A 144179-nucleotide genomic window follows, 5' to 3' on the forward strand; every position below is an offset into this window, starting at 1 on the left:
TTGTGACTAGGGTTATAACTTTTATATATTTTGTAGTTGAATTAGAGAAGTGTAACAAGGATGCTTATCAAACCTGCATAGGGTCTGGGGATGGAGGAGATAGCTCATAGTTTTAATGAAAGACTCCAGGATATCAACAGGTTGGGATGATGGGCTGGCATAAAGAAGATTTAATCATGCTACTCTCCCGCTTAATCAGTTCTAGTGGCTTTCTGTTGCTGACCAACAAATGCCCTGATATCCCAGCATGGCACTGAAGACCCTCACATTAGGACTTAGCCTGTTTTCTGACTTTATCTCCTACCACTCCCTACAGATGCCCATCTCTTTATCTTAGCTATTTGCTGTTCCCAGATCTTGCCTCTAACGTTCTGCCTCTCTTCCTGCTCTTCCAGTCATCTGAACTCCCCAGTCACCCACCTGTTTCTGAAAACCCTATTCATCTTATTAGGCCCAACTCAAAAAGTTATTTTCTTCATGAAGTAGTTCGCAATCCCTCCAGATCCAAACAGCACAAAGTCTGCCCCTGAGAGTCAATCGTCTCACGCTGCCTTATATCAGAGGTCCTGGTGACCTTGATCAGTCCTCTTATTAATTTCAAAGTTTCTTAAAGACAGGAGCTGGTTCAGTTATGCAGATTCCATTTTTAAAGTATTTATGGGACAAACAAATAAGTGGTAAGTGTGAAATCCTGTTTGTGTCCAAAACAAAACAATTTCAGGGGAATAGGACGGAATGAACATCTAACTAAATCTTAGGGGTCTAGTCGACTGTAAGTAAAATAAGTACAATTACTGTGGGCACTAAAAGCTAATGTAAACATAGGCTACACTCTCCAGATGAGTGAACAACTGTTGTATGACGAGATGTGAGGCAATTATCATTCTATATGGCCTCTGATTATTGAATGCTTAGAGAATTGCTAGACGGTGTGCTTATGGTGGGAAGGGCTTCACCTGCAGGGTGGTGAATTATCGTTTACCTTGCCAATAACAGCATATTCCTCACCCTGGGACCTGATTAAATCTCTCCACATTCTCAGCCCTACGGAGACGAAGAAGCTTGAATCCTATGTCTCTGGCCGTGGCTGGAGTGGGGACACACTGGCCAAAAAGGAATGGGTTTACCTTATGGTGGGAAATAAGGGACAGGCTGAGAATCATGAATCAGCGTGGGAGCCCAAGAAGGATGACCACCGCGGGAGTCAGGCTGAAAACCTGCGTGTCAAGCCAAGAGCCGGGAGGGAGGTGACCACTGGAGAAAGGGGTGGGGCAGCCGGCAGCCTGTAGAGTGGAGCGGCCCTTTCGCTGAAGGATCAGAGGGTCGGATGGGAGAGGCGTCTACGTCTGGGCACTTTGTGCTTCTGTAATCACTTCTGTTTTGGTCCACCTCATTACTTCTTAGAGTATTTTGAAAGAGTAAGGAAAGCCCTTCTGGTTTCCAGCTCTGCGTGTAGGGAGCTTAGAATTTGCCACTCCATCCTAACAAGTAAAAAGCTGAACAGACTAAAAAAATCAACTCTTCTAGGACAGAGGGCAAACCACTGCCCCCAAGACTGGAGAGACAGACAGATGAACACAGAGAAAACTTAGCAGAGACAAACAAACAGAAACTACGTGGGAACCAGTGCCAAGGTAGGAAAGCCAGAACTGTAATTGACAAATGCTGGAGGCTCAGTGTGGACGACTCTGAGAGTTAAAAACACCAGGGGGGCCCGGTCATAGGGGGCCTCCACAATTGTGAAACTTACCTCCAGGAGCTCAAGCGGGTTCCCACGGTAAATATCGGAGAAAAATCCCCTCATGCTTCTAGCAGGGGGAGGGGAAAAGGAGCCATTTTGAAATATGCTGGAGCACTCTGTTCTTCTTAACAAAGCCTTCCACCAGGAGAAACTAGTTAACCAGAGCCGAACCTGCTGGGGGTGTTATCAGACCCTAAGAGACCTGGGGAAGGGAAATCCCCAACTCCAGACAGCAGTAGCCTTCCACGTGGGAAAAGGGCAATACCCAACTCTAGCCCACTCTAGCCATCCTCTCCCACCTAAGAGAGGAGGAAAAAAATAAGACTCATTTGAGAAGTCTACAGTCCAGAGCACAGGCTCACTGAAAGAGACCTAATCATAGGACTATAGAATGGTTCCCCTCCCCTTATACCTTACCGCGTTACTAAAGACCTATTTACAGCAGTTCCTTTTAGCTGGTACAGCATGTCCGGTTATCAAGAAAAAATTTACAAGGCATACCAAAAGGCAAAAATACATAACTTGAAGAGACAGAGCAAGCATCAGAAGCAGGCATGACAGGGATGTTGGAATTTTCAGACCAGGAATTTATTACAACTATAACTCACGTGTTAAGGGGTAAAAGAGACAGCAGGCAAAAACAGATGGGCAATGTAAGCGGGGAGAGATGGAAATCCTAAGAAAGAACCAAAAAGAAACGCTAGAGATAAAAAACACTGTCATAGAAATGAAGAATGCCTTTGATGGGCTTCTTAGTAGACTAGATACAGTTGAGGCGAGACTCTCTGAGCTGGAGGATGTATCAGTAGAAACCTCCCTAACTGAAAAGCAAAGAAACAAAGACTGGAAAAACAGAACAGAATATGCAAGGACAGTGAGACAACACTTACAGGTGACACACCCAAAATGGGAATACCCAGAAGGAGAAGAAAGGGAGAAAGAAACAGAAGAAATATTTGAAACAATAATGGCTGATAATTTCTACCAAGTTAACGTCAGACACCAAAACACAACTCCAGGAAGCTCAGAGAACACGATAATATAAATAAACGCAAAAACAAAAACAAAATGACGCAGGCATATCGTTTTCAAACTATAGAAAATCAAAGATAGGGAAAAAATCCTGAAAGAATCCTGTATCTACAGAGAAACAAAGATAAGAATTACAGGTGGCTTCTGCTCAGAAACCAGGCAGGCAATAGAAGGAGTGAAATGGACTTCCCTGGTGGCACAGTGGTTAGGAATCCACCTGCCAATGCAGGGGACATGGGTTCGAGCCCTGGTCTGGGAAGATCCCACATGCCGCGGAGCAACTAAGCCCATGCACCACAACTACTGAGCCTGCGAGACACAACTACTGAGCCCACGTGCCACAACTACTGAAGCCCACGCGCCTAGAGCCCGTGCTCCGCAACAAGAGAAGCCACCGCAATAAGAAGCCCGTGCACCACAATGAAGAGCAGCCCCCACTCGCCGCAACTAGAGAAAGCCCAAGCGCAGCAACGAATACACAATGCAACCATAAAATAAAAATTAATTAATTAATTAATTAATTTTTTTAAAAAGGAGTGAAACATTTAAAGTGTTGAGAGAAAACCCCCACCAATCTAGAATTCCTTATCCCACAAAATTATCCTTCAAAAATGGAGAGATAAACAAACAAAAATCAAGGAAATCTGTTGCCAATAGACCTGCCTTGCAAGCAATGTTTAAACAAATTCTTTAGAGAGAATAAACAATAGGTCAGAAATTTGGATCTACATAAAGAAAGGAAGAGCTTTGAAAAAGGAATAAGTAAAGGTAAAGTTAAAACTTATTTTTCTTATTTCTAACTGACTTAGTGGATAACAGTTTATTAAGAATGATAATAGCAACAATGTATGCAATTATGTATGCTTGTGCATCTTTTACATATGTGTGTATATGTATACTTATAAATAAAATGAATGACAGCAATGATAACAAGGGATGGGGGAAATTAGGATTATTTTGTTATTATAAGGTACTCACACTACACATGACGTGGTATAGTGTTATTTGAAAGTGGTTGGATTAGTTGTAAATGTATATTGCAAACTCTAGGGCAACCACTAGCAACAGTTAAAAAATAATAATTTATATGCTAGGAAAGGAGAGAAAATAGAATCATATAAAGTGCTCAATATTAAAACCACAAAAGGCAGCAGAAGGATGAAAGACAAAAATAAGAACAAAGAACAAGGGCAGCTGCATAGTAGAAGAGACGTGAGCGTCCCCTTAAGCTGAGCCCTGCACCAGCCTGGCAGCCAGCCCAGGCAGACCCTCACCTGCAGCAGGGCTGCTCAGCTGAGCCAGGCCTGTCGGCCACGGCGCAATCCCTGCAGACCTAGGCACACACATGCGTGTTTAAGCCACTGAGTTCCAGGTGGGCTTCTAATGAGGCATTATTGTGGCACTATCTGACTAAGAAAAAGAGCCTAGCTGCCCTGTGTCACATTCTCTCAGGGGTGTAAGGGGTGACTTACTGGCCGGTCACTGAAGCGAATTCTAAGTAACAGGCTCCATGAGTTCAGTGGATGGCGGATGGCTCTTTCCAGATTCTGACTTTGAATTTCAAAAAGGCCTTTCTGGAGATGATGTGCTTTGCCACAAAACAGTGACTCCATAGTGTTTCCCAGTGACCAAGGTAGTGAGCTAATAGCTGTAGACACATACCCAGAGCAGATCTAAGGAATCTCTTCTGCTTCCCCACTCCCGGGGGTGCTCAGAGGCCTGGTGTAGACTGGACAGAAACTTCAAGCCACTGAATATAATGACTGCTGCTTCTTCTTGCTGTTGCTGTACAGCTAGAACTGTATCAAATATTGAATTTAATTAATAGAACCTCAAAAGTAATGCACTAAGGCAAAACATCATAGATGCTGAAGAAATCACTTTAGTTTCTAGTTGTTAGTATTAATTGTTTAGAACAATTCCCAGATTCATACACGAGAGTGACAGACTACTACAGATGAAAGAGTAAATATGTTCTTTAGTATACACAGAATTTTTAGAATCGATTTCTTCATCATAAGTGAAGTATAAAATAACCTGGCAACAGCCTAAAAGAGTCTTAGGATTCCCTATGGTTGAGTTGTTTGGAAATACGTAGTGTTTCCTGCAAACATCTATTATTAATTCTAATGTTAATAAAATCGTGTAGTATACACTTACGAGTTCCCATAAAAGTTAAAAGAGTTTCTATTTTTAGTTGACTTTTCCGCTTGCTGACTTTTCATCAGAAATCCACACGGAACTCTCTCTGCCAGACCTTGGCCGGGGAACTGAAGTGCCCTCCTTATTGATTCTTTGCTTGCTTGATTGATCTCGTCACATCTCTGTTGAAAGCAGCCACTCTTGATTCCGTTAGCTGATTTTATGAGCATGGCACCCATGTACAGTCCCAGATGAGATTCTAGGACCAGCCTGCCTCCACCTGCTCCGACAGCGTGTGATCGCCCCTGGCTCTGCTCTTTGTAAGTTTTTAGACAGATGTCTGCTACCTGCTCCCTCCTAGAGTTCCATCATGGTGCTTTGTGAGGATGGGACACCTCCCCAGTGGTACTTTTGGCCTAAGCTCTTTTTAGTCACAGTTTATGCATCAGTCAGGGAAAGGTGGGTGTTTGAAAGGATTAATACTCATGATTGTGTCCTACGTGTCTCTCTAGCATTATCTTCTGCCATAAATATTGCTCTTTCCTCTGTTTTTAGTACTCCTCTCCCACTTTATTTACCTTGAAAATGCTCACTTAAGTGGTACGTCATCTATAAAGTCTTCCTGGGCTCTTTCTTTCCTAGGCCATTAGTCAGTTCCAGTCTCACCCCATCTGTCCTTGGATATATGACCATCGTAGTACTTAGCACATTGTATTTTCTGTCTCCATCCATAGCCCATGCTTTAAAAAAAAAATTGTGGTAAAATAAATGTAACATAAAATTTGCAACTTTAACCATATAAATCAGTGTCATTAATTACATTCAAACTGCTATGTAACCATTGTCACTATGTATTTCCAAAACTTTTCACTCCAAACAGAAACTCTTTTTTTTCTTTAAGAGATATGCTCCCTGTACATTCACAATAATTATTTTGGAATCTAGTGTTTGTTTTCAGATTCCTGGGGGATATTTTTCTTTCTTTTTTTTTTTTTAAGTTTATTTATTTATTTATGGCTGCATTGGGTCTTCGTTTCTGTGCGAGGGCCCTCTCTCGTTGCGGCAAGTGGGGGCCACCCTTCATCACGGTGCGCGGGCCTCTCACTATCGTGGCCTCTCTTGCTGTGGAGCACAGGCTCCAGACGCGCAGGCTCAGTAATTGTGGCTCACGGGCCCAGTTGCTCCGCGGCATGTGGGATCCTCCCAGACCAGGGCTCGAACCCGTGTCCCCTGCATTGGCAGGCAGATTCTCAACCACTGTGCCACCAGGGAAGTCCATCTTCTAAGAGTTTTAAGAGTTTTTTGCTCTTTTATTTAGGTCTCTGATCCATTCTGAGTTAATTTTTGTATATGGCATAGGGTAGGGTTTGAACTTCATTCTTTTGCATGTGGAGATCCAGTTGTCCCAGCACTATTTGTTAAAGAGATTGATCTTTTCTCATTGGGTGTACTTGGCATCCTTGTCAAAAATCAATTGACCATAGATATATGGGTTTATTTCTGAATCTCGTTTCTATTCCATTGGTCTATTTGTTAATCCTCATGCCAGTACCACACCATTTTAATTACTATAGCTTTGAAGTGAGTTTTGAAATCAGGAGGTGCGAGTCCTCTGATTTTGTTCTTCTTTTTCAAGATTGTTTTGGCTATTTGAGTCTCTTGAAATTCCGTAAGAATTTGAAGATCAGTTTTTCCAATTCTGCAAAAATGGCTGTTGGAATTTTGATAGGGATTGGCTTGAATCTGTATATCACTTTGGATAGTACTGATATCTTAAACAATGCTAAGTCTTCCAATTCATGAACATAGGATATCTTTCCATTTATTTAGGGCTCTTTAATTTTTTTTTTTTGGCAATGTTTGTAGTTTTCAGTGTACAAATCTTTCACCTCCTTGGTTAAAGTTATTCCTAGGTATTTTATTCTTTTTGGTGCTATTGTAAATGGAAGTTTTTTTCTTTCTAAATTTCTCTCTTGGATTGTTTATTGCATATATACAGAACACAATTGATTTTTGTGCGTTGATCTTGTACACTGCAACTTTGTTGAATTAGTTTATTAGCTAATAAATAATTAATAGCTAATAAACTATCTCTATTTTATTTATTTCCACTCTAATCTTAATTAGTCCTTCCTTCTATTAGCGTTGGGTTTAGTTTGCTCTTCTTTTTATTGTTCCCCAAGGTGTAAAGTTAGATTTTGAGATTTGAGATCTTTTTTCTTTTTTAAATGTATGCATGTGCAGCTATTAATTTTCCTCTGCTACTGCCTTTGCTGCATCCCATATATTTTGGTATGGTATGTTTTAATTTTTCTCTCAGTATTTGCTAATTTTCTTTATGATTTCTCCTTCAATCTGTTGGTTGATTGGGAATACGTTGTTTAATTTTCACAAATTTGTGAGTTTTCCAGTTTCCTTCTGTTAGTGATTTCTAGTTTCATTCCACTGTGGAAAGGATAGTTTGTATGATTTCAATCTTTTAAATTTATGGAGACTTTTTTGTGACCAACATGTGGTCTATCTTGGAGAATGGACCATGTGCATTGGAGAAGAACATATATTCTGCTATTGTTAGGTGGAGTGACTGTATCTGGAGATAGGACAAAAAACCTACCATTGACTTTAATTAGAAAGAAATAACAGAGGGGAACTTATGGGCATAATGGTATTTGTAGAAAACTTCCAGCCTACAGAGCTTTCATGATAATCGAAATCTTTCAAAGTCCCAGGAGAGTTTTCTTTCTGAAGGGCCCTAGACAAGATCACTCAGCAGGGAAGCTTGTCCTAAGACCTCTTCCCTTTGTGCAATCTCCCCACAAACAGGGCCTGGGGGACGGGACAATCTGCTCGGCCTCTCCCAGCCATATGGCCTTGTGCAAGTCCCTTGATAATTACTTAATAGAGCCATAGAACATTCTGCAGATTGTAAGTTACTTTCACAAACATATCCTTGACAACTCTGGGGACCAGGTTTCATTGCATTTTATGTATGATGATTGATTTTAGCAGTTGACATTTAAGAAGCAGGTGGCCCTCTACTGTCCCTGGCCTCAAAATCTTTTCATTCCTCTTATACTCAGAAGTCCTGGACAAATGTTTTTTAAGTGATCTCTTGGCATCTAAAGTTCTAACAGCATTTGTCCTGTATGGGAAAAGATGGCAGAACATGGCTTATTCTCTTAATTTCTGAGAAACACCAAGTAAAAATACTCTGCAACAGATAAAACCTAGAATTCACTAGAATTTCATCTTACTAAATGGTTATTGGTAAGAGAGAGCAAAGGATCTGACAGAGAATTCAGAAAAGTAGTTGAGACTGCTAAACAGTAACTCAGCACCTTGTCTCTGCTTAAAAAAAAGACAGGAAATTAAATGCTATCAGAAAATATAAGAAAATCTAGACAAAAGTAACACGTTAAACTTTTGATGCAATAACGCTCTCAGGAAAGCCAGATCTGGGGGGCAGCTAAATGTCCAAATGTACTTTGGACTTTAAATTGGTGCTAACGGTAAGATTTGGTTTTAAAAAGTTAAGCTTTGGAGAAAAACACCAGGTCCCTAAATGATGATTGCATGGGATAAGGGGTTAAAGACAGTCACTAGGTTGTAGTTGGATAAGTATACGTCTAACTCTAAATGGTATCATTAAAAAAATTAGTGATTATTATGTAGTGATTAGTTTGCATGAATGATTTACTTAAACAAAATTAAGAAAAAATAGAAATAGCCTAATTGATTGGAAAGATGTGCTAATTATACGCCCACAGTAAATGTGGCAAATGCATGCACACACACTCACACATGAGGTCCTTGAGGAAATCCAACATCTGGTGCAGTACCATTCAGCAAGGCTATCTACAAAGTATAGACATTTGCAAAATCCTTGAAAAGTGCTAGGCTACCAGCATCCCCACAAGGCTGCCTGCTCTGCACCCTCCAGATCATAAAGGAAAGTACGTCATAAATGCAGTTTTCTCACTATGGGGATAAAATCGGGTAACAGGGAGAGTGAGGGAACACTGGCTGAATAAGTACATCTACTCGGTGTAACTGAATTTACAGTTCCCATAAATGGAGGTGTCACAAGAGGGTGGTCAGGGGCATAAAAAACATCAAACTCTAGTCCCTGATACATAGGTGTATGTTGAAAAAGAACACCATAGTGATATGCTAACTGCTTTTCTTTATTTATACCCAAATTTCCCCTTCACAGGTACTGCTGTATGTGGGCATAAGCAGGGCCCTTTAACCCTTGTCTCTTCTTAGCCTCTGAGATTCCCCACGTCGTTAGCATAGCATAGATTCCTAACAAACTGAATGCTTTAGGGGGCCAGCAGGTCTTGTTTCCAATGGGGAATAAACACTGGGGACTCCTGAAATTTCCATCTGGAGGTTTTTAAGTCCCTCTAATTTTTTTCTTATGGCAGAGAGCCTCTTCTGTGGGGTGCCTGTCACCCTCAGAGAGGAAGAGCCTGGGGGCTCCTTCCAGCCCTTCTTGGTGAGATTGCCGGGCATGGGGTTCCCTCTGGGCTCACTCTCCTGCGTCAGAGGCCACTGCTATTACTGCTACTGCTGCTTTGGGTACAAATGCACTTCTTGCTGGTTTGTGGCTTGATGGGTATTTCCCATTTTTTTACAGGAAGCCTATTCTTTTTTCAATAAGAGAAAAAAACGCACAACTTTTTGTTTGAGTTAAAATTTACAATACATAATACAGTACATTACATACAAATCTCGTTTGTTACGATTCTAGTAACTCCACATTTTTGGATAATTTAGAGATTTACCTTAGCTGAAGCTTACCACTATTTTAACTCAAGAAAATGACTTTCTCAAGATTTTGACAATGCTGAATACATGAAAAAGTATGTAAGGGAAAATATTATTCTTTTAAAAAAATTTTACATGTATTTTAAGCACTGTGAAAAAGTTTTAAACCCTCTTTATTTATATATCATGGGTGTATTTCTTATGAATCAGTCTCATCCATTCTTTAAAGCAGTTTGTCCAAGGAGTCCTGCTAGGCCATAACGAGCCCAGATTCAAGAAGTGTGAGTACCAGAAAGTAAAAACAAACAAACCCCTAAATAAGAGTCCAACTTTTTTCTTTGAACATTCCAGTTTTCTCCCACATATTATTCAGAGTTCTTGGATTCAGGCAACAGCAGTGGCTTCTTGCTGTCTTAAACAGAGAAACATTTTTTGGAAGCCTCTTAGGGACCGTACGTGTCTGAAGGATCTGTTTGGAAAAGGGAGGAATGCGAACCTCCATGGTGGGAGGAGGCCGGAGCCACAGCAGGACGCTGGGGGCCTGACCGGTCAGCATGGCCTTCCTGGGCTGTTCCGTGGGGTCTGGTTAAGTCCTGGGAGACTGGCCCACTGGCCAAGTCCAGTTCACACCCTCCCCTTCTCCCCCGGACGCTGGGGTCTGAAATGGAGACTCTGTTCCCTTCAGCTTCTGCAACAACAGCAAGATGGTATTTCCAACAGAGATCAGATGCTGGGCAGCCAAAACCAAGCCAACAACCCCACAGATGTCCTTTCTACTGGTAAGATTTTGGCAAAAGAATTTTAAATCATTTTGTGAGGCAACAATTTATTCATTAAACCACTTGACTGAGATATATCAGTAACTCACGTACCATAAAATTCACCCATTTGAAGTGTACACTTTATCAAATGTTAGCATATTTGTAGGATTGTGCAACTACCACTACATTCTAATTTTAGAACAAATCATTTATATTCAAAATTGGAGATAAAGAACTCCATGTTACACATTGTTGCCTAGATTCGGAAAACACCCCTGTTCTGTAAGGAGGTAGGTCTCTGACCACAGCTTCCTGCCTCTGGAGTCTCTTTACCCTTGTCAGCCCAAGTAAGGAGGAGCTCAGGGTCTGCACAGTGGGTGGGTTCCTAGAGACAGCGCTGACTCAGTGTGGCAGGGGGGCGCCGGCTGATCACTTTGTATCCTCTGGCCCCAAACGTCCACATTCTGAGAGGGGCGGGCTGGGGCAGCAGAGACCCCATAGCCTCTTTGTACCTTCCGTCTTCATTTTACTTTTTATTCCTTAAAGGAGCAAAAACAGAGAAATCCTTTAACTGCTTTCCAGACTGGCCTCTAGGGGGCAGACAATCCCCCGGGGGGGCAAAAATGGAGCCTGTTTCCCAAAGCCACCCCCAAGGTTCCATCAGGAGGAACCCCTTCCTGAGATTTTCTGTTCATGGGTCCCTCCTGGTTTGCCATAGCTCCTCCCAATTCTCGAAATCTACATGGTAGGGATAGAGGGGGTCAGAGGAGTTGTGGTTTGTATTCTTGGAAAGAAATCTCTTACATCCTCCAACCCTCACCCCAACTCAGGTTTATAATGTCCTAAAAGGGGCATTAACCTCTCCTGCAAGTTTTAACCTTTCTATTTCACATACCTTACCCTTCATAGTCTTTTTTGTAATTGGGGTAAAACATACATAACATAAAAAGTTACCATTTGGACCATTTCTAAGTGCATAGCTCAGAGGCAGGAAGTACATTCACACTGTTGTGCAACCATCACCACCATTGACCTCCAGAACTTTCTTTATCTTATAAAACTGAAACTCTGTACCCATTGAACAATAACTCCTCATTCCCAGCCCCCAATAACCAGCATCCTACTTTCTGTCTCTGTGAGTTCGACTACTCCAGGTACCTCATATTAGTGGAATCAGCTAATATCTGTCCTCTGTGACTGGCTTATTTCACTTGGTATAGTGTCTTCAAGGTTCCTCCATGTTGTATCCTGGGTCAGAATTTCATTCCTTTCTAAGGTTGAATACTATTCCATTGTACGTATTTACCACGTGTTGTGTACCCATTCATCCATCCATGGACACCTGGGTTGCCTCCACCCCTTGGCTACTGTAAATAATGCTGCTCTGATTATAGGTGTACAAATATCTCTTTGAGTTCCTACTCTCAATTCTTTTGGGTCTTCATAGTCTTTTATGCCCATGGGAGAAGAAGGTAAATCTGCTCTCGTGTAGGGTTTCCCAATTTTTCAGGTTATGGCTTACAAAGGAAATACCTGTTTGGCACCTTGGGGGTAACTCGAGAGGTTGGGAGCCCAGACAGTCGTGGAGGTGACAGGCTCGGGCTCCACTGCGGGGCTCCCGGCATATACAGGACACATGGGCAGGGGAGCCCTTTGATCTGGACGACTACGCTCCCCAGGTTACAACCCCACGTAGCAAGCAGTGCATGGTGTGCAGATGCTCTAGGGATGGGCGGCGGGGCAAAGTGTCCTAAAGAGGCTGTCATCTCCTCTCCACTCACACGCCCTCTTAGAGAACACAGCCCTTTGTGGCCAGAGGATGAGAGACATTGGACCTCAGAGCGCCTGGCCACAGCTGCCTGGAACAGTGACATACACGTTACATCAAATTCCCTCTGGAGCCAGAACAGGCCAGGGCACCTAAGGCAGAAGTCAGGTGTGGGAGCTGAGCTGGAAGACCAGGTCAGTTTAGGGACTGAGGCTGCCATTCTGAGGCCCGAGTGTAACGGAGCCAGGGAACCGGGTGCACAGGAAAGGGAGACGGAGCAACCCCAGAGCTGCACCGAGGGCGGCATCCGAGGAGAGGAGACAGGATGGGGCAGGAGGACGGGAGGGGAACGCTGCCCGGAGACCTTTCCTTCGAGGCCGCCTCTGTGTCCTGCATTTCTCTTTTGTGAAAGTCAACTCTGTCTGCAATAAGAACTTTCTTCCCTTGAGACGGTTGAATGGCTTTCTGTGCCTTGAAGATGCAGGAGAGTGGGGCTCGCTGGGAGAAAAGTATAAGGTGAGGAAGCCGGAAAGTCAGATCTAGCCTAGTGGAAAAGGAACAGAGTTGCCACCAAGACAGCACCAAATGCTTCTTTTTAAAATCGTTTATTAATCTGTTTGGTTAAACAGGTAATGGAAACTGAGAATAATAATTTGCTTAAAAAGTTCAGGTCACAAATGCCCTTTCCCCTAGGAAACGAAAGACTCCATGGTTACAGAGCACACCACTGGGTTATGACACCATTTCAAAAGAAGGTTTCCAATTTGTTATGTAACAATGTAAACTTCAAAAATAGTAAACTCTAACCCCCTCGTCCCTCTTTACAGATCTATCACAGATAGAATTTTCTGGCAGACCTAAATTGTGGAAGTAAACAGCCTGGTGCTTAAAAGTTTCATAAAAAGGTTTGCAGATTCAGTAAATCTTGCGGTCTTGGTCAGGAAGTAAAAGCAACCAGCGATTCATCTTCTGCAGAGTCTGCCTTTTATGCACACTGTGACCCGTGTTCTACTCCACTGGTCATCAGCTTTGCCACTTTTGTACACACACACACACACACGCACACACACACACACATATGTATAGTCGTTTATTTGTTTCTAAAGATTTCTACATCTAAATGGTAAGACGGCACCAGTGACCTATAATGTCACCTCGCTTCACATAGGTAAAGACAAAAATTCTGTAGAAGGCACTGTAATTTCTCTTCCATGATCTTACACAGACACGCGAGAGCAAGCCAGCTGGGGCTGGGACTTAACCTTCCCTTTCTGTTACCTGGCTCGGGCCTGTCCTTCTCCAATCGCCACCCCCAGTTAGCCATAGTCAGTGGTTTTCCACGTCCATTATCCTTTTCTGCTCCAGCTCTTCACGTCCCATCCACCCATCCATCCAACAAGCCGTTTATCCAAATTAACTCAAGAGTGATCTTTTGGTTCACTGAAATCCCTTAAAATGAAGCGTACAGCTCTGGTATAAAACAAAGTATGACCTACCATAGCTGAAAAATAATCACAGTGTGCAATGTAATTTTCAGTTGGGAAGCGTCAAAACATCTGCCCTGCCTTGTCAAGAACATCCGTCCTCCCAAACAATCTAGGCAAGGATCATCTTAAGCGGCTTTACATTCATTTAAAAAGAGCGGAGAGGTTCTTTTCTCTCCCGTATTTAACTGGTACCCTTAAGTGAAAGGTCTGATGTGAAAAAAAGTGCAAGCAAGTTGTACATGCCAATAAATACCATATAACTTACCGCAGATTACCAAAACTGTACAGGTATGTACACCTCACCAAACCGAGGCTCCCCCTGCGGGGAAGAGATTCCAAATCACCCAGGCGAGCGTCGCCACAGAGTTCTCGGGCGGACCATCAGCGGGCGAAGGAGGGCCGGGCCCTTCCGCTCTTGTTCTGAGGTCCCGAGCCCAGGTCCGCGCCGCCCTCGGCCGCCTCCTCCTTCTTCCTCACTTTGAGGCGGGTGAGCAGCTTAATCAACCAGACGTCCCACTCCTCGGGCAGGAGCAGGAGGAGGAAGCCCAGGCCGATGATGACCATGGCGACGACCCGGACCCCATTGAAGACGATCTTACTGGTGTAGCGATCAACAACTGCAGGGGATGGAGAGCGTGGGTTACTGGGGGGCGATCGTGCCAGGCCATCGGGGCAGGGGCGCCCCGGCCAGGCCAGGGCCTGGGGCGCCCCTTTCCGCGGGGCCGCAGCTGTTCTCCCTGGACCGGGCGGGCAGGGGCTGCCTCCCAGAAATCCCCCGTTAACTTTACAAACCCTGTCTGCTGTGAGGCCTTGCGCTGTGTTTCACTTTCCCCCAATTGACCTGGTACCTTAGTTCCGACACTGATTTGTGCGAGAGACAAAACGAAACACCAGGGGCAGTTGCGGATGCGCGTGTGTATTAATATATACATCCACCAAAGTTAATCGTGGCCACCTCCGGGTTGGCAGGATAATTAAAACGTTACTGCTTTCTTTATATTCTTGGCACTTTTCACATTTGCTACAGTGACATACTTTATTTTTATAATTTAAGAGCATTATATATATATAATATATGTTCCGAAGGCCAAACTTGACCTGGTTCTTTGAAGATAATAAACACAAACTTTTGTTCCACCCCAGGATATTATTAGTGTGAGGCTCGAATGCCACCTGTGTCACCACCGATGATGAAAGCTTATTAAAGGCCCAAGAAGCTCATTCCTGACCCACATCAGGTGAGGGAACAAAATGAGAACAGGATTCATGTCAGTTCGTACAAATCTAGATCATCCTTCTCTTCATAACTAAAGATCAAAAGCGTTTCAAATGTTGGTTTTCTTTTCTTTTCTTTTTTTGCTTTCTTTTTCTCTTTTCCTAACTAAATCAAACAAAGAAAATTTGGAGCCTGCCTCTCCACAAAGGAGAATTAGATTGCTTTTTTTAAACGCATTTTGTGAGAGAGGGTTTTCTGACTTGCATGTGCAGCTTCTGAAGCCCGACGTGCTGGACCGCTGCTCCCCCCCAGCTCGCCCGCCGCATGAGGGGGCTGCTCTGTCACCCCCACCTCACGTCCCTCCACATCCTCCTGCACCACCCCCTACCCTTGCACCTGACTCTCACCTCTGTCTGGAGGGTGGGTAGAGAGGTAAAAGTTAAACCTGAAAAAAGCACTTTGTTAGTAGCCCTTTTGTGGAATTAAAGTGCCGCTTTTATCTCACTCTAATTCAGAAGCAGTTTGATTTTTCATATTGGCAGAATGGCCTGTTAATTCACAGATGGGGAGAGTCAGTTAGCAAGCCATACGAGCTGCACTAGAGAGGGCGTCAGGGAAAGTCAGAAAGCCCAGCAAGGGCTCTGCTCTGACAGGTCGGGTCTCTCCTCCCCTGGAGAACTGAATGTAATTCCTTCCCCTGACACGTTACGGACCCTCTTACGTTGCAGGTAAGTAGTAAGAGGATTCTGATTAACCTCTCACGCACCCGGCTGTATGATATGGTCAAAGTAGCTTCTACACCAGGGCCGCCTGGAATATGCCTCCTTGAAATAACAACACTGTGGGACTATAAAGACACACCAAGATGCAGCGGGGGTAAGTTGATGCGTTATTTTTCAGAAGCCTGTAGTGTGTGGAAACTGACAAGCTGGACCACTTTTTTACCAGTTTTCCAGGAGCTCAGGGGCTTTCCTGCCTTTGGAAGTTCTGCCTCATAGGTCATCTCATGTGGTTCTCATATCAACCAAGGTGATGACGTGGGGACGACCTTCACTTTTAGGGGACAAGCAAAGGCCCAGAGAGGTGATGCGTGGGGACCGCCATCCTCCCTCTGGGCAGGGATGGTGCTGGGCCCAAGGAGTCTGGGGCCAGGGTGAGGCATATACAGGACGTGTGGGATGGGACAGCAGGAAGAGGTTTAGGAAGTTGAGTGCGGCTTTGCCTATGCTTCCAGTCTTGCTAACGCCAGACTGAACAGGATAAGGGGTTGCCATCCCCTGGGGGCCTAATCCTCTAATGGCCCAGAAGTGGGAGGGTCGGGAGATGGCTTTGGCGGGAGCTGTGCGAAGCCCAAGGGGGTGAATGCTCTGGGGAGGAGTGATTCACAAACAGGTTCTACAGGGAGGGCGGGTGTGAGGCGGGGGCATTCTGGGAGGAAAATCCAAAATTCATAGCAGAAGGAGCCAGGAAAAGGAAGGAGGTGAGGGGCAGGTGATGGCAGGCTTTGGAAGAGCTGCCAGCTGAGTGTGTCGGCGAGTCCCCAGTGAAAGAAAGAGCCAGGTGCTGAGCAGCTGGGGGAAGGGCTGTCTTCTGGGACTCGGGGAACAGTGTTTACGCTTCTGCAGTTTGCAGACATGCCTCTACCTCAGGCCTGCCATAACCTGAGCTAGCGTTCTCTTCTAGAAAGCCACTTAGCAAAAATTAGAAATTTTCTCTGCTACATATTTGTCTATACTTATCAATAGTATTCGTGATATTCATCTGATCCCCACGCCAGTTTGAATGGAGATGGCTTTAGACTTTCTGTATCTCGGTGTGGTAGGTGAAAATCAAGCCGCCCTGGAGAAAATATTGCATGTGTCACAGACATCAACGTTTTACCGAAGTGCTTTCTTTCTACAGAGAAGGTTAAACACGCCTGCTATACCAGACACAGCAAGAATATATGTGAGTATGTGTGCGCACATGCGTGTTTGTGAGTGTGTGTTTGCGTGTGTGTGTGTTTACAAGCAGATACAGAAAGCCATGTAGGTTTACCTGCATTCACAGGTACACTGAGGACGATTCCAAGAGACATCAGAGTGGGATACGTAACAGCAATTCCAAAATTTAATACAATATTGAATGCTGAAATACAGAATTAAAAAAAAACAGGTGTTATTCACGACTGGCCCTGGACTTTCCCCTGGTCCGTCGGACCCCAGCTTCTCTGATGAGGCTGGAGTTGTAGGTGTTTTGCCCTCTACTCTGACTCAGTGAATTCGGGGTTCCTGCAAGGGCTCCAGAACTGGAGGATTAGGGCCAAACATCCTGCTGACTCAGCTCTCCTCTCTTCCCTGAGCTTTGAAGAAGGGAAAAGAAATCTGGAAAAGGTAACCAGCGAGCAGACACTAGAAAAGAGGATTGGGGCCCTCCTATGTAGCCTACTAACTTTGCTTTTCTCTGTTGCTGCCAATGATTCTGGGATGACTATGAATAGGAGCTTTGGAATGTACGTTTTTATTTTTAAATTTATTTTAATTTAGTTTTTTTTCTTTTTGAATTTTTTTTATTGTGGTAAAATACATGTAGCATAAAGTTTATTAGCCTAATCATTTTTAAGTGGTATGTACAGTTTTTGATGGAAACGGGGTGAGGCACCTCCTTGGCTGCTTTCCTGCTTAGGACCAGCCTTGTATCAACTAATGGTGATGATGATGACACCATTAATGATAATGATAATGATAATTGCTAGTATTTACTGAACATTATCCGGCAGTGTTCTAAGAGCTCGCTGCACGCACTAATTTACTAACCTCTTACCAGCCCTATATAAGGAACGTACTGTTATTAGTAGATAACACGCAGCATACTGGGCTACTAGCTCACTATTCAGAGCGCCAAATGACCATGGCCACTAGTGCAGCGACTGTAGTCCCGGAATTAGAATCCATTGTCATCATTTCAAAGGCTTTCCTTTTCGCGACACAATGACCTAGAAAAGCGCGAGGAACTTAAGGACAATAAGAGACTCGTTTTTCTCCTTCAGGACACGGGTTTCCAAAGACTCCCCTTGAGCTGCCCACATGCTGCTCTGTCAGTCCCCGCTTTCTGGTGATCCTGACAGGGTGATCGCCACTTACTCAATAAGAGGACTGAAAATCCACAAAAGTTTCCCCATGGAATGTCATCGAAAGAGCTCCAGTATTCCACTTTGGTAAAGTAGAGGATGACAGGAATACAGGTGATGAAGAGGACGTTAAACACACCCAAAATGGACAGAAATAAGGCGGCTTCTCCGAACTTAGCACTGCCCAGGAGGAGCTTGAACAGGACCTGACGGAGAGAGCACAGGAGGAGGGGTGATGGCTCGCCTAGGACTCCAACTTGCCACGGAGAAGCGAGTGCACTTGGTTAAGCTGGGGCTGGACCACGGGACTGACAGCCATGTGACGGGTAAATGCTACCTCGTACGGCCTTCAGTGAGGGGCGGTGGGCTTTACCTATGCCCAGTAGCAACACGATGGAGAGTTACTCTCCAGGTACACAGAGAGCAACTCCAGAAACCATAGGTTGTCACACTAGGCTTGATTCCTCTGGGCTGTATTCACGACACCACATCCCCGCTTCAGAGCACTGAAGGTGAGGAAGCCACATAAATGAGAAGCCACTTAAATTAGAAGTATCTGCCCTGATTACACATTCCTCTTGGGGACCCCTAACATTAATCTCTGACCTTGAACAACACAGTTTGAAAACCACTGTCCCCAAGCAAAAGGGCTTTGGCTGCAAAGACATTTCCTATAAATCAAAGGGAGAGGGATTATAAGACTCTCAGCTTTCTCTGCTCCAGCTCACCACCCCTGTTCCAGACACGGCGTGGGTTTCAGCGGAACACACCCGACTTTGGTTTCGTGCACCTGTTCCTGTTTGTACATATCTCAGATGCATGAAAAGCCAGGAGAGGGACAAAGGTGACTGGAGAGGCCGGGAAGCTGAGCTCCCAGAGGCAGTAAGCCCCCGGCCAGCCCCCATGTTTACTGAACCGTCCACAGTTAGGGACCTGATGGTCCAATTTCAGTCTCTGCCCTGTTGTCCTTCCTACTTTCCTCCTTCTTCCTCTTCCAGCCATTTCACATCTCTTTCAGGTTATCTCTGGGCATTTCTGGGCAGGAAGCACGGAAAGGGAAATACCGTCAATTGCTTTCACCCTTCCACCTACTGGCCTCTCTGGATAAAGTTCAGGCAGTGGAGGAGATGGAAGTGTAAGTCTAAATCAGAATATTTGTGTTCATTGTGGATTGCGTTTCTATCCGCTCTCGGCTTCCCATTAGCATGCAGCCCATTGAAGAGAGGAGAGTGTGGCCTGTGAATATTTTCTGCATTTGGACCATGGCTCTGGAGTCACAGAATGGGGCTAGACTATCACATCTTCTGAGTGAGATGTGTCCCAGAGGAGGAAGATGGCCTGTGTGTGGTGGGCAGTGAGGGCAGGGAGCTGATGAAGGGTGAGACGGTACAGACGTTTCACTTTCCAAAAGTGTGTTCCTCCCAGTGCTGGAAAAAAGTTCCTTTTCTTAGAACTTTCTACAGTCCTTTATGTTCTCTGTCCGACCGTCTGGATCCACAAAGGGCCAGTAAGTCTCGAAGCTAAAATCTCATTTCTCATTGAATCCTCCAGTTCAATTTCCCAACCTGGAGACCACACAATATTTGCATTCTTGACTTCGGATCCAAAGAGAAGGGCAAGTGAGGGGAGAGGGTGGCCGAGAGGCATGATGGAGCAGGGGAGAGAGTGAGGGATGAGTGTGGGGATAAAAATTGTCCTCTCGAGACTTGCAGTTGGCCACGCCTCCCAGCAGTTCCCAACATTTTGCCAAAAATATTTGATAATTCCCCATATGATAGTAGTTGTGCTTTTATTCATTCAGTCTACGGGCAACGCTTGAAATGCATATGGACTCATGTTGAATACTGGTGGCCTCAAAAACCAGGTGATAAAAGATTTCAAAGCTATACCAGATATTCAAATTTTCATGTCCAATCTGGTGGGAAAGTATCTGACCAAACACTGAGCCAGCCAGTTAGGGCCCCGGATCCTTCTCCAGTCCTTGCCAAACAAGGAAGTCACCAATCGGACTCAGCCAATCCATGGTTCCACCCGTTTTATCCCAAACGCTGCAAATGTACAGCCATTGATGGAAAGGTCTAGAAAGCCAGGGCTGAGAGCTGCTGTGTGTCTCAGCAGGGCGAGGCTTCGTGTGCCCGGCACTCCTGGAAAACAGCTGCTCATCTTCAAGCCCAGGCTCCATCAAACGTCCCCCCAAAGCAACGGGCCAGCCACGCCGAGGCCTGCCCTTCCCTCCCGGGAGGGCCCAGGGAGGCTGCTCGCCGCGCCTACCTTGTAGAGGGCGGACATGGAGGCCGAGCCCACCACCAGGGCTATGCCGATGACAGAGCGGCTGTGGAAGCCATCCGCGTAGGTCATCATCACGATCCCAGCGATGGCGAGGATGGCGGCCACGATCTGGATGGAAGGAAGACACGGTGGTCAGGGCAGCGGTGGGGAATCGGAGGGGCCCCTACGTGCCAAGGGGGAGGCATGCTCATGGGGGTGCGATGGCGGGGAGGCTCCTTTTCAGTCCTTCTTTGGGGACCAAGCAAAGGCTGCTTTCCTGTCTAAACATTTGCCCCTGCTTGCAAAGGGGGCACTCGGCAAAGCCCGGCATGACCCAGGAACTGGCAACGGTTGGCAGCAAGGAGTGGCACCGTGGCTCGGCATCACGTGGGAGGGGGGCAGCCACGTGATTCCCGGGCACCCGAGAGGAGGCGGTCATAATCCCAACGACAGGCTATTTGGTCGTGACAAGGCCTGGCGGTGACCACCTCCTAGGTCGCTCGCAACCTTCCGTAAGCACCTCATAGGGTCCTGCTTTTATGTATCTCATATGTCAACAGAGAAGGCACAGTGACGACCACAGGCCTTGGCCCCATTTTACACGCCAGCAGTAGGACCTTCTGAGGCAGCGTGTGTCACAGGCCAATCAGGGCTACAAACAGTGTCCTAACCCTGGCGCTGCAGTTCCTTTCCTTGGCTGCTGCAGGGCCTGACCTCCACGGCCCACCACCTCCAATCCTGTTCTCGTCCAGATACGAACTTCTCAGGTGGAGTGGACGCTCCAGGGACACATACACATTCCTGCTGTGCAAAGTCAAGCTGTCAGAGTGCACAGGAGATCAACTAACTTGGGATAACACTTCCCAAAGGAGAAATGCATGAGCACCCAGAATAAGTACAAGTTCTAATCAGAGGTGGTCGTGGAGCTGCAGAAACATTGCTGGGTGACAAGTGGTAAGGGGCCGCTGTAGGCAGAACCCAGGGAGGGCAGGACAAACGTGCACAGCACAAGTTTTGACCACTGGATCTACTGAGAGTTTCTCTCTCTTACGGATTGCTCAAATTCCCTCCGCTCTCTGTAGCAATATCGAGTAGCTGACATTTACTGAGTGGTCACAGGATACATGTTTTCTGAGTATCTTCTCATTTAATCCTCAAATTAGGTAGACATTGTCATTCATTTCATTTTACAGGCATGGACACTTAGGCTCAGAGAGGTTCAGCAACTTGCCCAAAGTCACAGAACTGGTGTGTGGCAGAGCAGGGACACACATTTCAGGTCTAATTGCAAAGTCACTGTTTTTATATATATATATATATATATATATACACACACACATATATATAAACATATATATAAAAACATATATATAAATATATATATACACACATATATATATATAAACAGAAAGTAGGATTCACATAATAAGCCGCTGCCAATTCTACTCTGAGATCTAAAGTGAGGTTTCCTGCATGGCTGAAGTACCATGTTTAGGTTAGTGAGAGGTAAAGTGGTTGGGTCTCAGCAGCTTGAGTTGTGCATTCCTCATGCAGTGTTTTCATATAAAGACACATCCACCCACACACAGAGGCCCTTAAGAGAGCAGGAGATCATCATTTCCTAGAGAAGCGCCATCCCTGCTCTGTCTTACTTGCTCTTTCTGGTTTAGTGATTCACCTTTATCTCTCCTTATCACATAATGCACATATTTTATATTCAAATGCTACACGTACTGTGTACGACTCTTCATTAAGAGAAAGAAACAGAGGCACAAGACAATAAGTGCCTTTTTTCCCTCCAGGAGAACAAGGGGCTAATGAAAAAGCAGGCGGGGCAAGGGGTGTGGGTTCTGCTCCAGAGGACACGCGCGGTGCAAAGATGCTGCAACCGGCAGTTGGACCGGGCTAGGCGGCCAGGTAAACAGAGAGAGGGAACTAATTAGAAAAAGAAGGGAAGGAGAGAGAGAGAGAAAGAGGGAAGAATACAGCTACATTTCAGATGATGTGGTGCATCTCCAAAGGTACTTGAGTCTTGCCAAACATAAAGATGAAGTTTGAGGGAATGAAGGAGAACAAGGGTTATTTTTCCCTGAAGATTTACAAGGCAGATTTGGGACTTCCTTACTCTCTTTTCTCTATTGATTAAATCACAAACAGCTAAAACCTTCCACCTGAGCTGTGCTGTGCAGAAGAGCTGAGGGAAGAGGCAAGAAATAGAGGGCGTGGGTGGCCACCGGCTTCCTGGTCAACCTTCGCCAAGTCCAGGCCGGTGGGTTCATTCCGACAGGTGGCACCGGGGACAGCGCTCCCCCCCCGTTCACGCCTCCAGGGCTTCTCCTCTTGGGGGTCCCCGCCACACGTCACAGGCTTGACCCACCCGATTACAGGGCTCACTCCCTGGGCATCAACAGCACCCCTGGAACCCCCGACCCTGAGCCTGAGGCCCTGACCGCCGTGCTGGAGGGGAAGCTGGTGCTGACCTCGCGTCCAATACCCCTAAGAGCAGAGCAGAGCAGAAACATACCCTGCGGGTCTGGGGGGCAGAGCCTGAGCGTCCTTCCCCAAGCCTGCCATTCCCTTGAAGATGCCAGATCGCTTTAAAAAATAAGTGCAGAGTTTACATTTTCACCCTAACATGTCTGGTTTCTTGGTTTACATTTGGAAATGTTCCCTGCCTGTTTCCTGCACTCAGATGAACTCTCCAGGAAGGCCGGTCCTGCGTGTCCTGTGGTTTCACGTGGTCCTCACCTTCTAGATCTGGGCCCCCCTGGGGGAGAACAGCGAGTCTCAGGATGGGATCAAGTGAATTTCCCTCCTTTCCCCCACCCCTCCTTTCTCACACTTTCCTGTTGCCCCCAACCCCAATGTATCCCACTGAACAAGAACTTGGGGATCCAGACAGATGGGTGACAGTGGCCTGAGACCAACAGGGGTGACAACCACCATTTCTACTTCGGCTGGGGAAAATTTGCCCGGAGAAGAGGAAGAAACACGGGCATGGGGGACGCTGAGGCCAGCATGCTGCCGTTTAACCTCTTAACGGGGGCCTCGCCCGTGTGGTTATAACCTGCCCGGCCCCCAGGGCTCTGGATTCAGGGCCCCAGCAACCCACCGATGCCCCCGGACCCCCCATGGCGCACTGCTCCCCATCAGATGTCGGGCCGAGAGGGAAGGTGTAGCCCTCAGTGGAGCTGGCCCGCCTCTCAGACCAGCACCCTCCCCGCTCCTCCTAAAGATGTGACGGGCTGCTCGTTCTCTGCCAGACAGAGCCCCATCTGCGATGCATTTCAGATTTGCACAGTTTCGGGCAGTTTAAAAAAAGGGAAAGGAGAGGCTAATTTTTAAATATACCTCCCCCTAACATTTCCCCTCCCGACCCCTGTGCTGCCCTCATCAACTCCAAGAGAGTCCGGAGGAATTTCCAGATGCTCTAGTTCACCCCTCTCGTGTCGGAGGCTGGAAAGGGGTCTGAGCCGTGAACCCCCCGCCCCGGGTTCCCCTACGCTCTGTGTGCCCTGTGCCCTCCCCCAGGCTGTGCTCAGGTGGCAGGGGACAGCCGCCCAAACAGAAGTTGGGAGTCGGGATCAGCGGTTGGGGTTACCGTTCAGGGATGGCCCCGGGTGAAAGGCCGCCAGCGTGTTAACTATGGAAGACGTCAGCTGGGATCTTACTGAGATGGGAACTGCTCTTGGAAAAAGTCCAGGCTCCCCAGGACCGCGTGCTGCGGTTGGATGCCACCCGGATGATCCCCTAGCGTGTCTTCTCGCTCCTTCTCCAGTCCTCCTGGTGTGAACGCTCTAGCTGGCTCTGAAGAGCTGAGAGTCCCATCTGCCACCGCCTCTGAGATGCGGGCTGAGGGTGGTACAGCTGGTCAACCCCTCCTTCATCCAGCTGCGGACCACAGCCGGGCGGGCTTGGGCCTGGGAGGGGCCACACCTCCTGCCCCCAGAATTCTACTTGCTCTCATTCTCCTGCTGCTTCTGCTACACCAAACCGCCTCCCTAAATAGTTGCCAGCCTCTGACACTGTCAACCAAAGAACTGGGCAGGTCCGTCAAACGTCTCTTATTGAGAAGGAATAAGAAGAATAACAACACTGAGAAAAGATGACATGTATTAGGTTTCATGTGTCGGGCATGCATACCTTATTTTATTCTTACAACTGTTCTCGGAGTACTAATATTCTATTTTAACATTGGGTAATTAAGGCTCAGAGATGTTAAGTAACTAGCTCAAGGTCCAACAGCTCATGAGAGTGGACCCAAACCCTCATCGCTCGACTCTAGGTTAGAGGACCCATTATGACCCCAAGCCTGGAAGACATGTGAAACGCACATCTAAGTGCAGAGTCAAGGGGTGATATGGGGACCAACGTGGGCTCCTCTCATACACTCGCCTCTGATGCCATATGTGGCCACGATCTCCCCAGCATTCGAAGATAAACATTTTCTTCTTCCTGGTCTGTCTGCATGACTCTGCCCTGTTGATGTTTTCTAGGAACCACAGCCCTTGCGATTTGAGTCACTGCCTTAATAACTCAGGCCCTCTATGTCACCTGTTCCACAAACATCTGTCCTCTACATCTGTGTGACTCTCAGGCCAGAATGCTCAGCCCTCCAGGATGGAAAAGAGTGTCAGTTCCCTTCAATCTCTGGCAATGACCCAGTAGAAGGTGCCAGCTAGCCCAGCAGTCCGAGAGAAGTCTCAGAGAACCTGTGTACTGGTTAGGTCTTATCTTGGGCTCAAATCTCCATCTGTTTCTCAAGGGGGACCTTTCAGTCACACCGGCCAGCTGCTGACATCTTAACAGATTTTACCAGCTCTCTGAACTCTTGAAGACGAGAAGAGGGCGCTCCACCTTGACTTGGAGCGGGATGACCTTAGAGGACAGGTCACTTACTTCTAAGAGGAGTGATGATTATCAGAGAGACCCATGACTGCACGGTGCTTTACAGGTTACGAAGTTCCATCACTGACACCGGCTCCTGGATCTTCATTTCAGTGCTGGCCTCGTGCCAAAGGCTTCAACACGAAAATCTGTTCAGTCTACAGTGGTCGGCACAGCCCAAGCTGAGCAAGTGGCCAGGACGGCAGGACTGAATCACAGCTCAGGGATGTTAGCGGAAACCCTCTTGCCCATGAAAAGCAACGAGGAAAAGATCTGGTTTTCTGTGAGTCCAAGTGGGTTTCAGTGTTTTCACACCTCCTTCTTTTAACCTCAAAAACTTTGTTTTCTTCTGCTTAGATGAGGAATGAACCTTGAAGCCTCTTTTCACAGTAGCAATCTTATCCGGAATTCGTTTTGGACATCAGAATCACGCCAAAAAGTGCTCCATGCATTCCCCTGGCTTTTGACCTCACAATAAAGCCACAGTGGGTCCTAGGACATCCGAATCTTCAGCGTCCAGGCAGGCAGGTGATTGGACCAATTGCCTCTGGCCGTACCTCATTTCTAGTGGAGGTGTATTCGATGGTTTATTGGCTCAAAGCGTTTCTGGGTGGTAGCACAGTGAGCTGAGTTCTTATTCCAAAATTAACACGAAGCCTCAAAACACATTTTTCCCCTACTGCAAGGTAAAAATCCGACTCAGCAGTTGACTCACGTCCCCACTGCTGTTTGAGAAGCTAGGTGGGCGTGAGTCCTCCGTGAAGGTGATACCACTGCTCCCAGGACAATTAGCCAAGGACACAAGCAGAGGGCCTGGAGTCTGCCCCTTGCTGGGTTCCCAGCAGGGTCCACTCTAAAGCGGAGGTCCCCAACCTCCGGGCCGTGGACCGGTACCGGTCCGCGGCCTGTTAGGAACCGGGCCGCAGAGCAGGAGGTGAGCGGCGGACGGGCGAGCGAGCGAAGCGTCATCTGTATTTACAGCCGCTCCCCATCGCTTCCCATCACTCGCATTACCGCCTGACCATTCCCACCCTCCACCTCCCCACCCCTGTCCGTGGAAAAATTGTCTTCCACGAAACCCGTCCCTGGTGCCAAAAAGGTTGGGGAGCGCTGCTCTAAAGGGGCTGCCCTTCAAAAGGATTCTGAGCTTCGTGGGCTTCCTACACGGCCTGAGGGTGCAGGAAGGAGAAAGCGAGGCGCTCTGACTACAGGACTACTAGCTGTCTGGTCGAATCCTTTTTGTCCTTGTTTGTGACAAGGTGATGGTGGGGCAGTGGCAGATCCTGGCCAGCAGAGGGAGACAAGCAGAAGCCGGCAGGATTCTGTCAAGGCTGAGTGTCACCTGTTCCTTTTATCTATATTTTGGCTCATGCTTGATAGCGCACTTGTCATATTTCACACAACTGTTCTGAAATGTGACTAGCTAAATCTGACTTGATTTTAAGGGAATTTCCGCAGTCTCAGAGGTAACAACCAGAGGTAATTCAGGGGTATCATTTCATTCTCCCTTGCTCTGGGGTTGAAGGGAGTGAAACTGTCCCTCCAAAGTTCGGACTTAGCATAAGTGTGTCCGGCCCACTTGGGCACTGAACCCACGGTCCAGACAAAGGGCCGCCAAGACTGCACGTCCGTGTGGATGCAGAAGGACCTTTGGCTTTCAGATACCTCCTAAGCAGACAGTGGCAGTGTTAGCAGAGAGCTCCAGGCCACGGGACCCCTGAAAGGCGGGGTGAGCACATAACTCCTCCCAGGGGGGTCCCCTAGCAGCACACACTTTAGGGAATGCTTGTTGAAATGCTTGAAATGAAAGGTGCTTTAATGAACGTTTGTCTAGAATGGTTCGCAAGCAAGAAGGTTTGCAAGGCACCCCGAGAGCCGGGCTCCTTTTCTGCTGCAAATCAGAAGGAAAGTGGTTAGCAGCTTACGCTTAACAGCCCAGCACATGGAGCTAAGCAAGCCGATGGGCAGGTTTTGGTTGGCATGACTGAGTGAGGGAGGAAGACAGAGAATAAGGAACTTACCCTCACTCCCATGAACCTGTCCCTGAGAACGATCCATGAGAGCAAGAACACAAAAGCTTTGTTGCAGCAGAACAATACGGAGACATCCGTAGTGTTTATTTTCTTTATTGCATGTAAGTACAGGTAGTTTGTGAGTGTCCAAAGAACACCAAAGGGTGCTGCCTTGGTAAAAAACACCTTCAAAGTCAAGCCATTGTCTCCAAAAAATCGACAGCATTCCCTAAAACAAGGAAAGAGAGTCAGTGTTATTATATTCTTGGCTTGAGACAGACCATTTTTTTCCCCCTCTACCCAGTTTAGTTATTTATTTATTTTTAGCAGATGCAGGACGGGGTGGGGTCCTTTTATTTATTATTATGTTTTAGCAACATCTTTCTATCAAAGCCCTTCAACCTATGCTTTAGTCCATTGAAGAAAGCGTCGCACAAGGATCTGCTGTTATGGATTATTCCTTCTGTCCGTGTTGGGTTTGGAATGGATGGTGCTGGCAGAAGGTAATGTTGGGACCATCTGATGTGAAGAAGCCCCAATTCCACGGTGACTGCCTAAGGGATTCTGCCACTTGGTTAGTAAGAGAAGGACATCCCTAGACCTTTTCTTCTCAGGGGACTGGATATTGAAGAGAACTCACTGAAACATTTTTTAACAAATTTGCCCCCAAATGAAATTGCCTGTGATCAGGCAGTGGCAGTCATTTCCTGGGCACGTCTAATATATTTTGGCTGTGATATCAATGGTGTTAACTGTCTATACATTTTCTCCACGAGGCCCTTTCTAGAGTTTGTCATATCACCGAGTGGAAGGGCCTGTCCCCACGCCATCTGAGAGGTGAGCACAGGAGGAATGAGTAGGTCGAAGAGCTCAGCATCTTAAGAGAGGAAGAGGTGAGGAAAACGCCTGTAGAAGAAAGTTTTCCAACGCCATCATTCCAGATTCTAGGGGAAGGATCATCGATATCTGAAAAGCTGCTTAAGAAAAAGAAAGCCGGGCTTCCCTGGTGGTGCAGTGGTTAAGAATCCACCTGGCAATGCAGGGGACACGGGTTCGAGCCCTGGTCCGGGAAGATCCCACATGCCGCAGAGCAACTAAGCCTGTGCGCCACAACTACTGAGCCCGCGAGCCACAACTACTGAGCCCGCGTGCCACAACTACTGAAGCCCGCGCGCCTAGAGCCCATGCTCCACAAGAGAAGCCACCACAGTGAGAAGCCCGCGCACCGCAACAAAGAGTAGCCCCCGCTCGCCGCAACTAGAGAAAGCCCGCGTGCAGCAACGAAGACCCAATGCAGTCAAGAATAAAATAAATAATATAAATAAATTTAAAAAAGAAAAGAAAAAGAAAGCCAACCTTGCCCAGGCAGAAGAAGATGGGAAGAGGAGGCTGTGGGCAGAGGGTGTGGAGAGAGGGCTGAGGGGCTGGCTCTACAGACAGCTGCCCGCTGCCCTGGGTGGGAGTGGAGAGCATCGCGCTGCTGGGCCCCACGAGCCCGGCCAAGGACAGGGACGAGTGAGGACATGCTGCCCCGCAGCCATCACTGTCCAACCTCACGACAGGGCCCAGGGGGGCCCACGTACCAGCGAGTGAGCGGTCAGGGAGAGAAAAGATGGAACGGGAATGAGCCAAAGGCGCTAAGGTGGGGAAGAGCCGCAGCCCGTGCCACTCAGCGTGAAAATGCAGCAGTCACGGAGGAAAACGGAAAACAAGAGTCAAAGGGGATTTGATGCGATTTTAAATTTAATCTTGTTTGCTCTTTTCATCAATCTAAATCAATCTGCCTTTGTTCATTGCTCCACTGTGGGATATCCATAGAAGAAACAGAAAACTCATCACCGTTTGCTGAACCCAGAGTCTTACATTGCTTCTAAACCAGCAGCAGGTAAATATAAAACATTCAAATCACTAAATTTACCATGAAACCAATTCAACTGATTTGATTCCATTTTGGCTCTCTATGAATGGAACTTTCATCCAACTGACATGTTGATATTTCTGTTTGCCGTGTAATTTTCATACAATAGTTCAGCTGCATTTCCCATGGGTCTTTCTGCAGCCCCTATTTACAGGGCAGTCTTCTCTCCCCCAGGGACGGTGACCAGGGGCAGCTTCCGTCATGTTTGTGATTATGGCGGCTATAAAGTGAAGCCGATCCCTTGAGAATGATCAACAGGAAATGCAAGTATTCTTTCTTGTCATTAATGTCAACCTATTTTAACCAAACTTAGAGGTTGTTACCCTGCTTAAGGGAACATAACACAAGGAGGATTTCCAAGTTGCCCCTGACTATTATAAAACATGATTCATGTTGTTGCAGGGGCCATACAAACTCAACTGGACACCTTACGTCCTCTCTGAGAATCTACGTTTGATTCATCCAACGTGTGATGGTTGTAGAAGTGATGGGTGGGGTACAGACACGGCTGGGTAGTGAACGGCCCAAGCTGTTGACCAGAAGTGGGGAGGAGAGGGGATCCATCCTGGAGATGGAAAAGGCAAGACTTCTGGGCCCAGCAGAGCTCTGTTGGCCCTTTGAGGACTCACAGTCAGGGGATTACAGGCCAGGTGGGTAGATCTTGGTTCTAATGAGACCAAGATGATTGACCCCTGAGCCAGTGAGCCTAGTGCTGTTTTAAGGCCAAAGACTGTGCACTAATCCATGTCAGCTGGCTTGGGTATATGGCCCACATATACCCTTGATGGCAAGGGGACCCAAGAGAGATGACAAGCACAAATCCACCTCTTCTTGGTGTGCCAAGAATAGAGGACAGTAGATACTCTCTTGACTGATTTCCACTTGGCTGATGCGACAGTCTAATGCCCTTCATTGCTGGCACAATAAAGGCCTGAGGCTGGCAGGTTACTGCCCAGCATGCCCAAGCCCTGTGGTTCCTACTGACTGAGTCATGTGTTGGCCAAGATTTCAATGTCTTTGTTTCCAGTCCTGCTTGTGTCAATTGTTCTTGGTTGTTTCAAGCGCGTAATTCAATTAAATATTTCCTAAACCAATGAAGTATGACTGAGAAAAGAAAGTTGTGCTTTTCCTATGAAATCTAAATTGAGAGCTTCAAGGAAGACTTAATAAAAGCAAGTCACTAAAATATTGCTACCGAATTAGGTGTGAATGAAACACTGTGAAAGATAGGGAAAACCATAAAAATCTCTAAGTTCTCCGCTCATATTATTTAACAAGGACCTATGTTCTTGGTGCTCTTTAAAGAACTCTGGCTGGGACAGGCTAGCTTGGTGGGATTAGGATGGCTTGCCATTTAATTCAAGTCAACAAGCACCTGTTTATCACTTGTTATGGTCACAATTCTAGACACTGTAGCTGATACAAAACAAGTAAATAGTCCCTCCTCTTGAAAAAATTATGGTAAAATTGGGAAGATAAGACTTATTCCTCAATAGGAAGTAATGCAAGTTTAAATAAAATCACCTATTAGGTGGTGTGGAATATAATAATGCCATAGAATTCCTATCAAGTGGAGAGAGTTGGACTGATTGGAAAAGGTCTCATAAAAGATAAGATTTTGAGTTAAACCTTTAAGGATAGCTAGGATTTATACAGTCGGGGTTGGGGAAGATATAATATCCTTAGAGAGAGAGGAAATTGGACCCATGACGCAAGAACAAATGGCTATAAAAATGGAAATAATCTTGCAAATTAAATACAGAATAGCCAAATTTTAAAAATTAATAGAAGAGTTAGAATATACAGTCAAGATAAACTCAAGGAGGGGGAGAGAGTGAAAGTGAGAGCGAGACAGATGGAAAGAAAAGCTTATATGAGAAGGTCAAGCCAGAAGGTCCAATATTGAACTTAAAAAGAAACACCAGAAAGAGAAAAATGAAAAAATGAGATGGAGGAAATTACAAAATAAATAATTCAAGAAAGTTTTTTAGAACTATAGGACATGAGTCTTCATAACGAAAGGACTCACCAAGTACCAAGCAAAACGAAGAACCACGACAAGGTATATACTTGTGGCAAAAAGGGATAAAGATAAGACTTAAGGCTCCCAAGAGAAATAAAACAAAATTGGGAGAATTGGGAGTGACTGAGAGTGAGTGGGTGTGGAACAGGAGTTACCATTTTTAAACGATAATTGTTTTATTATTCATTTGCTTTTCCAACGTATGTGCAAGTATTAAAGTGCTAAAAATAAAAATTATTTAAAAACACGAGAGGTCAAGTTGCTGTGATTGAAGCTGCAAAGTGAGTGCCCTGAGATAGCTTTGAGGGGTGCAGTTTGAAAGCCATAGATACAGGGAAACCCTACTAGTTACAGATAAGGATGCTGTAGCTCAGACAGATTAAATGATGCGCTCACGTTCAAGTTCAATCAGATAGTGGCGGAGCCAGACCTGCAGCCTGTGCTCACTCCTCAATGAACACTCCCCATGATCCCCTCTCTCTTCTGGATCCTTCCCATCACCATTTCAACATGTCTAAGCCTTGCCAACCTTAAAATACGCCCCCAAAGCAAGAGCAAGCACCTTCAGCCCCTTTTCCTGTCTCTTCCCCTCTTTCAGAGGCAAGACTTTAGAACCGTCATCTGCATTCATGTCCCCATGACCACCTCTCTCACTCTTCAGCTCTCTCTGATCCAGTGTCTGCTCCCACCACTCACCCAAACTCCTAGACTGATTACCAATGACCTCCCAGTTGCTAAATCTCATGGGTACTTTCCGGTCTTACTTTTGAGAGCCTTTGACATTGTTGACTGTTCCTCCTTTAACCAACCTTCTTGGCTTCCAACTCAGCACACTCCCCCGGGTTTCCTCCTACCTCTCCACACCCTCCCAAGGCTTCCTTGGTATTTTCCTAGGGTTCTCTTCTAGTTCCCCCTCTTTTGACCCTACGAACAGTCACTGAGCAGTCTAATCTACTGTCAGAGTTTCAAAGCCCAGCCAGTGACTCTGTAGTCAGGACGCTTCTCTTATCTGGTGCCATCTGCATCCTGCACATTCCCAGACACCAAAAATTCAGCCTCCCCAAATGAACTCCCCATATTCCCCTCAATCCTCAATCACCATAAGGTACCACGATTCATATTTCTTCTACTGGCTAGATACTTTGGAATCATTCTTAACGTCTCCTTTTTCCTCTTCACATCTCATTCATCAACAAGGCTTACAGGTTACTTCTCCTAAGTATCTCATTGCCATGACCACCACACCACCTGGCCCATGCCTCTGTCTCCTCTCACTTGGACTACGGTCACTGGAATCTGAGCTTCTCTCCACGGTTGCCTCTCCTCCAATTCAATCCATTCCATACTCCATGCTGCAGTCAGAGAGATCCTCCTCTTCCCTCACTTTCCCTTAGGATAAGGGTCAAGCTCCCCACAGGCTTACCAGGTCCTTTCTGACCTGGCCTCTGACCATCCTGTAGCCTTTATCCATCACTTCTCCAGCCCTACTCTGAATTAAGCCACCTTGAACTCATTTCAGTCACTTGGATTCAGTGTTCTTTCTTTCTCCGCTCTGGGTCTCATCGGATCCTCTATTCCTCTGAAACACTCTTCCTCCTTCTTTAGTTGGTTTCTTTCCATCCATTGGGTATCAGTTCATATACCCCCTTCAGTGAAGTGCCCTGATATGTGCTCCCCAAATGCCCTGGACGCCCCATCATACGTATAAGACCCTTTATTGTAACTGCTTATTTAATCATCTGACTTCACTAGAACGTAAGCTCCATGTGGTCATTATATTTCTGCTTCATCTTATATCCCCCGAGCTTGGCTCATGATATGTGTTAATAAATAATTTATTTTTACAGAATGAATGTGCTTATTCCTTTACAGGGGACCACTGGTTTTCAAACAATGATGCACAGACCATCAGTCTTAGAAATCTCAGGGAACTTTTAAAAATACTAATTGCTTCGATTCAACTCTAGACATATTCAATCATACTTTCCTGTGAGGGGCCTAGGATTCTGTAGAGAATGGTGCAGTTTATATGAGGGTGACATTCCTGACAGCATTCCATAATTCAACATTTACACATCTTGATTTGTTTTCCCACAGTAGCACCATGTTTCTATTTGCCAGCTCATGTTAACACTGCCACCTAGCATTTATAGTTCCCTTGGCCTCTCCAAGTTGACATTGTGATTCTTGTTTAACTTTTAAAGTCTTGAGGGAGTCACATTATTTGAAATTTTATGCATAAATGAAACATTAGTCATACCTGTATTTTGTTACTGCAAATTTGCATTAAAATGAGACTGCACTGTATTTTAAAGAATTTCCAAATGATTCTCAAGTGCAGCTAAGTTTGGATCCAAAAGTTCATGCTGTCTCTCTCTCTCTCTCTGTTTGCTTTATTTCTTTAAAAAAAATTTAAAAATCATAGTAAAATCCACATAACATAAAAGCTACCATCAACCATTTTTAAGTATACAGTTCAGTGGTGTTAAAAACATTCACAATGCTGTGTAACCAATCTCTAGAATTCTTTTCATCTTGCAAAACTGAAACTTAGCACTCTAAATTAAACAACAATTCCCCACTCTTCCCTCCCTACAGCTGCTGGCAACTGCCACTCTACTTTGTCTCTATGAATTTGTCTACTGCAGGCACCTCATATAAGTGGGATCATACAGTATTTGTCCTTTTGTGACTGGCTTACTTCACTTAGCATAATGCCCTCAAGGTTCATCCATATTGTGTCATGTGTCAAAATTTCCTTCCACTTAAGGCTGAATAATATTCTGTTGTATATATCACATTTTGTGTACCCACTCATCCACTGATGGACATGTGGGTTGCTTCTGCCTCTTGGCTATTGTGAATAATGCTGCTATGGACATGGATATACAAATACCTCTTTGAGACCCTGATTTCAATTCTTTTGTACATATACCCGGAAGTGGAATTACTGGATCATATGATAATTCTATGTTTAATTTTTTGAGGAATCATCACACTGTTTTGCATAGTGGTCGTACCATTTTACATTCCACCAGAAGTGCACAAGGATTCCAATTTTTTTACATCCTCATCAACACTTATTATTTTCTGGGTTTTTTAAATTTAAATTTAAATTTTAGCCATCATAATGGATGTAAGGTGATATCTCATTGTGGTTTTGATTTGCATTTCTGTCATGATTAGTGATGTTGAGCATCTTTTCATGAGCTTGTTGGACATTTATATATCATCTTTGAAGAATGTCTATTCAAGTCCTTTACTTATTTTTTCAGTGTTTCTTTTTATTGCTGTTGTTGAGTTATAGGAGTTCTTCATATATTCTGGATATTAACCTCTTATCAGATATATGATTTGCAAATATTTTTCCCATTCCATAGGTTGCCTTTTCACTCTGTTGATTGTGTCCTTTGATGCACAAGAGTTTTACATTTTGACGTAATCCAATTTATCTATTTTTACTTTTGTTGCCTGTTTTTGGTGTCTTATCCAAGAGATCATTTCCAAATACAATTCCATAAAGCCCCTATGCTTTCTCCTAAGAGTTTTATAGTGTTATCTCTTACATTTAGATATTTGATTCATCTTGAGTTAATTTTTGTGTATGTTGTAAAGTTAGGATCCAACTTCCTTCTTTTGCATGTGGATATCCAGTTTTCCTAGCGCTATTTGTAGAAAGGCTGTCCCTTCCCCCACTGAATGGTCTTGGCACCCTTGTCAACATCATTTGACCACAGATGTGAGGGTTTATTTCTGGATTCTCTATTCTGTTCCATTGGTCTATATGTCTTCATGCCAGTACCACACTTCACGCCAGTTTTAATTACTGTAACTTTATAATAAGTTTTGTAATCAGGAAGTGTGAGACCTCTAATTTTGTTCTCTTTTTTTCAAGATCATTTTGGCTATTTGGTATCCCTTGAGATTCTGTATGAATTTTAGGATGGATTTTCCTATTTCTGAAAAAAATGCTGTTGGGATAGGGATTGCATTAAATCTGTAGATAGCTTTGGGTATTATTGATATCTTATCAACATTAAGTCTTCCCATCCACGAACACTGGATGACTTTCTATTTGTCTGCGTCTTTACTTTCTTTCAGGAATGTTTTGTAGTTTTCCATATGCAAGTCTTTCACCTCCTTAGTTAAGTTTACTCCTCAGTATTTTATTCTTTTTGATCATATTGTAAATGGAATTATTTTACTTTTTTCTTTTTTAAAAATCGGAGCATAACACATGTCTTTATGTGCACAAAGATTAAAATGTACAGTTTAATTTTTGTAAAGTAAAATCATACATGTAACACCATCTCTTCCAAGATATAGAATATATACCAACACTCCAGAAGCTTCCTCTGTGCCCTTTCCTAGTCATTATTTATCCCCTTAAATATAATCAGTATGGAGAGTCCTGTCTCCATGGTTTATTTTTTCCTTTATAAAGATGGAACTGTACATCATGTACTCTTTTGTGTCTGGTTTCTTTTACTCAGTGACTCAGGGTCATTGGAATAATTCAATCTGCCAGTGTTTTGGACCCCCACCAACCCTGTCCACAGCTTGTACTGAAATAAGCTTGCAATAATGTTAGTATATATTGATGGTGATAGAATATGTTATCCTATTTCAGGGACACACACGCACACACACACACAGAGTCGAAGATCAAAACTATATAGATTTAGGTAGATAGATTGAAAAAGAGAGACTGAATAATGTATGAAATAAAAAATATAATTGAACTGAATGACTAATTTGGGCTTCCCTTTGGCTGCAAATACAAACTGTACTTATTGAAAATAAAAATCATGATTGGAAATATTAGCATTGCAAAAATTAGAACCATAATCACAGTGATACCCTTTGATCTCCTTCCTTTCATAGGTCTTAAGGCGTACAGTCAGTTAAGACAAAATGTCATTTAATGGGACTTCCCTGGCGGTCCAGTGGTTAAGGCTCCGCGCTTCCACTGCAGGGGGCGCAGGTTCGATCCCGGTCAGGGAACTAAGATCCTGCAAGCCGCGCGGCCAAAAAGAAAAAAAAAGAAAAAAAAGAAAAAACATGAAATGTCATTTAAGTACATTTGGATACGCAAAAGAAAGTTAAACGTGTGGGTTCTGGCTCAGAAGACGTTAAAAGGAATAAGAAAATGGGAGAAGTAAAAGAATGTAATGGAAGAAATTAAAATAGTTTCTGAAAAAGCAAAATAGTAAACCAACAGGGCAGTAATTGGGGGTTTGGGGAAAGGCAGAGGCACAGAGACACAGGATAAATTCCCAAAGTATTGCTCGGTAACAGATTGAGATGATCCTTCCCGTCTTTTCCCCAGAGATGTGTTTACAAAGGTGTGATCACTGTGTCACGTTAGCCCATATCATGCTTTTTAACTGATGACATCTCCTAAGAATGTTCGCTTGATGTTACATGGTTTTCTACTTACTGGATTATTTTTTGTTTCATCTATGTAGCTCTGGGGCAGTGAGATTCCACGTGGATACCTGCATGGATATTCTGTGATAGTCTGCATAGAACTGGGGCTAGTGGATTACATTGTGAGAGTCTCAGCTATTCCCCTATTATTGGACACTATATTACACCCATTTTTTCCTATTATAATAAAAAGGTGACAAATATCTTCATTCTTATAGTTTTCTGTACATTTTAGAAAATTTTCCTGAAGAATAACTGCATTCATAATAGAATGTTCGGGGGTTTAATGATGACCCAAGCGTTACTTTAAAATTCACTACCGACTCCCATGATTAGGGCATATCTGATACCTAACTGTATTATAAAGAAAACAGGTGTCTTGGAGAGAATTAGCTTCCAACCCCTGGGGGGTGTATTTGGATGCTCATTTAGCATCCAAGGGGTAGTTCTTTAGACTTCAGCACATATTGAAGGACTTTATTGGAAGGTAGATGGCAGAATGGCCTAGAAGCTCAGCATATTTATACAGCCCTGTGCCACGTGGCATCTTCATTCAGAGTACCAATGAGCAGGTTGTAAGGCGGTTGTAAAAGATATCACTCCAGCATTAGCAGGGGGTTGGACTCCATAGTCTTGAATGCTTTTCATCTTTGAGATTCTGCGATTAGAAAATAAAACCTTTCTAAGGGCAAAAGTCAGAGTGGCATCCAGTTACACTGGGGTAAATGTTTATACCGCCCCCCTTCTTGCATTTGCATTTATTTAGAGCTTTAGGTTGACAGAAGAAGCAGAGACCAGTTAACCAAAGTTATGAATCAGGCTTTAGTTTATTTTGAACATTTTAAGACATCTTTGGGGGAGTTTTAAGTAAAATGGGTTTTCCCACGTAAGCCACTCTTGTTCATAAGTAGGTGAAAATGTGTTTTTGTATTTCCCATGAATATGTTTCAATGTTACACATCTTCCCTTCCCCAGCAGACCCAGGCTTAGCCAAGTATCCTTGAATCTTAAAATCAAGTTGTAAAGACTTTCTTAAACAATCTAAAAGATTAACTTTTACAGCACAGCAAAAATACTGAATCATTTTATTAGCTTGGTTTCCTACACTGTAGGTTTTCTGAGCAACTAGCAGAGTGCTGTTAGCTGTGAGTCCAAAAATTGTGTCTGTCTGAAACTGCATGCATCTCTATCTATCTATCATTTATCTATCCATCTATCTATCTATCTATCATCTATCTATCAATCATCTATCTTGTTATTGGTCTGTTCCTAAAACATATACCTGAGACATTTAGAGGCAGAAAAAGATAGGTCTTCCATGATGTTAGTGGTGATGACCTTTTTGGAAAGGGATCCGAGAGAAGTGAAGGGCATTCATAGTGTACAAAGAATTCTGTTCCCTGAGATTTTCCCCCAGGAATGGTCGAGCTTTAACCGCATCTCAGAGAAGCACAGATTGCACACGTGTCCCACTAACTAGGAATTTCACAGCCTGCTCCACAGGAATCTGTTCGCTGTTTGGGGCTCAGCTTGTTCTGCACGCGTAATCAAACAGCAGAAACGTCTGAAAAGTGCAGAGAGAGTGCCGCTCCCTGAGCATTGTCCTGCCCATAGGGATCCTGGCTAACCTGCCGGTCACTGTGAAGTACTTCTGTGTTCCATCCAAAGGTGAAGATCGAAGCAGCAAAGACAGGGATGACCAACAGCTTCCATTTATACGTGGAGACTCAAGTGCCAGCTGAAGTCCTTTGGCCACTTAAGAAGGGTGGGCCCCCAGAACTGCTGTGCATTTCGTCCTAATCTGAAACAGCCGCTTGTATCAGAAACCATTCTTCCTGTTCTAGGGAGTTCATTCAAATATCTGCCGCTCAGAATAAAGCTGCTCTGGGAACGCTGGCTTGTGGTCCGCTTAACCCAATGAGATTGGACACGAGGCTTCCTGTAGCAGAAGACATCACAGGACCATCTGTTGCAAGATGGGATTCCTCTCCTGTGCAGGTAGGAGACAAGCTGGAGATGGGCTCTAATGAGAGTTGTTAGCCCTGAGATGGGACTGGTGCTTCAGGAAGAGTCCGTCTACTGCGTTAATGAAGCACATTCCGCTATAAAGCAGAGGGACAGAGCACCCGGCACTTGATCAACGGGTCCCAGAAAATAACAGCTGCTGAGCTTTTGCATCTGTTTTGCTGCCTTTCAGCAAGGACTTGTTTTGAGTTTCACTAAGCTGTCAAGGGTTGAACCAGGAATACATTTTTACAACACATGACCCAACAGCATTTTTATCACAGTGGAGAAGTCATGTCAGACCTGTGGACCTTTCCTTGGCCATCTAAAGAAAGCTAGAGCTCAGACTTCATAAGGATAGGGTGATATGGGATCTGATGGTGCCCACCAGAGTTCTGGAACTGGAACCCACAGCTACAGCACGTGCCTGCATTCACCTGCTGGCTGGACTGGCTTTCTTCCCAGTGGGTGGCTATTTGTTTGGGGCTTTCGAGTGGGAGAAAGGGGCCTATTTAGCTCACTGCGAGGAAGAACTCTCTAATAATTGTTCAACAAGAGAAGAGCCTTGTTCAACAACCAAGCCTGTGTGCTCACTTTCGTTCTCCCACACCACCTTTCAGGGACCTGGGATTCTATCCATGCAGCAAGATGACCAGCAGAAATTCCAAAAATCTGTCGAATTTCCTGAAGACCTTGGGTAAGCAGCCCTCCCTCTCTGTCCCAGCCCGTCTCCCATCTTTGCAATGGAAAGTCCAAGGCTTGAGACTGAGGCCTGGACCAATGACCGGTGTGCTCTCTGCTTCTGTCACAATGAAAGGCAATGGCATTTGGTCAGTGGCCAGAATGGCAATCTTCAAAGCCCAAGCTTTGAAGGGAGTAATGCAATGTACAGTGAGCGATTTCATACAGCTGTTTCATAGATCCACCCACAGATAGGCAACAATGGTATAATGGGATAGTTAAATTATGCTATGGGGATTCCAAAAGACTTTTAGCTTGACTTTAGTCCCTTTGTCACTCATGTTGTATCTTCTGCTGTCCTGGGCCTTTCTCAGAGGAGAATGAACAATACTCGTCCTGATGGTCTGTCCTCTAAAGCTGGCCACAGGAAATCAGAGCTGCTGTCACAAGAGCCAGCCAGGACTGCAGAGCACGGAGGTGGGGTCCTGCCTCGTTAGGAATCAGGGCAGTTCTCTGTACTGGGTTGAAGTTGGTTCACATGGGCTTCAGAATTTTGAAGACACCCCTCCACTGCTATCCCCTCCACAGAGCTACCAGGTATCTCCTCCACCAGGGCTTCCTCTTCGACCTCCCTCTCCTCCCAGCACCCTGCAAATCTGCCCCTGCAATATTCTGTGTCAGCTCCCTCACATCTCCCCAGAGTTTTCTAATTACTGTTTGCATCCATGTCTCTTCCAGTTGACTACTGGTCTCTTCCTGGATGAAGGAGTCTTAGTCACCTTTGTACCTGCCAGGACCTAGGAGAGCATCTCACTGTCCTAGGTGAATAACTGACCACAGCTCGGCTCTTGATATCTAGGCATATTTGGCAACATCAGCATGTTTATACTGTAGAAAGTTTAGCAAGTGGATATCGTAAAACTGGACTACCCATGCTGGCAGGGATGTGGGAGACCCGACTTCCTTGTTTACACATAGGGGAGCTCAGGCACAGAGGAGAAGAGCTCTGTCCAGGGTTGCAGAGCTAGTTAGTGGCAGGGCTGAGTGTAGAACTAGGGGCTCCCAATTCACTTCTCCACTCTCCGGATTTATTTTGGTGAAACCTTAGTGGTGTCTGATGTGCCCGGTGAAGTGGAATATCTTTATCACCGAGAGAGTAGGTGCTCTCCCACTTGACCGGCCGGGACAGGATGAGAAAACCAAGCACAGCCTGTTGCAATGGTTCCCTTGCCACTTCATGCTCGGTGATTGTGGAAGGGGCCTGTGTGGAGTGCTGACCATTAGGAATCTGCTTCCCTGGATTTTGCAGAAATGGTCATGTGGATTTAGGGTATATTCCCTGCAACTAATTATACAGATGTGTGGGCAATGCTCTTTGCTATTTTCAGGAGCTGTGCCCAAACTATTTAAAACCATGGGCATACTTTGTCTTCAGAAAGAAAAATTCAGGGAAGTTATCCTAAAGGCTCTACCTCTGGCTTATCAATGGATTTTTGTTTTTAAAAAACAGCTTCCTTCAAACTGAAGAGATGTAAAGATTTGTGTAACTCAGTGTCAGATGAACAGTCTGTGTTCTCCTGACCTTGAACCTGGAGTAAAACAAAGATGCCACAAACTCAACAGGGGCTAAAAAATCAGGGTTGTTAACTCAGGAGAACAATTTTACAAAAGTTGAAATGAAATTTTGTTGTATTTCAAGGACAGAAGTGTTTATGGACAAGGCCAATTCCATAATGTGCCATTTGGGATGGAACTGATTTACAGTAGCTGTAAAGCTTTTCAAGGCTGGAGACTGGTGTGTGGCTGTGTCTGCTGATTTTTTTTTTTACTAAATTTATTTATTTTTATTTATTTATTTTTGGCTGTGTTGGGTCTTTGTTGCTAGGTGTGGGCTTTTCTCTAGTTGCAGAGAGCAGGGGCTCCTCTTCATTGCGGTGCACGGGCTTCTCATTGCGGTGGCTTCTCTTGTTGCAGAGCATGGGCTCTAGGCGCGCGGGCTTCAGTAGTTGTGGCTCGTGGGCTCTAGAGGGCAGGCTCAGTAGCTGTGGCACGTGGGCTCAGTAGTTCTGGCTCGCGGGCTTCAGTAGTTGTGGCTCGCGGGCTCTAGAGTGCAGGCTCAATAGTTGTGGCATGCAGGCTCAATAGTTGTGGCATGCAGGCCCAGTAGTTGTGGCACACAGGCTCAGTAGTTGTGCCACGCAGGCTCAGTAGTTGTGGCGCACGGGCTTAGTTGCTCCGCAGCATGTGGGATCTTCCCGGACCAGGGCTCAAACCCATGTCCCCTGCACTGGCAAGTGGGTTCTCAACCCCTGTACCCCCAGGGAAGCCCTGCCCACTGATGTTTGAAGGCAGTTTCCCTGTGTGTCCTTCACACACAGCCAGGACTGCCTTCATCTGAACTACCAGCAGTGACTTCTTCGGAGCTGCATGGATTCCACGGCACATACCAACAGCTCCTTTTAAAAATAAATTAGATTGGACCCTAGGAACTGTCTAGATACATACTGCTTGGCCCTGACTACTGACTGCAGACAACATTGTACACCCTTGAAAAAGATTGTGGTGATTTCCCGAGATTCAAGGACTAAAAAATGGCTGAGAGAGAGAGCTGCCCTTGCTTTGGGGGTGTTCCCTAGCTCAGAGGAAACTGCAGGGTACACCTGAGTTCCTGCTGTCACTTCCTCCCATCCTAGACTCTGGCCTGCGCCCCAGGAGCTGTCGTTCTCAGGGGTCCTGTTTACTCCCTGAGGCTCCTGATGGGCCTCCCTATTTCCCATCTCGCCACAATTCCCATTTATGGTTCCCTTCTGTTCGCTCAGAATCTACAAACACCTAGTACAGCCAGCTCTGGTTGTGAGACAGGCTGTCTGTGCTTTCTAGGAAAGCGGAGGTTTCCAAAGTAAAGTGACCCCCATCTGCCCGGGGGCAGTAGAAGTGTCTGGAAGCAAGATGTTGCCCGGGCGCCCTTTTTGGGAAACTGATAATGAGCCGTGGGAGTCTTAAGCCTAAAAATCAACTAGCTGTATGTCTCCAGGCCTCAGTTTTCTCATCTGTGAAATGGAGGACCCGTTCAAGATCCATTTATAGTCAATAATCTATGAATATGTGATTCATGTTCTAGTAGCTTAAAATTCCAAGTAACACCCTGGAGCAGAGGCCCGTGCCCGGACCAGTTACATATGTATAACTGAATCACTTTACTGCACAGCACAAATGAACACAACATTGTAAATCAACTAGACTTCAATTAAAAAAAAAACAAAAAACACCAGCCCAATGGGGGCCTGCGTCCCACACCGCAAACTTGCAGGGCCCTTTCCCATCTAAGGCAGGGCATTTGGGAGTGTCAGCGTTCTAAGTCTACTCTAGCCTCCCAGAAGGCCCCACCAAGCGTCACAATTGGTTTCATCATTTCTTGGTAACATTTCAGAAAGCAGGTGATTTAGGGAGTCAGAATCTTCCCTGAGCGTGTTCTCAATGAAAGCCCTGAATGGAGACCCCACTGGCCCGCAGAGGACCACAGCTCAGAAGCCAGATGCCTTCCCTGCTGTCCTCAGTAGACCTGGGAGGGATCAACTGCCTCAACCGTTGCTCTGCTTGTCGTGGCTCTAAATGTTCCAAGTGGTCAAAACTCAGCACAGAAGGCCGTAGACAGGCATCAGAACAACACTTACAGGGATGGATAAATCAAGCCCTCACACACCTCTGCCCACGTCATCCCGAGACATAAACACAAGCCACCAGCCCTGCAGCCAAGCCCAGACGTGTGCAACTCAAGATTGGTGAGCTATGGTGTCCCCGGAGCCAGGACAGCTGGGCATCACCTTCTGCCACTCTCCACCTCATGTTCCCCTGTAACTCTCATCCCTTCTCAGAGCCCAGGGCTCTTTTTCTGTCCTCCACGCATCAAGGACCTCCACCAGCTCGTGGATGCTTTTTTGCCTTTTGCCTTTACACGTATTTGGAAAGTACCAGGTCCAACTGTAGCTGTTTTTGCTTTCCGAATGCAAGAACACCCTGACTGTGATGAACACAAATTGTGGTGGTTTCTCTAATCACAAAACTCCCTCTAAGTGGCCAGCTCTGCGCTAACCCTCGTTTTCTGGGGAAACCGCAACTCCTCGTGGTGCACCCCGACCCCCCGCCAGCTCCAGCCAAGGTCCTCATGGTTGCTCCAGGGACCAGCCCCGTGAGCATCGCCTGGGAGCTTGTCAGGAACACAGACTCTCCGACTTCACCCCAGACCTTCTTCTCGACGTCGGAATCTGCATTTGAACAAGCTCTCCGGGCGATCTGTGTGCACACGAGCATTTGAGAGGCGCTCCGCCAGCCATGGGGATTGAATGGCAGGTGCTGCCTAGTGCCCTCGGGCCACAGTGACTAGTGTGCGTGTGTGTGGTGCGGAGGGTCAGGCATGTGACCCAAGCTGGGCTCCAGGCCGTCACCCACAACAGCTACAGTCATCAGCCCTTGGCTTTGTCAAACCCCTGGTGGGGAAGAGTCTATTCTTCCTAAGTGGAACATCTGAAGTTGAAGACCATATCTTGATGTTTCTCCCATCAACTTGGTCTGCACATTGACTGGAAGTTCTGGTGACAAAGGCCCCCCAGGATCCCAGGGAGGGTGGTCCTCTCCCATGGAAGCTTAACACATCATCACTGGGTACCTGCTAATTAGCCTTTCAAGGTTCTGGGCACCATGTCTAACTTAAAGAATTGCGCTCCTCATACATACACTTTCTCTTTCTCCATTCTCCCTCTGAGTTCTCCCACTGTGATGCTTGTAATTCTCCGGTCAAACAACTGGGGCAGCCAGGGGCTTCTGATGACCTCCGTAGGGAACAATCAATTGCATTTGAAATGAGTAGCACCACAGTTACGGTCATCCTTTAGCCTTTGGTTCCTACCGCCTTGACCAGGGGGCAGCATGGGTCAGTGTATAAGACAATAACTTTTGAAGCCCGAGAGACAAAGATTAAACACTGCTTCACTACTTGAACTGGTGGGGTTGTAAACAACTTGTGGAATCTTTGGGGTCCTTAATTTCTTCATCAGGAAGATGGGCATTTTAATAGCAGCCTTGGAGGACCAAGGTTAAATGAGATAAAACGAGTTTAGCAATCACCAAAGTGGCTGCCACCGTAGAAACACCTTATATATTATCCTCACCACCCTTCCCATTCCTTCCTTTTAAAAGGACAGACTTCAATTTAAGGAAAACACTTTGAGGCTTGAGTCTAATCTTTCATGGTGCCAACAGAACAGACTAAAAATGTCCTTAGGGGGCTTCCCTGGTGGCGCAGTGGTTGAGAATCCGCCTGCCAATGCAGGGGACACGGGTTCGAGCCCTGGTCTGGAAAGATCCCACATGCCACGGAGCAACTAGGCCAGTGAGCCACAATTACTGAGCCTGCGCGTCTGGAGCCTGTGCTCCGCGACAAGAGAGGCCGCGATGGTGAGAGGCCCGCGCACCGCGATGAAGAGTGGCCCCCGCTCGCCGCAACTAGAGAAAGCCCTTGCACAGAAACGAAGACCCAACACAGCCATAAATAAATAAATAAATAAATAAAAGAACGTGAATTTCTAAAAAAAAAAAAAAAAAAAATTCTGGTTTAATCTGGGTTACATAATAAACGACAGTCATTTGAATTTCGGAACTGACAGTTTTGTCCTGTTCTGCAGTGATCAGCTTATACTAGTGATGTTCTATGGGGCCACAGTTCAAGAGAGACAGGGATGAGTGGCCATGAGGGTGGCAAGAAGACCCCAAATCAAGTCCCACGAGATGTGATAGAAATCGGGGATAATTAGTCTGGAGAAAAGGAACTTCCAAATATTTGATTGTCCATATAAATAGGAAAGGTGTGAAATTGGTTTTAAGAGGTAGAATTAGGACCACTATGTAGTAGTTTTATGCAGCTAGATCATACATCAGGATGAAAAGAGAGCATTCGCTCAGAGCTTTCCAAAGAGCTGCAGACTTCAGCAAAAGTAGTGAATTTTGCTCTTTTGTAGAAAAAGTAACTAATATTCATGAAGCACCAGCCAGACTCTGCACTTTTTCACATACTTTTTTATTTTACCTGCACAATAATTCTCAAAATTCTGCCTTCCACCCATATTGGATATAAGGAAACAGATTCACAGAGGTTAAATAACTTACATAAAGCACATAGCTAATAACATAAGAATGAAGTTTTGGCTCCAGGTCTGCCCAACACCCAAATCCATGCTCTACTGGGATATGTTGCCTGGTGAGCCTTCTTAAGGAGGGATTTATGTACCTAAAATCACTAATAATAATAATAAAAATAATAGTAATAAGAGCTAATGTTCATTGAATGCTTACTTTGTACAGGCACTAATCTAGGCAGCTTATACAAAGCAATTCATCTAACAGCTGTATGAGGTGGATATTATTATTATTCGCATTTTACAGATGATGAATCTGAAGCACAGAGGGGCTGTGTAACTGGCCCAGGTAACTATCCTACCCAGCATTTGGACTCAGGCAGTCCGGCTCTAGAGCCTGTGCCTTTAACCACATTTTTTGTTGCCTGTCCGCGTTCTCAGCATCAATGAAGGGCCGCCGCAGTGTAGTAAAAACTTTTGCCCAAGGATGTGAGACTTCAGTATCTGAATGGGATCATTTACTTTGACTCTAAGCTTAAATTCCCTTTCCTTCATTTGCATTGACTTTGGGTTGAAAGACAGTTGTCTCCATGTTGAGGTTGGTATAGGGCAAGCCTTCGTGTTACCCAGATGTTCCAGGGCAGGGTCTGTACCACATTGTAGACCACCCCCCGTCCCCCAAGCCAGATCACTGCACCTGTGAAAACAAGAACGGCAGTAAAACCCACAGCCTTGGGAAGCTGAGATGGTTGAATACCATCTAGAACTTGGTAGAACTTTAATTAAATGCTCAAAATAACAATCATTATACATTTAGTACTTTTCAAAAAAAAAAACCCTTATGACTCTTGCAGTGTAGCAACTATTAATAAAAGTTTCAGAAATGCAGTCAGACTAATCCCTGTGTCTACTGTGATTTGGTACAAAATGCTAAGGACATTTTTTTTTTTCTTCTTTTTTTTTATGGCTGTGTTGGGTCTTCGTTTCTGTGCGAGGGCTTTCTCTAGTTGCGGCGAGCGGGGGCCACTCTTCATCGCGGTGCGCGGGCCTCTCACCATCGCGGCCTCTCTTGTTGCGGAGCACAGGCTCCAGACGCGCAGGCTCAGTAGTTGTGGCTCACGGGCCCTGTTGCTCCGCGGCACGCGGGATCGTCCCAGACCAGGGCTCGAACCCGTGTCCCCTGCACTGGCAGGCAGATTCTCAACCACTGCGCCACCAGGGAAGCCCAAAACCAGAATTTTTTGATGGTTTCATCACGCAAATGACTCATGTTACGCTTATAATCCACTGACGTCCTTTTCACAGGTGTGTCTGTCACGTTGCCCCTCCCCGCCCTCCAGCCTGCTCCTGTAGTTTGTGGATCCATGTGGACACTTTACACTTATTCCTATTACATTTCTTATTGTATCTGGCCCTGCTTTCTAGCCAGCCAGATCTTTTCGGATCCTGGTTTTAACATACGACAGCATTATCCCTCCTGCAATTTGGGTCATTTACAATGCTGACAAACGTAACTTTCATGATTTTACCAAAGGCATTGCTAAAAATATCTACCCAGTTAGAGGTCCTGAGAAATTTCCCTTGGGGTTGACACTGATATTTGACACACATCTTTGGGGGCAGTTATTCTAGCACCTACATGCCTCGCTTTCAACCCTTGTTTCTCCACTCCAGCTTCTTATAAGATGAGGTCGGATGCTTTGCTGAAGTTCGTCTATATAGGGTCTACCATATACTCTTGAGCTACCACTAAGGAATTCTCACCACGAAAGGAAATAGTGCTCAACTGACATGACACATCCTTGGAGAATGTCAGCTGTCCCCCTAGTGATCATCACTTACGTTAATTTTTTTACTTGTTTTTTTTTAACTGAATGAAAGATTCTTTAAATTCTATAGTGCTTTATAATTTTCAAAAGTTTCACAATGATTTCATATAGTCTCATAATAACCCTTCCCTCTCCCCACTGGTAACCACTAGTTTGTTCTCTACATCTGTGAGCCTGCTTCTTTTTTGTTTTATTCACTAGTTTGTTGTGTTTTTTAGAGTCCATATATAAGTGGACATACAGTATTTGCCCTTCTCTGTCTGATTTATTTCACTTAGCATAATGCCCTCCAACTCCATCTGTGTTGCTGCAAATGGCATTATTTCACTCTTTTTTATGGCTGAGTAGTATTCCATTGTATATATGTACCACATCTTCTTTATCCATCCATCTGTCGATGGACACTTAGTTGCTTCCATACCTTGGCAATTGTTAATAATGCTGTGATGAACACCACTTCTGTTAACTTAAAGGCTCACAAAGCATCCTGTAAGTAATCCAGCCTAGCACTTGGCCTGGGATTAAACCTTGCATGCAAGCTGGAATTTGTGGAGTCTTCCTTCTTCCCTTGCCCATCTCTATTCTTCTGCTCTCCTTTCTCCTCAAAGACCAGGAGCTGTGAGTCACTGTTTTCACTTGCTAGTTCCTCTGACACCTTGGAAAGCCACCATCTGGATTAAGTGACCTGGACCCCTGCATTTAGAGAAGCCAGGCACACTCTAACCTCCTCCTCCTCTTTCTGGGCCTTTGGCAGCCTCTAATTTTTCCTCCTATTCTTTTGAATTCTTTAACACAGGAGACAGAGTTGCAGTGAAAGGCTTTCTGCCTTCTCTTCTACATTTTCCCACATTCCCCAAGCCACTAGAACAGAACCAGGAACGTAAAAGCAGCTCAACAAACATTTGTTAGGTGTACGAATTCTATCTGAAACTGAACCAATGGTTCCAGTAACAACTCGCGGGGGAGAGGGGTGGTGATGACGAGTTCAAGGTAAACATTTATGTGGAACATGAACAGGAACAGAGGGAGGGGCGGACGTGTGCCCTACAGCAAACAGCTGTTTTGTGCACAAACGTACAAGTCAGACACACCAAGATATGGATTCTTATCACTTCCTAGCTGTGTGATCTTGGGAAAGTTAATTTCCCTCTCTGAGCCTCATATCTGTCCTCCATCAAATGGGGATAATAATACCCATCAAAAGAGTTATGCTCAATATTTCATTAGATATTGCATCTAAAGCTTCCTGACTTGTAGTAAATGCTGCAAAAGTGGTTTCTGTACTGAAATCTGTTCTTGATTTCAATCACCATCATCCTCCTAATAATGAGTGTGTTCTTAAAAATTCCGGGTTCAGAAGGTGACCATTCTCTTGCTGTAGCGCCCGGGCACCACACGTTTTACCACCCATCAACAATTCTACTGCAGAGTGTCTGCACACCATTGCTGGTAGAGTCGTGAGGCTTGATCCGCCCTGGTAGGCTGGATTCGTCTGCCTTCAAAGATTTCTGCCCTTTCAAGCAGTCCAGAATTTGCCTGTGTTCCCATGGTGCCTCACATTATGGAATCCTTTTACTCTCAACATTATTAGGGTCTATCTTAGGGACAACTGGTCCAATCCAATTTCCTTTTGGCCCGCGGTGCTATTTTGTATTTGCCAGTGCTTTCAACGAAGCTTCAAGTAGACCTAAACTCCTGGCCACTAACTAGCCCTGAATTGCACAATTGTTCATTGTTTGTTATTTGCGAGAAAATGACAGTAATTAGTAGAAAATATCGTCCTTTGTGTTTTAAGAATATTTGCTGGATAAAGCATAAGGGAGTGAGACCGTCTGTTCAAAATAGTTCCTGCCAAATCAAGCCTTGCCTTTCGGTCACGTGCACGTGGGTGTGAGCCAGCCTGGTGGGAGAGGGCCGTGGGGTCAGTCCTCCAACAGGAGGCCCCCGCAAGGCTCTGTTCTAAACCGTGGAAAGGGGTTCTCCTCTGGGTCAGACCCAGGTCAAGGGCAGGAGTGGGAGGAACCACCGGGTTCACCCACCGGGATCATGAATTAAAGGCCCAGTAGGGGCCCGCAGTGGGTCGTCAGGCTCATGGACCAGACGAGCATGTGAGGCTGCAGTCCTGGTTAACATCAGGCGCTGTGCGTCAGCGTGGCGGGTCCTCTGAACATTTTTTTCCTCCAGAACCGAGCACAGCAGAAACTGTCCGGTGAAGAATTTAGGATCGTTTCTCTCCTGTAGAGAGCGCCTGTGTGCATCCAGGCACAACCATGTCCAAAGGTGTTGGGAGGCGCCTTCGTTCCGCCTGGCAGCTCACTGCACAGGGCTGTGAGGCCGGGACCCTCCTCTCCACCCTGCACCAGGGGAAACGGACGCTTTGGAAGAGGACAGATCGCTTAGCTCAGCTTCAGTCAGCAGTCCCAGCTCACTCCTTGCTCCCCGGGCAGGGCTGCGGCTCTGACAGTAATTTGACACGATGCCTAATAGATGAGCAAGTGGTTGGCTGGGGGCTTCACGATGCGCTGGAATCCTGAGACAAAGTACACAGAAGTCTTCACACAAGCTGGATACGATTGATTCCCAGGGGCTGACAACATAGGGCGTCTCTTTCCAAGTGAAAGGCCGAGCCATTTTGAAGGTCACCTTGGAGGCATGGGTTATTTTACCACTTATCTTGGACCCGTTTCCGGTTCAAGAGAAACCCTGAGCTGCCTACTTTGTTTACATATACTTATTCTATGATGTGTGTCTGCAGATCGTATTTTAAACTACCAGCTATTTTTTTGGCTGCTGTTCTGAGGCTTTAAAAAAGTCTGTTTTAACACCTCATTAAATCTCTGTTTCTCCAGAGATTGATGTAGATTGACTTTATGTCCGTTCTCTTCTCTGCCAACTGTGGACAAAGAAGAAGCAGAAGCCTCAGACCACGTGTATTTTTCTGCAAGGGCTGCCGTAACGAAGTACCACAGGCTGGGCGGCTGAGACAACAGACAGTTATGTCCTCACTGTTCCGGAGGCCAGAAGTCTGAGATCAAGGTATCAGCAGGGCTGGTTTCTTCTGAGGCCTCTCTCCTTGGCTGGCAGATGGCCATCTTCTCCCCCTACCTTCACATGGTCTCCCTCTGTGTGTGTCTGTGTCCTAATCTCTTCTTATAAGGACACCAGTCAGACTGCATTAGGGCCCATCCTAATGACCTCATTTTATTTATTGATTGATTGGAGTATAATTGCTTTACAGTGTTGTGTTAGTTTCTGCTGTACAACGAGGTGAATCAGCTACCTGTATACCTGTATCCCCTCCCTCTTGGACCTCCCCGCCCACCCCCCCCCCCCCAATGATCTCGTTTTGATTTAATCACACCTTTAAAGGCCATGTCTCCAAAAAAAAAAAAAGTCACATTCCGAGGTACTGGAGGTTAGGATTTCAGCATACGTATTTCAGGGGTATACAACTCAGCCCACAGAACTCAGGTAAGAACCCAGCAGGCTGGGAAGGCACTTTGCCCTCCCCACTGTGGCCCTGCTGACCGCTGCCTTCAGGAGGACATCCGGCCCTGATCACAGTTGCCATGCAGAATCTGCAGGTACTTCATCCCGGTGTCCCAAGCGACCCAGCCGTCGCAGACAGGGCGAGGATGCTGTCAGCGGCATCTGGACGCGCTGCTGGGCTCAAACCCTGCCTGTGACACCTGACGAGCTGCTCCACCTCTCTGCGCCTCTCCATCTTTAAAGGGGAAATGGTAGTACTACTGACCTCCTAGGATGACCGTGCCGCAGAAAGGAGATGAAGTACGTACGTGTGCTCGGCGCCGGGTGAGCGCGCAGAAGTGAGGCTACGATAATAACATGCAAAGCAAAGGGACTGTCCTGGCACGGGGAGACTCAGCCAGTCTGCCTAGGGCCCAGCCACCCTGCTTCCCGTCTGTCTTTAATTCAGCGCCACCCAACCACCATCCTGTCCCACCCCAGACCCCTCTTGGAAAGCAGAAGGCTCAAAGAATACTGTGCTGTGACTTCCTGGCCTCAGGTCATCCTTTGTTATTCTTTTGTCCCCTGGCTTCCAATAAACAGACTGGCAAAGCGTGTTTCAGTTATAGGGTGAATTCATTTAATGATGAAATCTCAGTAGAAAGGTTAAAACACGCCATTAGCTACTCTCATTGCGAATACGCTCTGGCATCTGAAAGTAGGTGGTGAACAGGAGCAAGGAGATAAACAGTGCGCGCTGTCTAGGAGGGAGTCCGTTTGGTACCCAAAGCGATTCAGTGAGCGTCCTCATTCTGGGTGAAGCCTTGAGCTGAAAATGAAGCAGGAACCGTCTCCGTGAAAAGTCCAGGGGATGGAAGCAAATGAGGACTCTTTGCCGTTGAAATGCTAATATGTTTTATCAAGGAAAGTGGCCCCTGGTGGATAAAGGTGGGGCTCTTCGTGCCCCTGGTGTCAGGATCAGGGGCCAGCAAGGAGAAGGCCTCTCCAGCCACAAGAACCACCGAGCCAGTTAACGGGCCTGGCGCCGCTGCTGGACACCATCATTTATTAACAGAGCGGGGTGAACTGGGTGACGGCACCCGACGTGCCAGGGAATCCAGGGAAGCCTAACTCACATGCTGTGAAATGCACACACATCGCTTATGTATACGTTTAACTGATTCACTTTGCTGTACAGCAGAAACTAACACAACCCTGTAAATCAACTGTACTCCAACAAAAATTAAAAAAAAAAAAACAAAGAAACATCACTTATTTACATAATGGAGCAAAGTCAACTTCTGATAACACAGCTGTAATGGGACCGATTCCTAGGTTAGCATTTTTGGTCTTTTTTGTTCTCAACCGGGAGACAGCCTTTGGCCATATATATATATAATATATATATAATTTTATATATAATATATATATATAATATATATGTATATATTTTTTTTTCCTGTTCTAGACCTAGCCTGTAAGGGAAGCCGACCCCCAGACCCACTGCTCGAGTAGCCTGGCCATTTCCCCAACGTTCTGCCCCCTTGCACTTCCATGCTGGGCTCCTGGCGTTTGCTTTCCCAGGGCTCTGCTCCCCATCCTGCTCTGTCTGCGGTCTCTGGGCACCCCACGACCACTCTGCTGGGACCTGCTGGCCCCGCCTGCCCGCCTGACTCTCAGGCCCCCAGTCTAGGGAGGGGCTTGAAAGTTGGAAGCCCCCTGCTCCTCTCCTCTCTGCCTTCCCATCTCTGTTTTTAAAAACCACATGAGTCCAAGCAAGCCTTGCGTAAAGTTATCTTAGGAGAAAGGCACCCGAACGACAACATTCCAGCTTTGGTCCTCTCTCTTCCCAAATGATGCAGTGTCCTCCTTCTAGAGTTAGTAACTCCTTTCTCAGCCATTCCCGCTCTCATTCTGCAGTGTCTTTTGCCTCCCAGAAAACCAATTTAAAGCCATAAATCTTGTTCGTTCTAATTCCTAGCCAGAGTCTACCATTGTCTTTCTCAGAAGGCCATGGTCACTTGACGATGATGAAAAGAACAAGAGAAATCCATAGTGAAGGAGCTACGGGGGGATGAGCGGGCGCCCCCTTCATTGCTTCTTCTTTAGAAAAGTGAGATCAGCATTTAATGAGACTTCAGGCTAGAACACAAACCCATTCCAAAGCTGGTAGTTTAGAAGAGTATCAAAGGGCCCTAAGTGTAGATACTCTTTTCCCACCTACGCAGGACTGATGTAAATCCGCCTGAGAGGTCCTGTGTGTCTGGGTATAAGGGACCAGCCCTTTTCCTAGATATTTTGGTTAGAGCACAAAGTGCTTGCCTCCACACGTTCAATGTCTTACCCAACCTTCTCTTCTCCTTACAAAATCACAGCAAGACAAAACGTGGCTGTTGGGTGAGCTGCCTTCGCTCTAAAGCTCCCTAATCAGAAAATAACATCTGACAAATGTGCTTCAAGCAGCCTCCAAACCATATGGGAAGGAGTCCTGTCTCTGCTTTGCTGCCTTTGCTGCCCACTGGCCCCTGTCCATGACCCTCATCCACAGGGACAGGACGTTCCTCCTCCAGAGGTCAAGCCCCTGGGACACAGGGTCCTTCTTCTTCTGTTTTCTGCTACACTACCCCACCCAGCCCTGCCTGCAGTACAGAAACCGATGGGTGGTATTAAAATGACACTGAATCCCTGTGTCTTTGAGGGCACGAGCTATCTACCAAACAGATAGATTTGGGTTACATGGCACATGTCAGGCAACGCAGGTCAGCTTAACTTGGCTGAAAATCTCTTCCAAGCATCCCTAGTTTTATACCCAAGCTCCTCCTTTGACCAGATCATATGGAGGGTCTCTTCCTCCTGCTGGTTCATCTTTGCTACCATCTCCTCTGCACCACATAGGAGGCATTCTTTTTTCTTTTCTTTTTTTTTTTTTAGTGGGTTTCTTTTTATTTGAATAGGTTCTTGCAAAATATGTATTGTTGTTTTGCATGCATGCATTTTAAAAATAATTTTATTTTTCTTTTTAAACATCTTTAATGGAATATGATTGCTTTACAGTGTTGTGTTAGTTTCTGCTGTATAACAAAGTGAATCAGCTATACATATACATATATCCCCATATCCCCTCCCTCTTGCGTCTCCCTCCCACCCTCCCTATCCCACCCCTCTAGGTGGTCACAAAGCACGAGCTGATCTCCCTGTGCTATGCGGCTGCTTCCCACTAGCTATCTATTTTACATTTGGTAGTGTATATATGTCCATGCCACTCTCTCACTTCGTCCCAGTTTACCCTTCTCCCTCTCCGTGTCCTCAAGTCCATTCTCTATGTCTGTGTCTTTATTCCTGTCCTGCCCCTAGGTTCATCAGAACCATTTTTTTTAAAGATTCCATATATATGTGTTAGCATACAGTATTTGTTTTTCTCTTTCTGACTTACTTCACTCTGTATGACAGACTCTAGGTCCATCCACCTCACTACAAATAACTCAGTTTCGTTCCTTTGTATGGCTGAGTAATATTCCATTGTATATACGTGCCACATCTTCTTTATCCAGTCAACTGTTGATGGACACTTAGGCTGTTTCCATGTCCTGGCTATTGTAAACAGTGCTGCAGTGAACACTGTGGTACATGACTCTTTTTGAATTATGGTTTTCTCTGGGTATAAGAGGCATCCTTTTTAACCCCTCAATCGTCAAGAAAGCAGGCGGCTATCTCTTTGGGTCCTCAGTCCTGGGAGTACAGGTCCAAATTACTCTCCCATAGCTTTCTATTTCTTTCTTTTTTTTTTTTTTTAATTTTATTGCAGTATAGTTGATTTACAATGTTGTGTTAGTTTACAACGTTGTGTTAATTTCTGCTGTACAGAAAAGTGATTCAATTATACATATATGTGTATATACATTCTTTTTCAGATTCTTTTCCATTATAGTTATCCCAGGATATTGAGTATAGTTCCCTGCGCCCTACAGAGGACCGTGCTGTTTATTCCTGCAGCTCCGTGGCCTCGGCTTAGTGCTGTCTGCAGATCTACCAGCAAGGTCCCGGAGGCTCTTCTGCTGGAGGCCCCGACGTCCTCGCCAGCAATCCGGAGTCGCTCCTCGGTTCCTGCGCATCTCCTCCCAGACTCTTCTCTGCCGCCACCGCTCCCACCTCAGAGAATTCCATCTGGGTAGTCTCCCACCTCCGCTCCTCTCTGCGCTCAGACCCTTTTAGCCGTAAGGATCACTGCTCGTAGAGGCCATCTGGGCTGACCTGCCTCTCGTCCCACCCTCTTTCACCTCCAGCAGCCCCAGTCTGGAGCTCCAGAAGCTCAGAGACCCCTCCAGGAACTGAGGGCAAGGCCAATCCACTATTGCACAGCTCCAAGACTGAGACAATCCTTCTTTACTGAGTGTCTGTGTAGCAACAATGCAGTGTTAACAATCGCAGCTGACGGACTTGGGAGCCACAATCTATGAAGTGGTGGAACAGGATCTGAACTCAAGAAATTAGGCTCCAGGATTAGCAGATACACACTACTGTATATAAAGTAGATAGACAACAAGGTCCTACTGTGTAGCACAAGGAACTATGTTCAGTATCCTGTGATAAACCATAATGGAAAAGAATCTGAATATATATGTATATATTTATACATAGATAGATCACTTTGCTGTACACCAGAAACTAACACAACATTGTAAATCATTTATACGTCAATAAAAAAGTTGAAAAAATTTAAAAAGAACCTCCTACACTGTTGGTGGGAATATAAATTGGTGCGGCCACTTTGGAGAACAATATGGAGGTTCCTTAAAAAACTAAAAATAGAGCTACCATATGGTCTAGCAATCCCAGTCTTGGGCAGATATCCAGAGAAAACCATAATTCGAAAAGATACATGCACCCCAATGTTCACTGCAGTACTATTTACAATAGTTAAGACATGGAAGCAACCTAAGTGTCCATCAACAGAGGAATGGATAAAGAAGATGTGGTACATATAGACAATGGAATATTACTCAGCCATAAAAAAGAATGAAATAATGCCAGTTGCAGAAACATGGATGGAACCAGTGATTATCATACTAAGTGAAGTAAGCCAGACAGAGAAAGACAAATATCATATGACATCACTTATATGTGGAATCTAAACAATGATACAAATGAACTTATTTACAAACCAGAAACAGACTCACGGACATAAAACACAAACTTATGGTTACCAAAGGGGAGGGGGGCAGAGGGATAAATTTGGAGTTTGGGATTAAAATATACACACTACTGTATATAAAATAAATAACCAACAAGGACCTACTGTATAGTACAGGGAACTCTACTCAATATCTTATAATAACCTACAATGGAAGAGAATGTAAAAAATATATGTATTTATATATACATATAACCTGAATCACTTTACTGTACACCTGAAACTAACACAACATTGTAAATCAACTTTCTTTCAATAGAAATTTTTCAAAAAGAATTACCATATGATCCAGCAAAAAAAACCCCAAAAAAACCAAAGAAAGAAAGAAAGAAAAGAAACTAGGCTCCACTATATTCATAACCATCACAAGCAATGTCCAGTCTTCTTGGAAACTTCTAATTTTGCCCTCCAAAGCGATTTAAAAAATAGTGAAATTCTGGCCACCCTGGTACATGACAGTGCCTCAACATATTTTAAAACCCTGAAGAGATACCCTTCTCCGAGCCTCTAGTGCAGAATTCCCAGCGCTCTTGTTCTGGACACATTAGCATCTGCTACACACGTGCTAGGACCCACTCCCCGTATTCACAGCATAGGCCACGTAGGGCCATGCCGAACAGAATCAGCACACACTTTGAGATCTGGGGCTTTTGTTGGGAATCCTATTTTGGATCTAAAGATGGAACTTAGTGCCAGGGTTAACACCCTGTTCACTATGTGGTCGTTTTCAGAAAGTTTGCCAGCCCTGCCTGAGGTCCAAGAGCTTTGGCTGCTTCATGAGACTAATTCCCTAGGACGGGGGTGGAAAGTGAGGGGCAGACAGCATCTATCTTTACAAGAACTGAGGTTTTACTTCTGCCAAAGATGCCCGTCTGCAACCATCAGGGCCTCGTTGGCACCCTAAATCTCATCAGCATTCTCACACTCCAGCACTTTTGGGGTACAGATTTCTAATATATTTAGTTGGGTTAATTATGGTGACTCAGTCAGATTGGAACATTCAACGGCTGAAGCCGAGGAGCCTAAGTTGGGAATGGGCTGGCCAGAGACCACTTGCAAAGCGAGGGACCCCAGAAAATCTGATTTAGCAGGTGTCAGTGGGACCTAGGACTCTGCATGTTAACAAGTTCCCAGGTGATTTGCTGTAGGGGGACCAGGCATCATGTTTTGAGAACCTCCCATTTTCTTAAACAACAAGCTCCCCCAAATAGCAGAGGCTGCTATGGACTTTCCAGAAGCGGTTGAGCCTGAAGGGGCCTTTCTCTGGCAAATGAAAGCAGGACAGTCATCACTTTCTCAGTAATGAGAAATGACCCTCTTTTTGCCTGGGTCACCCCTGGAGCCTAGTGACTTTGTCAACACCTCCAGATCCTATTTGGGGAGGGATTCCTGGCGGCTGGAAGGGGAAGCTGTAGCAGCTGGCAGGGAAGGGCAACGCCAGAGAACTATCTGCCACTTAGCACTTGGCTGGGGAGTGCAGCTGGGCTGGGGTGACTCAGTTTACCCCAGCGGAAGGATGGGCTGGGTCCACACTGGCGGAACACCTCTGGGCAGTCACAGCCTTTACTGTCTGCCCCCTTTGCAAGAGCCGCAGCTCTTCCTAGAGCTGGGGAAGCTCGTGGCCCTAGCAGTGGAGGGAACCCAGCCAGGGAGAGCAGACTGGCCGGTGGCTTGGGGAGCCTGGGTGGGCGGGGGGAAGAACCGGCCGTTCCCACAGGAGCAGAGGAATCCGCAGTGAAAGAACTCCCGCGGGGAGTGTGCAGGCTGGGCCCCAGTTCTGGCTGTGTGGCTCGGGTGGTCGCTGAACTGACTTGGATTTTATTTCCCCATCGTTAACACTGGGAATGGGACTAGATACACGGTCTCTAAAGTAACATGCTGGAAAAGGCTGACAAGGTCACACAGAGCTCTGCGAGCCCTCCTCTGCCTACAGCTTCACGCCAGCCTCCCACCGAAGCTTGAATAAAACCTGAGCTCCTTCCCACAGGTGTCAAGGCCACGTATTTCGCTCACCCCGGCTCCACGCTCCCCAATCACACGGCACTGCTTTGGTCCTTCTCACTTTCACACTTCTCATCAGCCCAGAGTAGGGAGAAAAATAATTTTCTCCAGAGGACCCGCATCACGTGAAACTGCATGAATGTATGTACTATATATGCCTGTACATATCTTTACATGCATCATGTATAGAAGCACGTGTACACATGCCAGCACATACATGTGTGCATGTGTTTGGGTGTGGTGTATGTGTGCACACGTGTGTGTATGCATGTGCATGCATGTGTATGCTCATGTATGTGTATGCGCATGTGTATGCTCATGTGTGTATATGCATGTGCATGCATGTGTATGCTCACGTGTGCGTGTATATGCATGTGTGTGCATGTGTATGCTCATGTGTGCACATGCGTATATGCATGTGCATGCATGTGTATGCTCATGTGTGCGTGTGTATATGCATGTGTGTGTGCTCATGCGTGTGCACGTGCATATGCATGTGCGTGCGTGTGTATATGCATGTGTGTGCATGTGTATGCTGTGTGCGTGTGTATATGCATGTGTGCATGTGTATGCTCATGTGTGCATGTGTATATGCATGTGCATGCATGTGTATGCTTATGTGTGTGTATATGCATGTGTGTGCATGTGTATGCTCATGTGTGCACGTGTATATGCATGTGCGTGCGTGTGTATATGCATGTGTGTGCATGTGTATGCGCGTGTGTGCATGTGTGTGCTCATGTGTGCGTGTGTATATGCATACGCATGCATGTGTACACTCATGTGTGTGCACGTGTATATGCATGTGCGTGCACATATGTGTTTACTGTCTGCCACCTTCCCAAGAACACACGCCCCACGAGGACAGACACTGGGTCTTGATGGCTGTGCTATCACCAGCAACTAGGACACGGCTTGGTACATCTTAGATAATCAATGTTTGTTGAAAGAACAAATAAGTTAGGTGTCAGTGATAACTCAGTAGAACTGGGGGGCAAAAAAGAACAAGTAAGTGGTTGAATAATCAGTGACTACAAAATAAAGCAGAAAAGAAACAAGGCGGGTGTTAGGAATCTCCTCTCACTTTGCAGATGAGGCTGCCGGCCAAAAGAAGGACTAAGTGATTTGCTCAAGATTACAGAGAAGCCAGCAATGATCAGGGGAAAGAAAAGCCCCAACCCAGGCTCCTCTGTCTCTTCCTTCTTCTCCAGCCATGGTAGGTGGGCGCTTGGACCAAGCTCTGGATCTAGGGGTGGTATAAGGCCCACTATGGGGGATACGGTACTGCACTGAATGGGGCATTTTATAAAATGGGATCACTTTCAAGTTCATGCTCAGTTACCTCTTCTTCCCTGAGCAGATACTGACGGGGTCCCCAACATCCACATGTGCCCCAGTTACACCCGCTCACATGGACCCTCCCAGCCATGGCGTCCTGGAGGCCGGATTTCATTACCTCCTGTTGGACAGTGTATGATGAGGGAGTTTGTAAAGACCTACCTCCCTCCTCCCCGATGATGTCAGAGAAGGCAGCATCCTCCCTGTAAGAATGGCTCTGGTCTTTCTCCTTTTCCTCTTAAGCAACTGAGAAACTGCTATTTTAAGTCCCCGGTGTTCAGAGCCCGGCACACGGGAGAGACACCCCGAAGCTGCCCCGACAGTTCCGAGTGGGCCCCTCTGTGCTTCCCACCTGCCCTCACCATAGATGCCGGTGGCGAGCGGCCAGCTGTCGGCCTTTGTGGGCACCAAGTGTTATTTATAACAAGGCCCTCACTGGAGTCCACTAACATCCAAGGCAAGATTTGTCCTCATTTTTCATTTAATTCAACTATAATTCCTACCTCTTATTCTGCATGATACTTTCCTTTTTTTGGTTTCCTCCAGGCCTGCAGGCCATTATAAAACAGAAACAGAGGCACAGAAAGTGACCCATCTCGAGAAAGAATCTGCCAGAGGGAGAGCTGTCATGATGTGGCCTGGGGCTCATTCCACCCGGCCCTCCGTGCACTCCCACTGTTTTTAACGATCTCCCATCTCAGGTTAGGGTTAGGGCTCTCCCATCTCAGGCACTGGGCTAGGCCCTAATGATGTATTTAGATCGATGGACGTGGGTCCTGCCTTCACGGAGGTGTCTGCTGAGTTGGTTAGAAAGCACGTACCATAAGCTGTGGTGTCAGATTCTATGTGTAACATGCTTCAGGCAACGTGGAAACAGACCCACAAAGATGCTGGGAGGCTGCTGGCACCGCCCTCCAGGGCCCCATCGTCCACTGTCCCTCCCACCCCAAGGCTCTGCTCTTGAGCACTCGCAGATTCTGCTGGCATGTCTCATGGTGGACGAGAAAAGACAGGCCTGGAGGGCTTAGCTCAAGTCCAAGGCCATGTCGTGCCTGAGAACCTGGAATATATGCTGTGTTTCGGTGTTTCTGAAATAGAAGAGACTTAGACTGCCTGTGTGAGGACTGTTCCTGATTTCTCTTGTAAAAAATATTCCACTTCATCGGCCGTGAAGAGGAGTAAGAAAATGCCAGATCAATGACCATGACCAGGTCTCCCCCAGCGTTGCCTCGGGGATGAGTAAGCGTGGGCTCTGGGCTGAGACCACCAAGCTCATCTTCCCACTCTTCATTTTATAGACATGTGTCTTGGGCAGGTGAGTGATGAAAGCTGCCAGTGCCTCAGCGTTACATGGAAAATGAAGACAATCAAGGCACTGATTCCGTGGGGCTCTTAGTAGGTTTACATGATTTAGTAGAGGCACAGTCCTTAGAAGAGTACCTAGCACATAACAAATGCTAAATAAGTGTTAGTTATCATTAGTACCTTTTGTGTGTATATATCTATATCTGTATCTATCGTATTGCAGTGTGCATCAATGATGTTTCAGCCATCAGAGTTGAGTTGACTTGATCAGAGAACATACCATAGCCAAACTGACTGAGATTAAGGCATGAGTAACCTCTGTGTTTGTGTGTGGTGCACCCATGTATGCATATATGTATGTGTATGTAAGTATACTTACATACACATACTCATATATATTTGAGTACTGTAGATATCCGTCCTCAGATTCATCCGTCCTCAGATTCACTTTACGGAATCCTGGGAGGACTTCGAAGTCCATCTAATACTTCTGGTACTGTGCTGAAGCAGTGGTCACCATTATAACAGGGGAGGAGGATGGGAAAACATGTGGGATTTAAGAAAGATTTGATACTGCTTTCACACATCTTTAGAAAGAGCAATAAAGCTCTGATTAAGTCATAAGACACAGACTCTCAGGGGTGGAAGAGATCTTAAGAGCACCGAGGCCAACCTCACATCCATCTCCTGACTTCCTTCACAGCCAGTCTGATGATGGTTGGATTGGCCAATGCTCGCACCCCACCCTCTGCCTACCCTCCAGCCCACTCTGTCTCAGGACAGCTTCACATGCAGGGGAGGACCACAAATAAGGAGGTCACAGGTAGAACAGTGCTCCAACAACTATGTACGCAAAGGTAGTGTTGAAGATGCCCTTGACGTGCTACTTCTTAACCTTCCTGATCCTGCAGTCTACAGCTGATGTGAGTTGTTCTGCTTCTAGAAGCCCTTATGTTCTATTTCCCATCTTCTTGTAAAAGTTTCATTGATAGCGATAAACTGCTCTTTTATCATCCTGCTGACCATCCTCTGGCAAGTATACAGAGTTTTAGCATATTCCAATAGGAATATATAGTCACGTGATTTTCGACAAGGGTGCCAAGACCGTTCAGTGGGGGAAATGAGAGTCTCTTTGACAAGCAGTGATGGGAAACAACATGCAAAAGAATGAATTTGTATCCTTACCTTACACTGTATACAAAAATTAACTCAAAAAGGATCAAAGATCTAAACATAAGACCTAAAACTATACAACTCTTAGAAGAAAACACAGAGGAAAAGCCTCATGACACTGGATTTGACAACGATTCCTTGGATGTGACACCAAAAGCATAGGCAACAAACGCAAACGTAGATAAACTGGATTACATCAAAGTTTAAAACTTCATGCAACAAAAAACACAATCAACAGAGTGAAAAGACAACCTATGAAGTGGGAAAAAATATTTGTAGATCATTTATCTGATAGTGGGTTAATATCCAGAATATATTAACAAAATTCCTACAGCTCAACAGCAACAAAAAGACCAAATAACCTGATTAAAAAATAGGCAAAGGACTTGAATAGATATTTCTCCAAAGATGATATAAGATGGCCAACAAGTGGGACTTCCCTGGTGGTCCAACAGTTAAGACTTTGCGCTCCCAATGCACGGGGCCCAGGTTCCATCCCTGGTCAGGGAACTAGATCCCGCATGCAGCAATGAAGATCCCATGTGCCGCAACTAAGACCTGGTGCAGCCAAATAAATAAATAAATATATTTTTAAAAAAGATGGCCAACAAGCATATGAAAAGATGTTCAAAGTCACTAATCATTAGGGAAATGCAAACCAAAACCACAGTAAGATATCACCTTACATTCATTACAACGGCTAACATAAAAAAAGCAGAAAATAACAAGTGTTGATGAGGATGTGAAGAAATTAGAATCCTTGTGTACTTTTGGTGGAATGGAAAATGGTGTGGCCCCCATGATGCAAAACAGTATGATGGTTCCTCAAAAAATTAAAAGTAGAATCATCATATGATTCAGCAAACCCACTTCTGAGTATATATGCAAAAGAACTGAAACACCATCTCAAAGAGGTATTTGTACACCCATGTTCACAGCAGCACTATTCACAATAGCCAAGACGTGGAAGCAATCCAGCTGTACATTAATGGATGAACAGATAAACGAAATGTGGCATCAACACAAAATGAAATATTATTCAACCTCAAAAAAGGAAGGAGATTCTGACAGAGCATACAACGTGATGAATCTGGAGGACATAACATTAATTAAGCATAGTGCTAAGAGGCATAATAAGTGACATAATAAGTGAAATGTCAGTCACAAAAAGACAAATACTGTACAAGGTCTCTAGAATAATCAGATACATAGAAACAGAGAGTAGAATAGTGGTTCCCAGGGGCTTGGGGAAGAGGGGAAATGGGGTGCTGTTACTTAATGGGGACAGAGTTTCAGTTTGGGAAGAGGAAAAAGTTCTGGAGATGGAGGTGATGGTGGCACAACAGTGTCAAGCACTTAATGCCATTGAATTGTACAATTAAAAATGGTTAAGATGGTAAACTTGATGTCATGTGTATTTTACTACAATTAAAAAAAAATCAACACAACACTGTAAATCAACTATACTCCAATGTAAATAAAAATAAAGAAACATAACATACAAAGGAATTACATTAGACTTCTTGTCAGAAACTATGCAAGCCAGAAGATGATGGAGAGACATCTTTCAGATACTGAAAGAAAAAAATAACCGTCAACATAAAATTCTATATCCAGTAAAAATATCTTTCAAACTTAAAGGCTAAATAAAAAACATTTTCCAAAAAAAAAAAAAAAAAAGAAAAAAAATCAAATGCCTATTCTCTGCCAGGCAGTATTCTAGGTTCTGGGATATGGCAGTGAACAAAGCAAACATACATCCTAGAAGAGAGAGGACACAAGCAAACACATGTGTAAATAAAGAGTGGCCCATATGCTCCTAAGTACTGTTGAGAAAAAGAGAGCAGGGTGGGTGAGAGAGCACGCTGAACTGTGGTGTCAGGAAAAGCCTCACTGAAGGCGGGGAGGAGCATGTGAGACCTGACTGAGCTCTGCAGATACAGCGGGAGAGACTTCTAGAAAGAAGGGAAACAAAGGGCAGATACTCAGAAGCAGGAAACAGAGGGCAGGGCTTGGATGCCCTGGACTGTTCAGAGGTCAGGGAAGAGGCAGGAACCAGTAAAGCAGGTGGGAAGGAAGAGCCAGGGTGGCAGGGGCCAGCACAGAGAATGAGGTGTCCCAGGAGCCAGGCTAAGAAAGTGTTTCCAGAAGGGAGGCGTGACCACGTGAGAGGTTAAGTAAGACCGGGACTGAGAATGACCCTGGACTTGGCACACATGACTCTGATAAGGGCTTCTTGGTGGTAGTGAGGGTTTAAGAGGGAAAAGGAGCCAAAGAGGAAAGACTACTCTGCTGGTGAGTTTCGCTGTATTCAGAGAGATTGACCAGGTGGCCCTGGGGCAAAGGTGTTTTGTAAATTCTTGGAGCTACCCTACTACAGTTAGCTGATGGGAATGATACACCAAGAGGTGAAAGCTGATGAGCAGGAGAGAGCGAGGGCAGCTGCTGGCGTGATGTCCTTCTGGAGACAAAGTGGAAGGTCCCCGGCTCTCAGAGAGGAGCGTGGCAGATGGTACTCAGGATATTAATCCTTTGTCAGTAATCTATGTTGCTAATGTCTTCTCTCAATGTAGGGTGCCTTTTCCTGAAAGGTATTCTTAATTTTCATGTAGTCGACCTGACCAATCTTCACTTCATCACCAAGCCCCTGAGCCCCCCAGGGCTGTCAGGATGGAAGCTCCCAGTCTCGGGGTGGGGCACGTGTCCCCAAGGTTAAGGCTGGGTCCAAGGCTCACCGAGGGCTCCCCCCGCACCCCTGCCCAGTGACAGAGCCCAGAACAGAGAAGTAAGCGGGATACATTTTACTTAAGGTTTCACAAGGGAGGTGGAAGAGAGGATTTATTTTGCATGTGAAACACTATTCTTTATAAGAATTAAAATTCTCATTAGAAATGTCTGTTTTCCTTTCAAATTCTCCCAGCTCTCTTGGATATTCTTCTTTAAACATTTTTCTTTAAGCACGTCTGCTTCTTACTCTCATCAGAACTGAATCTATCCCTAGCCCCCAGATTTTCCCTCTGTGCCTCTGCACGTCTCTCCCTTTCTCAGACAGGGCATCTCTGGTCTCCACAGCAGCCAGCGCAGTGAGCCGTGTTACCAGGGTCAAACATTTGAGTTACTGTACATAGCAACTCTTCTCTTTCATCAGCAGTCTTGTGTGTGCGTGTTTGATCCCATTAGCAAGGTAACCAAACGCAGAGCCCCATGACAACGGGCACACCTGCTCCAAATAGGAACCGTAACCCAGAATGGCAACAACCTGGACACGTAAGCAGCCAGCTCTTGTTCCAAGGCCAAACCCATTAGTCAAATAGCTGTTTGCCTAATAAAAACTCAGCTCCTTCTGGCTAACAATGTTAGAACACAAACAGTCCGGTTTCCCTAAAGCAGATGGTGTTCCAGGAACCCCCAGCTGGGGGCTGGTTAGGGGGGAGTGAGAAGGAGGGCACCAGACCCCTGGTACCTGCCCTGAGGCCACAACCAGAACCTCATTCTGGAACCAGAGACATGTCACCCTGAAGCTGCTGCAGGTCACAGTTTACCCACAGGAAACACGCTGATGGTTTAGGCAGGAGAGAGGCTTCATTTGGTACACTTGGGTCCTGATTTCTGCCGAAATCAGATGCCAGAGGACCTCTCGAGGACCAGGAAGGGGAATAATGAGGAAAGCTCTCCTGGAAGGAAGTGGAGCTGTGTCCTTCTCCTGTAAGAAGAGCCAGACACGAAAGCTGCCACCACAGCCATCACCACCATTTCTCGAGTGCCAACCCTGTGCCAGGCACTGGGCTAGGACTTTTATATGCACTCTTTTTTTTTTAACATTTCAGTTTGAACTAATTTTAGACTTAGAGAAACGTTGCAAAAATAGTACAAAGAGTTTCCTTATATGCCTTACCAGGCTTTCCCAAATGTTAACATCTTATGTAACTATAGTACATGCACTCTTTATTAATGCATTTATTCTCAAATTATTTCGTAGAGTCATTGCAAACAACACAGTAAGGTCAGTCTTATCAGCCCCATCACACAGGTGAGAAAACTAAGGCTCAGAAGAATAAATACCTTACCCAGATACACACAGAGTCAGTGCTACAGCAGGTCTGTGCCTGTACTAGCCCATTATGGGGTGCCTTGAGAGTTGAGGTTATGTCTTAGGCATCATTTTGCCCTCCATCCAGCACTCAACACAGAGCGTGGCACATAGTGAATATTAAGTAATTATCTGTTGACCACCAAGAGCCTTCTCTGTACCTTGCCAGGTAATAGTCCTGGGGGTGACTTAGAGGGTGGAGAGATGTCAATCTCGTGAGGATATAAGGGCATAGGATTTCTTGCCTACAAACCCAGATGTGAGTCGTCAACCTGCTGACGACAGGACACTAATTAAGTCTTTTAGTTTTTCTCCGTTTCCTTATCCATGTATCTCCTTCAGGGGAGGTGCAAGAGTGTCCCCAAACAATGTCCTACCAGCAGGACCATGAAGGGGATTCCAGGCCTGCCACATCCCCTTGTCCTGCCCAAAAGAGGGTGAGTGAAGGGAGACAAGCCGGATGGTGTCCCTGCAGCAAACCCTGGTTGACGCCGTGTTAGCCAGAACCGGACTTGATAAAATTATTTTCCTCTTTAAGAGAAAAAGAATTTCAGTCCATAAACTTTCTGCTTTTCTTCATTTGGCTTTATGTAAAAAAAAAGAAAAGAAAAGTTGTCCATATTGAAGTATTGATTTTTAACTTCTTCCCTCTAATGGGCACTGTGCTGTGTATACTTGGGGCTACAACTGAGGGAGGCGAGCACAGAGAAGTCCAGCCAAACGTCTCCTTCCTGCTGCTCCTGGATAATTAATGACCCCGGCGGATAGGAAGTGAGGGAGAAAGGAGGGACTAAGGTTTGCTGGCTTCTCCCACGAGCCACGCGCTCACCTGTGAAATGGCTCATCGCATCTAATCCTCATATTAGTCTTACTATTGAGATGTTAATTAATTTTTATTGCAGTATAGTTGATTTACAGCGTTGTGTAAAGTTCTGCTGTACAGCGAAGTGACTCAGTTATACACATATATATAAACATTCTTTTTCAGATTCTTTTCCATTATGGTTTATCACAGGATACTGAATACAGTTCCCTGTGCTATACAGTAGGACCTTGTTGTTTATCCATCGTTTTTTTTCTTTTTTTAATTGGGGTATAGTTGTTTTACAATGTTATGTTAATTCTACTGTACAGCAAAGTGGAATTCCCTTTACCATATAGCAGGTTCTCATCAGTTATCTATTTCATACATATTAGTGTTTACATGTCAATCCCAATCTCCCAATTCATCCCACCCCCCCCGCTTCCCCCCTTGGTGTCCATATGTTTGTTCTCTACATCTGTGTCTCTGTTTCTGCCTTGCAAACCGGTTCATCTGTACCATTTTTCTAGATTCCACATATACGCGTTAATGCACGATATTTGTTTTACTCTTTCTGACTTACGTCATTCTGTATGACAGTCTCTAGGTCCATCCATGTCTCTACAAATGACCCAGTTTCGTTCCTTGTTTATCCATTCTATATGTAATAGTTTACATCTGCTAACCCCGCCTCCCACTCCATCCCGCCCCCAACCCCCTCCCCCTTGGCAACCACAAGTCTGTTCTCTATGTCTGTGAGTCTGTTTCTGTTTCGTAGGTTCATCTGTGTCATATTTTAGATTCCACATATAAGTGATATCATGTGGTATTTGTCTTTTTTTGACTTCACTTATAATGATAATCGCTCGTTCCATCCATGTGGCTGCAAATTAGCCTTACTATGTTAAGATTATGTGTTTTCCCATCTCAACAGGTGAAAAGATGAGGCTAGAAAAGTTACGTCAATTGCCCATGGCACTCAGATATTGGAATTCTCTATCCCAAGCTCCAACAGCAGAATTTTATTCTAGCTAGCCTAGACTAGTTAGCCTTCACCATTCAAAACATTAAAAGAAGGTCACTGGAATCAAAGACCAAAACTTCCCTCTGGCGGGCTCTCTGGGACCCCAAGCAGACTCCCAAGTGACTCTGACCTTCACTCCAGATGGTTATCACTGCATTCATTTCTGAATTCCAAAGGAAAACTTCACTCCTTCGTCTAAACTGGTAGAATTTTTTTTCTTTAAGTGAGAGCATATGAAAGAAGAACAGAGGGGGCAGATTTCCACTTTTGAGTTCTACACAGCAGCCTTTCACAAACTGTGGAATCACCTGGGGCAGTATAACCTTTGTGATAAACTCGGCGCCTGGGGTCTCCTCTGGGCAGAGGAAATGAGAATGTGTGGACACGAAGTCTTGGAATCGGCATTTTAACCAGTTCTTTGGGTGATTCCTCAACACACTAAACTCTGAGAACTGCTGAGACACAGTAACCAGTACTAAAGAGCCTGATGTACAGAAGAGAGATTATTCAATTATCACACCAACTAACTGCAAGAAATGCTTCAAAAAGATGCACAAGCCTGTTCATTTTCTTCATAGAAGAAAAACACCCCCCCCATCCATTTCCTCGGGAAACTTTTTTTAAAAAATAAATTTATTTATTTATTTATTTTATTTATTTTTGGCTGCGTTGGGTCTTCGTTGCTGCGCGCGGGCTTTCTCTAGTTGTGGCACGCAGCAGCTACTCTTCGTTGTGGTGTGCGGGCTTCTCATTGTGGTGGCTTCTCTTTTTGTGGAGCACAGGCTCTAGGCACACAGGCTTCAGTAGTTGTGGCACGCGGGCTCAGTAGTTGTGGCTCGCGGGCTCTAGAGTGCGGGCTCAGTAGTGGTGGCACACGGGCTTAGTTGCTCCGTGGCCTGGGGGATCTTCCCGGACCAGGGATTGAACCTGTGTCCCCTGCATTGGCAGGCGGATTCTTAACCACTGTGCCACCAGGGAAGTCCCTCCTTGGCCAACTTTTTCTTCAGGAGTAGCTCAAAATACCGCAGTTCAGTCTCTGTCAAAATTCACTCTCAACTAAAGGGGCCTGAATTCATGTGATTTCTCTGTGATCTCACTGGGTAAGGGCATCAACATCAAAACAAAGATATCACTGAATACAGCAGTCTGACTAATAGAGACACAGCCACCAGAGGATAAAAATAGCAAAACGCTGCCTAGACAAGGGCGCTAGCATCAATCAGGAGACGGCTTCTTGATGCTGAAGCAGCCCTGCCCTGGAGGAGCCTGAGCTATCCCCAGCCTGCAGCTGGAAAAAGCACCCTAGAACTGTACTTAGCAGCCCAGGTATGTGTGTGGCAGCTAACCCTCTTTCATTCTCTCTTATTATTGCTGGTTTCAATTAGCTAATGGGAGGTGGGAAGCGATTAGCTTGCTACTAAAAGGCGGTGCTAACGCTTTTGTTTAGGGTTTATGCAGTATTTTGGAGGAAGAAGTAGAATGTAGGGGATGAGGTCTTTTAAAATGAAGATTGAACACAACAGTAGGAATCAGAATCTCCAGGGGGATGGACTCTTAGAGGTCTTCATGTCCTACAGAAAAGTGCTAGAATTCTCCTTTTTCAGGTTGAGGATCTGAAGGCAGGTCTCAGGCTCTCCTAAAGTCTTGCTTTGTCCAGGATAAATATTCTCAATCATTCTTTATATGAAATGGCTTTTAGTCTCCCCACTCCCACTCCTAAATTATCCCATACACCTTCCTCTGAATACAATAATTTATCAAAACCCTTCTAAGAGTGTGGAGCTCAGAATAGGACACATTACCCCACATGGTCCCATTAGTGCAGAATGCAGGGTGACTCATCTCCACCAGTCAGGATGGTGTCGTTTAATTAACCCAGACAAGAATGACATTAGCTTCTTAAGTAGCTGTCTGATGCTGTTGGCTTGCCTTAATCTGGACATGAACTAAAAGTAAGACTTGTAAGCACAGGTGCAACAAGCCACAGGGGCAATCTACACTGAACATTTGAAATTAGCCTATTGGGACTTCCCAGGTGGCACAGTGGATACGACTCTGTGCTGCCAATGCAGGTGGCCTGGGTTCGATCCCTGGTCAGGGAACTAGATCCCACATGCATGCTGCAACTAAGAATTCGCATGCCACAACTAAGGAGCCAGTGAGCCGCAACTAAGGAGCCCACCTGCCGCAGCTAAGACCCAGTGCAACCAAATAAATAAATAAATAAATATTTAAAAAAAGAAAGTTAAAAAAAATGAAATTAGTCTCTTAAACTCAAATAGGTGATGTATTAAAGGTAATGTGTGTTAAATCTCTCCTTGCTGGTTTAGGCTGATCATTTCCATCTTGTCAACATCTTTTTGAATCCTGATAGGACCATCCACTCTTTAACTCATTAGTTCAGTTTGGTTTCATCTACATTATGTGATTTTAAAAATGCATCCTGTTTTTCCAAGGCATTCTCGCACCTTTATGATTGCAGTCTCTGTAGTTACAAAGCTGCATAGGAAAGCAAAAATCATCCTAACACGAAATTATTCTCTAGTGAACCAACTCTAATGCAGTGTAAAAGTATTTCCTACTCAAATTATCTTTCCCCATTCAACACTAGCATCTATGCTCATCCTTTGTTTTGACATCTTTGTCCTTCTTCTTTTGCTGAGTGCAAATACAGGGCAATTCGTTGCAAAGTATATGGCAAATCTTGCCAAAAAAAAAAAAAAAACCCCAAAACAAACCAGTAATCCATGGCACTGATGTTGGAGAACAGATCAAGTCATATACAAAACCACTGACCAATGGAGGTCAGGGGATTTAGAAGAGTTACCAACTAAAGAAGAGACATTTAACAAGGATGATGACTTCAAAGAAGGTTTAAAAGAGAATGGTCTAAATATGAAAGTATTTAAAGGAGACTTGGAAAAAAACGGATAAAGCCCTTGTAAAAATAATTCTCTTTAGAATCATGCAGTAAAAGTCACACAGTGAAGGATGGTATTTTGTGCTTTCACACAATTTTGGCATAAAAATTATAGCCCCAACTCACTCACCTCATTAAAAAAAATTCTTCAGTAACGTATAAGTTACATACAGCACAACGAATTATTTTAACGTGTAAAAATCCATGAGTTTTGATACATTTATACAATCATGATACTATTACTACTATCAAGGTAGAACATTTCCATCACCCCTAAAAGTTACTTGACTCACTCCTCATTCATTCTAAGAATTCACTGTTGCATTTATAAACTAAATTTTTAAAAGGATTTTAAAAGAATTTTTCTTTAAAAGAAAAAGGATTTAAAAGAATTTTAAAATTCTTTTTTTTTTTTTTTTTTTTTTTTTTTTTTGCTTTGTTTTATTTTTTATTTTCTGCCTCGGCTTCATTTCTAGATACACTCTTTCTCTTTAGAAGTAGGAAAGGCAAACCCTCATTTCTCCACATTCTTTCTTTCATTCTTTCACTCCCATTATGTTACCATTGGGATGGCATGAGTACCTTACTCCTGGAAATGTTCAATCCAAGGCTGATTGAACTCAGAAGAATTGTTAAGGGAAAGATTCAAGTTCAATCGCTGTGACGCTTTACAGATAGCATCCATTTATGGAGCATTTCCTGTATGGTGTCCTGTCTTATTCCCCTATAATATCACGAGGGAAGTCGTGTTGTCTCCCCTGTTTAAGAAGTGAGGAAGCCAAATCTCAGAGTCATTACATGAATTGTCCAAGGTCACTTACCTACTGAGGGTCTAATCTGGGAGATAAATCCTGGATTCTGATTCCACATGTAAAAGGCTTATTTCTTAATTTTTAGTTTCATTTTCAGAAAAGTTCCCAACCGAGTATTTTTTTCTACTTTTAATTTTGACATTTAAAAAATAGATAGACCTTATTTTTTAGAGCAGTTTTAGGTTTACAGAAAAATTGAGCAGAAGCTACAGAGAGTGCCTATATACTCTACCCCCTCATTACTAATATCTTGCATTGGAGGTATATTTGTCACAACTGATGAACCAATATCGATACATTATTATTAACTGAAGTCTATCATTTAAATTAGGGTTCACGCTTTTGTGTTGTACAGTTTTTCGTTTTTGGTTTTGGTTTTTACAAATGCATAATGTCATGCATCCATTACAGTATCATACAAAATAGTTTCACTGCTCTAAAATTCCCCTGTGCGTCATCTGTTTGTCTCTTCCCTTCCCCCCTCCATCACTGATCTGTTTTTTACTCTGTGTATGGTTTTTGCCTTTCCCAGACGTCATACAGTTGGAATCACGGTATACAGCCTTTTTAGATTGGTTTCTTTCACTTAGCAGTATGCATTTAAGGTTCCTTCAAGGACATCTTGGTTGCTTCCATATTTTGGCAATTATGAATAAAGCTGTGACAAACATCACTGTGAAGGCTGTTGTGTGGACATAAGTTTTCATCTTATGGGTAAATACCAAAGAGCGCAATTGCCAGATCATATGGTAAGAGTATGTTTGGTTTTTTAAGAAACCACCAAACTGCCTTCCAAAGTGGCTGTCCTATTTTGCATTTTCACCAGCAATGAATGAGAGTTCCTGTACCTCAATGTCCTCATCAGCATTTGATGTTGTCAGTGTTTTAAATTTTAGCCATTCTAATAGGTGTATAATCGTATCTTATCGTTGTTTTGATTTGCAATTCCACAATGATATGACGTTGAGCATCTTTTCATACACTTATTTGCCATCTGTATACCTTCTTTAGTGAGGTGTCTGTTCATGTATTTTGCCCACTTTTAAATTGTATTTTCCTATTATTTTTTTTTCCTTCTTTTTCGATTTATTTTTTATCGTGGTAATAAAATATCCATGGCGTAAAATTTGCCATCTTAACCATTTTTAAGTATACAGTTCAGCCATCCATCTCTATAGTTCTTTCATCTTGTAAAACTAAAACTCTGTGCCCATTAAATAATAACTTCCCATTTCCCCCTTTCCTAGACTCTGGCAACCAACATTTTACCTTCTGTCTCTATGATTTTGATTACACTAAGTACCTAATATAAGTGGAATCATACTGTATTTGTCTTTTGTGATTGGCTTATTTCACTTAGAATAATGTCCTCAAGGTTCATCCATGTTGTAAAATACGTCAGAATTTCCTTCCTTCTAAGGCTGAAAAATATTCCATTGTATGTATAAACCACATTTTGCCTATCCATTCATTCATTAAGAGACATTTGGATTGCTTCCACTTCTTGGCTATTGTGAAAAATACTGCTGTGAAAATAGATGTCATGTCTCTTTCAGATCCTACTTTCAATTCGATTTTGGTCTATATACCCAGAAGTAAAATTGATGGATGATACAGTAATTTTATTTTTAAGGAACCAGCATACCGTTTTCCACAGTGGCTGTACCATTTCATTCCCAGCAACAATGCACAAGGGTTCCATTTTCTCCACATCCTCATCAACACGTGTTATTTTCTGTTTTGTTTTGTTTTGTTTTTTTAGAGTAGCTGTCCCAATAGGTGTAAGGTGGTCCTATTGTTAAGTTTTAAAGATGTTTTGCAAATATTTTCTCCCAGCCTGTGGCTTGCCTTTTTATTCCCTTAACAGGATCTTTCACAAAGGCCAAGTTTAATCAGTTATGAAATTTTAAAATACATTATGTAAAACAATGTTATCATAGGATAACAAAGCCCTCTACTACATATGCACATCTTAGTTCCTGACAAAAGTATTGAATAGGAGGACAGTTCAAAGATGTTAAACATTGGATACCTCCCTCCAGGTTGACAATAACCAAAAGAAGCTGACAAAGATTTCACAGCTAATTTGGCATAATTTTTTAATAAACGAACCACCCTGGCTGCTGCATTTCTTTATTCAGTGCTCAGGAACTGTTTAATAATTCATTCATGAGTTTTACTATGAATCCATGTTATTTGGTGGAGAGTATTTTTTCCCACCATTTGGAAAACTGAGAAATGATCCTCCAATATCCTTCCTTTTCTTATAATATCTTTCCCAGTCATGTTTGAATGCTTTTTCATTATCCTGGGATAGTATTCACTTGGGCCTGAAGACTTGAAGATATTTAGAGTGGCTAAGTGTACTTCTTCAATCTCGCCTCCTTTTGTAGATTTTAACTCCTTCTTAGTAAAGTCTGTGCTTCATTTTCCTTCCTCCATTTGAAGGTTATCCTTCTTGGGTTAGAGAAGATGGCAATGCTTCTCTCCAATGGCTTGGTACCCAAAGAGCGAAGCCCACATCTGCACCACTAGTGGCCTCTGGAACAAAGAGGCCGAGGCCTGGTGGAAGCATTCTTGGCTGATTTAGCAGCTGGCTGGAGGCTGAAGTGAATTCCAGAATGAGTTTTTTTTGTTTTTTTTGTTTTTTTTTTTTTTCAGAATGAGTTTTGAGAACAGAGGAGAAGAGGAGAGTGTGAACAATACTCAAGGATACAAAAAGTTAGTGCCCATTTTGGCTTTGAAGGAGACAAGAGCATAAAGGGGACAATCAGCCCATGAGAACAAGGTCGAGCCAAGCACAATGCTCCCAGGTCAGTAAGCAAAAAACCAGCACAAAACAAAACACCCCAAGACACCCCCCAGACAACCAAGGCCAATCTTGGCATAAGTCAATGAACCCAGATAGCTACACGGGAGCGAACAACCTGTACAAGCAGGGCTTAAAGGTTCCACGTGTAAGAAGCAGTAGGGTCAAACAGGAGAGCAATTCGACTTTCTGTCTGTCGCCAAGGAGCAACCCTGCCATCTTCCCCTGGCAGTGGTTGTGTCAGCCTTTCGTGTTATGTTTTCGCTGCAAATATCCAAAAATGTCCTTGTTCCTGGCATCTTTCACAAGGCTTAGCTCATCCTGGGGGTTATTCTTGCCCTTACTTGCCATTCAGCCTTGGGTACGTGCCTCTCCTATTTTTTGTACATATCAATACTTTTAAAAAACTCTGAACTCATCAGAGAGCAACCTGGATGGCCCATACTGGTGTTCTTGGTGCCCCTCTTTTAAAATTTGTTTAATTAAAAAAAATTATGTATTTCTCTTTGACTACATAATGCAGTAAACTAGTTTCTCTGTTCCAATCCCACTAATAGGTGACCACAGTTTTTAATTTATTGCTTATCCTTCCTTTAATGCATATTCCAAAAAAATTACCAATAACTATTCTTTTTTCCTTCTTTTTATTAAAAAAATACAAATACTAGTATACTTTTCTTTTTCACTGAACAATATTTCTTGGAGATCCTTCCTTATCACTGCATATGCAGCTGCTATTTACTTACTCATTTGCTAAAGCTTTGAGATCTCTATTTACATTGATAAGTTTTCACTAGGAATTGTATACAAAGTGTCAAAAGCACATGTCTTGGGTGATGAAAATATAAGAGATGAAAATTTGAGGTAAAATGTAGGGTAATCAAATGCTATTCAAAAAGCATCAAAAGATTCTTATAACCTAAATTTCTTCAGATTATTCAAACAATAATATACCATAAGCTAATATCCAACCTCAGCCATAGTAATGGTATTTCTTGGTGCAGTGGATCCTGTATGACATGGAGTCTTGGATAATGGGGCTTAATAAAGTCATATCCTGAGCCTGACATAGTGGGAACGTCTATCTTTTTTTTTTTTTCCCGGAAGATGCTGGTGGTAATTTGTTTTATTTTATTTTTTTAATTAAGTTTTATTGAACTATAGTTGCTTTACAATGTTGTGTTAGTTTCTACTGTACAGCAAAGTGAATCAGCTATATGTATACCTATATCCCCTCTTTTTTGGATTTCCTTCCCATTTAGGTCACCACAGAGCATTGAATAGAGTTCCCTCTGCTATACAGTAGGTTCTCATTAGTCATCTATTTTATACATAGTAGTGTATATGTGTTAGTCATCTATTTTATACATAGTAGTGCATATGTGTTAGTCATCTATTTTATATATAGTAGTGCATATGTGTTAGTCATCTATTTTATACATAGTAGTGTATATGTGTTAGTCATCTATTTTATACATATTAGTGTATATGTGTGAATCCCAATCTCCCAGTTCATCCCACCACCACCCCCACCTTGGTATCTATATGTTTGTTCTCTACGTCTGTGTCTCTATTTCTGCTTTGCAAATAAGTTCATCTGTATCATTTTTCTAGATTCCACATACAAGTGATATTTTACGATATTTGTTTTTCTCTTTCTGACTTACTTCACTCTGTATGACAGTCTCTGGGTCTAGCTACATCTCTGCAAATGGCACAATTTCGGGGAACGTTCATCTTTTTTAACCACAGACTGCTTTCCCCTCTTTGTATTGGCTAGCTCTTGCTGCATAACAAATTTCCCCCAAATTAAAAGCTTAAAGGAAAATGCATTTATCATTTTACAATTTCTGAGAGACAGGAATTTGTGAGTGGTTTAGCAGGTGTCACATGTAGCTGCTGTCAAGGTGTCAGCAGGGGCTGGCAGCAGGCCTCAGTCCCTCACTAAGGGGTCTTCGCTATAGGCTACCTGAGTGTTCTCACAGCAGGGCAGCAGGCCTCCCCCAGAGCAAACGATCCAAGAGAAAGCAAGGAAGAGGCCACAATGTCTCTGATGACCTAGTCACCCACCGTCACATCCACCATATTTCCTTCATTAGAAGAGTCATTACATCCAGCCCATACTTAAGGGGAGGAAAATTAACCTCCACCACGTGAAGGGAGGAACATCAAAGAATTTGGGGGTATATTCTGAAACAACCATGCACTCCATGCTTCCTTGTCTCTAGTAGCCTTTTACTTTTTACCTTCGTTTTTTTAAAGCAAAAAACTAATTTTTTTTCAGTTAGTTTTTCTTGAGGACATTTCTTTGGTTATTTAGGTTAAATAGAATATACCCATGATTAATCTCTTGGCTATAGTCATGAGATGAGTTTAATATTCTGGGCACCCAATTATCATCACTGGGAAACTCATGTTCTAGACTATGGTCTGAAAGACAGGAGACATGATGGCACTTGAGGTAACAGGCTTTGGTTTCTACCTGTAGGGTCCTTCTTTTTTCCTGAATGACCAGCAGTTGATATTTCCTTTATTGCTGTAAAATCAGTCATGTGGTGGCAATAATAGCTACACAGACTAGCCTGCATAGAAGGTAGGAAGATGAGACCCTGACGCTAGTAGGCATTAGAACCTGTTTTCTGACTGCCATTCAACATTGACCCAAACACCTGGAGCCAAGCTGTAAAACATACAGTAAGCATCCTTATATGTGCAGGTGTCAACAGGATAAATTTCTCAAAGTGGAATCGGTGGGTTAATGGGCATTTAAAGCTTTAATAGACATTGTCACATTGACCTCCAAAACTACTGTACCAATTTATCTTCCCTCCGCAGGATGTGAGAAGGCCAAATTCTGCTTGCCTTCACTTACACTGGGTATTATTCAACTGCTTGATCTTTGCAGTATAAGAGTCATAGCAGTTCTCACCATGTTGGCAGACAGAAGTAGGGCTAATATCTGTGAAAACTTTAAAAATAAGTGTCATGTTCATTCAGCATTTGTGATGGAATTTTATGGAATGTGTAAGAGTTGAGGATGGGAACTGAGGTCAGAAAGGTGGGAGATGGGTCAAAATGGGGTGGCAAGTGGTTTTAGCTGACACTGGCCGAAAGCATCCTCTCTTTATTTACAGCTGAATAGCATCCACTACAAGCCTGTACCATAATCTCTTTAGCCAGTCTCCCACTGATGAATATTTGGGGAGAAATATTTAGCCAATTACAAACAATGCTGCAATGCTACTTTGTTTATACTTCATGATCCGGGCTTTCTTGTACATCTTGAATGTAAATTCCTAGAAGGTAAGTCCTAGTCAAAGTGGATATATTTGTGATTTTGATAGGTACTACTATACAAACTGCCCTATGTAAGGTTTACTAATTTGCACCCCACCAGCAATGTACTAAAGTACTTGTTTCTCACAATTTTGCCAACACAGCATATTATCAAACCTTTTTGTTTTTGTTTTTGTTTCGTCAGTTAACACAGGTAAAAAAAATTACCAGTTTTAATTTGCATTTCTCTCATAATGAGTAAGATTAAGCATTTTTTCATACATGTATAAGCTGTTTTCATTTCCTTTCCTATGAACTACTTGTCACATCTTTTGCATGTTTTTCTATTGAGTTGTTGGTCATTTTTATATTGATTTGTAAGAGCTCTTTATTTATTAAAGAGCTTAACCCTTTGTTTATTATATGAATTGCAAACATTTTCCCCAGTTTATCAGTTTGTTTTTCTCACTTTGCTTATGGTGATTATTAATTTTTTGCCAAGCAGTAGTCTTTAAACTTTTTTTAAAATGTAGTTTAATTTATAATTTATTAATCTTTTTTTTGATGATTTCTAGGCTTTGAATCACAGTGAGAAAGGCAATAAAAGAAAAGTAGTAACAGGATTACCTCATGTTTTATCTAGCACTCATAAAATTTTAGGTTTTACAATTAAATTCCATTTGGAATTTCTCTAGGCTTTGAGTAGTCAAATTAATTTTTTCCTAGATGTCTTCCCAGTTGTCCCAACATCACTTACTAAGTAGTTCATCTTTCCTCTGCTTACATGAGACAGCACACTTAACATATACTAAAGTTCTTCTTTATGTATTTAGATCCACTTGTGGACGTTCTGTTACATTTGATCAGTCCTCTGTTTAATCGTGTGCCAGCATCACACTGCTTTAATTCCTCCAAAACATGGCCTCCTACTATGTTTTAACCTCTAGAACAGCGAGTTCCCCTTACTGCTTTTCTTTCTCAGGGTTTTCTTGTCCATTTCCTAAGACAAACCTTTCGGTATTTTAATTGGGATACCATTACACTCAGAAATGAATGGAGGGAGGACTGACATTTTTATGTTGTTGAGTCTCCAGAATTTTGAAGCCTTCCTCATAGAGGTCCTATAAAATTTTGTTATGTTTATTACTAGGGATTTCAAATTGTTTTGGTTGAACTTGTAAATGGGCTGCTTTCTTCCATATAGTTTCCATCTGGTGGTTATTCCCATTATTAGCCTAGAGGGCCAAAGGGTCAAACTCAAATGATGTCTTATTTTAAGACCTCTCCATGCCCACAAATACGTGCTTCCCTTTCATAAACTTTAGGATGCCACGGTCACTTTCTCTTGTGTCCCTGTAATCTTCACTCACTAAGTTGTTTTTCCTTATTGGTCAAATAACACCATTCCTCGTTACTTCCTTTACCTCTTGAGCAATGAAATGACTCTAAAGAAGGTCAAAGGTTTATGAGAGGACCAAAGTTTAGCTCAATGAGGCATGCAGCAGTGGTCAAGAATAACCCATCGCTCTTGCATGTTCCGGTTGGAATTTGCTGGCATTGTCATCTCTACAAAGCAGGATTCATCTCTGGCCTCCCTCTGCTGGGGACCATGGCCCAGCTACTCTGCTCTCTGCCTCTGCTTCTGTCTCAACCAAACGCTCTCTCTACCAACTGCCACATATTACATCTCTTTTTAATCAAGAGTTCCATCCATTTCTTCTTCTTCTATTTGGAATAATTATTTCAAAAATTATCTTCAAAAACATGCTTCTTAGAATGCTAGTACATGCGTTACATTCAGTAGAGAAAGGGCTTGATAATTCGCTGTGTTGGGAGACAGCCCGTGTTGTATGTCACGTGTAAGGTCCCAGTGCATGTTAACACTTTAAGGACCGAGAATTTCTGGAGTAAACACTATGCATTTCGCAAGTGGATTTGCCCACGGAAGCTTAATTAACACCCTGCACTCCTCACATTCGGGGAACACATTTTGGGGGGATGCAGCCTCAAGACAAGAAGCACCCAGGTCTGCCTGAGTCTCTCTGCTGGGCACACCTGTGACAGCAATTATCTACCTGGGCTAAAGTGTCAAGGTCACTTATGAACTGTAAGCCGGTTAGCGGAGCCGCGATTCTTGAATCTTGTTTTCTGTATAGCATTTCCCTGTGTGATTTTCTTTGAACCAGAAGAAAGTATTTCTCTGCTAAACATCCCCAAACCAAAAACTAACTAGCCAACCAATCAACCAAACCAATCAACTGACCAACCAACCAACTAACCAATCTATCAAACAACAAAGTTTAAAACCATTGTTATGGGACTTCCCTGGCAGTCCAGTGGTTAGTACTCGGCACTTTTACTGCAGGGGCCTCAGGTTCGATCCCTGATCGGGGAACCAAGAATCCCACATGCCTCACAGCACGGGCAAAAAAAAAAAAAAGAGAGAGAGAGAGAGAGAGATTTGCCAAAGCTTAAATGGAAATAAAGATTATTATTTTAAAAAAAGCCATTGTTTTGTCTCTCCCTTCCTCCACCCCCATCCTTCTCTCTTTCCAGCAAGCAGCACCCAGTATGCTCGTGCCCTTAGCCTTGGAATTGCTTAGTACCTGCGCTCCATCCCATCTGGTTCCACACCTTAGTCTGCTGCCCCATGAACTCTGCCAGGTCTTGGACTTGGCTGTGGTTTTCCCTTCTTCGAGACCACCATATCCTGCCATGTCTGTCGCCTCTCTGGTGCCCCCCTGGCTCCTGGGACAGCGCATGGTCTGGCCTTATCACTCACCTGTATCATCTGACCTGAGCACACGTGGCAGCCAACAAAGGCTCCCAGTTCTCAGAGCTCTCGGTCCACAGAGCCACAAGGACACTATGCTCTGCCGTCCTGGTCGCTTCTGGGAGCAGTTTCCTAGTCACGCTTTAACCCATCACACGGCTGTTTTTGTCTTACGTGTGGCTTTACTTAATGAGAGTTTTTCTGGCAGCTCAGTGCATAAGAGGACGTGACTTGAGTTATAAATTCCTGTGTTGGCAAGGGCCAGTAATACTGCAGTCCTTACATTTTTTGCATAAAAATAATCCACGTCTTTAGCAGGGGAAAAATCAGTACAGAAAAAGGTAGCAAGGAGATACCTGGACGGTAAACACATCATGTGTCTGTTCTTGTAATTCAGCAGTTCCAGAGTAGTTTTACCCTCTGTGAATCAGTTATTATCACTTTTATTAGCCTTCTCTACCCGGGGTGATATTATTTTCTGCTTTACTGATAAAGGTGCTAATTCTCAAAGAAAGAAGACGGCGGCGGAAATCTGGGGTGAAGCTGGAGCAGAATCTGACCTGGAGATGCCCCAGGTGCCCAGATGGGCTGGGAGGTGGTCTGGCCACACTCACCGGCTTCAGGAGGATAGCAGGGCTCTGACGTCTCCCCCAGGTCAGGGGACAGAGGTGCCTTGAGGCCCTGCTGCTTCCCTGATAGAATCCTCCTCCAGAGCCATGTCCCCTGTCACCTCTCCCCAAGCCTCCGGCCTGCGTTTTGTAGCCCAGACACACCTTTTTCTGACAGAGGGAGGCCACCACCCTCCCCCATGCCCCACATTGGCTTTAGATGTTGTGTATTCTCCAAAGGTGGTGGCAACAAAGCTTCCATTCCATGCACTCTTCCTCCGGGGATCTCACCGTCCTCCAGCTGAGGGGTGGGATCTATGTTCCCTTTGAAACTGGGCGGGCTTGTGACAGAAAAAGTACAGTGAAAAATGTCACTGTGACTTCTGGGGCTAAGTCCTAAAAGGAATGAGATCCCTTTCCCCTGGGACACTCACTGTCGGGGCTCTGAGTCATCATGAAAACAGTCTGACTTTCCTGGGCTGCCATGTTGTGAGGAAGCCCAGGTCACCCGAAGAGGCCAGGTGTAGGTGCTCAGGTTGACAGCCCCAGCAGAGGTAGCAGGTGGACAGCCAGCATCAACCACCAGACCTGGAGGGGAGACCCCCGGAGGATTATAGCCCCAGCTACCGAGCTCCCCACCCAGCAAATCTTCCCAGTGGAGGCTTCTGACATCGTGGAGCAGGGAAAACCCATCCCTCGTGCCCTGTCAGAATTCCTCACCCAAGACCATAATGAAAGGGGCGCTGATGCCATGAAGTTTGGGGGTAGCTTGTTAAACAGCAACAGTAACTGGAACAGATGTAAAATCTCAAATCTCACAGCTGGTTAAAATGTCTGCAAGACGTTTAAGACCCTGAATACACAAATCCTCTAAGTTCCTCTGTTCTGGGATGCAATGAGCGTGTAGTTTTAAAAGAATGTGAAATTCTAGCCAGTAAAAAGGCCACATTGAACTTACATGAGGCTGGGTGTTTACTCTGGCTTTAATCAGACAGTTAAAGGGGCATCCGCTGAACTGGCGTGTCTTAATTTCAGACCTAATTTCCAAAAAGTGGCCGATAATCAAACACTTCTTTATCTAAAATTGTTTCATCATTAAAGAGCTCTTTCAGAATGCGGTCAGTTTATCATTCTGGCTGGGAAGGGAACGGCTTGCCGTAAGGATAGAGGGTGTCTCCCAGAGCTGCCCCCCTAGCAAAGCGCCTTCCGAGAGCTGGCCTCAGTATCTGCTCTGCCAGTGAATATGAGGGTGATGATACTGACACTGCCCACGTGATTATTTCTTCCTCCCCCTCCTGCCCTGCCTCCTACCAGCATCCATCCGTTCTGTGTCTGCTCTGTGCCAGACCCTGAGCTAAGTGCTAGAGATACACAGGGGAGACCCTCTCCTTGTGTTTAGAGGCTGCCATTTTCTGTCCAGGTACACTTTTACAATTTTTATTATATTGAGAATAAAAATAAAACCCCATGGAAGCTCTTGGGTAGTGAGGATGCCCGAGTGCACGTTCTGGAGGAAGTAGGTTTTCAGATGGACGGCAGCTTTGTGGGTTGGGGTAGAAGGGTGGGGACGGTACTGATTAGCATATCGGCTGCTCTGTCTACCCCCCTAATCTGGAGGTGGAGCACAACAAAAGTTCGGTTCTGAGTCATGGTGTTGGAAGACAGGGGGTATTTTACCACTTGGTGATTCTCCTATTTGCTTCGCCAAAAGTGTACGCACATCATGCTGTTTCTACCCTTGGCATTTCCAAAAGGACCACAGGATACGGGTCCCATTCCATCCAGGCTGAAGAAGATGAAGGCTGATTTTGAGCACTGACGCTGGCGACGTGGAGATCACTGGTGGTTGTGCCATGATCCATTTTCACCGGGTGGTGGGGAGGGAAGTAGTGGTGGGGATGAAAAGGAGTGTGTTCAAGAAAGAACCCAGGAAGAAAAAAACGGAGGCAGCAAGTAGAGACAGCTCTTTTGAGGAGTTCTTTGTTCTGCTTTAACCTCAGTTACTTAAAATCTCATCACATTTGGGAACCAGAGGCTCTGCCATCTTTGGGAACCTGGGAATCCCGTGTGGGCAGCCAGTGGAGAAGAGAAGAGGAGGGTGGGCGATGCCTGCCTGGTGCTAATCTGCCTTGCTTGACACCCCCAAGTGGTCTCTGGGAGGAAGTCACTTGGCCCAACATAGAAGCCAAGGGAGGCTGGGAGATACAGTCCCTGGCTGGACACCCCCTCTTGGCAATAACCCGACAATGTGGTAGGAAAAGTAGGGATCTCGTCATGGATTTCCCCATCTCTGCTGCAGGGTGATTCCAAAGTTCTCCATGGTGCCAGCGTACTACGGAATGCCAGGGGCTTGGCTCCCCCCGAGAGCTGGGGGCTTGCCCAGAAAGCTTACACGGCTCCGTCCCTCCTCTCCAGGGAAGATCTACAAAGCCTCAAAAGTCCCCCAAAAGGATTCTGTAAAATGCATGTGTACACATGCCTCTCAGGCCACCTTGTCAATTCTCTCTGCTCCCTACATGGGAGAAAACATCTTCACCAAGAGACAAGGGCTGTCTCTCAGCTGGACTTAAGCATACCAACTTTGATCTAACTTCCATAAAACCAAACACTTGAAAAATAACCAATAAAGCATTGAAAAGACCCAATCCCCCCAACTTTAATCCATAATAAAATATTAACAAGCCGGTCTCCATCCTGCGGGTGGAGCATCTGAAGCCCGTCATTGAAAAAATTCACTTCCATTTCCCAACCCCCTGCAGAGAAACACACAGCAAAATATTCCACATAATGGTTCTAATACGCTCCTGCAATGAGGGAGCTTTAGTTTCCAGTGCTTTTAATTTAGTTTATGTTATAAATTAATAATGTATGTATGGTAGAGAGTAACTCATTAAACGTAAGTGTCACGGAGTCAGGCACTTAGATAAGAAAAGCGAGAAAGGATCTAAGCACATAAATCACTTTGTTTCCTCTCTACTTGAAGTAGAAAACAGCTGAGGAGGTAAATGTAATGACTATGATTCTATTTTAAAATATCCAGGAAGCACGAGAATAGAATTTGCATAAACATCGAAAAGGCAATCAGATTTGTCACCTTTTGTGACAAACTCAACTAGATGGTATGGGGTGTGACCATCAAACCAATATGCAGTTTCAATGACAGAGAGCTTGCCAGGGCCAGGTTCACGGGCTCTGAGGCACAGGAGACCCACCAACAGCTGGGGTCTCTCTTAGAACATGACGGCCCAGGCTGGGAAATGCATCTGAAGGTTCTCAGGGACCCTCAGCTGGAGACCCGCCCCCTGCCCCTCGCCAAGCTTTCAGGTCCAGACCTGGGTGATGGGTGGAGGGGAAGATTGGCCTGAGGGAGCCTGGTCTGCTCTCGCTCATGCTTGAAGTAGATAACACACGTTTTGGGAGTTCACTGGTGATCCAGTGGTTAGGACTCCGCGCTTTCACTGCCGAGGGCCCAGGTTCAATCCCTGGTCAGGGAACTAAGATCCTGTAAGGTGTGGCACGGCCAAAAAAAAAAAAAATGTGATTTGGTGAATGGAGGACTGACTCTCTGAGGCACTCAGCATGGACACTGGCTGTATAAGAGAATGTGATTGATTTTGCTTTAAAAATCAGGCATAACACATGGGGGAGGGGGTGGGGGAGGGATGGAGTGGGAGTTTGGGGTTAGCAGATGTAAGCTTTTATATATAGGATGGGTAAACAACAAGGTCCTAGTGTATAGCACAGAGACCTGTATTCAATATCCTATGATAAACCGTAATGGAAAAGAATATAAAAAAAAAAGTAAAAAAAATTTAGAACCACCAAAGAAAAAAAAAATCAGGCATAACAATTTCTAGTGATTGCTCTCCCCATAGGCTCCCAATTCCTTAGCTGAGGAAGGCCTATGTGGAATGTAATATAATGAAATAACGTAGGAGAGAATGCGAGTACCAAAAAGTCCGTTTGCTCTGTGGCTCAGTTAGAAATGAAACTGCTCAGAGGAATATGCATGTGCAGTAAGGCTGTTAAGGCAGAGTATGCAAATTAACAATCACCACCATAGGGATAATTGTTTCAGCAGTGGGAGGCGCCGTGGCCACTGTTAATTCAGTGCCAACCAACAGCCAAGTTCAGACAAGTACCCCAAATCTTGCAGCCAGCCTGTGGAAATAGGCAGTATTGGCCCATTGTTAAATATCAGATCACTGAAGTGAAAGAAAACTTTGGAGTTGTGCAGATTTGTAAGCTGTAGATTTGGGAACCTGAATCAGCTGGACTCCAATGCCTGGGGTCCCTTCCTTCCACCATGTGGCCTCGTTCCTCTCTGCATCCTTGGTGTCTGGCGCGAGCAACACACTAGTAGGTGTGCAAGTGCTGTATAGGGCAGGAAGCGGGGTGAAGGCTGTGGAAGCCATTATAATGGCTGTTCCCATGTCAGGGGTGACCACTCCAATTTAGCTCTGAGTTGTATACAATCAAGGCTAGAGTGGTGCCCGTGGAAGAAAAATGACACGGTAAGGCGTGTCTGCTTTAGCATTCTGCACAGTACCAGCATTTCCACTCCCTTTTTCTTTTTTAGCTTTCAAAAAACCAAAAAGAACATCAAGAGCTTGACGGGACATTGCTTTCTAGACATATGAATCACGTCACATTTCTGTCTTGCTTTCAGCTCATTCTAGAATGACACATGGCATGTACCACATGAGTTCTCTGCCCTTTTCCTGGCAAACTTGTCTCAAAGCTCACTTCTGCCAAGAAATGCCCCCTTCCCAACAGCCCAAAATAATGACAAGGCATGAAGCTGCCCTCTCTACTGTGGGCTCCACACCAGTTACATGACTTATCTGAATCTTCATGAGGAGAAAGACTCAGTCATGCGTGGTTGGAATGTTCTCCATCACCATCACCACCTTCATCATCACCATCACCATCATCATTACTATCACCATCACCATCATCACCTTCATCATCACCATTACCACCATCACCATGACCACCATCACCATCACCATCACCATCATCTTATGATGATGGAAAGAGCCGGAGCCAGGGTTTGTGTGAGTCTGGGGATTCACATTTGGAGTCAACCAAAGATGGGCAGCAAACCTCTGGACCAAGCAAGGTTTGGGGCTTTATAGCCACTATCATATTTAATTCTGTTCAGTTCAAACACAAGATCTCTGCAGAAACTGGGAAAGCCCGGAAGAAGGGAAATGCCAATTGCAACGCTCAGATGTAGGTATTAGGGTATCCACTTTATGGATAAGGAGTGAGGTTTAGAGCTTTTAATGACTAAGCTATGGCAATAGAGACAAATGAAGGCAAAGCTGGGTTTCAAACATGAGTTGACTGATGGCAAGCCTGCCTTCTTATCATTTGATCACAGTGTCCCAAGCAAGGGCTAGTAGCATTCTTCCCCCGTTGTCTATCCTGCCCAGGCACCACCTCCATGTTCCTTCCTGTGAGGAAGAGTTTTGGCCATTTCTTCCCTGCTAGCATTTCTGGAGAGGTCTGGGATTGAAGCGAACAAAGGTCTCACGACCTTTCTCTGAGCATCTGTGGCCTCTTTAGTATGGATTAGATTAGCATGGATGATTTGGATTAGAGAGTTGTCAAAGTCCCTTTTTCATCTTTGGGATCTTTACGCAGATATCTTCTTCCTAAATGTAGTAAGATTTAAAAATTCCAATGCACCTATGAGCTGACTTGCTAGTCTTGATTCTCTGATTAGGAAGCACATGGAAAGTAAAAAATGGCTCAACGTGAGCTGGTGGGATGGGCGGGGTCTGTGCCTCCTGGTCACATCAGTGGCACCCCTTCTTCCTGTAGCCCATACGCATCTGCACGCGCCTCTCTGCACCTTCCCGCACGCCAAGCACAGGAGCCCTTTTCCATCGCCTGACCTGTGCAATGTTAACTGCCCCTCAGGACCCGCTGGCTGAAGGATCCCCCTCTGGGATCTGGGGATCCCCTGCTCTCCACCTCTTATGCCACTGCAACACCGATCTCGCAAAGGTTCACAGGGACCATGGTGATTTGTGCTAAAACTGTTACTAAATCTCTTGTTAATAAGCCCAGCCTAGGGTAACTTGACCCTCAAAGAGCCATAATCACCCTGATATGGCAATTATTTAAGTGGCTGGCATTTTTCAAGCCCACAAACAGGAGCATTGGAACCGACTTTTGGCAAAATTTCAATGAAACTGCGTGGGGAAACCACATGGCTGCAGCTGAATTAGACCTGCTCGAAATTACAAGGGTAAATTAGCATAACCTCCTTAAAGCGTTGCACTGCAGAGACCCATCCTTGATATCTGTTCAAGGATGGACAGAGAGCTCAGGTAACTGGGGGTTGAAGGGTGGCTGAAGTACATGAGAACAGAGGAGACTGGGAGTTAATACGACATTTCCTATTTGCCTGAGTGAAAGCTGAAGAGTCACTCGTAGAATGTTCTAGACTCATCTTTGTGGGTGTCTGGCTGTCACTGAACTTCCCTGGCATGAGGCCAGCAGCTGTTGAACTGAGATGTGGAGGTGGGACGGGGGTGACATCCACGGGGAAACTACAAATACCATGATGACGGGACAGAGCAGCGGGGACCTGGCGTAAATGTGCGAGGTCAGCGTCACCGCCTAGGGCACAGGATTGATGCTCTGTGTTTCGTTTCTCCACTGACGCATCCTTGAATATTTCAAATGTTGCCTCAAGACAGGCAGAGACTTTCTAAGCCTTTGTCAGCCATCCACATCTCATTTCTGCCTTTGCTGACACTGGGACCCATTATGATGTCTTACGACGTCCTACTTAGATTCAGAGCATTGACTATGGGCCGTCCTGTGGCTGTACCACAGGTTCTGATGCTCAGATGGTTACGTGTCTGTGTGTTTGTGTGTGTGTTTGTGTGTGTGTATGTGTATGTATGTGTCTGTGTTTAGGGGCAAGGTGCTTTGCCTCAATAGCAAATCTGACCAAAATCTCCTGGTACGAAGATATGTTTTTAAATGTTTTATTTTATTTGAAGTATGGTTGATTTATAATGCCGTGTTAGTTTCAGGAATACAGCACAGTGATTCAGTTATACACACACACGTATATTTTCTCTTTCAGATTCTTTTCCCTTATAGGCTATTTTAAAATATTGAGTATAGTTCCCTGTGCTACACGGTAGGTCCTTGTTAGTTATCTATTTTTTATACAGTAGTTTGTATCTGTTAATTCCAACCCCCTAATTTATCCCTTTCTCCCCGTTCCCCTTGAAGATGTTTATGCATAATTACCATTATTTACCACCAAACAGAAAACACGGGCCCAATGAACAACTGCAGTTCCCAAATACTTTGCCCATTTCTTTTAAACCAGTTACAAAAACAAGCAACAACAACATCAACTGCAAGGGCTCTGGATGCAGCTTGTTGCTCCTCGGGTGGCTGATTCTTGGAAATAAGACAGGAAACAAGAAGGCTACAAGTTAGGGGGAAGGGAAAAGGCAAAGAGACGGCTGAGCCCAGGAAATGCCTCTGTCCATGGGTCTGGAGCCCACACAGGGCTCTTGGACCCCATGGAGGCCATGCTGGTCAGACCTCCTTGCCACTGGACTCCTGTATCCTGGGCTCTAAGTGGGGCTTAACCCTTGGGCTCTGGACATCTCAAGGGCAGGGTCCTGTAGCGCATGCTCAGAGTTGACAGTCAGGAGTGTACATTACTGTGGGAATGAATACAGAATGAATGAATGAGTGAGTAACTGGGGCTAACCCAGGCTTTTGGGTGTGGACGGGGTGAGGAGATGCTGGTATAACCACAAGCGCCTTCAGAAAGACAGACAGACAGGTCCCCAGCCTGACATCAACGTTTCTCTGCCCAGCACCTCTACTCCAGCCCTGCCCCATCTTTCTTCACAGCACTCGGCACCCTCTGACCTATTGTATTTTAGTTGTTTGCTGTTTGTCTCCCCACTAAAAGGTAAGCTCCATGAAGGCAGGAATTTTCATTTGCTTAGGTCACTGCTGCTTCCCTAGCACCTAAAACAGTGCCTGAGGGACTTCTCTAGTGGCACGGTGGTTAAGAATCCACCTGCCAATGCAGGGGACACGGGTTCGAGCCTTGGTCACATGCCGCAGAGCAACTAAGCCTGTGCGCCACAACTACTGAGCCTGCACTCTAGAGCCCACGAGCCACAACTACTGAGACCGTGTGCCACAACTACTGAAGCCCGCGCGCCTAGAGCCCGTGCTCCGCAACAAGAGAAGCCACCGCAATGAGAAGCCCGCGCACTGCAATGACGAGTAGCCCCCGCTTGCCGCAACTAGAGAAAGCCCGCGCGCAGCAGCAAAGACCCAGCACAGCCATAAATAAATAAATTTGTTTATTTAAAAAATAATTAAAATATAAAACAATGCCTGACACACAGAAAACCCTTGGCAGATTTTGTGGAATGAGTGAAGGGCTATCTCTATCTTCTTAGAATGGAGGGTCCCTGTGGACTTGTTTACAGAGCGCCCTCACCCTCTGCAGAAGAACTGTTGATGGCAGCAATGGGCCAGAGCACGTCCAGGGCTCAGGGAAGAAAAAGCAAGCAAGGAGCCCTATCAGCTCACATCAGGTAGGAGGCCCGACAGTGCCAGGAGGGCAGGGCGTGCTGGGGCATCGCCATTTAGGGCGGCCTCGGCCATGCGTTCACATTCGTATCGGGCCTGAAAAACACGTACCAGTGTTTCCCAGAAAGGAGATTTCCCTCGCCAATTTCCAGAATGCCTGATTTGAGTGAGAAAATAACCACTGAAATGCTTTTCACCAACACAGGAGTTTGCTTTCAACTGAAGAAGTAGCTGACAATTCAAAGCAAGAGACCTGGCCTTGTAATACTTCAAGGTCTACACCCAAAACAAAGAAACAAACAAAAAACCAAAATCCTGAGTCATTCTACCTCTGACGTGAAACGGGCACATGTTCTGTAACCAGTTGTGTGATTAGCACTCTCCTACTTTTGAAAGCAGCTCTGATTATATCAGTCCTGGATTCAAAAACCTTCAGAGGCTCCCACTGCCTGGGGGATAAAGCCCCAGCCCCTTAAGCCAGCACCCACAGGGCTCCCCATCCTGGCCTCTGACTGTTTAGTCCCGCCCTCCACTCGGCCCTGTCCTCAAATCCAAGCCCAGCAAGTCTGCCCCACTCTCGCCCGCCATTACACCCCATTCTGTTTTTCATACGGGTCTCTCTCCCGCTTGGATGTGAGCTCCTAAGGTCGGGAACCACATCTGTGTCACTCACACGTGCCCACATGCCCCTGCGAATGAAAAGCGCCACCTGCCATACCAGTGAACAAAGGATGTTGCAGCCGTCAAGCCATCACATTACAGCCGCCCCGACGGTGAGCCCTGCGGGAGCTCAGGAGGGAAACAGGATGCCCCCCACCAAGCCCTCAGCTGCTGCAGCCTCCTCCAACCCTGCGCCCTGAGAGGACCCAGGAGAGGAAAGCACAGGGTACCGGCCCCAGAGAGCTGAGGTGCACATCAAAGGGATGATTTCCGTGAGCTCAGACTCTTGCATCTTCCCATGCATAGAAAAGCGCTGAATTCCTTAACTTTGAGATATCTGGTTTTCTTTAATTAACAGTAATCTTTTGATGTTCCGACTACCAGTTTTTGTTGCAAAAACTCCTCAATATCCTGGCTCCCTCCTTACCTCTTTGGAGCCGTCCCTCAGAGCGATCTGAGAGGCTGTGTCCCGGGCTTAAGTCCTCAGGATGTCCGCTGAATAAAACCTAACTCTCAACTTTTAGGTTGTGCATTTTTTTCAGTCGACACCCCGACACACAGACATCGAGCCCACACCTGTTCTACGGGCCCGGCCTCCACGTGCCCTCCGTTCCGTCCTCAACAGAGGGGTGGTGGCACTGCGGAAGGTCCAGTCTGATGGCTTCTCTGCCTCCCACCGCCTGCCCACACTCGCACCAGAAGCCAACCTTCTCTGCATATGCGTGTAGGAGTCAGGGGGTCCTGCCCTCCCGCTCCTCTGCAGCTCCCCACCCGCTTTCCACCCCCGATCAGAGCTTCCCATGTGCCGTGCTCTCTCAGCCTCTGTGCCATCCCCACACTACTCTGCCTGCCTGGGATGCAGCACCTACAGGATCACCTGCTTGTCTTCCAAGAGACTGCTCCTTGGTCATTTCCTCTAAGAAACCTTCCCGCCTGTCCCAGGACCCACACACCTGGGCCCCTCCCCTGGGCCCCCTGCACACACCCTCACCTTGTCTGGCTATCTGACTCCCTTGCCGGGCTGCGGGATCCTTGAGGACAAGGACCAGTTATGATTCTATCCCTGAGAAGATGTGCAATAACCACTTCCAGAAGGAGCAAACCTCCAGATTGTGACCGCTCTGCTCCGCTCCTTAGACTTTGAAAGTTACAGCGGCGAGACCCCTTATGGATCCCGCGTAAGTCTGTGCCGCGACGAACGCACACCCGGCCCTTGGGGGATTTGAAGACAACCGAGTGGCATCAAAACTGCCCTTTCTTGGCTCAGAACGTCTGTGGGCATTTCTGAAGCGGAATCAACTGGCTAGCTTCCAGAAGCCTGGAACTACAAAAGACCGAGGGAAACATCTGTCACCACTGTATCGTTCGTTCACTTCTCTGGCAGCCGCAGGAGAGCAGAAGCTTCTAGTGTTTGCTCATGAAAAGAGGTCACTACTGGGAGAAGTTCCTGGAAGGCCTTCTGACAAGCCTGCAAGTGCCCCAGATCTGCTCTGGCTGATTTCTGCTGGCCGTGGCAGCCCTGGGATCCGAGACGCTGTCCTCCTGTCCCAGGGTCCGAGGGGCTGGGAGGCTGTGTGTCATCACACCTGCCCTTGACAGTCTCCCCAGGGCCATGAACCTGACACGGCCTCCCCCGCGTGCCTCCCTCTGGTGCCTGGCTTTGCACAGACTCCTGGGAGCTGAACCCCCTTTCAGGTCACGCCTACAGTTTCTGCAGCGCCCACACGCATCTCTGTGGCCAGAGCCCTCCCTGGGTCCTGGACACTACTGCTTCCTCAGGGCATCCCTGAGACTGGCTGTCAGTGAGAAACAGGGAAGGTGAGGGAGGGGTGTTGATGGTCTGGGGAAAGAGAGGAGCTCGCTTTACTCCTGGAAGTCTGGGGGTGGTGTCACTGGGGAGACCACAGGCTTGAGACTGAAAACCCAGGACAGCTGGGCTTGAGTGGCTTTCACATCCACACTCTAATTCTGACAACAGTGCCCCATCACAGGAAGCCCTGATCATTCCAGAATGCCCTGTGCAGCCAACAGACCTGCAAGCTGATTTCTGCAAGGTGTAACACCTGCATGACCCTGCAGGGGTTGGCCACTCCCTGTAAGACCCACCCCTGCAGTTTAAACAGGCCGCCATGAGGCGGCCGATGAACGGAGCAGGGGCTGCATCGGACCCCACGGAGAATATCACGATAGGGTTCCTGGCATGTTTATGGCGTTTCACAGCCCTTAGGGCACTTGCACGTACGGGGTCTCATACGATCACACGACAACTTTTTGTGCTGGGCGGTGCATGTGTCATCACCCTCCGTTTACAAACGAGCATCTGAGGCTCCCGGAGCTTAAAAGACTTGCCCGAGGAGCCTCCCCTCCCTTGCAAGTGGCATGGGACTAGGACTCAAACAGCCCTGGGGCCTGAAGCCAGTCATTCGCCGGTTTCACGTGGTACCGTGAGTCCTGCTTCCTACTTGCTTGGGCAGATCAGCAACCTTTTAAAAACCGTGCAGCTGAGGCTCAACAACTCCAGGGCCTTTACAGCCCAAGCCCAGCCCGTGGGTCAGCAGAACTAGCATCTCCTGGAAGCTCGTTAGGAAAGCGGAACCTCGGGTCCACACAGACCTACGGCATCATCGTCGGCTCTTCAACAAGATCTCGGAGACGCCTAGGGTTTGAGGAGCTCTGTGTGAGGCCCCACATGCTTTCCTCCCTGTGCTTTGGCTGACTCTTCTAGCTTCACGTTGGGGAAGTAACCTCGGCGGGGAGGGCTCAGAGAAAAGAAACTTCTACCTGATTGCTTTTTGAAAACCACAAGAAAATCTGGCTTATTGGGCCAGCTTCCTTCTCTGAAAACGGTCTCTACCTTTTCCCTTTCCTCCCCAGCTCCCTGCTGCAACACTTTCACCCAAAGACACATCTCCTCAGTTGACTCTTCCATCTTCTCCATTCATTTTGATACAAGCACAAACATGGAAGATGTGATTTCAGTTTGCCTTGACTTCTGGGACTCCTAAAGTCTGTTCAAAGAACTCCCAATTCGGTAGAGGATTAAGAGGTACAAATGACTGATACCAAGCAGGACCCTGTGGGCCTCCTGGGCACAAAAGCCTTCCTGTGTCCCCCCCATTTGTTGATTACAGGAAATAGGCTTCATTTAGCCTCCAAGACCTTCCCTGAGTCCAAAGGGCAGGTTCAAACAGATGCTAATCAGGGAAGGGAGGGGATGCAGAGACAAGGGAAGAGTAGTCAGGAAACAATAGCGCAGCCTTGGGGCAGGGTCCTGGTTCCTCCTCAAGGGATACATATAACAGTATCTTTGAGCTATTTTGCAGACACTGAAACCCTCACCAGGTGGAGGAAGTTAACTGTTTGCTGCCCACAAGCAGGTAGACCCCAGACTGGCTGGAACCAGAAGGCTGATGACGCGGACTCCCACTTACCTCACCACCAACCAATCAGAAGAAGGTCCACGAGCTGATCACGCCGTCCTCTTTGAACCATTGCTTTAAAACTCCTCACTACGCCCTCCAGGTCAGGACATACAGCTTTGAGGGCATTAGCCTGCTGTGGCCCCCTTTGCCTGGCAAAGCAATAAAGCTCTTCTTTTCTACTTCACCCAAAATTCTGTCTCTGAGATTCAGTTCGGTGTCGGGGTACAGATGCCTGATTCGGCTTCACTACTAGGTATAAAACAAGCTACAAGGATATATGGTACAATACAGGGAATATAGCCAATATTTTATAATAACTATAAATGGAGTATAACCTTTAAAAATGGTGGGTCACTATATTGTACACCTGTAACTTACAAAATATTGTACATCGACTCTACTTCAATTTAAAAAAAAAACCCAGCCAAAAAGAAAAAAGAAAAAAAAGAACTCCCAGTTTGAGTTGTGACACAGTCATGACTTCCTAAGTAAAGTCGGTGATGTTAACATTTTTCTCTCCCTTTTTTTGAGAAAGAATGTTCCTTCACTCCTCCAGTGGTGTGCATGGCTTAACCGACATACCCAATAATTGGTTGCTAAATTAGCAGCTCTGTTTAGCCACAGGGAGAACACAGTTTACAATCAGAAAGATTTTTTAAGTGGTGAGCTAAGCTTTATTACAGAAATCGGGCAAGGTTTTACCTGGCTTCTCTAATCAAGTTATGGTTTTGCCCCCTGCCCTGCACTGTTCTCCAGTTGACACACCAGGCACCATCATTCTCTCATGATTCTTCCCAGATACTTTTTACAGGAAGACAATAAGCTTCCTTAACAAGGAAATCAAGGAAGTCAAGGTGTGATGTCTTTCTGTGTTTAATCTGCTTCGATGACCTTTCATTTTTTCCTCCCTTGACCTTTTACCCAACTTCGTTGGTAAAAGAGCTTCGTTCCTTCTGTGCTGTTTTCAGCACAATTGGTTAATGGTGCCAGGCCTGCCCTAAGTGGCCAGCAATGCCAGTCTTGTCCCAGGGTAAGTGTCATGTTGAGGATACATCTTTAGGGCAGTAGAGGGTACTGCTCCTCAGGGGAGGCCCTCTTTGAGCTGCCATGTTGGAAGGAAGCAGGGAAAGACCGTTTCATCTCCCCTCCAGTAATTCTCCATCAAGAAAGGGCACATAAGCTCACTTTATGAGAGGCAGCAGCAAAATATTCTACTCCGTTTAAAGAAAGGCAAACTCCTAATTACAAACTGAATACACTCAGGGCTACTTTACTGTTAAATACATCATTTACTGAATACTTGCTTTTCTCTGTGACTAAAAGCAGGCCATTATTTCTCTCTTGCCTTTGGGACAATCTGGGGCCCTGTCAAAGTTTCTAAACCGATTTGTTTCAGTCTGCTTTTAGCTGCTGTTCAGAGCAATTTCTGGCTGGTCCATGAAGCCACTGGTTTAAGTCAACGCTGGCAATGCCCCAGGCCTAGGCTCCAGTTCCAGGCTCCAGGCTGCCACACGCTTTGAGAATTCCCTCTGAGTCCCTTCCACCACGGGGACCTGTGACGCTGGTCTTGTGACTCAATCTGAGCTCCATCGGTGCTCCTTCTTCTAGAATGAGTGCTGACTTACAACTTGGTCTTTTAAAGGAGCCGGTCCAAAGTCCCTCTGAACATTACACCTCCAAGTCTAACTTTACAGTGACAAAATGGTAGAATCTCAGAAAAAATTCTGATCGGAGTGTAACTTCCATTCCCAAACCTCCTTGCTCCTTCGACCCAATGATATTTTTAGCTAGCTTGCAACTTCTAAGGGTAACTTTTCAGAATGGGGCTGAAGTCTGAAGCAGATGGTAAATGGGACGTGGTGATTGTATGGGGGGGGTGTTTGGTGGGGTGGCGGTAAAGTGGGGAAGAAGGTGGTAGTGAAAGAGTAATACAGCCCTCAGCTTTCCAATTTTTTCCCACCTCTGGGGCTGACGAAAGATACATTCCCAGGACCTATCTGGTCACGTTGGCCAGCATTCTTTCCCTGGGTTTTTTTTTTTTCTGAGTAGATCTGATTTGGGCCAACAGTGGGTCCTTGACGTAGCCACAGAAGACCTCAGCTTTGGTTGACCATGAGATCCAGGGACTGGCACAGATGAGACCCCAAGGCCAACACTGACCATCTGACTCCCAAGGAGGCTGGGGGAGCCCTGCTGTACGTTGTGGCAGAGGGCTGGCGTCAGGGTTTCTGACCTCTTTTAAAGGGAGGTCATGCCAATGAGGAAGTACAGTGAGATCATATCAACGAGAAAATACAGTCAACAGAGCTCAAAGAGTACCTTGACTTTGACGGCCCCATGGGTCTGCCAGATATTGAGACCCATGCAACCACATAACCGAAGGAGGAAAAGGCTTGGGTTGGAGAGGAAAGGAGTAATCTTCACCACGAACACTGCCACGTGGGAAGGTAAGTTACAGGAAGCAGACGAGTGAGCTGGCCCCACGGACCTGTCCCCAGCCCCGTCCGAGGGATAAAAGAGCTACAGGGTTTTCCCGTCTCTACCCTTTCTGGGGACCTACCACAGCACACCTCTGGAAGATGCTGCCTTCTCCTGTCTAACATAAAGGAGTTCCTCGCGTTGAGGGGCTCGAGGCAGAGGAAAGGTGTTCACCACTCTGAGAGGAGAGGACGCCAAGCCTGGAACCTCACTAAGACAGCAGGTGACACGGTGCCCTCTCACCACGGTGCCCACTGGCCCCTCCCAGTGCCCGCCACTGGGGCAGCCCGGTAGCATCAGCGATCGGGAGAACAGTCCAGTGCCGGGCCGGCATCCCGGCATCCCGGAGGCACCTACCTGTATCTCTGCTTCACCGACTGCTTCTCTGCCGACTTGCAGACGTGCCCCGCGTAGTACAACGGGAAGAATAAAAAGTTCCAGTTGGTGGCAAACCACGTCAGGGTGAAGGGAGCATCGAACTTCCTGAAGGTCAGCTTGGCGAGCTGGGTGGCACCGGCCCAGGAAGAACACACACACAGCACCACGGCCACGCCCCAGAAGATCTTCTTGAGCTGCGCCTGGGAACATCTCCAGCAGCGAGGGCTCGGCCTCCCGCCGGGGTCGGTCCCCACCGGCGCCTGGGCCTCTGCCGGGCCCGGGGGGTCCCGGGGGCGCTCCTCCCCTGGGGGAAGAGAGGGGCACGGTTAACCGGGGCCTCCACACGTTCACCGTGGCCAGGATGAACAGGAGCAAGAGGGCAACCAACTGTCATTGTCATGGCCAGCCACCCAGGGGAGGGGAGGGGGGATGGGGACGGGGGCCTGCAGGCAACTTCCTGAAACAAAACTTAAAGGCATTTTCAGTGGTTTCCTTATCCTCTGGAATCTTGACCCTCAAAAGATGGTGCATGCTCTGGCAGCATCGGAACCATCCCCCAAGCCTGTTGGCAGTGCAGAATCTCAGGAACCCTGGCGTCCGAATCTTTACTTCAAGAGGTGCTCTCTGGGCCCATCTGGAGAAGTGGAAGCATTTCTCCAGAACACACAGAGTGGCTGAAATAGTTCACCAAGTGTCAGCTCACCCGGAGTGATGAGCTACCCGGCCTGAGCAGTGCTAGGGGCTGGGGATTCCCCCCCCCGAGGAGGTCATAGGCCTTGACCTCTAAAAGCTCCCAGGACATTGAGAGAAGCTCCTCCCTGCCCGTTACTTAAGGGCAGGGATGCCAAGAGTCTCATCTTCTTTTGCATGGAGAGCCAAAAAAGATCTGTCTCTCTTATTTCTCTATTGGCTCTTACTGACTTCCAGCTGATGGCCGTCAGTCCCACTTCGAAGCGTTACTTAAAAACCACAGCCTCTGGCAGCTGGTGCTATGAAAGGCCTCAGACGCTCCATCTGCGAACTGTGTGACTTCTGGAAACCAGGCTGCAGGCCGGAGCACGGCTGTGCGGCACCAGTGTTCCCACAGACCATGAGAAGGTGGCAAAGGCGTTATTTCCCACTGTTTGGTTTTCATTCATGATTGTGTGCAGGTCAGTCAGCTGGAAATTTAAACAGAGCCGTAACTTGTATAAGGTGTGACCGTGGATGGATGTGAATTTCCAGGGGACAGCCTACTTGCCTTTTTATATGTTCAGCCAGGCACTTAGCTGAATGAGGGCACGCATTATAGGGGTACAGGAGATGGGTACAAAATACATTGGCGTCAAATGTACTCTATGGACTTTGTTTAAACTTAGCAGTAACTTAAATAGCTCTAATACCATGAAACCAAGTTTTGTACATCATACTGTCTGAAATATAATAATTCTATGAGGCAAAATCCTGATTCAAGGTAGCCTATTATATAGGGGTTAGCTAATCCTATCATTAACTGCCAGGTCTGGTTGTATCCGTTTTTTTGGGTTTTTTTTTGGCCTCACCTCGTGGCTTGTGGGATCTTAGTTCCCCGACCAGGGATCGAACCCCGGCCTTTGGCAGTGAAAGCATTGAGTCCCAACCACTAGACCACCAGGGAATTCCCTGGTTGTATCTCTTTTAGCCAAAGGTCATCCTAAGCCTTCGTGGCTGGTCAAGGAGAGATAATGTCTTCACTGACCCCAAATCCTTGACCCCATCTGTACTGTGCTTCTTTACCTGCTTTATTAATATTTAATCTCCCTCTTCCTCTTTCTTTTCATGTGTGTATATATCTGAGTCAGAAAGCCCTTGGAAAACCAAATGTCTGACCACCTCTGAACTTCCCACAAGTTGTCTGTTTCTGGCATGGGCTGCAGGGCAGGGAGAAGCAGAGGGGGGCAAAAGCAAGGCAGATTCCTCCCCTTTTGTTTGATGCCCTCCCACCAGGACGTCTTGATTTTGCTCACAGTGAATCCCTACAACTTACGGCAAATTCATTTTCAGACAGAAGCATGCACGTTTCAATTTATACACTGATTCCCTGACATTTGGGGTGAGCTTCTGCAACCCTTCACTACTGGGATAATTTTCAAGCAGTGCTGCGGGCTGGCAGATTCCTTGACTACCAGCATCAACGATCAGCAAGTCCTACTGAAAAGATAATTATGGAGATGAAGAAAAAAAGTCCACCTAGAAAGGCAATGCAGTTTCACGGTACTAACTGGCCATTTAAGAAGGGAGTCTGGAGGAGGTTGAAAAAAATTCAGGCTCACGGCATGTTTTTTCATCTAGTTTTGCATTATGGCAGATTAAGTTTTAAAACTTAAAGGATGAAGTGAAGACTGATGCTATGCTGCTATTACAGTGAAAAAGAAAAATCACCAAATCATGTAAGATCGTACTGTTCAAATGCTTTTACAGATCTGGATTAAAGAAGTTATTCTCCAACTTTGTAACCTCTCTGGCTTATTTGACTAGGGGAATACTGATAATACACAAACAAAATAAAGACATTTTGCGCTCTACTATTTAAAAATAAGCTAGAACGATGTTTCCCAAAGTGTAAGGCAGTGAACAGGTGTTATAAGAAAAAAAAGGATCCCACAATCAGAAAAGTTTGGGAAACACTAGGTAAGTCAGACAGGTTCCTTTGCTGTAGGAGTATTCAGGGCTAATGGATGTGGTGGATTTCCAAAAGGCAGCTAGAGAATGTGTGCTTCCCATATTATCTAAATGTAACACCTGTGATAGGACTGGGGTCCCTTGGAACACACTTTGGGAAACACTGGAATAGACCCATAAAGAATCAGAGGTATCCAAACCTAATTCATTGCAAACTTTCCATTTCACCGCACCGAGTCTCTTATAGTAATAATCACTTATCAATTTCAATACCCGCTCATTCCTAATAATTCTTTTAAACTAGACCTACTTCACGTAAACTAAAAATATTCTTTATAGAATCTTTAGAAAAGTACTGCATAGCATAAATAAAAAGCAATGCACTGTATACTAATCTTAGTACCCAGAGATATCGCTGGACATTTTGCTGCACTTTCCCCAGTCTTTTGTATCTTTGCACGACACACACACACACACACACTCACACAGCAAAACTGGGATCATACTGTATTTTCGGCCAGCAGTCATTTAACCTGATGCATAAGAGCACGGACTTTATAAATCTCACAGGACTCTGTATAGTACGACGCATCCTAGGAGCATTTCAATCCGCTAGGAAGTTGCCATGAAGTCTCCATCTGCCATGTGCCAAGAACTCTGGGTGGTCAATAAATAAATATAAAACATGATTACGTCCTGCTCTTCAGGAACTTACAGTCTATCTGGGAGTGACAAAATGGATCTATGAAAGAATTACAGAACAACTACAAATGGAGAGATTTGACTGTAACACAAATTCTGAAGACAGCGCAACCAGTGTGGGCTGTGACCACAGCAGGAAGAGTCAGAGAAAGCAGAAGCTTGGCCTGGGCCTTGCAGCATAGAAAGGCTGAGGAACAAGAGAAGCAAAGTTCAGGGTCAGGAACACACCTGGTCTGCCCCAGGAGCGGTGAGGAAGGTGGTGAGATCTGAAATCCACCGTTTCCTTGTCCCACTGTGACGTTCAATCTTGCTTTGGTCAGACACGCAGTAGGAGAAATTGCCAGGCTGGTGGAAGGGACTTCAGCAAATTCAGATTTTGGAATTTACATTCTCTAGGAAGTAAATATACATTATACATGCCCCAGTGTCCATAACAAACAGATAAAATTAGTTGAAGCATAGTATAGAATGACATAATGAATTTGGTTAGCAGACGCATTTATTCTCTGGATTTGAAACGCAACAAATGCAACCCACCCTACCATTCTCAAGGTCATTTTCAACAAGCTGTCCAACTGATGCTCAGATTTCAGAGAGAAGGAATTACACTGGGGCAGGGCGGGGGTGGATAATATCCGCTCTCAAAAGCCTCTCATATCTTCCCGTGCAAGAAGCTTTGGTTTACTTTCTCTCCCGTCCTAAGTTAACAAGTTGAGGGATTCCTCTGTGCTTGGTATCTCTCTTGTATCACCCTGAAAGAGGCAGTACAGAGTGCCTCGAAGAAATCGGTACTGAATGAGCCTCAGGCTGTGTCCTGTCCCAGCTCCTTTGACTATTATCACACAACTAGAAATACTGTTTATGTCACCCTCACTCACTAACATCCCCTCCCCATTAACAACCCCTTTACTTATGATCTTGAACTTTCCACCCTAACCTTGCACTTGAGCCAAGAGTTCTGGGCTCAGTGCAAAGTAGATTATATTCTCTGGCCCAATGGTTGTGCTGACAGATGCGGTCACTGTTGCCTCTAAACGCTTTGTTTACGCCACTTAATTCACTCAGAAGCGCTGGGGGACAGGCGGACTCTTCCCAGTTCTATTACCAGAGCTGCTTCCACTGAGCATTTTGGAGAAAGAGGTGTGTGTGTGGGTGTGTGTGTGTGTACGTATGTGTGTAAGGGGAGTGTTCTCCAGTATATAATGTATACCCCACGGCGTGCCAAGATATAACCATACCCATGCGTGAACTTCCATCCTGAGCTCTGTTCAGAGTCAGGCAATTTACTAAAACCATATGTTAGTCCTACCTGCAGAATCACACCTGATACTTCTCTCCTACCAGGAACTTATAAAACATATGCACTCTTCAGTCAAGCAGTACCTAGAGGCAATGTCTGCCCAGCGGAAGGAAACTCTAGGTCCTAATGGGTGAGTTAGAGGTCTGGTTTAGCCCCTAACTCATTCTGGGACCCAGGCAAGTCCTCTGTCTCATGAGCTGTCCATTGCTTTCTGCTGAGCAAATGATGAACTAGGGGCTTTTTAAGTTTATTTAGTGAAAGCCATTTCTCCAATGAGAAAGCTAGAACAATTCGAAAATCACTCACTCTCAACTTCAAGTTCCCATAAAATGGCTCTTGCAAACTTCCAAGAGAACACAAATGTTTCTTTTTTGAGGTCCCCTGAGAATAAGTAGACCCTCGGTGACGCTCTCTGAAGAAGTGTCCGGGAAGTTTTGCACTTAGAAGGTGCAACAGTCATGTCTTAGGGATGAGGGACCCCGCGCTGGGCTCAAAGACCACCCACTGGCTGGCCTGGTCCCAGCCTCCTGAAAGCAGAGACATAGCATCGTGTAGAGAGCAGGAGAAGACACCTCCCAATGCAACCTCCATCAGTAAGATCTATACAGTTAATTCTTCAAAGCTTTTTTGAGGCTTCATTTTCATAAACATAAAATTCACTTGTTTCAGGAGTGCAATTCATGATCCTCAGTAAATCTACAGAATTGTGAAACTATATCACCACCATCCAGTCTTAGAACATTTCCATCACCTCCAAATGGGTCCTCATGCAATCTGTAGTTGCTCCCCATTCCCCCCCACCAATCCCAGCCAACCACATATCTGCTTTCCATCTCCACAGATCTCCCTCCTCTGTATATTTCATATGAATCTGTAAACTTTCACTTCTGACTTCTTTCACTTAGCATAATGTATTTGGGGTTCCTCCATGGCGTACATAGCATGCGTCAGGAGTTCATTCTTTTTACATCTGAGTAGTAGTCTATAAGGATATTTCATATTTTGTTGTTGTTTTTTTTTTAAACTTATTTATTTATTTTTGGCTGTGTTGGGTCTTCATTGCTGCGCACGGGCTTTCTCTAGTTGCAGCGAGCTGGGGCTATTCTTTGTTGCGGTGCGAGGGCTTCTCATCACGGTGGCTTCTCTTGTTGCGGAGCACGGGCTCTAGGTGCGCAGGCTTCAGTAGTTGTGGCTCGTGGGCTCTAGAGCGCAGGTTCCATAGTTGTGGTGCATGGGCTTAGCTGCTCCACGGTATGTGGGATCTTCCCTGACCAGGGCTCGAACCTGTGTCCCCTGCATTGGCAAGCAGATTCTTAACCACTGCGCCACCAGGGAAGTCCCATATTTTGTTTATCCAGTTATCAGTTGATGGACAGGGGTATAGTGTCCAGTCTTTTGGCTACCGTGAATAATGCTGCTATGAACTCTCACATATAAGTCTTTGTGTGGATATGTTTTCGTTTCTCTTGGGTGGACTAGTTAAATTTTCAGGCCGCTCAGCCAACAAACATTTATTGACACCTACTGTGGGGCATAAGGCAGACACCCCCTTCCCTAGGAGAGCTTGCTCAGTCTGAGTGGAGGGGCTTACAGTGTCCACGTCATAGATGGTTCTGTGTCTCCAAACCCAATCCAAACACAGTTGACGGCCGCTCTGGGAATACAGCCACCACCCTTTTATTTTTCTGGATCGCCCAGGGGAAGAGGGCTTGATGAACAATTTTCCCATTTGTTGATCACTGATGCATATACCCGTTCAGGGCCCAGCCACCCAACTAAATAGCTTTTATAAAATCAGGAGCTTGGAAGAAAGCTTTTGTTTATGGCCATTTGCAAGTGTAATTCATCTCCCAAAAATGCAGTTCGGGTTTTGTTTATCTCATCTACTCATTAAATACTTGCTCAGTGAATTTATGGGTGATTGTTTTTTCTCAGGCAGCGGTTCGGAGGAAAGGGAAGAAAAGGCTGTCACGTGTATCAGGCCACCACGGGCCCCGGGTGTCCCCAAAGCAATCCTGATTTTACATATCCTGACCAATGATGCCCACCTGCAGCTGCCAGACCATTTGTTCGGATTCTCGGACTTTGGGTCAGAAAATGTTCCCACTATTCGTACATGCTGAGGCCTCAGCCGTGCTCCTGACTGGCACTTGTCCCTGGGAAAAGATAGAATCCACAGGTAATTAAACTTGACTCTGAGTAAGGGAGAAGAAGGAGGGCACAGGGAAGTAAAACACAAGTGACAGTTATTTTTTAATTTTTTTAGGCCGCGCCACGTGGCTTGCAGGATCTTAGTTCCCCAACCAGGGAATTGAACCCGGGCCCACGGCAGTGAAAGCGCCAAGTCTTAACCACTGGATGGCCAGGGAATCCCCCAAGTGACAGTTAAACACACAGCATATATGCCATGTTCTCTGCCAGGAGATTATATACCTTTTTTTAAAAACCTGTCTTAACGTTGGAGCGTGACTATCCTTGCTTTGCGGCTGGGACAGCTGAGGGTCTGACAGTTACTCTCCCAAGGTCACAGACTAGTGAGGGGCTGAATGCAGTTCCAAGCATCTGTCTGACTCCAAAGCATCCAGAGGAATGCAGAGCATCCTTAGTCTTCCCTTTGGAAGTTGATCAGGGCCATGGCGCTGAACACCCCAGTCAGAACTGCCCATCACTAAAGAGGGACTTCAAGATTCCAAGAGGACAGACTCTCTGTTTTTAAATTTGGAACATCCTGAGTATGTATGGAACTCCGGACGGGGACTCACCACCATGGAATGAGGGCTGTCATGAGCTGAGTGTCTGTGTCCTCCCTCAGTTTATACGCTAAGACTGTAACCTCCGGTATGGCTGTATTTGCAGATGGAGCCTCTAAGGACATAATGAAGGTTAAATGAGGTCATAAGGGTGGGGCCCTGATCTGATAGGGTTGGTGGCCTTATAGTCTCTTGTCTTCTCCTTGTGCACACAGAACGGAGGCATGTGAGGGCACAGCAAGGAGGTGGCCATCTACAAACCAGGAAGAGAGTCCCCACCAGAAACCAAATTTGCCCACACCTTGATCTTGGACTTCCAGCCTGCAGAACTGTGAGAAAATAAATGTCTGTTAAGTCATCCAAGCTACGGTACTTTGTCATGGCAACCTGAGCAGACTGACCTGAGGGTATTACAGAGGGGACTGCGGTGTGTTTGTGAAGGTGTAAGGCACGGACCAAGAGCTGTCACTGTGCTGGACAGGATGTGGTGACAAGCTGTGGGTGTCTATTTACTGTGATAACCTCTTAGGAGAAGAAATAATTGCCATATCATAGCCAAGAGAAGACTAGAAAGACATGCAATGTGGTATCTGAGATCGGATGCTAGAACAGAAAAAGGACATTAGGTTAAAAACTAAAGAAACCCAAATAAAGTATGAACTTCAGTTAATAATAATGTGTCAGTATTGGTTCATTAATTGTGACAAATGTACCATACGAATAGAAGATGTTAATAATAGAAGAAACTGGATGTGAAGTATTTAATAACTCTCTGCAGTGTCTCTGCAACTTTTCTGTAAATCTAAACTATTCTAAAATAAAAGATATATTTTTTAAAAAAAGAAAGAAAGAACTGCCGCAGATGACTAGATTAGAAATATCAGGTACTACTTTATATTTGTCTGCCTTCTCTGAATTGCTTGTCTTTGTTGTGATTCCTAGAGATCAGTGTGTAGAGACAGAAGAAAACATGGCAGCTGCAAAGTTGTTTTTAAAAACCCAAATTCTTTCCCTGGTGTGGATACAGAATTGGGAGGTGAATGAAGGCTGCTTTTTGGGGGGTGGAGTGTGATGATGGGAGGTTTGTCCGAGATTCCCCGGAAGTTCCACCCGGCTGCAGAGCTAGTCTGAATCAGGCCTAGATCTGGTCCACTCTCCTGCCATCACCACCACTCTAGTGAACAGACACCTGTACCGGCTTTTCTGCCCCACTCCTCACATCCTTAGAGGTCCCCGAATAACTCCCAGTGTCCAAATCACAGTGCCTCTTGCAGTGGATTTAAGACAATTCTGGAATGTTCACAGCCCAAGGCGCACGTGACTTGTGAGAACGTGACTGGATATGGGTAAGCTTGAAATAATGCCCTTTGCGCCTTGCGGGAGGGAAGAGGCCACTTGGGAGGGGAGCAAGGGCCTGTTTGGACCCGTGGTCTGAAGACACCTGGGCTGGAGGGGATCAGTTTTAATCCCCGTGCCTGCCAGTTGTGGCCTGTTCAGCCTCCTGAAGTCTCACCGTTTCCACCGCCCTCCCGGGCGCATGACACCTCTGTACACAGCAGGCGATCACCAGGGACAGATCAGGGGATATTCCAGCGCTGCTGGTGACCCGCACACGAACACCGACACGAGCACACCCCCCTCTTCTCTGCCATTTCTCTTCATCAGAGGATGCCCTCACATCCATGTGGTGGGAGTCTGGCTGCCATGTCTCACGGGGAGAGCGGGGTTCAGGAGGGCAGGCTGCGTGCAGCACGGCCCCCCAGGAAGCAAGGGGTGCGTGGAGCCTTCCCCCCTGGAGGGGAGCAAGGGAACAAGGGTGATATTTTCACTGGTGGCCCGGGTGGTTACACAACTCATCTTGATGCACAAAGCAGTGTCTTCTAAAACATCCCATTCTCGGGATGTGGAGTCGTGTAACGTACATCTGTAAGGCGGACTGAGCTTGCGTGGTCAAGGACCCACGTGGACTTGGCCTTAAGGTATGACAGGTGTCCTCCTTGGCTTCACTCCTCCCCGAGGGCAGGCTCTCTGCGTGGGCTGAGGGTGATGGGCTGAGCTCATGCCGGGCAGAGAGGCTTTGCTGTGGAAACGCCTGGGCCAGCCCCAGGCAAAGCTGAGAAGTTGCATGCTCCTTTTTGGGGTCTTTCTAGACTGCTTTTTGTACCCCCATCATCGGGGGGTGCTGTCTAGAGTGCCGTGCTTTCCTGCTGCTGAAGATTCACAGAATCTAAGTGCTCACCTAGCTGGTCTTTCCTCCTCCCGCTCCAATGCCAAATCCCACCCCTGAAACACACACACACGCACACACACGCATATGCACACGTGCACACACACACACATATACACAAGCACATATATATATACACACACACACAAGCACATATATACACACATGCACACACATAGACACATGCACATACATACATACACAAGCACAAATATACACACATACCTACACACATGCACAAGCACACACGTGCACACACATACACATACACGTGTGCACACACACGCCAAACTTCTGACTTGTCCTGGGTCTAATTCCCTCAGAGCTCTGCTCTCTGGTTAGAGCTAGGAAAGGGTTTAATCAAATAAACCAAGCTCTGGTAATGAGTAAGCTACTTACTAGACTCATAGACTGTTCCTGCTGAAAGAGCCAATGGAAGATCTACTTTAATCCCCTTTCTTTTCAGAAAAGAGAGGCCTGGAGGGCTCCAGGAGGTGAGGAGACACGTCAGATACATGAATCAGCTAGTGGCAGAGCAGGACACAAAAAGTCCCCTGCCCCCAGGCGGGGTTCTTCCCCTACACGCTCCCCCCAAGTGACACGGAGTCTTAACCAGTGAGAATGGGTCACTCGCCTAAAAGGCTTTTAAGAATTACATCTCTTCTTGCCTCTCCCATACAGCTCCTGCGAACACTGTCCCACCTCTGCGAGCCTTCCATCCCTCACTCGAATCCCCATCCATCACTTCTGGGAGACGGTGCCACTTCACACATGACAAAGAAGATCCAAGTCACCAGCGCAGGTCCTCGGCTTCCCTCCCCGGCAGCCCTCATTTCTCTCCGTCTTTGCCCTCCTCTCTTCCCTTCTCCTTTGCTGGGCTAACCACCCTTTCTCTGGTTGGTTCTGCTCTCCCAGGGCCCCCCTCCCCCCCCCCCCCGGCTGCATCAATCACATTCTCCTGGGGCCACCACAGACCTGTCCCAGCACCAGCCTCCTTCCTCTGGCTTCCAGAACCGCCTGCTCTCCCCAAGTCCCTCCCCTGCCCCCTAAACAGAGCATAACTCCCCCCACCTCTCTCCCTGCTGGACACCTTTACCCGCTTTTCTTCTCCTTCCCCAAACACTCACCCTTGCCATCTGGCTGGGGGACCAGCACCCACTTAAAACTGTTTCTACACCACCACATCCTTTGGCCGTACCTGACGCTCCACCACGCTTCCTCTTTCTTGGCTTTCTTCCTGGGGTCTCCACGATGCCCTAGGATCTGGCGTCTGCCTCCTCTTCTGCCTCCTGTCTCCCTGGCGTCTGTGGCCAGCAGGCTTCTAGGCAAGCCTGTACACCTCCACGGGGCCACCTCCCCCCTGAGCTGTCACTCGGCCGCCACCCCCTCTTTCTCCCAGGTCCTTGTCTCCTACACGCCACACCTGCCCTTGAAGGAACCGCCAAAGCCTCACCTTCAACTTGTCTCAACTGGACGTCCCCTGTCTCCCTTGCTGTGACTGCCAATGGCATCTTAATCTCTCTCATTTTTTTTAATTTTATTTTTTTTGGCTGCGCCGCGTGGCTTGTGGGATCCTAGTTCCCTGACCAGGGATCGAACCCGCGCCCCCTGCCGTGGAAGCGCAGAGTCCTAACCATCAGGCAGCCAGGGAATTCCCTACTCTCATGATCAAGAGGGATATATTGTAACTGTCATTTCCATACCAAAAAGCTGATTCCCAGAGAGCTCTCATCATTAAACCAAAGTTACCTGGTCCAGCAGGAGGGACGGGCCCCAAACCCAGTCCTTCCAACTCCAAAGCCCTCATTCTTTCCGCAATTCTACACGCGGCCGGCCTCTTGTGGGAATTTACTGTCTTGTTCTCAACCACTAATTCCAGTGCATGTAATTTTACTGAACATGAGTTAGCTGGTTGTGAATATAGATGATCCAAGTAAATACTCTACTAAAGATGTGTTCCTGATCAATATTCAGGGTCTGAGTCCAGTGGGAACGCCAGGAAAGGAACATGAAAACAAGATGTGCCGTCAGACGGGACAGACGCCACCACCCTGGCTGGAAGTCCCTTTTCAAGCCTCGACTCCTACCTGAGGCCCAGCTGCAGACTCCTCATGCTTTCTGGCCAGACCTGTGCACACGCCATTCCCTCTGCCCGAAAAGGCCGCCTCTCCCCTCCTTGCCTGACAAGTTTTCTCACTTCCACTGCAATGCCTCTACCTCAGAAGCTCAGGCCTCCTCAGATTACCCAGCTATCAGTGTCCCTGTAATACTCTGTCCCCAGCTCTGAACCACAACTTACTACCTTGCGCCGGATAATTTATTTATCTGTATGTCTCTTTCCCATTGGACTGAAACTCCCTTAAGAGAATGAAGCCAGCGCTGCTCCTCTTTGCATTTCCAGGGCTTAGCGGAGTAGACAAAGGACGCAGAGCAGGGTCGGAGGAGGTATTTGTTGGGTAAATGAAGTCGTCTCGTCCACCTTCCTGTGTCTGAGTTCCACTAAGCGCTGTATTTTCTATTTTGGTTTTATATGTACCACATGCTGGTGCCTTCTTGCCTCCCCTTAGAAGACACGCCGCACAAGCTAATAAATACTCCTTGCTGGTTGTGTTCTGTTCCTGAAGTCTGCCCGCCATCCACACAGAAACAGCCACAGTGTGGGCACCACCTTATTCTGTGCATCCGAGGCAAAACAAAATGATTCAACACTTCCAAAACAAGCACGCAGGATGCAAATGGTTTCAAAAAATAGACCCAAAGCCAAATTGAACACAAATACCAAGGGAAAAAAAGCAGGCAGAGCGAAAGAGCTATATGAAAGTCTAGGCATACCCAGGGCAGGTTTAATCAGCCTTGCCCTGCAGACTCTTGCTGACACACACATAGGTGTCCTATACAAAAAGGCCATTGGAGACTTTCTACTGTCACTGGAACGCTGCTTCTAGATACTTCTAGACGCTTGTAGATACTTCTAGATACCCCACACACGCACTCTTTTGAGAACAGGCAAGAAGGTTTGCTGAAGGTGCGAGACAGTCTGTGCCTGGAGGATTGCCAGATATTTATTGAGCACCTACTGTGTGCCAGGCCATGTGCTAGGTATTGTCACCTACCTACCTTCCTCACTGCATTCATTCCCCAAATTCTGCTGAGGTAGGTTGTTAGTTCTCTTCTACAGTTGAGGAAACCGAGGCTCAGTGTTTATGATTTATATACATCAAACTGCATAAAGGGAGTCTTGATCCCCGGATCTGTCCGATTCTTAGTTTAATACACTTTCCACTATCCACAGACATTTACATGCAAATGTTGGTTTAAAAACCAAGCTCGTGGGGCTTCCCTGGTGGCGCAGTGGTTGAGAGTCTGCCTGCCTATGCAGGGGACGCGGGTTCGAGCCCTGGTCTGGGAGGATCCCACGTGCCGCGGAGCAACTAGGCCCGTGAGCCACAACTACTGAGCCTGCGCGTCTGGAGCCTGTGCTCCGCAATAGGAGAGGCCGCGACAGTGAGAGGCCCGCGCACCGCGATGAAGAGCGGCCCCCACTCACCGCAACTGGAGAAAGCCCTCGCACAGAAACGAAGACCCAACACAGCCAAAAATAAATAAATAAATACATAAATTTAAAAACCAAGCTCGTGGACTTCCCTGGTGGCACAGTGGTTAAGAATCCGCCTGCCAATGCAGGGGACACGGGTTTGATCCCTGGTCCGGGAAGATCCCACATGCCGCGGAGCAACTAAGCCCGTGAGCCACAACTTCTGAGCCTGTGCTCTAGAACCCGTGCGCCACAACTACTGAGCCCACGTGCCACAACTACTGAAGCCCGTGCGCCTAGAGCCCGTACTCCGCAACAAGAGAAGCCACCGCAGTGAGAAGCCCACGCACCGCAACTAAGAGTAGCCCCCGCTCGCTGCAACTAGAGAAAGCCCGTGCACAGCAACAAAGACCCAACGCGGCCAAAAATAAATAAATAAATTTATTTTTAAAAAAACCAAGCTCGTGGTTTGCCATGATTGTCCCTGTGAACAGGAGGCTCAAAGCTCACCCGGAAGTAGCCCTGAGGGACTTGGGGGAGGGTATCCCCATTTTCACCCCCTGAAGGCAAACCCCAGGCGTGGCTAGAGGGAAGCACCTGTGCCTGGCGTGTCACCCCCTGTCCCCTGCAGCACATGAGGTCACAGTGCCCAGCCTCGGAGGCCCGCCATACATGCCCAGCCTGACTCCGAGTGCTCCTGGGACGTGTCCTGCCCACGGTGGGCTGGGGGCTGCCCGGGGAAGGTACCCGCTGCTGAAGAGCAGAGCTGACCTGGCTGACTTAAACAGTGCAGGCAGAGCAACTTGCCAGGAAGACCCCATGAACGAGCAGACACTTCCAGTTTCCCCAAGGGAAGCGAATATCCAACCCTTCCCCTTCCCAACTTGCACATATATCTAGGCAAGGTCCCTGAGAAAGCTTGAAAATGCAATGCCTCACCCCGACCCCAGAGGTAGCACACGCACTGAATGCAGGTGTAGCTCACTGATACCAACTCTTTCCTAAGACTGGGATATGGGGGGAGGGAGGAGACAGCCACTCGAAGGAAAAAAAAAATCAACCTCCTAAAGGTAGGAAATGAGAAATAGGTAAGCAGTTGCAGGTTAGTGCAAAGTGATGTTCTGAAAAGCATGTATCCAACAGCGCGGGATTCCATTCCTGCTTCCCCACCTACTAGCTGTAGGTCTTGCACAAATCCATCCACCTTTCTGGGCCTGAGTCCTCATCTCTAGGATGGGGGGTAATGGTACCAGGACAGCTACTGGCGGCCTTCTGTGGGCCCGCCGAGTGCGGCGCCCACAACTGCCCTGCTAGCCTCCGTCTTCCTCTCACTGGTTCTCAGCCTCACTGTAACAAACATGAGCTCGCGAGGGGATACAGGGTCCTCGGAGACCATCACACAGAGGTCCCAGCTCCAGGGTGCCGTCCCAGGGACACAGCAGAAGCCGGGCTCACTCTCAGAGCCCACGGGCTCCTGTCTGACTGGGCTCCTTCGTTCAGGCAAAGTGAGGGCCTGGAACTGAGGGGTCTGCTTTCCTCTCCCTGCTGCCGGTCCCTTCCCAGCCCCCCACCTGGCCCACCTGGCCAGCTCTAGGGAGACTCAGGCACTCCACCTCTGCCTCCTGGGAGGAGGAGTCCGGGGCTGAGGCTGTCTCTCTCTGGTCCCCCCCTCCAGCCATGGGAAAGCAAGGTCCTCTGTACTCCTGCCCGATGCCCGCTGGGTCTGAGTAAGGCACAGCTCTCCGGGGCCGCCGGGGCCGGGGGGCTCTTCCTTCTCCTGGGCTCTGCCTCAAGTCCCCGGACTTGGGGGGGAAAGAAGACGTTTCCAGGCTGCTGGTGGCTTTTCGCTCACCTGCTGGCCCTGCCACGGAGCGGGGCATCACTTGGCTGGTGGGCTGGGGAAGGCTCAGAGCGAGGCGGGGAGGCGGGGGGGGGGGGGGGGGGGGGGCGGAATGTCTCAGCCTGCGGCAGCCAACCCTCTCCCGCCTCCGGCAGCTGAGCAACGCCTCTGGTCAGCCTGGGGGCGTGGGGGGGGGCGGCGATGGGATGCTCCAGACCCAGGAGACTCAGGACAGGCCTGGAAGGAGCCGAGGAGCCCGGGAGAGAGGCAGCCGGGTGGGAAGCCCGCAGCATCTCGGGGCAGCCGGGCGGCCGAGTCGCCGGCCCCGCAGGCGCGCGGCGCTGCCCGGGGGCCACAGGTAACAGGGTGCCGGGCTCCCGCTCCAGGCCCCGCCGCCCCGGGCCGTTACCTTCCACTTTGGTGAGGGTCAGGACCGGACTGTTGCAGGCGCTGAGCGGGGCCACCCGGGCCGAGTGCTTCTTCATGATGAGCCTTCCGCCTGCAGGAGCGCCGCCGCCGATCGCCTACATGCTGGGGCCGGCTGGAGCGCGCCTCGCGGGCCCGGGGGCCTCCTCCGGGGAGGAGCGCGAGCGGCTGGCCGCCCCGGCCCTGCGTTCCCGGGCTGCCGTCTCCGCGCGGGGCTCACTGCGGCGGCCGCCCCGCGGAGCGCATCGTCTCCGGCCGCGCAGCCACTCCGCACCCGCGCGCACAGCCTCCCGCTCCGAGGTTGCCGCAAACTCCAACGTCACGTACAAGTGCGCTCCCCGCTCCCACCCCGCGGGCTCACCTGCTCCGCCCCCCGCCCCGGGCCGCCCAGCCCCGCAGCCCGGCTTCCTCCCTCGGAGCCCGGCCCCGGGTGCAGCCTCCGGTCGGGGCAGCGGGCCGGCCCGCAGCTCCCCGGCCGCCCCTGCCCTTTCCTGGGACCAGCGCAGGGGAGGGAGGCCCTGCAAACTTAGCCTCGGCGCTTCACAAGTTTAAACGGGGAGTTGTTCGACTTCGGACGGAGAGTTGCCTCCTCCCTGCACAAATTCCTGAATTATTGGTTTACGGGAAGACTCAGAAAAGAGCGAAGCTTCCCGCGGCTGGCATTAACTTCTTTGAATGAGTCTAGGGCACATTTTCTGCCTGACCCCGGTGGTCAGCTCTTTTTTCTTTTGGAGACGATGCCAAGTCCAGAGAAGCAGGGCAGCCACAAGAAAACCAAGGCTTGAGATTTCTGCCCCTGCCCCAGTCCGGAGAGGCCAAACTCCCTGGGAAGCGGGGAAAGCTTCATTTCCGCCCAGATCCCAGGTTTGTGCTGCAGCTTTTGCCTCTGCAGGCACTGGTCTCACTGCTCCCACTCAGACCCACCTGTAAGCCACTGACCAATGATGCTTGATAAAAAGCGATGACATACCTCTTGCATCACTAGCTGGGCGATCCCTGAGTGACTCCCTGGTACCCAGGGCGTTTATCCCATGATAATGCACCATCAGAAACACCCTGCCATCATCTCTGCAGGTAGGATGCACAGGACTTGTGTGGCCCCCAAACTCCAAGGGTTTTATGGGCATCTCATTCACGCATGCGCAGCCATCAGTTCTCTGTTTTGGTCTCAGTCTCCACTGGGAATCTGAAGGCTCCGTAGTGACTCAAGGTGGGTTTCGTTGTTATTGTTAAGTCCTTACCCAGAGTTTCGGAAACCCCCCCCCCACTCTACCTGGTTTCCTGTCTCAAAGTTGATGTTCTACTCTGTGACGGCATCCTCAGCGCCCATAAGGGTAACTCAGTGGCGTGGCAGAGGCGGAGAATGACCTCAGAGCTACAGGGTTTCCCTAGCCTGGCACCTACCAGCTGTCTCTGGTGACATCCACCTGCATGCTCCCAGGTCTCTGGTAGAAGTGGTTCCTACAAGCTGCTCTTGTAGGGTTCTTGTTATTACCTGCCCTCTTGAACAGCCGTGATGAACGGAATGGCTCCTGGGTCTCCAAAAAGCCAGGGCTTCCCAGGGCTGCTGCCTCATCATTACAGCCAAGGAAAGGTTTTTAGGGTCTCCTCAGAGCCCTCTAGTGGTGGCCTCCACGCTGTGCACCTCTCACAGGGAGCTTGTCCCCAGATCCCGAGATGACATTACAGTAAGTCACTAAGCCATTCCCTTCCTCGTAAATATTAAGCACAAATAAGCTTAAAGCAAAAAAAAGCAAAAACAAACAAAAAAAACCCCTCTTCTATAATATTCTTATGTGTTATTTCATCAAGTTCATCAATCAATATTTACTACATACACAATAACTAAAATAAATATCACATCATAACAGTACCCATTTTTTGAGCACTATGTATCAAGTACTGTGCTAAGAGTTTTACATAAATCATTTCATCTTCTACTCACAAAATCTCTGTAAAAATCATTGTTACCTTGTTTTACAGATGGGGAAACTGAGGCTAGGAGAGGTTAACTAAAATGTCCCAGGTCAACAGGCTGAGCAGGGATTTAAATCCAAGTCTGAACGAATCAAAAGCTGGCACTTACCACTGCTCTGCTATTCTCTTACATTATAAATGTAAAATGCAAAAATTCCACGTAACTATTCCAACTGAGGTGGGAGACACAAGTAATCCATAATCCATTTCCTTTCATTTGAATGTGGTTTTGGAAAAGTTCATCATGCTCACGCTTATCTGAACTGTCCACACTCATTCTATGGCACAGGTCACAACCACACTGTCCAATAAATATCTGTCTGATTGTTTTTTACGTATCTACTTTCTATTTATCGCAATGTTATGTACAAGCCAAATAGGTAATTAAATATTATCAGTATTAAATACCCCTGTCATTAATTTCACTCATTAATTAACTGTTACCTAAACCTTTTTTCCCCCTGCAGGATACCCCAGGACCTTATGATACCTGAGAGATCATCACCTCTTCGTGGCTGTCAATTTCTGCTTACCAAAGAGGCGGTACCAACTCTCAATTTCCTCCCCTTAATTTTAAGTACTCAGTGTTGTTCTTTTTTTCTGTATTCAACTCGATCAGCCTTGGGTGCTCCCTCACGTTGTGTTCCAAACAAACAAACAAAAAAACTTACTCTCCCTCCTGAAATAAAAAACAAACTTCCTCCACTCCATTTTAAATCAGGAGTCCCTGCTGATTTCCATACAAGTACTGATACCCCTCCGCATACATCTTTTTTGGGAGTAGGTGTGATGCGGAGGCATGTTTAAAAACTTACATCCATAAAATTATTCTAGAAAGTTAACTGTGTACTGGTGCATGAGTACACACTAGTATTTTGAGAATTCCAACAATTTAAAACTCTATGCTGGAGTTAGGCTATAATGATCTAACTCAGGGATATCTAGAAAATCACCAAGTTCCCCACTTAACACCTAAATCTCAAATGACCAAAAAGCAAACAAAAAAAAAGGTGCTAATAATTCTTTCAACAAAGAGAGAGACATGATCCCTGAAATATCAATGGAAACAACTTTGTATAAGTAATATCCAGGCCAGAGGATGGAGCATTTGACCTCTGACCTCCGTTTCTCTTTGGAGGGTATGAGTGTGAGCTAGTAACTGAAGGATATCACTGGGCATCCGCCTGTCTTAAATTTAGTATTACAGGGATTTATCTGAAAGGAGATCTGGGGTGACTTTTCAGGTCATATTCATTACCAGATCTTCCTTGTCATCTTCTGAAAACGTATGGTACGGTGGTTCGCCCATCAAAGCCAAGTCTTTCCTTAGCTCTACAGGAGACGGCAGCTGTTCTGATAGAAGCCTGTTCTTCGTCACTAACCCCACTCCCTTGTTTGTTTTTCTCTTTTCATCAGTGCAGTTGAGGAGGGGGGATATTTAATGGCAGTTTGTGGCTACCTGGTATGGTGTGCTCGTAACGACGAGACGGTCTTTGTGTCCTTAGTATTACAGCCCGATCACTGAAGTAAGTTCACCGAATAGATACGAGGGTAACAAGGCTTGGATGCAGAACTTACACACGACCAGCCTGAGTGTTACACCCCCTGGCCTGTCCCCAACAGCGTCTCTACCGTCTCCCCACTTCCCACTTGCAAACCAGAGAGGAAGAAGTAGAAAGAGGGGGCCCAGAGAAGAAAGGAGGTGAAACAGCCAGTTTTTCCTACCACCAAGTGGCTCTATTTCAATTGCAACCCAGCGGTGGGGATCCACCCATGACCCTTTAGGAAGAAAAAGGCAGATAAGCCTGGGGTGAATCACCAGGAAGGGGTTGCTCTGCAGGGCCTGGCTGATTCCTCAAATTCTGGATGCTCACCATGCTTCCTCCTGGCCCTGGGCTCCCAGCTCTGGGCTTACACTCAGGCTCCAGCCTCCCTAAATGACTCGTGTTGCCCAGACAACCTGTTCTGCCTTCCTGAGCAGACTCGTACTTCTGCCATCCATGGGGGTCACTGGCCTATTCTTTCCTCTGTGCTGGTATATGAATACCTATAGTCCAACTGTACTGTTCCAAGAAGGCATCCAATCTCTTTGGTGGGGTTAAGTGGTACTTATGATTCTCTTGAGGCCAAGACAGCATGGAAAATGTCTTGAACAACAGCCAAGAGCTTGAGTTTGAACTCCAGCCTTGCCAATTGGAGTGGCCAACCTTGAGTGGTCACTCAGCCTATTTTGGCCTCAGTTTCCTAATTTGGGCCCGAGAGGGTTTTCAAACTGTGTTTCCTGGTCTCTATGCAAAGCAACTCTACTTTTACCTGTCGGGGTTCCATGTTAGATTTGGCTTATAAAAATGTTGTCACTGTAAAAAGAAAGTTCTGAAAACCATTGACTCTATAGTTTCCAAGATCCTGTTTGGCTTTAAAATTTGGGGTGTGTGAAATTATCTTCTTAGATAAGACAATTGTCACTGCCTCCAAAGATCTTAAGAGGATCTTATTCTTTGTGAGCCACTTAGTTAAGTAGACTCTTGCTTTAAGTGGTTTTCTCACTTTTTGGACAAAGCTAGAAACACATTTACATTTGTCAAAATTCATAAAGTTGTATAGTAAAAAGGATGAATTTTATTGTTTGTAAATTATATATCATTTTTAAAATTGGGAAAATATGTTTTACATATACAAACATATATATAACCGATTTTAATATTTAATAAAACATACCTTTTACCATGTTTTGGCTATTCTATTCTATTCTTTTTCTATTCATTTTGTTCTATTCTTTTGTGTTCTTTCATTGCAAAAAAATTGCCGATTGTGATCAACTTAGTTGATTTTATACCTTACTCATGGGTCATAATCCATGTGACTTGAAAAATATTGTTAACAATAATATTCTTTGTATGTGAAGATCTTTACTTAATCGGTTCAAAATAAATAATAAAAATTTAAAATCCAGCTAAGATTTTCAATAGCCAGAAAGCAGACCACTTCAATTAATTCACTCTGAAATATTAACACTGTTTCATCGTCCTCCTACAGTATTAAGTAGTAAGAGTTATAAATTATTTTTGTGGTTACCAGCATTTAAAAATAATCACTTAAAGTAGTTCCAGGAACCAGAAATGGACTTTTACCCAAATAAGTCAGTCTGCAGCATTCAGAAGCTTTCAGAGTGGAGCAAACATTGGTATTTCCAACAGGAGAGAAAGTCTAATGATGAAAAGAAATTAACTCTCATGCACTGGGCAGCTCATTGCCCTGATCTGGCAGGAATAGTTCATAACCTTTTTCAATAACTTCAAGTGCAAGTGCAGGAAACAAGATGGTGGCCTTCCCCATCTTCACATCTCCCTTCTCTTCTTCAGCAATGTGTATGACCAGGATAAAGTCAGACTCATTGCGGTTCCATAGGATTTCTCCTCTTTCTCTAAGGAGGAATGTCAAGGTTGGATAACTCCAGGCAGGACATCAAGAGGCCGGATCACTGGATGTCACCAGTGGGCTTCCAGACACATCCTGTTCAGGCACCTCCAAGCCTGCTCCATGGTGACTAGACAACAGCTGCCCCTGTGGTCATGCCGGGCCCAGAGCTGGGAGCATGATGAACGATGGGGGAGGCACAGAGGTGGGAACAGCGTGTCCGGTAGTTTCCTTTGTGGATCCTAGGCTGTCCAGTGCTCAGGGAGAGCAGCACAGCTGGGGGCGCTCCTAGGTGGACGCCTGGATTAGCCTGGGGCTCCCTCTCCTGGGACTTCAGAGACCTAGCTAGGTGCCGACACAGTTGAGGGGTGGAGAGGGACCACACAGTGTCTGGTCCCCGGTAGGTACTCAAGAAATGATTGTTCTCTTCCACCTTGGGAAATGGACATGCCAGCTGCCACGAACTCCTTCCAACACCCTGAGTCAGTCTAGAAAGGGGCACTGCTTACAAATGGTTTCATTAGGGCAAGTTGTTCAACCTCTCCAGGCTCAGCCATGTCATCCTTAAAATGGAGATAATAATAGTAGATACCTTATGGTGTTGTTGTGAAGAGTAAAGGAACTGATACCATGGTAAGGGATTGCGATAGTCTGTGGCGGATGGCAAGCACTCAGAACACATCAGGCACTGTTTTCAGTCTCTCCCGCGAGGTTCTTTAATGGGGAGGGGCCATCTCTGTTTTGTTGTATCTCCAGGGCCGAACACAGTGTATGGCTTATGTAGTAGGTGCTCAAAGCAGGAAGGAAGGCAGGAAGGAAACAAGGGGGAAAGGAAGGGAGGGAGGGATGGAGGAAGGAGGGAAGGAAGGAAAGATGGAAGGGAGGAAGGAAGGAAGGCAGGAAGGAAAAAAGGGAGAGAGGGAGGGAGGGAGGAGGGAGGAGAGAGGAAGGAAGGGAGGAAGGAGGGATGGAGGAGGGAGGGAGGGAGGGAGGGGGAAATTCACAGGACCCAGAGTTCAGAGTCTTCTAGAATTGTCGGCTTCACCCTCCTCCAGGACTGTGCCTCCTGCCGGCGTGGTACCAGGGGTGACTAACCGCACTGGCTGATTCCCCTGTGCCCAGGGCTCTCTGGCCCTCACTGGCTTCATCTCAGAGGAAGTGCTTTAGAGACCGGGACAGTGGACTCAACGTGAGGAGCCAGATCCGATGGCATTTAGCTCAGAAGTAGCTGCCTGCCGTTTTCCGGATGATTCATCGACCACAGCTGGCCTCCTGTCCGGTCCCTTTGCTCTCCCGCCTCTGCGGGGTGGGGACGAGGATACTGACCTACATCACATCCCTGTCAACCCCCGGGGCAGACTCCCTTGGCTGGTGTTTGTTTCCAAGGGTGAAACAAGGGGACTGGCCTTCAGACTCGGCTTGAAAAGAGGAAAGATGTATGGGTTTGGGAAGGAGCCACTCCACTCTTGAGTTACTAAGCGCAGGGCAGGGCAGCACCCACAGGCAAGGATGCCGTTCCACGAGGACCATTCAAGTTGGGCGGACAGAAGTTCAGAAGTTCTGATTTCTGAGATGGGGGCCTGCTCTGACTCAGAATGCGCTTTGCATTTGTCCGAGACAGTGATCACCTCTGCCCTGCCCGGCCCTGCAGTTATTTGTATACTCTTTTCAGCTTCCTGCTGGGCTGTAAACCCTGTGAGGCAGGGACCCTGCCCACGAACAGGGCCTACGTAAGCATCATGGAGGGAAGGAATGAAAGATCACCAGGGCAGAAAGAGCTGGAACTTGCCAGTCAAGCAAGGAGCTGACTCCAGAGCAGCAGACTCAGCACGATTGCAAGAGGCAGGTTCTGTCGGGATGGGTGTCCTGAAGCAGCCCCTGCAGGGATCAGGGAAGTCCTGCCCCTTCGTCCAAGGAGCTCCAGGCAGCACAACTTCCTGTGTGCTCTTCACGCCACCCCTGACCCCCACTGGCTTCTCTCCTCTCCTGAGGACCTGGCTCTCCCCCTCGGTTCCTCGTTTAGGCTGGTGGGTCCAGGAAACAGCTCAGGCCCCCTGGATCCTGGCCCCTCCACACATCCTAGAAGTACCAGAAGCCTCCAAAGATCATGGAGTCTGTGTTTCCCTAGAAGGGTGGTGCAACGGGGTGGTCACTGAGCGTCACACACAGGAGCCTGAGAGCAACTCAACACGCTCGCTGCTTGCCTCCCCACGTCTTCCCAGTGCCAGCAGCTGCTACACGCCCCCCACCTGCCCCTTCCTCTACCCCCCGGCTCCAGGCCCACCATCCTCCTTGCCAAGCAAAACGTCCTGGGAAGTGTCTTCCGTTGACCTGACCCTGGAATTCCTGTGCCTAAAATCCTCCTCCTTGCTAGACCGGTTTCCCTGAAGTCTTGGTCTGGCTCTATTTTTCCCTGAGGACAAACTTTCCTCTGGCTATTGGTACCCTCTGCTTCCACCCAAAGAACAAACCACATTGCGCCCAGAAGGTTTCACTCTCGGCCAAGCTGCTGTCTTCGGAAGCCCTCAGGCCCTGCCCTGGCTTCTGGCTGTTTTCTGCCACCTCAGTCTCTGGTTTCAGAGAAAGGGGGGCCCTGGTGGAGGCCAGGAAAGCCAGGTTCTTGGCTGGGGAGGGACCGGAGCGTGGCTCTAGCATTCCTGCTCTCTGGAACTCACGCTTACCAATCACTTCGCTGAAAGGCTTCAATGAAGCGCATATTCTGTTCCTGGGGGTGTGGTCCCTGCTCGGTGACAATGAAGGTGAGTTCTGCCCAGTGACACCCCACGCATGACATGCTGAGGCCACACCTCAGAGCACAGCTGACCGAGTGCAGTGGAACTCTGTGAACTCCCTGCGTGACAGTGACAACTGTGCCTGTCAGAGATGATTAGCAAATGATCCACTGGCCCAAAAGTATAAAGTGCTCCAAAGACACAATTGTGTCTTCCCCAAAAGCACTGAGAATGGCCCTTTTCTCCCTTGTTTTGCGTAAGGTATCTATTGATCTGTACTGGGCATATGAGGGCCCGGTTGCAGTGGTCACCAGACATGCAGGTGCAGGACAAAGGGAGAAAGATGTTCCACAATTTAATCAGATACAAGGAACACACCTCTTTTTTTTTTTTTTTTTTTTTTTTGCAAAAGCAAACAAACCAAAATCCTGCTTAAGACCAAGTCTGTTCTTTGCTTGGGGGCTGAAAGAGAAGGTCCCACCAATTTTGGACAAAAGCAAGAAGAGGCCAGAGGTCTGGAGGTTACATCCTGCTCCTGACTGAGGCAGTTAGTTACGCCTTCCCGCCCAAATGATTGGCTGATGTAGAACAAGGGGACAAGCCCCAAGGTTTCCCTAAAGCTCTGGTGGCGTTTGGAGGGTTAAGTGCATGCATGATTGTTCCTAAAATTATCTTGCTGGTATTAAGAGTATTTCTGTCTTGTGGATTCCAGAACTATGTTCCAATGAATAACTCCTGGTCACTTTGACAAAGGTGAGCTTCTCAGTGCTTCAAGGGCACATCTGAGGCAATGGATTAGGGACCAGCCCAGAGCACTCGTTGGTGAGACCCCTAGGCTTGGTTTAAGGTTCACCATAGCACACCAACACAAGTATGATTTTCTAGCCAATGGGAACGTTTTGAAATTATCTAGACAAAATTTGTTCTTGGATTTTTGTCAGTTCCCACTTTGCTTTTAAGATGATTGTCTTTGGAAGTTTCATGTACTTCGGAAGTTTTGATGGGAGCAAAAATATACCCTTTCTGAAAGTTGGCAGAATCGATTGAAATTCCTACAAAATAAAAGCTTTTACGGCTTATTACCCACTATTTCCATTTTTAGGAATTTCCCCCAAGAAATCATCTGATGTGAATAGAGATATATTACAAAGATGTTCATCCAAGTTTTCTTCTTAATAAGTAAAAAGTTGGAAACAACCTAAATGTTCAACCACAGGGAAATGGGAAATAAAGCATGGTGTACTTACACAAAAGAGTTTAACACAGCTGATAAAACAAGTTGTTCAATAACACAGGGAAAGTTCTAGAGAAAAAACAAACTACACGTTTTATCCAATATGATCTTTACATACACTACATAGTTCCTTCATCTGTAGGCCATGTCATTCATATATATATAATATATATATAATAATATGTTATACATATAATATATATGTTATATATATTCAGAAAAAAACTAAATAGGCTACCACTTTTTCCCCATTTTTTTCTAACCACCACAAATAAAAACAGTGATTCATTCACTTTCTCCGTGACACTTCTCTAAAGGAGAAGGTTGTTCAGTAGAGGACGGGATTGAGACCAATCTTGATGTTTAAGAATAGTTTAAAGGGTCTAAAAATGTGTCTCTTGTAAACATACAAACGCTAATAATAACAGGAAAAGTCTTCATGTACAGGAGTGCATAAAATAATGGTGTGGTTGGTTTTTCTTTTAAAATATTTAGACAATTTTCTATTCTTTCTTATAGAAAATCTTTTTACATCCGTGCTTTTAAAGCCATTGTTCCTCTGTCTTTGCAGAAGTGTCTATTATAATATCAAAAATAAATATACAGTTCTGTTCTCTGTATTTTAAATATTTTGCTTTCTCACATCCTTTTTATATCCTTGCTGTATAAATGTTCAGAACATGCTAGTAATGAGCAAAGAGAAGGTAGGAATGAGAAAGGTGCTTTAGTAACAGCATTGACTTCTTCCTGCAGGAGGGAAGGAATGCAGACCTTGAAAGCTCTTAAGTTGGTGAGAGGCACTGGTGCCCCTCCTACCTGGGTGGAGATCTCCTGGGCTCAGCAATGACCAGTTGCCTTGACCTGACTACTTCTGCCTTTGCGCCAATCTCAGTGAAATCTTTCCCTGTCCTCTCTCCCCCTCATCTTTTCATTCCTGCTTCCCTGTAGCTTTAGATTTTGCCCTTGAGTGTACATGAGTGAAAAGGCTAATGCGTCAGCATCTGTCTTAGACGGGAGGATGGCCATCGCCTTGCATCCTGGCTGGGCTCCTTGCTGCCCCATTGCCTCAGTTTCAGGGCACGGGGTAGAAGTTATTATTAGACAGTATTTTATTAACGGATTTGTGTATACCCATTACATATTGTTTATTAATACAAATACTTCTCAGCTTGGATTTATTTGGTCTGATCCATTCTCTCTGCTTGCTGAAAGCTCAAATGCACAAAGTGTGACACAATTCACTCTCCCCTCCTTCTCTCAAGCTTGAGTTCTTTCCTTGATGCTGTCTAAAACATGCCCCTTTCCAGCTCCACCTCACCCCTCCTTTAAGCCCATTCTTCTTGTAAAACTATAAAAATGGAAACAAAAAAACCAGACCATCAAAAGGAAACCATCGTGCAAAACTATAATCCAAAAAGACACGTGCACCCCAATGTTCACAGCAGCAGTATTCACAACAGCCAAGACATGGAAACAACCTAAATGTCCATCGAAAGATGAATGGATGAAGAAGATATGGTACATATATACAATGGAATACTACTCAGCCATAAAAAAGAATGAAATAATGCCATTTGCAGCAACACGGATGGGCCTAGAAATTATCACACTAAGTGAAGCAAGTCAGGAAGAGAGAGTCAAATGCCATATGATATCAATTATATGTGGAATCTAAAATAGGACACAAATGAACTCATCTACAAAACAGACTCACAGACATAGAGAACAGACCTGTGGTTGCCAAGGGGGAGGAGGGTGGGGGAGGGGGGGGGGGGAGGGATGGAGTGGGAGTTTTGGATTAGCAGATGCAAGCTATTATTCTCTATAGAACGGATAAACAACAAGGTCCTACTGTACAGCACAGGGAACTGTAGTCAATATCCTGTGATAAACCATAATGGAAAAGAATATGAAAAAGAATATATATATATATATATATATATATATATATATATATATATATAGCTGAATCACTTTGCTGGATACCTGACACTAACACAACATTGTAAGTCAACTATACTTCAATAAAAAAACTCTTTTTTAATTAAAAAAAATAAATAAAATAATTAAAAAAGGAAACTGTCATGGACACTTGCATTCAAGTCTTGAATTCCCTGCTTTTGGCGGTGAAAACCAAGCCTGGTACAGCTCCGTGAGGGGCCCAACTTATGGGAAACATGAGAGCAGCTCATTGATTTTTGTTTTAACCTTGACTGCTTATTTAAAGTGAGCTGGCATCAAATGCTCTATTGATAGCAGTGTTCTAATTTGGGATGAGTAGCAGCCTAAAACATCTAAGACATGATGACTCTGCTTGAAAATCCGTCCCCGGCAGTGGCATTCTCAGAATTTAAGGCACACTTCACCCGTGGCCCTGGAAGCATTATTTGGTTCATTCATGAGATGGGAAAAATAAACCACAGAGGGTTCAATTCAACTATCCTTGGAGCTAATTGAAGATAACAAAAAAAAAACAAAACAAAAAAGATAACTTAAGGTGTTAGCCTAAACTGGAATAAAAAAAGTCACTTTCATTGCAAAGTATTTATCCACAACCCTGCCCAGAAATGATATAGGTAAACATAATTTGTCTCCACCCAGATACATATTTATAGGAAACCTCTCTATGAATCTGAATGGTCGTGACAGAATCAAGCTGGGATTTGGAAAGCATGTACCTAATCCGATTCACAGCTGGGGCCTCTTTTGGATTTTGGCGCAAGTTCAGTCCTACTTGGGCTTTGGGTATGGCTTACAGATGACACCCCGTGCCCAGTGCAAGTGGTTAAGAGCACGGACCTTCTGAGGTAGAAAGGGTTTTGGAAATCATCTAGTGCATCACTCTTAATTTGGGCCAGGAAGGAATAGAACTAACAGGAATGCAGAGAAACAAAAGACTACGGCTATTCTGGGAACACTAAATAAAGGCAACCTAAATATACCTCCAGAAGTGCACAAGGGCCAAAATGAGGAGATCTGTCTTGCAGCTGCTGCTGCTAGGAAGCTGGGAGTATTTTAGATCGATGGGACCCACCTGCATTTCAGAGACTCTTCTGGAGGTAAAATAAAGAGGCTATTCTTTCTTGGACTTCAGTTTTAAACTTTGGACGAGATTCAGGAAAATTCTAAGGCCTTTAAAGTGACTCGTTTTTAGGAAAGGAAGTTGTGCCTCTAGGAAAAAAAAAAATTCAATCTTAAAAAAAAGACAATGTGAGTGCTTCCTAGCTCCACAAGGAAGTTCTCTGGGAGATGCAGGTTTCACAAGGTGAAATTAGGTGAATTAGAGCATCTGGTAAGGCGTTTTGTCAGAAAGGAAGACATAGGAAAAATAGCAAAGTCATATGCTTCTCACCATCAAGAAAGTGAAAAGATAACAAATAGAACAGGAGAAAATATTCCCAGACCACATATCTGATTAGGGATTTTTATCCAAAATATATAAAGAACTCTGATGACTCAATAATAAAAAGACAACTCAATTTAAAAATAGGTGAAGGTGATTTAAAAATGGGCCAAAGAATACCTCACCAACAGATACCTCACCAAAGAAGATGTACAGATGGCAAATAGGCAGATGAAGAGATGCTCCGTATCATATGTCATCAGGGAAATACAAATTAAGACATCGCTGAAATACCCTTATACATCCATTAGAATGGCCAAAATCTGAAACTCTGACAACACCGAATACTGGCGAGGATGAGAGCGAATACTGGCGAGGATGAGGAGCAACAGAAACTCTGCTATATTGTTGGTGGAAATGCAAAATGGTACAACCACTTTGGGAGACAGTTTGGCAGTTTCTTTCAAAACAGAACCTACTCTTACCATATGATCTGGCCATCGTGCTCCTTGGTATTTACTGAAAGAAGCTGAAAACTTATGCCCACACAAAAGCCTGCACACGGATGTTTACAGCAGCTACGTTCATAATTGCCAAAACCTGGAACCAACCAAGATGTCCTTCAGTAGGTGAATGGGTCAATAAACTGGTCTATCCAGACAATGGAATATTATTAAGTGAAAGAATCTGATGTGAAAGGCTAGACATTATAAGATTCCAACCATATGATATTATGGAAAAGGCAAAACTATGGAGACAGTAAAAAGATCAGTGGTTGCCAGAGAGGCGGTGTGGTAGAAGGGGGGCAAAATGAATATGCAGAATACAGAGGAATTTTAGGGCAGTGAAAATACCCTGTATGATCTTATAATGATGGAGAGATGGCCTTACCCATTTGTCCAGCACCAAGAGTGAACCCTAAGGTAAACTATGGACTTTGAGTGATCATGATGTGTCAGTGTAGGTTCATTCTTGGTAAAACATGTACCACTTTGGTAAGTGATGTTGGTAATGGAGGCTATTTATGTGTCAGGGTCGGGGGTGTGTAAGAAATCTGTGTACCTTTCTCTCAATTCTGTTATAAACCTGAAACTGCTCCAAAACAATTCAATCTTTAAAAAAGAAAAAAGAAAAAAGGGCAGAAGAATATCTGAATATCCATTTCTCCGAAAAAGATATACAAATGGCCAACGAACGCACATGAAAAGATGCACAACATCAACAGACCTCAGGGAAATGCAAATCAAAACCACAAGGAGATATGACTTCACACCCATTCGGATGGCTAGAACCAAAAAGTCAGACAATAACAAGGGTTGGAGAGGATGTGGAGGAATTGAGAGGAAAACCTCATACACTCTGGTAGAACTGTCAAATGTGCAGACACTTTTAGAAAACAATCTATCAGTTCCTCAAAAGGTCCAACATAGAGTTATTATTATTACCCAGAAATCCCACCTCTAGGTATGTACCCAAGAGAATGAAAACACGTGTCCATACAATGACATGTACATGCATGTTCATAGCGACATTGTTCATAATAGCCCCACATGGAAACATCCTAAATGGCCGTCAACTGATGAACTGAATACAGAAAACTTGGGTGTATCCACAGAAAGGAATAGTATTCAACCGTAAAAAGGAATGAAGCGCTGATACATTCTATAACATCGATGAGCCTGAAAACATCACGCTAAGTAAAAGACTACATCCTGTATGATCCCATTTATATGAAATGTCCAGAACAAGCAAATTTATAGAGACAGAAAGTAGACTAGTGGTTCCTAGGGGGCTGGGGTGGGGGGAGAATTGAGGGGACTGCTAATGGGTGAGAAGTTTCTTTTGGGGGTGATAAAAATGTTCTAAAATTAAAGGTGGTGATGGTTACATAATTCTGTGAATATACTAAAAATCATTGAATTGCACACTTTAGGTGAATTGTGTGGTTTGTGAGTTACATCTCAAAAAAACTGTTACTGAAAAAACTTAAAATCTTTAAAAATGCTTCTTAAAATCTAATATAAAAGTTTGTTCTGAACTATAGTCACACATATCTATTGGTATCTATTATTAAATAGTAAGGTTCTTTCACAAAAATATCAATCGTAGTTTACTGTGTTCGGTGGCATTGCGAGGTGACTTTGAAAATCACTTCTCTTGTTCCATTTTTTGGGACTGATTTTTCTTAAGCAAATACGTACTAAAAATGTTGTCATAAAAACAAACAAAAGATTGGTCAGGTTTTAAAACTGACTACATACAGTCTTCAGACCAAATGTTCAATACATCTACTCACTACCCGTATACTCCTTAGGCCTTTGACGTTCTTTTTTTTTTTTTAATATTTTTTTAGTTTAATTAATTAACTATTTTGGCTGCACTGTGGCTTAGTTGCGGCACACGGGATCTTCATTTTGGCATGCAGGATCTTTTAGTTGCGGCATGTGAACTCTTGGTTGCGGCATGCGTGCGGGATCTAGTTCCCCAACCAGGGATTGAACCTGGGTCCCCTGCATTGGGAGCGCGGAGTCTTACCCACTGGACCACCAGGGAAGTCCCAGGCCTTTGACATCCTTAAGCGTTTGTCCTCAGAGCCCATTAAGTCACTAGAGATGATTATGATCTGTACCTAAATATTTCAGCTCCTGCCTCTGTGAAGCGGGCCGGTCCCTATCTTCCTGGCACGGTGGTGGGGAGGACTGAGAGGGACCCTGCATCAATCAGAACTGCCCAGCAGTGCAGCGACGTGGCCTGGAGCCGACCACTTCATCCACTCATTGGCTGGGCAAGGTCGCCAGGTGCTGGCCTGGTTCCGCATGTGACTCTTTCAGCTCTGTCCCTCAGCAAAGTACAAGCCGCCCACATCATGGGTGTCAAGGGTGCTTGCAAATGGCCAAAATGCAAGAGTTAAGTCTAGGAATGCCAAGGGCTGCTGTAGATTTCCAACAAAAGTTCTCTCGTCAGTGCTTATCCCAGACTTTATTTTTCCCCTTTTCTATGTATGTTTTCCCTAAATGCCAAAATAGGGAAAATAATGCCAAAAAATAGGGACCCATTCTTCCCTTTTTTCTACAGTGCGTGATTTTCTACAGTATAATTACTTCTTTTTCTTTCTAGGAAATCAGAACATCTACCCCCTTCACAAAGACAATCAAACTAGACTGGACACATGCCTTCTACCAACCAAGCAGGAGGCTTCCCAAAGGAACTGGTTTATCAAAGCCACTCAGGACAAGGTTATACTGACCAAGCACAGAGAAAACATCTTACAGTGAGTCTTGTATGTTTCTCTTTTTCAAAATCCTTGAAGGCCACACACAGTCTAATCCAGACGATTTACTCTATATCCTGGGAAGTGCTAAACCAGCTCTCCAAAACTAAAAGCCCTGATGTGCAGCATTTTCCAACTGCCCTGACGTAAATACTGATGATGCGGTCCATTTCAGGCTATCAATATGAGGTCACTGAACTTGAAATTGGGAGATGTGTACAATTGCCTCTTGTGAACTGGCATGAGCCTGCTTCGGCATACCACTAGGTGTATTTAAGGACACATGAATGATAATAAAATTTTAGGCCACCCAGGTCAGTGATTACAGCACCACGGCCTGAGTACATATCAGTAAGGGGGGTTAGTGAATCCACTAAAGCGTACTTCTTCAATCTTAATCAACTAAAGCGTACTTCTTCAATCTTAACTGCCCATTATGGTCCTCGGACTCTGAGGCGCACATGACCCCAGTTATCCATCACATTTTAACCCGCCCTGGGCCGGCTGGCTGCAACGGCGAAGACAGGGGAAACCCAGTCCTCTGACAGCTATATCGAAACCCAGTCTATCGTAGCTTCGACGTCCTTCCTTTCCGATGTGGCTTTTCATTAAATTCTGCTGATTCTCACGAATATATTTTAAACTGTCTTGTCCCTCCTCTGTCTCCACTCTCATCCATTTTCCAAAGCGCCCTGGCCGGCACGGTTGCTGGTTTCTTAACTGGTCCCCCGGCATTGAGTCCTAGCCTCTCATGGCCGCTCGCTGTCACCAGAGGGGTCTTGCGGAAACGTTAAGCGCTCCAGGCTCGGATGATCCCTCCCAACCATCACCCACCTGCCTTCTCCCTGCAGACCCGCTCAGCTTCCCTGCGCACCTTTCCTTCCTGTCTGTTGCTTTCTACTCCTCTGAGCTCAGCTTCAGTGTCACTTCCACCAGGAAGCCTCCGCTGGCCCTCAGCCCTCTGGTCCATGTCTCACACACACACTCGTGGTGGTCGGCCGCCTTCTGCAGCATCCGTCACCCTTTCCCCAAATAGGCCGCCATGCACGGATTCTTCGAGCCTCGGCCCTTCCTGATCTGAGTGAGGTCCAGGAGGGCAGGAGTCTGTCCGGCCTCATCTCTAGGGCTTGGATGATGCAGGGCACGGGGGGAGCTGCTCAGTCACTGGCATGAGGACAGGTGCGAGGCGCTGAGAGAGGACCCTGAACTTGCCCACTTAACCCCCCTGACTGCTCTCCATCGTCTACAGCAGGAGTTTGCAACTCTGGCTGCTCACTGGATCCCGTGAAGATACAGATGCGCAGACTCCTATCTCGGACCAACCATATCATCTCAGGGAGGGAGGGATAAGGCATGCCTAGGCATCTGCATTCCTAAAGAGCAGCCCAGGTGACCCTGCTGCAGAATGAGGACAGAGGACCACGCGCCTAGAGGATAAACCCCTACAACACCTCAGCCCTCCCCAGACTCCACACCCACCTCTCACATCCCTGACTTCTAGAACCAGCTGTATGACCTTGGAGATGCCTTTCTTCCACCTCCACCGCCCTCTGGATGGAAAACTCCTCCTCCGCACTTTTGAAGACCCAGATCAGCTGCTCTCTTCTCTGAGAAGCCCTTCCTGATGCTTCCAGGTACAGCTGCTCTCTTGCATGCTTCCAGCAACACTGTGTTGCATGTGCAGTTCCCAAAGTGTGTTCCCTGGAACTCTAGATTCTAGGGGTGGGGACTATGGAAGACAGGAAGGGCTGCACAACACATACCCACCCACTGCCCCCCAGAAGATCCACAGTGTACATTCGCTTATTAAAGGCTCTGAGAAGATCTGCAATAAAAACAATGAACACAAAACAAAAACCCGCTGAAATTGATTTAACCCATTGTCTCTTACACTTATTTGATCACGGGCCCATTTTCCTCAGCCCAACACTTAGGAATATTCCTCAGGAGTTACTGTAATTATTTGTTTAAACATAGTTCTCTTCCGGACTGGTCTTTGAGCTCCTGGAGGGCAGGGGTCATGTCTATTTAGCTTTCTCTCTTTGCTACTTGGCAAACTTTGAGCATTAGCATGCGTTTCTTGAACAAATTGTTGAATACTTTGTTACCTCTCGTGACTCTTCTCTGAAAATCTCAACTCTCAGGATTTCCGGCATTTGCTTTTTCAAAATATTTGCTCAGAAGGGGGATGCTGAGTTTCTGCTCCGTTCCTACAAAGACCAACTCCACGGCAATTTAGAAACTGGAGTGTAATTCTTGCCTATTCCATCCAACTGTCGTGAATGTTTTATTCTGTTATCCATCACAGTTTCCCGGGAACAGTTTCATCTTTTAAAAGAAATACACAATCCTGGTAATCAACAGGAAAATGAGCAAAACGCCTTCCCAGGAACTCATTTCTTACTTCAGCAAAAGATGTTACTCAATACATTAGAACACCGATTGAGGGCTCTTCTATTTCCTTTCTTTATCCTTGGAAAGGAAAAGATATTTCCTTTCTTTTTCCTCTGAAATCGCTCAGCTGCCAGAGTTGATACTCACTAGGTTAACCGTCTACTAAAAATCTCTCCAGTGCCTCTGGGGTGTGAGTTGGTATCTATGTGTCAATACATCTTCCTGTGTTTATATTTACAGTGTGTTACAGGTGAGGGGAAAACCTGGAGGGCGTTTCTAACAGCTCAATGTTAATGATGATCATGGTGTGTACAGGATATCAGAGAAGTAAATCTACCTTAATCTTGTTAAGAATAAAGAACGTGGGTGTCGTTCAGCTGCCTTGTGTTTTTCTGGTTGGACTTTCATCACAACAGATGTGTTATTACTGCAGATACGCTCCCATTACAAACTGATGTTGGTTCTTTTAAAACTTCTGTTCTCTGGAATCAGTGATATTGAGTCAAGGTCAAGGAAGGTTTGGAAGCATCTCTGCAGCTGCTCTTGAACAAGGACTGCAGTGTTCTCTGGGGGAGGCACGTGGCCTGATTTCACAGCCCGGAGTCTGCAGAGATGTCACCCTCCGCCCTGGGGTTCTTCATGGGTAAGAGAATGTCCTACATTTCTCCCTGCACCCACCTGCCAGCCTACACCAGGCGGTTACTCATTCACTCCTTTGTTCCTTGATTCAATGAAGGTTTACTGAGCACTTACTTGTCGACTGAAAAGAAATATGTACAACCTGAAAGTTGAGAGCTGTCTTATTCAGTGGACGTTCTGAGGACTTGAGCCCAGGACACGGCATCTCAGAGAACTCTGGGAAACTGTTCGGAAGAGGTAAAGGGTGCGGGGGCAGGGAGAAGGCAGGATATAGAGGAGTTTTTGCAACAAAGACCAAGTAGCAGGAACCTCAAAAGATTACTGTTAATAAAAGAAAACCAGATAGCTTAAGTTAAAGAGTTTAGTGCTTTTAGTGCTTTTCTCTGTATGGGCAGATGCAAGAGTCTGGGCTCACTGAAATCACTCCTTTGATATGCACCTCAGCTGCCTGGGGCCAGCATCCTGTGCTTCTTTCTCATCCTGAGTCTCCTCAGGGTGCACCATCAGGGGTGACTGCAGCAGCTGACTGCTAGATGGGGAAGCATCCTGTTTCCATCCTGGGTTCCCCCAGGGCTCACGGTCAGGGCGGCTGTAATGTGATGGCTTGATGACTGCAACATCCTTTGTTTACTGATACGGCAGGCAGGATTTTAGTTCACACAGCAGGCGCTGTGCTGGTGGCTGGAGCTTGACAAAGACCGTCCTTGACCAAAGTCCAGCCCAGCTCCCCTGAGCCCACTTCTAAATCGGGCCCATAGAGACTAGAACAAACACTAACATACTTCAAAAAAAAAATTTTTTTTATTGAAGTATAGTTGATATACAATGTTGTGTTAATTTCTGCTGTACAGTAAAGTGACTCAGTCATACATATATATATTATTTTTCATATTCTTTTTTTTAAAAGATTTTTTTGATGTGGACCATTTTTAAAGTCTTTCTTGAATCTGTTAACAGTATTGCTTCTGTTTTACGTTTTGGTTTTTTGGCCGCGAGGCATGTGGGATCTTAGCTCCCTGACCAGGGATTGAATCCACACCCCCTGCATTAGAAGGTGAAGTCTTAACCACTGGACCGCCAGGGAAGTCCCCTCTTTTTCATATTCTTTTCCACTGACGTTTATCACAGGATACTGAGTATAGTTCCCTGTGTATACTTTCTAACAGCTCCAAGGCACATCCCTGGGATGACGCCCCTTCCCTTAAAGAGCCTGTCTGCGAAAACTCAAGGCTGCCCAAAGAATTTACTGTTTGTTCCAGCCAACCCCTGATGATACCCTGTCTCCTGGTCTCTGTGGGAGGGTAGGAGTCAGATTTCAGTAAGTGCCAGGTAACGAACCCAGACGGGTTTCTTAGGAACCAACCCCGTCCTGCATTTTCTAATTGTTCACTTCCCTGCCTCTACTGTCTACTGTCCTTGACGCTGCTGAGTCCCACACCCACCCCTTTCCAGTCACCTCTGTGTGAACTAAGAATGCCACCTGCCATATCAGTAAACAAAGGATGTTGCAACCATCAAGCCATCACATTACAGCTGCCCTGACCGTGAGCCCTGAGGGAACCCAGGATGGAAACAGGATGCTTCCCCATAAAACCATCAGATACTACAGCCCCCCGAACAGTGCACCCTGAGGAAACTCAGGATGGGAAAGCACAGGATACTGGCCCCAGGTAGCTGAGGTGCAGATCAAAGGGATGATTTCAGTGAGCCCAGACTTTGCATCTTCCCATACATAGTAAAGTGCTAAATTCCGTAACTTGAGATTTCTTGTTTTCTTTTATTAACAGTAATCTTTTGATGTTCCAACTACCTGGTCTTTTGTTGCAAAAATTCCTATATATCCTGGCTCCCCGCCTTGCCTCTTCGGAAGAGTTTCTCAACATTATCTGAGATGCTGTGTCCCGGCCTTAAAGTCCTCAGAATGTCTGCCGAATAGAACGTAACTCTGAACTTTTAGGTTGTGCTTTTTTTTTTTCAGTCGACATCTGTACCATCAGAGTGGAGCTCAGTGCTTTCCCCTACCATCAGCGGTCACTGAATAAAACCCGTTTTACTGCTTTTACTGACATCCAGCTGTGTTCATCTCGGACAAGATCAAGCACCTGCCCTCACGGGGCTTACACTTCAGTGGGAGACAGTGGAGAAGCAGAGCAGGAAGTGGGGTGACGTGCTAGGTCTGTGGGTGTCAGGGAGGCTCCCTTTGAGAATGTGAAAACTTAGCTGAAACCTGAAGGAAGAATAAGCTAAGAGCTGGGAGAAGAACACTGCAGCCAAAGGAGGCATGAGAAAAGGAGGTGCATGTCCCAAGAACAGAGTGAGCAAGACGTGCGTCAAGAGGTGAGGCTGAAAAAGCAGGTTAGGGACCCAACCCACCTGGTCTTGAGGCCTCGATACCTCCGGATTATTAAAACGTCCCTTTATTTCCTTCTGCTTCTGGCCAGGGTCATGGTGGGGAGCCAAAAGTGCGGGAAACCAGGTGGAATAAAGTCAAATTTGAATCAAGACATTGTACTGTGGCAATGGGATGGAAATAAGGCAAGAGATAAATTTCTGCTGCAATAGTCAGGATCGTTGCACGCCTGGGGGAGGCTGGAGGGAAAGGGGTGCTGGGATGGTTTGTGAGTCCTTTGACAAAGACCGTCTTAGCAACTGCTCCCTGGAAGGCCTGGCCAGGACAGCCGTGGGGCAGAGAAAGCAGCAGAGAGAAGAAGGGTTCTGACCGCACGTGCCCTCTGGTCGCTCTTTCCCTTTCCAGCGGTCCACTTGCTTGTGGTCGGTCTTCCTTGCCTTTCTCAGAGCCGCGTGCAGTTTTAAGAGGCAGGAATGCTGAACTGTTGTTTTATCCCCTGCTTAAGAGAGGAGTGTCTCCAGCTCACTGAAAAGCTGGCAGGAAGGATGTTTACAGGGCTCCAGGCATATGAGCTCTTTCCAAACATGCAGACACTGTTTTTTTTTTTTTTTTTGGCTGCGACGTGAGGCACGTGGGATCTTAGTTCCCGGACCAGGGATCGAACCCGCCCCCCTCTGCATTGAAAGCACGGAGTCGTAACCACTGGACCGCCAGAGAAGTCCCTCTTGTCTGTCTTTCTAACTGCTCTTCTGCAGAACTGGGCATGGTAGGAAACAGGGAAATGGGTTGAAAATCACCAGGATTGGAACATTCTGGGACCAAGGATGCACACAGACAAGTCACCTCCTATCACAGAGAGAGGCTGGAGGTGCCCAGGGTCTCTTATGTAAGTGCTCACGTCCGTTCCTTAGCCCTTAAGGGGTCCTGCTGACCCTCTGTGTATCCAGGAGCTGCTCTTCCTCACTTCCTGTGTCTGAGCTCCTCTCTCTTCCCCACCTGAGTCACTTCCTGACAACCCTGTGTTCGTATGGGCGAGCCTGGGTGGTTCTCCGTTTATCTAGGAGGTTGGAAGCTTTAGGTAGAGCATCTGATTTAAAAATCTTCTTTCACACAAGGTGGGATCAGCGGGTAATAACTGGGGCCCCTACAGAGGTGCTGATGGGAAGTGACAAGAGCCCCGGAATTAAGAACCTAAGGAACTACCGTCAATTTTCCCCCCCCGATAGGAGAGTTGCTATGTGTATCAGACCAATTTCCCTCCTTGGAGAGCCAGGAGGGCTGGGCACACAGGGGAGGGTAGGAAAGCTGGGGTAGCTAAGATGAGGAAGGACGGTTCAGAGCCAGGCCAGAGAGCCAAGGGAAAGGGAAGAGGCTCCAGTGCCCCGAGCGTTTTTCAAGGGCCAGTCTCATGACTGACCTCCTGCCATGGTGCCCCATCATCATTGCGATAATAATAGAGATTATGACCTTGCAAAAGGGTGCCGTGAGGATTAGGTGAGGCGTGTTCACGAAGCGCCTAGCCCAGCACTTTGCACGCGGTGAGTCACTATTTCCACGGTTATTGACAATAATTGCTGAAATGGCGGATTCACTGGATGCGAGTTGTGTCAACAGAACAGAATATTCGAGATCAGGCTGATGCGGAAGAATTATGCATTTACCTTGTGCTCCGATAATCCCTCTTCTAGCAATCAATCTCAAGAGAGGTACCTAAAGACATCCGTACAGGGTATTTGCTGCAGCACTATTTTTAACAGCAAAGGACTGGAAAGAACACAAATGTTCACCAAGAGGGGATGGAGAGTAAACCAGGGCATGGTCACATGACAGAGTCTTAAGCAGCTAAAGAAAGCAACAAGCACTCCCAGTGCAGTGACTGGGGTCTCTGGATACAACTGGAATACCAATAAGGGTAATAATTATAATGGATTCAAACACACCAAATGCGTTTGAAACCATGAGTTTATAAAAATACTTGGGAAAAAAGTCTTGGTTACTTTTGAAGGATGGAAGCCATCCCGTCCTCCACACACACCTGAGCTCCTGGCCATGGCTCCTTGCTGTCTAGAATCCACGGACAGCCTTTCAGACCACTGCCTTATCCAGACTTCCCTTCTAGCCGACTTACATACAACCGCCATTTCTTCCAAGACACAGGATGACTTAACTAGGCTTGTAGAGCGGCCCTCATTAACCACTTCCTCCTGCCCCTGTCTCCTTGTCTTCACCCAAGGGTGAAGAAATGTTTCCTCCTGCCTGGTGTGCACCAGAGGAAGTGAAGATGCTTTTTAAGAATGAAAAATAATTAATTGTCCTCCTTCTAAACAAGGTGAGGGGAAAAAAGTAGCTAATATTGTTCTTTTTGATCCAAATGAAGAGGATTTTCCCGGGGTAGATACTACCGGAGCTTCCTTGATTAGAGATTTGAATAAAATAATACATGGAAGTTGAGAGGCATAGAAATGAAAAAGTGTATTGGACAGGTTAACTATGGTGACGTCTCCACTTGAGATACAGAACCTGTAGGCTTGTTTCTGAGCCCAAGAAAATTCTGAAATTCACAAGAGATCGAAAAACACAAAATACAGGGTGGTGAGCAGTAGTAAAATCCATCTTCAAATCTGCTGGTCCATCAGCAAATAAGATAATAGGATCTTTCAGTCCCCACTGGGACTGAAATCTTTGTTGGAAAAGGACCTCAGCCTTCTCTCCCTCAGTCCCTGCCTGACGTTCCCTGACAGCGAAAGCTTTTCCCCTGTGGCTCAGGTGAGAACGTTGCTCTTGGTGGACAGGCATTGGGGCTGTTCCCTGAATCAGACTGACAGGTTATCAAGGATGACGTTTCCTACAAACGTTTTCCAAGGCTGCCTGTTCCAAAAGGGGACCTTATACCCTCCTGTTGTGGATATTTTGGGTTTTCTTCGGCAATGGGGCTTCCCTGGGACCTCTGGCTGGGAGGTATGAGTTTTTGCATCCGCACAGACGCTCATGCACATGCACACGGTGGAGTGGAATCTATTTCAGCACCTGGTACCTGGCCTCAGGCAGGTCGCTGATGCTCTGAATCTTAGCTTCCTCGTGTGCAAAATGGGGACCATAACCACCTCTCTCCTAGAGACCCTGGGCGGTTAAATAAGATGATGTCTGTACATAGAGAACAGCCTTGTGGTTGCCAAGGGGGGTGGGGTGGGGGGGTAGATTGGGAGCTTGGGATTAGCAGATGCAAACAAGCTATTATATAGAGAATGGATAAACAACAAGGTCCTACTGTACAGCACAGGGAACTACATCCAGTATCCTGTGATAAACCATAACGGAAAAGAATATGAAAAAGAATGTATATCTGTGTATAAATGAATCACTTTGCTGTACAGCAGAAATTAACACAACACTGTAGATCAACAATACTTCAATAAAATAAATGTTTAAAAATGGTATCTGTAACACATCAACACAGTCTGGCACATAGTAGGTGCTCAATAAACAGCAGCTATCATAATCATTATGCATCCAAAATGGCTAAAACTATCTTTTTTTTAATCCACTGATGCAAGGTCAGGTTGTCATAAGCTAACAGGAGAAGGCGGGATGGGGGGTACTGGGAGTGATAGGGACTCCATCTCCACTGGGTCTTGTTAGAGGTCTTGTCTGCTTGCCCTTGGCGTGAGCACGGGGCGAGCAGGGGCCCCAGGAGCCTCCCTTGATTGGTCCTACATTCTTGTCACAGATGTGCAGTGAAGTAGCAGAGCTGGTGGCCACATGGAGGCCGCCAGCACAGGGACAAGGCATCCGTGGCACCATGGCAACGGCAGCACAGGAGCTCCACGCGGTTGCCCAGGTTGGACCTGCACCAGGCGAGGAGGTATGGGGAGCTGTGCCTGCCCAGGCTCTGCTGGCCAAGCCACCCCTACAACCCCAGCCCAGGTCTCGGTCTAATTACCCAGGGAGCCCTCTGCTACTTGGCAGGGAGGGTCCAGATGCCTGCAGCAGCTGTGACAACAGGAGGGAAGCCTGCCCTTCTTCAGCGCCCACGGGCACCGTGCCCAGTGTCCAGGGCAAAAAAAAAAAAACACTCAAAAGCCCATCTTCTCACTCTTAGGTCTGAAGAATCTGTCAGGGCGAAGAGGAAGCCCTTGCTTCCCATGGAGAAAGTCCCAGTGGCCTAGTGAGTGGCTGTATGGCCCCCTGAAGGCAGACGCTGTGGTCAGAATGACCCTTGGTCAAGGCAAAATGTATTTAAAAATCCCACACCTTATCCTCAAAGTTCCCAAGGACTTTGCATTCTCCTCCTCAGGATGACTACTTTTGGAGTAATATCAAATATTCCACCCTCCCCAAATCTGGCCCTGGGGTAAGCAATGCTTTTGTTTCCCTACCCGTGGCTTTCCACTCTGTGACCCCAGGGGCTGTGTGTCCCCCAGGTTGGGAAATGTGGATTTAACAGTGCGAGAAGGAGAAGGGCAAAGGGTTGAAGGGCAAAGACCCCGCAGCCAGGCTGCCCGGCTGAGATTCCGGTTCCCCCCTCCTTACTGCTCTGTGACTCGGGGTCCGTCACTTAACATTTCTGTGCCTCTCGTTCCTCATCTGTGATCCTGGGATGACAGCAAGAGTATCTACCTTACAGGACTTTTGTAAGGACTAACGAGTCAATATACATAAAGTACTGAGAACCATGCCTGGCAAGTAATGATATCATGAACGCGTTTGATATTTTCATGATTCTCGTTCACGAGCTTTTAAGTGGGAAACAGAAGATCATAGTTTCTATTCCAGCCCCTCCACTAGCTCTCGATGTAATGCTGGACTGGGAAATCCACTCCTTGGTAAGCTAGCTATCAGAACCCTTAGGAAATGGGACACAGGCACTACAAAATCACCAACAAAATGATTGTTTGGGGAAATGGGAATAAGGTCTCGAATCTAGTTAACACTCTTGTACCTATATGACTCAACTACAGGCAGGTAAGACGCTACCACTGGGGCAGCTGGATGGAGGGCACTCGGGACCTCTTCATCCCATCTTCACGACATCCTATGAGTCTAAGCGATTTCAAAAGTGATCGTTAAAAAAATGATAGGTAGGTTCTTGGGGCTGTGACACTGACCACACTGCAAGGCATCCTGAGATTTCAGGTCAGGAACTAGTTAGAAGGGCAGGTGGCCGCTTGAAATCTAGGAAGCAGTATGGCTCAAGGCTGGAGGTCAGGAAAAGGTCAGGACATGGAAATCCATGCAGACCGCTGTCAGGTGCAAACCTGTGCTCACGCAGAGATGACCCAGACACTCCTGATCGCTCTGCACTGGGGAGAGACGGGCATCAGTCAGGGGGTGCTGAGGCCTTCCTCACGGGCCAGAGCTGGCGCCAGAGGTTCCGGCTCTGCCCCAGCTCTGTAAGGAATGGCGTTCAGTGTCCTCTCATCCAAATATAATGACGTGAGGAACACGAGTGGCCTGGGTTTGTTTGAGAAGAACCAGACCAGACAAGAGCTCTGTGTCATTTTGTTCTCTTGCTTGGCAGGGCTGTCTGCTATGCAGATAGGACGTAAGTGCCAGGAGATTTCACAGGAGCAAACAGGGCTGGAGAGAAGGCAGAGGAGCCTGGGTAGGGAGGGCCCGGCGCTCACCAGGCCAGTGCTAACAGAAGGCAGGAGTGAGGCACTCTTACTCTGGGGCCTTCATACTCCCCACACCTCCCGCCCCACCTCTCCCATGCCCTCCGCCATCTAAACATTTGGAATTCACTCAAACCTGGCCCACGGCTGGGGTTGAACTGTGTCCCCCCAAAAGACATGTTGAAATCCTAACCCTCAGCACCTCAACATGTGACTTGATTTATGGTACAACCACTATGGAGAACAGTATGGAGGTTCCTTAAAAAACTAAAAATAGAACTACCATATGATCCAGCAATCCCACTCCTGGGCATATATCCGGAGAAAACTCTAATTCGAAAAGACACATGCACCCCAATTCATAGCAGCACTATTTACAATAGCCAGGACATGGAATCAACCTAAATGCCCATCAACAGAGGAATGGATAAAGAAGATGTGGCACATATATACAATGGAATATGACTCAGTTATCAAAAAGAATGAAATAATGCCATTTGCAGCAACACGGATAGACCTAAAGATTATCATACTAAGTGAAGTAAGTCAGATAGAGAAAGACAAATATCATATGATACCACTTATCTGTAGAATCTAAAAAGATATTACAAATGAGCTTACTTACAGAACAGAAACTGACTCACAGACTTCAAAAACAAACTTCTGGTTACCAAAGGGGAAAGGTATCGGGGGAGGGATAAATTAGGAGTTTGGGGTTAACAGATACACACCTTTACATATAAAATAGATAATCAACAAGGACCTACTGTATAGCATAGGGAACTCTACTCAATATTCTGTTATAACCTACATGGGAAAAGAATCTGGAAAAGAACGGATATATGTATAGGTATAACTGAATCACTTTACAGTACACCTGAAATTAATGCAACATTGTCAATCAACTGTACTCCAACATGAAATAAAAATTAAATTAAAAACAAAACAAAAAAAAAACGTGACTTGATTTAGAAATAGGGTCCTTGCAGGTACAATTAGTTAAGACGCAGTCATACCGGAGTCAGGAGCCCCTAATCCAATAATCCTGGCGTCTTCATAAGATGAGGAGGAGAGACACAGAGACACACACGGGAGGGAGACAGCCAGGTGACTCGATTGAGGCAGAGACTAGAGTTTCACGGCCGCAAGTCAAGGAACACCTGGAGCCGCCAGAAGCTGGAAGACGCAAGAAAGGATCCTCCCCTAGAGACTATGCAGAGAGCGTGGCCCTGAGAACATCTTGATTTCTGACTTCTGGCCTCCAAAATTGGGAGAGAAAAAATTTCTCTTGTTTTAAGCCACCAGGTTTGTGCTATTTGTTACAGCAGCCCTAGGAAATGAATACATCCATGTTCTGTAGTCTATACATCAAAGTGGGCATAAGCACAGCTGGGTGTTTTGAGCCTGTGTTTCTCAGATTAAGGCTGGCAGACCATCAATGTCAAAATCATCTAGAGAGTGTATTCTGAATGCAGATTCCTGGGACCAGCCCTGCGGCACAGAATCAGAATCCCTGAGGCTCCAGCCCTGGAATAGACATGCCTTATAGGCTTTCCAGGTGATTTTTACATACATACATCGTAGTCTGAGAATCCCTTGCTGTGTCCAGGTGCCCCCAGGACCAAGTAAACAGGACCTCTGAGACCGGGGCTGGGGCGTTGGGTACTCTTCAGACGTCACTCGGTGATCCCACACGCAGCCACGTTCGGGCGGCGTGCAACAGAGTCCCCCGGAAGGCTCGCTGCAATCCGGATTCCTGGGCCCCAGCCCTGGGGTTTCTGACTCAGGATGTCTGGAGGGAGGCCTGGGAATGGGTGTTTCTACCAAGCTCCCAGGAGATACTGAGGCTGCCGGTTCGAGGACCACCCTTTGAGAACCACTGCGCAGAATGTGGCGGGAGATACTTAACCTACTTACATTATCACAGGATGTACGGAAACGTCTCCGAGGTGAGCTAAGCATGAATTTGCAAATTAAGTTTCTTAATCGTACTCTTGGTGTCACCCAACAAGGACCAGTTGGGCTTGCCAAGATCCTGAGAGGGTGACCGTGCCCACGGCAGGGCCACGTCAGAGTGACTTGGGAGGAAAGGAAATGATGCTTTACTGCAATTTAAGTGCTTGCTGTAAATGCACTTCCTTGAACACTCCCTGGACGCCTCTGTACGTGCTGTGGATCGTGCCGCTATAAAGCTGGATTCTGGGGCTCCCAGGAGCCAGGACACACACAGGACTGCGGCGAGAGGGTGGAGGACGCCATGGGAGCCGGAGCTTTCGCCTCTGTGCCCAGGAAGGGGTGGGCACCTGGGCAGGGCCCGCTGTCTACTTGGGGCTGGACCTGGGTTGGAATGGGCGCTCCCTACCCTGGGGTCTACCTGCCAGTGGGTGGCCTAACCACCACGGAGCCCCCTAAGGACCACCAGCCAAAATGCATGAGCTGCAGCGCCTGAAGTTTCACCTTTGTGCCGGTCCCTGGGCTTCAGCCCCTACTCGGAAGGCGGCATGGTGAGGGAGAAACAGCTTTGTCTTGGGCATCAGTCAGATTAAGCTTGAGCCCAAGCAACTTCCCTTCCCAGCACGTGATTCATCCTCTGGGATCCACAATGTGCTCCTCTGTGATGGGGGCAGGCTACCTGCCTCTCAAGGCTCTGGTGAGGATGAAATGAGACGGGGATGCATGTGATGTCCCCAGCACAGGGCCCGACACACAGGGGGCCTCATGTCTGCCTAGAGATATTTTAAAGAACTGGTTCACGTGATTGTGAAGCCTGGCCCGTCCAAAATCTGCAGGCCAGGCCAGCAGACTGGAGACCCAGGGTAGAGCTGATGCTACAGTCTGAATCTAAAGGCAGCCTGGAGGCAGAATGCCCACTTGCTTGGGGGAGGTCAATTTTTTTCTCTTAAGACCTTCAGCTGATTTGATGGGGTCCACACACATTATGGAGGGAAATCTGCTTTTTCCCCAGTCTACTGATTTAAATATTAATCTCACCTAAACAAAACGCTTTCACTATGTGGAGATTCCTTAAAAAAACTAAAAACAGAGTTACCATATGATTTAGCCGTCCTACTCTTGGGCATGTATCTGGAGAAAACTCTAATTCGAAAAGATACATGCACCTCAGTGTTCGTAGCTGCACTATTCACAATAGCCAAGACATGCAAATGAACTAAATGCCCATCGACAGGTGAATGGATAAAGAAGATGTGGTACATATATACAATGGAATACTACTCAGCCATAAAAAAGAGTGAACTAATGCCATTTACAGCAACTTGGATGGGCCTAGCATACTAAGTGAAGTAAGTCAGACAGAAAGACAAATACCATATGATATCACTTATATGTGGAACCTAAAAAAAGGATACAAATGAACTTATTTACAAAACAGAAATAGACTCACAGACATAGAAAACAAACTTATGGTTACTAAAGGGGAAAGCAGGGGGAGGGATAAATCAGGAGTTTGGGATGAACATATGCACGCTACTATATATAAAATAAGTAAACAGTAAGGACCTACTGTATAGCACAGGGAACTATATTCAATGTCTGGTAATAACCTATAATGGAAAATAATCTGAAAAAGAATATATATGTGTATATATGTAACATATGTATAACTGAATCATTTTGCTGTACACCTGAAACTAACACAACATTGTAAATAAATTATATTTCAATAAATTTTTTTTTTAAAAAGTACCTTCACAGCAACATATAGGCTGGTGTTTCACCAAGTAGCTGGGTACTATGCCTAGCCAAGTGGACACATAAATTAACCATCATAGAGACTGAGGGCAGGGCTGGAGAAGACACATAAAGGCTGATGACATGAAGTGATGTTTACTCAGGGATAACGTGCTTCACCTTCATTGCTGGGCATCTGGGGGCTCTGCATCCATCCTCTGGACCAGAGAGTGACAGCCTCTGAGCACGGACTCCCTGTGGAGCAGGTGGGAGGCTGCCTCCCACGGTGGGACTGTCAGCCCCGTGGTTAACAAGGCATCTGGGAGCAGGAAGGACGCCCCTGTCCAGGGCATTATTCTCAGACGGTCACAGCCAGGACCACTTGCGAACCCAACGGAGCTTCCAGGCAGAGGCCAGTAGCCCTTTGGCGGCCCAATGCTATAGAGCCACAGAATGTCAGCACCCAGAGGCCCTGATGGGAAAACTGGGGAGCAGCGGACAGCTTTTCCAAGGTGATGTCACTACCTGGTTACAGAGCCGGGGTGAGAGCCCAGGCCCCGTGACTACAGCTCCTATACCAGCTGCAGCCACAGGTGCGGAGCCCCCCAAAGGCAGCCACACCTCCTGGGGGAGGGGGCCCCCCCTGCGACCTGTCTACATGGGCATCCATACCAGCTCTAGCTGGTGGTCCAGGACAGATACCTGACCAAAGCCAGGCCAATCAAATTCCCTCTCGGGGGGACTAGAACATGGGCCGAGACACACGGACTGGGAGTCTTGGGGCCGGGTTCCTGAAGGCGGCCGTGCAGTGCCATCATGCTACGGGTCATGCATCAGCGGTCCCGTCCTCCGCCGCCTGGCCTGTCTGTCCCCTAATTCTGTGGATTCCGGGGAACCACCTCAGGTCCTCTTCCAGAATTTCCTTTGTGCTTAGGGCAGCCGGAAGCCCAGCCCACGCCCCGATGCTGCGTGTGCAGGTGTGGTACCCACAGCCCTGGCCCCTGAGCCACTGGAGGCAGGTGGGCAGACGTGTGCCTCCTCCGTGTGGACAAACCCTGAGTCCCTCAGAGGCAGGGGTGGGGCGTTTGGCTGGGTGTCTGTTCCAGCCCCGAGTCATCTGGTTGGAGGGCGTCCCCGGGGGGGGGTCAAGCTCCTGAGACCCCAGAGGCTCCCCCTGCAGCCATCCCAGCCTTACCACGCACCGGGAATGGTAAATCGCAGCCCTGAACCCTCCCCCTGCATTTCCTGGCAGGCAGTCAGCAGCAGAATCACAGACACTGTGTTACGCAAGCCAAGAGCCATTAACAGCCACTGCGGTAAATAACGGTGACCCTCCGGCCAGCTGTCCTGTCCTGTCCACTTGGAATGCCTATGGTCGGAATGGCACCAACACTTCCAGGATGGGCTGAGCCACAGCCCGGCACCTCTGCCTCATTCATTACGGGAAATGAGGATGCAGGGCTCTGGAAGTCCCTGGAGAAGTGACTGCAGCCTGGCTGGGCTGTGTGGGGTGACCTGGAGGGAGCCCTGAGGGAGCATCTTGGCCACCATCGGTTCTCTGAGAAGCTCGATGACACGAAGCCGCAGCAAATCTTTAGATCATCTGAAAGTCATATTCTGGCCCTAAGGTGCAGGGTTCTGGTGCTGTGGCTTCAGGACAGCCTGAGGGCAGTTCAGCTACATCAGAGGTTCTGGACTCCAAACAGCTATGCGGACCAGGGTCTGGCTCGCCATTTGCTTTGGCCGGTGCAGTTTCATCAGACACAGC

At 46.2% G+C, this 144179-nt stretch overlaps 1 protein-coding gene across 1 annotated transcript; it reads right to left on the reverse strand.

Moving 5' to 3' along the window:
• Window positions 1-12871: 12871 nt before the first annotated feature.
• SLC35F3 (solute carrier family 35 member F3) lies at window positions 12872-112058 on the reverse strand. Its single transcript, XM_036827776.1, has 7 exons — window positions 111736-112058; window positions 96312-96636; window positions 27203-27422; window positions 20298-20423; window positions 18040-18232; window positions 16955-17044; window positions 12872-14318 (listed from the first exon to the last, which is right to left on the reverse strand). The coding sequence occupies exons 1-7, from the start codon at window positions 111809-111811 to the stop codon at window positions 14083-14085; spliced, it is 1266 nt and encodes a 421-aa protein (XP_036683671.1). The 5' UTR covers window positions 111812-112058; the 3' UTR covers window positions 12872-14082.
• Between the last annotated feature and the right edge of the window lie 32121 nt (window positions 112059-144179).

This window comes from Balaenoptera musculus, chromosome 16, assembly GCF_009873245.2.
Source record: "Balaenoptera musculus isolate JJ_BM4_2016_0621 chromosome 16, mBalMus1.pri.v3, whole genome shotgun sequence".
NCBI classification, from domain to species: Eukaryota; Metazoa; Chordata; class Mammalia; order Artiodactyla; family Balaenopteridae; genus Balaenoptera; species Balaenoptera musculus.

Bases quoted from the DNA above. Each gene is read 5' to 3' on its own strand.
- SLC35F3 (XM_036827776.1), bottom strand. From the start codon at position 111,811: ATGAAGAAGCACTCGGCCCGGGTGGCCCCGCTCAGCGCCTGCAACAGT. The intron at 96,637-111,735 runs GTAACGGCCCGG...CTCTTCCCCCAG, and splicing joins GACCCTCACCAAAGTGGAAG to GGGAGGAGCGCCCCCGGGAC. The intron at 27,423-96,311 runs GTAGGTGCCTCC...TCCTTGTTTTAG, and splicing joins TCGGTGAAGCAGAGATACAG to GGAATGCTGTCGATTTTTTG.